Source organism: Erythrolamprus reginae, chromosome 9, assembly GCF_031021105.1.
Source record: "Erythrolamprus reginae isolate rEryReg1 chromosome 9, rEryReg1.hap1, whole genome shotgun sequence".
Classification (NCBI taxonomy): domain Eukaryota; kingdom Metazoa; phylum Chordata; class Lepidosauria; order Squamata; family Dipsadidae; genus Erythrolamprus; species Erythrolamprus reginae.
Genome location: NC_091958.1, coordinates 49,403,892 through 49,504,840, shown reverse-complemented (window position 1 = coordinate 49,504,840; position 100,949 = coordinate 49,403,892). Strand labels below are relative to the sequence as shown.

Here is a 100,949-nt window from a genome sequence, read left to right as displayed (position 1 = left end):
GTACATCCCCACCCCATGTCCAGTCAACGAAGCAGTGGAAGTGATGTGCCGGTACCTGGAGGCTGTTGGGGTCTGGATGGGTGTCAACAGACTCAAACTCAACCCGGATAAGACGGAGTGGCTGTGGGTTTTGCCTCCCAAGGACAATTCCATCTGTCCGTCCATAACCCTGAGGGGCGGAAATTATTGACCCCCTCCGAGAGGGTCCGCAACTTGGGCGTCCTCCTCGATCCACAGCTCACATTAGAGAAACATCTTTCAGCTGTGGCGAGGGGGGCGTTTGCCCAGGTTCGCCTGGTGCACCAATTGCGGCCCTATCTGGACCAGGACTCACTGCTCACAGTCACTCAATCCTTCATCACCTCGAGGCTCGACTACTGTAATGCTCTCTACATGGGGCTACCCTTGAAAAGTGTTCGGAAACTTCAGATCGTGCAGAATGCAGCTGTGAGAGCAATCATGGGCTTCCCTAAATGCGCCCATGTCACACCAACACTCCTCAGTCTGCATTGGTTGCCGATCAATTTCCAGTCACAATTCAAAGTGTTGGTTATGACCTATAAAGCCCTTCATAGCATTGGACCGGAATATCTCTGGGACCGCCTTCTGCCGCACAAATCCCAGCGACTGATTTGCTCCCAATGTCGTCTGGCGGGTCCCAGGGGAAGAGCCTTCTCTGTGGCGGCCCCGACTCTCTGGAACCAGCTCCCCCGGGAGATTAGAACTGCCCCCACCCTCCTTGCCTTCCGTAAACTCCTTAAAACTCACCTCTGCCGTCAGGCATGGGGGACTTAAGGCATTCCCCCTCCCTCCCCGGGGCCTATATAATTTATGTATGGTGTGACTGTGTGTATGACTGGTTTAATAATGGGATTTTTAAATGTTTTTTAAATTTCTTAGATTTGTTGTGAATTGTCTTATTGTATGCTGTGAGCCGCCCCGAGTCTACGGAGAGGGGCGGCATACAAATCTAATAAATAAATAAATTTGGAATTTGGTAATTAGCTGAAACGCATGCAGTTAAAATTAAGGGCTTGACTTTTACAGCGTGCTAGGAAACCGAAAAGGGTCTGTCCAACAATATTAATAGCTAAAGCTTCAAAGCCAGCCATGTGCAAACTTTGAACTTCAAAGGGGCTCTGTGTGATTGTGGAGATCCTCAGATATGATCCTAGCTCACCAGCGGAATTATTCTATAAATAAGTGATGCAGGGCAAAGTCCAACTGCCCTGAAGCCTATCAGCTTTCATTCACCCACCTCATTCAAACACGAGAAAAGGTTTAACATTTGCCTAACCTTTCCCCGATCAATTGTAAAAAAATAAATAAACTATTTTAACCTTTCATTTCCAAGATTCTGGGAATCGTTCAAGAGAGGAGTTTGAAGAAGTTTTCGGGGTCAAGTTTCACCTGTTTAATGTCCTTTTTAAAGGCACATTTTATCATTTACGTTTTGTATTTTTGTTTTATTTTCTACAGCGCCCTGAGTTCATTAGGATAAGGGTGGCCTATAAATTTAAGTAAGTAGATAGGTAGGTAGGTAGATAGATAGATAGATAGATAGATAGATAGATAGATAGATAGATAGATAGATAGATAGAAAGAAAGATAGAAAGATAGAGTAGATAGATAGGTAGATGATAGATAGATAGAAAGATAGAATAGATAGAATAGATAGAGTAGATAGATAGGTAGATGATAGATAGATAGAAAGATAGAATAGATAGAATAGATAGAGTAGATAGATAGGTAGATGATAGATAGAGAGAGAGAGAGAGATGATAGATAGATAGATAGATAGATAGATGATAGAGAGAGATAGATAGATAGATGATAGATAGAGAGAGAGAGAGATGATAGATAGACAGATAGATAGACAGACAGATAGATAGATAGAGAGAGAGAGAGAGAGATGATAGATAGATAGATAGATATAGAAAGATAGATGATAGATAGATATAGATAGATAGATAGATAGATAGATAGAAAGATAGAATAGATAGAGTAGATAGATAGGTAGATGATAGAGAGAGAGAGAGAGATGATAGATAGATAGATGATAGATAGATAGAGATAGACAGACAGACAGACAGACAGATAGATACCAGTGGAGGGAGAGAAAGAGAGATTTAGGAGCAAAGGGAAGGACAACAAAGTAACTCACCAATGGCTGGACCAAAATGACTTAGGATTGTTTTTCACCAGAATTTTCTCTACTGGTTTGCAAATGTGAGCATGCGTGTCCACTTCTTCAAGTCGGCAAGAGTTGAGAAACACTGTTCTACTGTAACAAATTACAATTCTATTTTTTCGGCAGCCTAGCTTTGGAAACCCACACAACACTATCACTGCTTAACTGAACTGGTCAAAATGTCTGTGTGCTCTCGTATCAAGTTTTGATTGGAAAGAAATGTTCTGATTTATGTATCATTTACATATATGGCTTGGCCACGCAGCTCCCCGTAGGTTTATGATGCCATTAACATCAGGGTTGGGACAGATACCATTTTTTTGGGGGGGGGGACTTTCTTCAGGGTACTCTGTGTTCTTTCTGACTCTAAAATCAACATCTGGAATCAGAATAGCATAGAAACAGAAGACTGACGGCAGAAAAAGATCTCATGGTCCATCTAGTCTGCCCTTATACTATTTCCTGTATTTTATCTTACAATGGATCTATGTTTATCCCAGGCATGTTTAAATTCAGTTACTGTGGATTTACCAACCACGTCTGCTGGAAGTTTGTTCCAAGGATCTACTACTCTTTCAGTAAAATAATATTTTCTCACGTTGCTTCTAATCTTTCCCCCAACTAACTTCAGATTGTGTCCCCTTGTTCTTGTGTTCACTTTCCTATTAAAAACACTTCCCTCCTAGACCTTATTTAAGCCTTTAACATATTTAAATGTTTCGATCATGTCCCCCCTTTTCCTTCTGTCCTCCAGACTATACAGATGGAGTTCATTAAGTCTTTCCTGATACGTTTTATGCTTAAGACCTTCCACCATTTTTGTCGCCCATCTTTGGACCAGTTCAACTTTGTCAATATCTTTTTGTAGGTGAGGTCTCCAGAACTGAACACAGTCTTCCAAATGGGATCTCACCAGCGCTCTATATAAGGGGATCACAATCTCCCTCTTCCTCCCTTATACCTCTAGCTATGCAGCCAAGCATCCTACTTGCTTTTCCTACCGCCCGACCACACTGCTCACCCATTTTAAATCCCCTAAATCCTTCTCTTCTGAAGTTTTTGCTAACACAGAACTGCCAATGCAATACTCAGATTGAGGATTCCTTTTCCCCAACTGCATTATTTTACATTTGGAAACATTGAACTGCAGTTTCCATTGCTTTGACCATTTATCTAGTAAAGCTAAATCATTTACCATGTTACAGACCCCTCCAGGAATATCAACCCTATTGGCCAGGTTAAGCATCTTTGCTTAACCTGGCCAGCTACGTTGGGGTTTTGTACAAAGTTAAACCGGTGGCAAGTAAGCAGCGGAGAGGTAATTTAACAAAGAGGCCACGGAAGGGCATCTGTGCCTTTTTCAGGACTCTTAAATTTCTCAAATTTGGAGAGTAACGCCACATGCTTTTATTCCCGGAACTGTTGCTGGCTCAGAAAAGTAAACAGGCGAGGGATTCTACGCTCGTCCCCATTCTTTCTTGCGCAATTCATTTCTTCGGATTTTCCCACTGATCGTCTTTGGCAACTGTGACACGAACTCCATCTGTTGGGCAAGAGCAGAAATGAGGAGCTGACCAAAGAGGAAGGACGTGTTGGTACATACAGCTGGAATGAATCCAGAAGTCGTAACAGTGTGCAACGAAAACAAATGGCGTGTGACGTAGTTTTTCTCCCTGGGTACAAGTGGCGTTCGGCTTGCCTCTGTTAAAATAATCACCCTGTTCCTAATTTGTGCAGCACTCGGTATTCAAAACCTTATTTCTTTTTAGCATTTAGACATATGTACCGCTTCATAGTGCTTTCACAGCCCTCTCTAAGCGGTTTACAGAATCAGCCTCTTGCCCCCAACAATCTGGGTCCTCATTTTACCCACGTCACAAGAATGGAAGGCTGAGTCAATCTTCAGCCAGTCAGGATCGAACTCCTGGCAGTGGGCAGAGATATCCTGCAACACTGCATTGTAACAACTACACTTCCTTCCTTCCTTCCTTCCTTCCTTCCTTCCTTCCTTCCTTCCTTTCCCTTCCCTTCCCTTCCCCTTCCTTCCTTCCTTCCTTCCCTTCTCCTTCCTTCCTTCCCCTTCCTTCCTTCCTTCCCTTCCCTCCCCCTTCCTCCCTTCCTTCCCTTCCCCTTCCTTCCTTCCCTTCCATCCATCCATCCCAAGACTTCTATGCCACTTCACAGTGCTTTTACAGGTCCTCATTTTACCCACCTTGGAAGGATGGAAGCCTGAGTCAACCTTGATCCAGTGGTGAGATTTGAACTGCTGAAATACAGCCAGCAGTTAGCTGAAGTATCCTGCAGTCCTGCACTCTAACCACTGCACACTCCTGGCTCTTAATTTGTACCAGGAGTCTCCAAACCTGACAACTTTATAAGAGCCGAGGTGGCGCAGCAGGTAGAGTGCAGTACTGCAGGCCACTAAAGCTGACTGTAGATCTACAGGTCAGTGGTTCAAATCTCACCTGCTCAAGGTTGACTCAGCCTTCCATCCTTCCGAGGTGGGTAAAATGAGAACCTGGTTTGTGGGGGCAATATGCTGGCTCTGTTAAACAGTGCTACTGCTAACATGTTTAGTCTAAGAAGAAGGGTTGCATAAAAAAATCAGATGGATGGATGGGTGGGTGGGTGGGTGGGTAGGTAGGTAGGTAGGTAGATAGATAGAGACTAGATAGACAGACAGACAGACAGACAGACAGATAGATAGATGGACAGATAGAGACTAGATAGATAGATAGATAGATAGATAGATAGATAGATAGATAGATAGAGACTAGATAGATAGATAGAGACTGATAGATAGATAGAGACAGACAGACAGACAGAAAGATAGATAGATAGATAGATGATAGATAGAGACTAGATAGATAGAAGATAGATAGATGGACAGATAGATAGAGACTAGATAGATAGATAGATAGATAGATAGATAGATAGATAGATAGATAGATAGATAGATAGATTAGATAGATAGATAGATAGACTTTAAAACTTGTGGATTTCAACTTCCAGAATACTGGCTAAGGAATTCTGGGAGTTGAAGTCCACAAGTCTTGACGTTGTCAACTATGGAGACCGTGTGGTATAAATGAAGGCAAATGACCGTCAAATACCACTTCTGGCTGGCTTCGGCCCCATCTATTCTCTGCCTCCCGAGTCCCAGCTTGATCAGGAGGAAAGGGAGATATTGCAGTATCCTTCCACTGCCAAATCCACCAAGCCACACCACGCCCACGGAACCGGTAGTAAAAAAATTTGAACCCCTACCATTGCTTACAACCATTGTTTTAGTGATAGTTCAAAGTTACAACGCCATTGAACACAGGTGTCTTATGAACAGATCCTTACCGTTACAACCGTTCTAAAACAATTTGAAGACATTCCAGGCAAGGTAGCTAGATAAAGAAGATGTCACGTGGCTAAATCACCACTTACCTTTCTTGGATACTTATATGGGGCGGTGACTGTTTTGACGTAGTCTTGTAGCTCCTTAATCAAGGCTTCTTGGTCATGGGACGTGTATTCCGGGGCCAAAACTACGAAGGCTTTCACTACCTTGAATGTAAGAAATTGGATCAAAAGGATGACAATTTGGAAGGAAAAAACCTGGGCAGATTTAAAAATACGGATTTATAGCATTTAGACTTCTATACATTAGAGAACCATCTTTCAGCTGTGGCGAGGGGGGCATTTGCCCAGGTTCGCCTGGTGCACCAGTTGCGGCCCTATCTGGACCGGGGGTCACTGCTCACAGTCACTCATGCCCTCATCACCTCGAGGTTCGACTACTGTAACGCTCTCTACATGGGGCTACCTTTGAAAAGTGTTCGGAAACTTCAGATCGTGCAGAATGCAGCTGCGAGAGCAGTCATGGGCTTACCTAGGTATGCCCATGTTACTCCAACACTCCGCAGTCTGCATTGGTTGCCGATCAATTTCCGGTCACAATTCAAAGTGTTGGTTATGACCTTTAAAGCCCTTCATGGCATTGGACCAGAATATCTCCGAGACCGCCTCCTGCCGCACGAATCCCTGCGACCGATTAGGTCCCACAGAGTGGGCCTTCTCCGGGTCCCGTCAACTAAACAATGTCGGTTGGCGGGCCCCAGGGGAAGAGCCTTCTCTGTGGCGGCCCCGACTCTCTGGAACCAGCTCCCCCCAGAGATTAGAACGGCCCCTACCCTCCTTGCCTTTCGTAAACTCCTCAAAACCCACCTTTGTCATCAGGCATGGGGAAACTGAAATATCTCCCCTGGGCCTATACAATTTATATATGGTATGCTTGTGGGTATGTCTGTTTAATAATGGGTTTTTTTAAATATTTTAAATAGTAAATTTATTAGATTTGTTATAAACTGTTTTTTATTGTGTTGTGAGCCGCCCCGAGTCTACGGAGAGGGGCGGCATACAAATCTAATAAACATAAACATACCACTTCATAGTGCTTTACAGCAGTGATTTTCAACCTTTTTTGAGCCGCGGCACAATTTTACATTTACGAAACCCTGGGGCACATTGAGCGGGAGGGGGGCGGGGGGGGGGGAGGAGGCTAAAAAAAGTTTGGACAAAAAAATTCTCTCTCTCTCTCTTCCTCCCCTTCACTCTATTTCTTTCTCCCTCCCTCTTTCTCTCCCTTCCTTCCTCTTTCTCTCTCTCTCCATCCCTCTTTCTTTCTCTTCCTTCCTTTCTCTTTTTTGCTCTTTTTCTCTCTCCCTCCCTACCTCCCTCTATGTCTTTCTCTCTCTCTCTCCTTCCCTCCCTCTTTCTCTCTCTCTCTCTTGCTTTCTTTCTCTCTTTCTCTCTCTCTCTCTCTCTTTCTCTCTCTCTTTCTTTCTCTTGTTTTCTCTCTCTTGCTTTCTTTCTCTCTCTCTTGTTCTCTTTCTCTCTCTCTCGCTCTTTCTCTCTCTTTCTTTCTTTCTCTCTCTCTTGCTTTCTTTCTCTCTGAGCTTCGCGGCACACCTGACCATGTCTCGCGGCACACTAGTGTGCCACGGCACACTGGTTGAAAAACACTGCTTTACAGCACTCTCTAAGTGGTTTACAAAACCCACATATTGCCCCCAACAATCTGGGTCCTCATTTTACGACCCTTGGAAGGATGGAAGGATGAATCAACCTTGAGCCTACTGAGATTTGACCTGCCAAACTGCAGGCAGCGGGTGGTCAGCAGAAGTAGCTTACAGTACTGCACTCTATGTTCAGCTGTCTTTACCTCGCCACGAATAGGGTCTGGACTGCTGACCACGGCTGCTTCAACCACTGCATCGTGTTCTATCAAAGCATTCTCCACCTCGAACGGTCCAATGCGGTATCTTTGGGGTGGGGGGAGGAACAGGAAAAGTTGAATCTTCTTGGTCTCAGGTGATGGGCGGCACAGAAATTGGATTAATAAATAAATCATAAATAAATAAGATTTGCAAGAAAAGCAATTGTGGCTCAGGGATTCGTTGCAAATATGTGTCTTCATCATAGTGAGACATGTATATGTATGTGTGTATATGTATGTGTGTGTATATATATATATATGTTTTTGTAGATATGTATATATACAGTATATGGTTTTTTGTTTTTTTTATGTCGGATCACCCTGGTATATTGTAGGAACGTATATATATGTTTATGTGTGCATGTATATGTCCAACAGGACCGACACAGACTTCAGAGGAGAATCAGAACTGCAGAAAAAGCAATTGCTGCCAACCTGACTTCCATTGAGGACCTGTATACTGCACGAGTCAAAAAGAGGGCGGGGAAAATATTTACTGACCCCTCACATCCTGGACACAAATTGTTTCAACCCCTACCCTCAAAACGTCGCTACAGAGCCCTGCACACCAAGACAACTAGACACAAGAACAGTTTTCCCCCGAATGCCATCACTCTACTAAACAAATAATTCCCTCAACACTGTCAGACTTTCTACTAAATCTGCACTTCTATTCTACTAGTTTTTCTCATCATTCCTTTCACCCATTTCCTCCCATGTTGACTGTATGACTGTAACTTGTTGCTTATATCCTAAGATTTTATTAATATTGCTTCTTCATTGCTTATTTGACCCCTATGACAATCATTAATTGTTGTACCACATGATTCTTGACAAATGTATGTTTTATTTTATGTACGTTGAGAGCATCTGCACCAAGACAAATTCCTTGTGTGTCCAATCACACTTGGCCAATAAAAATTCTATTCTATTCTATTCTATATGTGTGTATGTATGTGTGTATTTGTACATGTATGTATGTATGTATGTATGTATGTATGTATGTATGTATGTATGTATACCATTTGTGGCCAGGTTTAAGTGCCTAATACACCCTAGCTAATTTATACAACAAATGTGGCAACCTTGTTTATTCCTTTCCCTGATAGTATCAAACTGAATATAGACCTCACAGCTTATGGATTGTAATTTTAGTAAGTATTGCCCACCAAATCATATGCTGCAACGTCCTGCCTGTCAATGACTACTTCAGCTTCAACCGCAACAACACAAGAGCACGCAACAAATTCAAACTTAATATTAGTCACTCCAAGCTTGACTGTAAAAAATATGACTTTAGCAATTGAGTTGTTGAAGCGTGGAACTCATTATCAGACTCAGTAGTGTCAACCCCTAACCCCCAACATTTTCCCCTTAGACTCTCCACGATTGACCTCTCCAGGTTCCTAAGAGGTCAGTAAGGGGTGTACATAAGTGCACTAGCCTGCCTTTCGTCCCCTGTCCAATTGTCTCTCTTTATCTCATATCTCATATATCTTTTCTTCCTTCATATATGTTCTCTATTTTTATATCTTCTCTTTATAATACTTCATGTCTATTCTCTTCAGTATGTATTGTCTATTGGAGAAAATGAATAAATAAATAAAAATATTGACAATGCATGATCGATAGACTGGATTGTATCATGGATTTTACCTGTTATTTATCATTTTATCCTACAACTTCTGGTTGTGTTTTTATTTGTTTTGGTCTATGACTAATAATAAATTTGAATTTGAATTGTGGCTCAGGTGAATGAAACTTACCCGGCAGAATTGATGACGTCATCGCTTCTTCCTACCAGCCAAATGTAACCATCCTCGTCTTGAAACCCTCGGTCTCCGGTGACATAGAAGTCCCCACGGAGGGTCGAAGCTGTTCTTTCTTGATCATCCTGGATAGGGGACCAACAATTTAGAAAGACCTGACTCTGCTGACACCAGGCGGTGTGGGGCAGGGTAGGAATCGCTAAATGTTTCGGGTGCGATCCCGTACTTTATGAGTTTTAATAAACCCCTCTAATGTCGCAATCCCTTAATACAGTTCCTCATGTTGTGGTGACCCCCAACCATAAGTCTAGCGCCAATTCTCCCAACAGAGCTTGAAGCCCCTGTCCTATTGCTCTCCTGTTCACAGTCACTCATGCCCTCATCACCTCGAGGCTCGACTACTGTAACGCTCTCTACATGGGGCTACCTTTGAAAAGTGTTCGGAAACTTCAGATCGTGCAGAATGCAGCTGCGAGAGCAGTCATGGGCTTCTCTAAATATGCCCATGTCACACCAACACTCCACAGTCTGCATTGGTTGCCGATCAGTTTCCAGTCACAATTCAAAGTGTTGGTTATCACCTATAAAGCCCTTCATGGCATCGGACCAGATCATCTCCGGGACCGCCTTCTGCCACATGAATCCCAGCGACCAGTTAGATCCCACAGAGTGGGCCTTCGCCGGGTCCCATCAACTAAATAATGTCGCTTGGCGGGACCCAGGGGAAGAGCCTTCTCTGTGGTGGCCCCAGCCCTCTGGAACCAACTCCCCCCAGAGATTAGAATTGCCCCCACCCTCCTTGCCTTTCGTAAACTACTTAAAACCCACCTCTGCCGCCAGGCATGGGGGAATTAAGATTTCTTCTCCCCCTAGGCCATTACAATGGTATGCATGGTATGTTTGTATGTGTGTTTGATTTTCTATATTAAGGGGTTTTAATTTGCTTTTAGTATTGGATTATTATTGTATATTGTCTATGATTGCTGTTAGCCGCCCCGAGTTTTCGGAGAGGGGCGGCATATAAATCCAATAAAACTAAACTAAACTAAACTATATCTCCTATCTCCTATTCCTTTCTTCTATTCTTATATCTCTTCTTCTATTCTTTCATTGATATGTTCTATTACTATACCTTCTTTTCTATTCTTTCTTAGATATATTTTACTATGAGTATCTCCTCTATAACCTTCATCATGTATTTTACTATGTGCATATACCCACTAAAACCCTCATTGTGTATTGGACAAAATAAATAAATAAATAAAAATAAAATAAAATAACTAAGCACCCTTCCACGGTCTACTATTCCCACTTTTGTGGACACAAGTTACACTCAAGTGGCTTCAATGTCTTTTTTCTTCAATGTCTTTTTTCAGCAGTCAATACTGGTTGACTGGGGAAAGATCAAAGGCAACATGAGAAAATATTATTTTACTGAAAGAGTAGTAGATCCTTGGAACAAACTTCCAGCAGACGTGGTTGGTAAATCCACAGTAACTGAATTTAAACATGCCTGGGATAAACATAGATCCATTGTAAGATAAAATACAGGAAATAGTATAAGGGCAGACTAGATAGACCATGAGGTCTTTTTCTGCCGTCAGTCTTCTATGTTTCTATGTTTCTATGTTTCAATAAATACTTACCGTATATTGAGTGAAGAGGGAGAAGGGCCTTCTGGGTTTGATTCGGAGAGCCACGTCACCTTCTTTTCCAACGGGTAAAATGTCGCCGTTTTCATCTATTACCTTTAGCACAAATACCAGAACGAATTTTATTAAACAAGCGCAGGAAGGTCTCGACTTACAACTCGGGTTGTTTCGTGACCCCTTAGAAGTTACAAATGGCCCTGAAAAAAACCCCCCAGTGACTGAGGACCAGAAACCCTTCCACCTTTCCACCTCTCACAATACTAGACAACACAGTATCAACAGTTGAGACCTTCAAATTTCTAGGTTCTATCATATCTCAAGACCTAAAATGGTCACCTAACATCAAAAACATCATCAAAAAAGCACAACAAAGAATGTTCTTTCTGCGCCAGCTCAGGAAGCTCAAACTGCCCAAGGAGCTGCTGATCCAGTTCTACAGAGGAATCATTGAGTCTGTCATCTGCACCTCTATCACTGTCTGGTTTGGTGCTGCAACCCAACTGGACCGACACAGGCTTCAGAGGAGAATCAGAACTGCAGAAAAAACAATTGCTGCCAACCTGCCTTCCATTGAGGACCTGTATACTGCATGAGTCAAAAAGAGGGCGGGGAAAATATTTACTGACCCCTCACATCCTGGACACAAACTGTTTCAACTCCTACCCTCAAAACGTCGCTACAGAGCATTGCACACCAAGACAACTAGACACAAAAACAGTTTTTTTTCCGAACGCCATCACTCTACTAAACAAATAATTCCCTCAACACTGTCAGACTTTCTACTAAATCTGCACTTCTACTGGTTTTTCTCATCATTCCTTTCACCCATTTCCTCCCATGTTGACTGTATGACTGTAACTTGTTGCTTATATCCTAAGATTTTTATTAATATTGCTTCTTTATTGCTTATTTGACCCCTATGACAATCATTAAGTGTCGTACCACATGATTCTTGACAAATGTACATTTTATTTTATGGACGCTGAGAGCATATGCACCAAGACAAATTCCTTGTGTGTCCAATCACACTTGGCCAATAAAAATTCTATTCTATTCTATTCTATTACTGGTACGGGCCACTCTATGGGTGAACCTTGCTTTTTTAAACAAGTATAAACAAAGGAAACGGGTGAAGGTGGACTCAGTCTTAGTTCCTCCCTCTCTCCCTCCCCTGACCCCCACTTTCCCTGGAGTATTAATAGGAAACAGTACCTGAGTATCATAGACGGGTGTTGGTTTCCCCACAGAGCCCGGCTTGATTTCCATACCCTTGAAAGTTCCACAAACCAGCACCTAATTCCAGGGATGGGAAGCAGGCTGAGTAGCAAATTAAACATAGAAACATAGAAGACAGACGGCAGAAAAAGACCTCATGGTCCATCTAGTCTGCCCTTATACTATTTCCTGTATTTTATCTTACAATGGATCTATGTTTATCCCAGGCATGTTTAAATTCAGGTACTGTGGATTTACCAACCACGTCTGCTGGAAGTTTGTTCCAAGGATCTACTACTCTTTCAGTAAAATAATATTTTCTCACGTTGCTTTTGATCTTTCCCCCAACTAACTTCAGATTGTGTCCCCTTGTTCTTGTGTTCACTTTCCTATTAAAAACACTTCCCTCCTGAACCTTATTTAACCCTTTGACATATTTAAATGTTTCGATCATGTCCCCCCTTTTCCTTCTGTCCTCCAGACTATACAGATTGAGTTCATTAAGTCTTTCCTGATACGTTTTATGCTTAAGACCTTCCACCATTCTTGTAGCCCGTCTTTGGACCCGTTCAATTTTGTCAATCTCTTTTTGTAGGTGAGGTCTCCAGAACTGAACACAGTACTCCAAATGTGGTCTCACCAGCACTCTATAAAAGGGGATCACAATCTCCCTCTTCCTGCTTGTTATACCTCTAGCTATGCAGCCAAGCATCCTACTTGCTTTCCCTACCGCCTGACTGCACTGTTCACCCATTTTGAGACTGTCAGAAATCACTACCCCTAAATCCTTCTCTTCTGAAGTTTTTGCTAACACAGAACTGCCAATACAATACTCAGATTGAGGATTCCTTTTCCCCAAGTGCATTATTTTACATTTGGAAACATTAAACTGCAGTTTCCATTGCTTTGACCATTTATCTAGTAAAGCTAAATCATTTACCATATTACAGACGCCTCCAGGAATATCAACCCTATTGCACACTTTAGAGTCATTGGCAAATAGGCAAACCTTCCCTACCAAACCTTCCCCTGTGTCAACCCTAATCTCAAATATTTTCTTCTATCAGTACAAACTGTTGAACAATTCATAGGTACAAACCTTCCCTTCTACTGTAGTACCCTCAGAAATATTGGATTTTTAATGGGATATTGTTTTTTTAAAAACAGACGTAGGCATGAAAGATGGTGGTGATTTTGATCAACACGCCACGTTTTCCTCCCCAAGGAGCATTCAAAGCCCTTCAAATTTTTACAAGTAAACTGTCCCCCATCGACAAAATAGCTTACGGTTTCTGTTTGCCCGTAGCCTTCATAGACGTCCAACCCGGTTTCAGTTTTCCACTGGTCCATCACTTCGGGGTTGATAGGTTCTCCCGCACTCACACAATGTTTGAGGTTCTGGAATTTATAACTTGGGATAAATGAGGAATAGCAGAGAAGGAAAAACATTGTTTTTAAAAGGTAAGCTATCAAATTATCACAGATAATCCCCACTCGGTTAAAGACCTTGGAATACTAATAACAAAAGATTTAAGTGCCAAAGCCCACTGTAACAATATAGTGAAGAAGGCTTCAAGAGCTGTAAAACTAATCCTACGTAGCTTCTGCTCTGGCAATCTCACACTACTTACCAGAGCTTACAAAACTTTTGCCAGACCCATCCTCGAATATAGCTCATCTGTTTGGAACCCATATCGCATCTCAGACATTAACACCCTTGAAAATGTCCAAAGATACTTCACCAGAAGAGCCCTTCACTCCTCCACTCGAAACAGAATACCCTATGAGACTAGACTTTCAATCCTGGGCCTAGAAAGTTTAGAACTAAGACGCCTTAAACAAGATCTAAGTATTGCCCACAAGATCATATGCTGCAACGTCCTGCCTGTCGGTGACTACTTCAGCTTCAACCACAACAACACAAGAGCACACAACAGATTTAAACTTAATATTAACCGCTCCAAACTTGACTATAAAAAATATGACTTCAGTAACCGAGTTGTCGAAGCGTGGAACTCATTACCGGACTCCATAGTGTCATCCCCAAACCCCCAACACTTTACCCTTAGATTATCTACGGTTGACCTATCCAGATTCCTAAGAGGTCAGTAAGGGGCGAGTGCAAGTGCACTAGAGTGCCTTCCGTCCCCTGTCCTATTGCTCTCCTAAGTCAGGAAAGACTTAATGAACTCTATCTGTATAGTCTGGAGGACAGAAGGAAAAGGGGGGACATGATCGAAACATTTAAATATATTAATGGGTTAAATAAGGTTCAGGAGGGAAGTGTTTTTAATAGGAAAGTGAACACAAGAACAAGGGGACACAATCTGAAGTTAGTTGGGGGAAAGATCAAAAGCAACATGAGAAAATATTATTTTACTGAAAGAGTAGTAGATCCTTGGAACAAACTTCCAGCAGACGTGGTAGATAAATCCACAGTAACTGAATTTAAACATGCCTGGGATAAACATATATCCATCCTAAGATAAAATACAGAAAATAGTATAAGGGCAGACTAGATGGACCATGAGGTCTTTTTCTGCCGTCAGACTTCTATGTTTCTATGTTTCTATATCTCCTATACCTTTTTTCTATTCCTATATCTCTTCTTCTATTCTTTCATTGATATGTTCTATTACTTTATCTTCTTTTCTATTATTTCTTAGATATATTTTACTATGAGTATCTCCTCTATAACCTTCATCATGTATTTTACTATGTGTATATAGATATATATACCCACTAAAACCCTCATTGTGTATTGGACAAAATAAATAAAATAAATAAATAAATAAAAATAAATAATGCTGATTAAGAAATTGACTTGTTGAGTTGGCACTCTAGATTTTGCAAACCTAGTCATGGGTTTTGAAGTTGCTGAGCATAGGATGACCCACTGACCTGCAATTTTAGGAAATATTATCCCCTTCCTCCATATTCTGGGTTTCAAAATGAAAAGACATCGACAGAATCTTTTCTTTAAAAATGTTTGGCTAGCAGATACTTTCCCAATGCCTTAAAATGTTTCTGCTTATAGAATAATGGGGATTTTTTTAACACAACTGGGGATTTTAGCTTGTTTGTTTAGTTTTAACTTAATTGGATTTAGCTATTGGATTTGTTATTTTTGATGTTTTAAGCTGCCCCGAGTCCTCAGAGGGGGACAGCATATAACTCCAATAAATAAATAAATACTGACCCTTAGTTTCTCTTCATTAGAGAAGACTAATTCTTTTTTTAATTTTTTTTATTTTCAAATTTTGTGTTACAAACAACAATAAAACATGACAAAGTGTCAAAGCAATAATTACACAGTTATATAATAAATCGTTTTTGATTCCCGGGTCATTGGATTCATAAGAAATTATAGAGTTCCATAAGTCCTTATGAAGAATTCCTTTCATCAGAAAAAGACTAATTCTTTTTAATCAAATTGGCAGAAATTTATCTCGGGATGAACCCAGTTCAATAATCAAGTAGTAAACAATACCCCTAAAAAAGGAACTACCACCGATCGAAGATTTATAAGATAGAGTGAAATAGTTTAAGTTAGAAGTGTAAATTTTTATTGCATTATTAATATTTTGTTTTTTCGAATAAGTATACAATATTTTATAGATAAAGAAATTTAATCAACATGATTAATATAAAAAATATAGAGTTAAATTTAATAAAAATGTAAAGTACATGTGTGATATTTCTGTACTGATCTGACAACAGTTAGGGTTTTATATTTTTGTATTAGTTAGACTTCTACGACAAGCGGAGCAATGGTAGCTCCTTAAATGTTTAATGTTGTTTGTCTTTTTGAAAAATAATAAAAATATTTTTTTTTAAAAAAAGGAACTACCAATTCAAACAAACAGTAAACAGCAGCCTGATCAAGGAACCACTATTACATCTCCAGAAATATAGACCAATTAAGCCACTGGTATATAAGTGAGCAAACCCTGCACCCTCCTAGTATTGATGGTGTTACCTAGTTGGGTAATGAAATGTCTGCAAGAAAACAACCAAGCTCAGAGGGCAAGGACCCCAGACAGGACTATAACAGATTTTTCTGTGCAAACTGAGATCTGCTTGAGAGGCTTGGGTGTGTATTCGAGTTCTTGCTAAAAGCCCACTTAGCTGAAGTCTCCACTTGGTCAACATGTCTTAGTCACCTGATCTGAAGGATTGTAAGCCATAAGCCACGGTTTATAGACTGCAGAGCTAGGGTCTTGTGTTGCCTTCAACCCACATATCAAGTGATATGTGAATCCATCTGAGGTTTCCTGGGGCTTAATGGAGCCAATCTTGAAATGCCTTAACTTTACAAATTGTAGTTTCCACTTTACCTGCTTAAATCGTGTTGGACAAGCATCCGATAAACCGTCGGCGCAGAGCAGAAAGTAGTGATAGGAAACTTGGACAACATCTAGATCATTAGAAAAGATAAAAACAATATTGGGAATAATTAAAAAAGCAATATAGTAAAGCCGAAAAATATCGAATACATTACATATCACGACTGCAGCCAGAATTACCTTCGCCCAATATTGGAAAAATACAGAAACCTCCTCAGAAAAAGCAGTAATTAATAAAATATATAATTGTTAAGAAATGGACAAACTGATGATTGGAATTAAGGGGCCAAAAAGTTTCTGAGTATTATGAAATATGGGCACAATGGCACGGACGGATTGACTTAAAAAATAGAAATTAAAAGATCACAAAAGATACATAAAGATCAGTAAAATAAAGAATATAAATATGTAAATAGGAATGATTTTGATAGGGACTTTGTGATTGTATGAAATAATATGAATATTACTGTAATTAATTAATATGTATATTATAGGATTTAATGAAATATCCGATGTAGCAATGCAGAAATACTGAATGTTTGCTGATACAGTATTATAATTTATTTTGTTGTTGTTGTTTGTTTGTTTGTTTATTATATTTTTCATTGTTGTTATTTATTTGTCTATTTCAAAATATATTTGAAAACCAATTTATTTATTTATTTATTAGATTTGTATGCCGCCCCTCTCCGTAGACTCCGCAGACAATAAAAAAAATTAAAAAAGAAAAGAAAAGATAAAGACAGATCATAGAATGCACTATTGTCTCAATACAACCTTAAAAGAAGATATGACCAGCCCACCCCAAACATTTATTTTATTATTTGTTTGTTTGTTAAACATGTATAGGATAACAGGTATAGGTATAAACATAAATACTGTATAAGGAAAGTAAGTACAGATAAATGAAGACAATAGGACAGTAAGACAGGGATAGTAGGCACAATGGTGCGCTTATGCACACCCCTTACAGACCTCTTAGGAATGGGGTGAGGTCGACAGCAGATAGTCTAAGGTTAAAGTTTTTGGGGTTTGGGGAAGAAACTACAGAGTTGGATAGTGTGTTCCAGGCATCGACCACTCTGTTGCTGGTCATATTTTCTGCAGTCAAGTTTGCAGTGGTTTACATTAAGTTTGTATCTATTGCGTGCTCGTGTATTGTTGCAGTTGAAGCTGGAGTAGTCATTGACAGGTAGGACATTGTAGCAGATTATTATTATTATTATTATTATTATTATTATTATTATTATTATTATTATGTCAATACGACACAGCAAACAAGATCACTATGCTGGATTTCGTATTTCATCTCCAGTCGGACGCTTCCCAAGCACCTAGGACTGCGTGATGTAGCGGCGAATTATGTTTGCCGATCCCAGTAAAGCGGCCTTTTGCAATTGACAGATGGAGATTTTGTCAATTCCAATGGTTTTCAAATGTCCGCTGAGATCCTTTGGCACTGCGCCCAGCGTGCCAAGTACCACTGGGACCACTTTCACGGGCTTATGCCAGAGTCGTTGCAGCTCGATTTTTAGATCTTCGTATTTCACTAATTTCTCTAGCTGCTTCTCTTCAATTCTGCTGTCTCCTGGGATTGCGATGTCGATGATCCATACTTTCTTTTTCTCCACAATCAGGATGTCTGGTGTGTTATGCTTCAGAATTCGGTCAGTCGGAAGTCCCACCGTAGTTTTGCTTGCTCATTTCCGACCACTTTTTCGGGCTTATGATCCCACCAGTTCTTTGCCACTGGTAAATGGTAGTTCTGGCACAAGTTCCAGTGGATCATCTGTGCCACAGCATCATGTCTATGCTTGTAGTCAGTCTGTGCGATCTTTTTGCAGCAGCTGAGTATGTGATCGATTGTTTCATCTGTTTCTTTACAGAGTCTGTACTTTGGATCGTCTGTTGATTTTTCAATTCTGGCTTTGACAGCATTTGTTCTAATGGCCTGTTCTTGTGCCGCCAGTATTAGTCCTTCTGTCTCCTTTTTGAGTGTTCCACTTGTAAACCATGACCAGGTTGTTGTTGTTGTTATTATTATTATTATTATTATTATTATTATTATTATTAATTAGATTTGTATGCCGCCCCTCTCCGCAGAACTGATTGAAACGACATTTCAATCAATTCGAAGGTGATATTAGTTCTAGCTTGTTTTAAGCCCAAGATTTCAAGTCTGATGGCATAAGTTATTCTATTGTGAGTGGAGGAGTGGAGAACTTTCTTTTAACATGGTTAAGGAAGCTAACAAACAATGATTACAAGCAAATTCACAATCTATTGTTTTGCTGATGTAGCTGGTACTGCGAATCTCTTAACGGTTAAATAAACTGGACCAGTTGCCATGGTTTAGCTGTTAATATACACTTGACACTTACTTCAAGAACAAGTTTAGGATCGAAGCGTGGCATGTGATGGACAAATACGCCTGCGCCTTGGCTCCACGGGCCAAAAACACTACTCCATGCAGATTTCCCCCAGCCGGTGTCCGAAGTATTCCAGATCAGGTCCGAGGGAGTCAAATCAAGCCAATACCTGAATGACAAGAATGTGTATTAGAATATCACATACCAATAAAAGGTAATATTTGCAGCTCAGGATTGAACTGGGGGATCCTTGATGCTCTAGGAACCTCGTGGGTCTTTTTGCAGACGTTTCATGATCCGACTAGATAACATCATCAGTGCTAGAAGAAAGTGGGTTTTGCACACTGGAGGAGGGGGAGGTTCACAGTGCTTTTACAGCCCTCCCTAAGTGGTTTTCAGAGTCCGCCTGTTGCCCCCAACAATCTGGGTCCTCGTTTTGCCCACCTCAGAAGGATGGAAGGCTGAGCTAACTTCGTATCGAACTGTTAGCAGTGGGCAGAGTTTGCCTGCAATACTGCATTCTAACCACTGTGAATCATGGATGGATGGATGGATTTATTTATTTATTTAATTTATTTATTCAATAAATAAATGGATGGATGGATGGAAGGAAGGAAGGAAGAATGGAAGGAAGGAAGGAAGGGTGGATGGATGGATGGATGGAAGGAAGGAAGGATGGAAGGAAGGATGGATGGAAGGAAGGAAGGATGGAAGGAAGGAAGGATGGATGGAAGGAAGGAAGGAAGAATGGAAGGATGGATGGAAGCAAGGAAGGAAGAATGGAAGGATGGATGGAAGGAAGGATGGATGGATGGAAGGAAGGAAGAAAGGATGGAAGGAAGGATGGATGGATGGAAGGAAGGAAGAAAGGATGGAAGGAAGGAAGAATGGAAGGATGGATGGAAGGAAAGAAGGAAGGATGGATGGGGGGATGGAAGGAAGGAAGGATGGATGGATGGATGGAAGGAAGAAAGAATGGAAGGAAGGAAGGAAGGAAGGAAGGAAGGAAGGAAGGAAGGAAGGAAGAGCAATAGCACTTAAGACTTATATATAGCTTCACAGGGCTTTTACAGCCCTCTCTAAGCAGTGTCAGCCTAACACCCCAACAATTTGGGTCCTCATTTTACCAACATTGGAAGATTGGAAGGCTGAGTCAACCTCATATTGAACTGTTAGCAGTGGGCAGAGTTTGCCTGCAATACCGGACTCTAACCACTGTGCCCCCACGGCTCTAGAAGGTGGAAGGGCTGCATTCACATCACGCAACATGCCCAAAACCTAATAAATTACATCATGGCTTAGGACAATTTGACCAATAGATCTACATCCATTGAGGCAACTCAAAAGGTCTTCCCTACCTTCCATTGAAGGCAAGTCCAATTCCATGGCTTGCGTGGGAATGCTCGGTCATTTTTGGAGCTCCTGTCGTACCACTGGTGAAATAGATAGCCATCGGATCACTGCTTTTCGTGGCCACACAAGTGTGCCCTGGAGTTGCACGCCTGTGTAACAATATTTGTGTATGAGCCCACTAATGCTTAGAAACAGAAGACTGAGTGCAGAAAAAGACCTCATGGTCCATCTAGTCTGCCCTTATACTATTTCCTGTATTTTATCTTAGGATGGATATATGTTTATCCCAGGCATGTTTAAACTCAGTAAGTGTGGATTTACCAACCATGTCTGCTGGAAGTTTGTTCTAGGCATCTACAACTAATATTTTCTCACGTTACTTCTGATCTTTCCCCCAACCAACCTCAGATTGTGCCCCCTTGTTCTTGTGTTCACTTTCCTATTAAAAACACTTCCCTCCCAAACCTTATTTAACCCTTCAACATATTTAAATGTTTTGATCCTGTCCCCCCCTTTCCCTTCTGTCCTCCAAACTCTACAGATTGGGTTCATTAAGTCTTTCCTGATAAGTTTTATACATAAGACCTTCCACCATCTTTGTAGCCCGTTTTTGAACCCATTCAATTTGATCAATCTCTTTTTGTAGGGGAGGTCTCCAGGACTGAACACAGTACAGTGTTCCCTCGATTTTCGCGGGGGATGCGTTCCGAGACCGCCTGCGAAAGTCGAATTTCCGCGAAGTAGAGATGCGGAAGTAAATACAGTACACTATTTTTGGCTATGAACAGTATCCCAAGCCTTCCCTTAACACTTTAAACCCCTAAATTACAATTTCCCATTCCCTTAGCAACCATTTAGATTATTACTCACCATGTTTATTTATTAAAGTTTATTTTTAAAAATGTTTTTTAAAGGCAGATGAAAGTTTGGCATTGACATATGACGTCATCGGGCGGGGAAAACCGTGGTATAGGGGGGGAAACCGCGAAGTATTTTTTAATTAATATTTTTGAAAAGCTGTGGTATAGATGTTCCGTGAAGTTTGAACCCACGAAAATCAAGGGAACACTGTATTCCAAATGTGGTCTCACCAGCTCTTTATACAGCGGGATCACAATCTCCCTCTTCCTGCTTGTTATACCTCTAGCTATGCAGCCAAGCATTCTACTTGCTTTCCCCGACCACCTGACCGCATTGTTCACCCACATATGCATCTGAAAGTAGCTAAGGTTGACAAACACTGTTTTAAACCAATGCTTCCTTTTTACCAACCTGGCTACTTACTCCAACATATTGCTGAAGCTTAGCCAGCCTTCCCTGGGTTCCTTGGATACCACGAACTTCAGCTCCAGGGATGGACATTTGGGAGCCACCATGTCCACCACAGGGGCCAAGGAAGAGTCCGTGATGACGCACTTGGCTTTGGAAGCCTCTAAGCGGTGGTGGAAGTCTTTCGCTGTCAGCTGTGTGGTTCCAGGAATAATCACAGTTCCTAAGAGAAGAAATTAGGGAACCGAATAATATGTCAGCCTCTTGTCACTTTGGGCATTTAGACCTACAGCACTAGGGAAACTAGAACCTCAACCATCTCCCAACTAAGTTTTGAAGGTGAAAGAGTGGAGCCAGAAGGAGGAATTTGGGGTCCTTGGTCTTCTATGAGCTAGGTTGTTTTCTTGGATATGTTTCATTACTCAACTAGAGAACATCATCAAGGGGAGTGGAGTTTGTGGAGAGGAGGAGGAGGAAAAGGAGGAGACAAAACAGAAGGAGGAGGAGGAAGAAGAGGAGGAGGAGGCAAAATAGAAGATGGAATAGAAGAAAGAAGGAATGGGAAGGGAGGAAAGAAGAGAAAGGAGGAGGTTAGGACTGTGGGGTCCTTGCTGTTTTCTGAGCTTGCAGGTGTTTCATTTCCCAATTAGATCACATCATTAGTCGTAGGTCATCAAGTACCATCAGTTCCAGCATTGATGATGTTGCCTAGCTGGGTAATGAAAGGTCTGCAAGAAAGCTCAGAGAGTATCAATGTAGAAATAGATAGATAGATAGATAGATAGATAGATGGATGGATGGATGGATGGACGGACGGAAGGACGGACAGACAGACAGACTAGATGGAGAGAGAGACAGAGACAGAGAGACAGAAGAGAATCACATATACAATGCAATGGATAGATCGAGAGAGAGAGAGAGAGAGAGAGAGAGAGAGAGAGAGAGAGAGAAAGACAGACAGACAGATGAGAATCACATATACAATCCAATGTATAGATAGATAGATAGACAGACAGACAGACAGACAGACAGACAGACTAGATGGATAGAGAGATAGACAGAGACAGACAGACAGATGAGAATCACATATACAATGCAATGGATAGATAGATAGATAGATAGACAGACAGACAGACAGACAGACAGACAGGCAGACTAGATGGATAGAGAGATAGAGAGAGAGATAGACAGAGACAGACAGACAGATGAGAATCACATACATAATGCAATGGATGGATAGATAGATAGATAGATAGATAGATAGATAGATAGATAGATAGATAGATAGATAGATGGCAAGCAGGCAGGCAGGCAGAGAGAGAGAGAGAAATGAGAATCACATATATAATACAATGTTTCTTATCCAGAAGTTGAAATCCATCATCTTAAAGTAGCCCTAGTTGAGAAACTCTGGTGGTCCAATTTAGCCGATGCCAACAGGAAAGAGGCAGGTTCTGGCTGCCTATCCAAAAGAATCGACTCCTCCATTCAGTCAAAACCCAGCCTGGTGGGGTGGACTTTGTTCCTGCTCACCTGTCCGGATACAAGCCAGGTTCAAGAGCCACCATTCGGGAATGCGTGGGAGAATCACCACCACTCGGTCTCCTTCCCGCAGGCCACCCTGCTCGGACAGCACCCTGGCGGCTTTTTGGGACTCCGAGGCCAGTTCTGCAAAACTCCACTTCACTTGGGTTCCTTGCTCACTGACCCACCAAAGAGCAGGGCTGGAGGGGCGCCTTCCTTCCTGGGGGGGCGGGGGGAGAGAAGAAGTGAGCCGTGATGGGAATCTGCTCAGATCCGGAGAGCCACTTCCTCATTCTGTACAGGTTTCAAACTGGACAGGGGCCACATTTGTATTTGTATTTATTAGATTTGTATGCCGCCCCTCTCCGAAGACTCAGGGCGGCTAACCACAATAAAAAAGACAATGTGAACAAATCCAATATTAAAAATAATGTGTTATTTATAAAAATAATAATATAAAAATAATTTAAAAAAATATGTTAAAGGGTTAAATAAGGTTCAGGAGGGAAGTGTTTTTAATAGGAAAGTGAACACAAGAACAAGGGGACACAATCTGAAGTTAGTTGGGGGAAAGATCAAAAGCAACGTGAGAAAATATTATTTCACTGAAAGAGTAGTAGATCCTTGGAACAAACTTCCAGCAGACGTGGTTTGTAAATCCACAATAACTGAATTTAAACATGCCTGGGATAAACATATATCCATCCTAAGATAAAACACAGGAAATAGTATAAGGGCAGACTAGGCGGACCATGAGGTCTTTTTCTGCCGTCAGTCCTCTATGTTTCTATGTTTCTATCTAAAAAACCCCAATTTAAAGAACCACTCATAAATACAAGCATACCATGTATAAATTCTGTAAGCCTAGGGGGAAGGGAAATTTCAATTCCCCCATGCCTGACGACAGAGGTGGGTTTTAAGGAGCTTGCGAAAGGCAAGGAGGGTGGGGGCAACTCTGATATCTGGGGGGAGCTGGTTCCAGAGGGTCGGGGCCGCCACAGAGAAGGCTCTTCTCCTGGGTCCCGCCAAACAGCATTGTTTAGTCGACGGGACCTGGAGAAGGCCAACTCTGTGGGACCTAACCAGCCGCTGGGATTCGTGCGGCAGAAGGCGGTCCTGGAGATATTCTGGTCCGGTGCCATGAAGGGCTTTATAGGTGATGACCAACACTTTGAATTGTGACCGGAAATTGATTGGCAACCAATGCAGACTGCGGAGTGTTGGTGTAACGTGGGCATATTTGGAAAAGCCCATGACAGCTCTCGCAGCTGCATTCTGCACGATCTGAAGTTTCCAAACACTTTTCAAAGGTAGCCCCATGTAGAGAGCAACACAGACGATGAATGGGGACTTTGGGGAGAGAACGACAGATTGACCGAGTTGAAAGGGACTTTGTAGGTCCGTGATAGCGAACCTATGGCATGGGAGCTAAAGGTGGCACACAGAGCTATATCTGCTGGCCCACGAGCTGTTTCCCTAGCTCAGCTCCAACATGCATGTGTGTGCCGGCCAGCTGATTTTTGGCTCACACAGAGGCTCTGGGAGGCCGTTTTTGGCTTCCAGAGAGCCTCCAGGGGGATGGGGGAGGGCGTTTTTACCCTCTCCGGGCCCCAGGGAAGCCTTTGGAGCCTGGGGAGGGCAAAACATGAGCCTACTGGGCCCACCAGAAGATGGGAAACAGGCCGTTTCCAGCCTCCCGAGGGAAATAATGCATTACAAATTATAGAACCGTTAGTATGAATGGCTTGAAAGTAAAATTACTGTGTAATCGAAGCGTGGAACTCATTGCCGGACTCAATTGTGTCAACCCCTAACCCCCAACATTTCTCCCTTAGACTCTCCACGATTGACCTCTCCAGGTTCCTAAGAGGCCAGTAAGGGGCGTACATAAGTGCACTGGTGTGCCTTTCGTCCCCTGTCCAATTATCTTTCCTTTCTCTCACATCATATATATTTTCGTTCTTTCATATATCCTCTCCTCTAAGTTCACTTTAGCCTTATTTATTTATTTATTTATTCAATTTTTATGCCGCCCTTCTCCTTAGACTCAGGGCGGCTTACAACATGTTAGCAATAGCACTTTTTAACAGAGCCAGCCTATTGCCCCCATATTACTACATGTCTATTTTTCTTATTTTATTTATTTATTTATTAGATTTGTATGCCGCCCCTCTCCGTAGACTCGGGGCGGCACACAACACAATAAAACAGTTCATGGCAAATCTAATAATTTACAATTTAAAATATTTTAAAAACCCCATTATTAAGCAGACATACATACAAACAAACATACCATACATAAATTATATAGGCCCGGGGGAAATATCTCAGTTCCCCCATGCCTGACGACAAGGGTGGGTTTTGAGGAGTTTACGAAAGGCAAGGAGGGTAGGGGCAGTTCTAATCTCTGGGGGGAGCTGGTTCCAGAGAGTCGGGGCCGCCACAGAGAAGGCTCTTCCCCTGGGCCCGCCAACCGACATTGTTTAGGCAACCTAATAAATAAAAATATTTAGTGGGACTTAATCGGTCGCTGGGATTCGTGCAGCAGATTCTTCCTATGTATTTGTGTATTGGACAAACGAATAAATAAATAAAATAAATAAAAATAATGTAATAAAGCCAATGTAAATACAGTAGATATAAAACTGTAAACAGAAATAAGAATGTTTAAATTAAGAATAATAGCCTTAGATATGGAAAATGCGGAAGGAAGAAGACATTTCTGATAGCAACCAGGTGTATTCGTGAAATTATGTTTTGACCTTTTTAATGTGAAAAAATTCAATTAAAAATATTGTTGTTTTTTTAAAAATGATCATTTGCGTAAAAGATGGGGAAAAAATAATACCTTTTCTGACTGGGCCCAGCTGTCCACCACATCTCTGGCAAAATTGAAATATTCTGGCACTTCGGGCTTGTACTGTTCGCAAATGGATTTGTAGTCTGTGAAATTCTGAGCCGCCAAAGGGATTTTGCTTCTGCTGAAGCTCCTTGAAGAAACGAGGCAGATGGACTGCAGAATCCTCGCCGCTGAGACTTTGCACCTTATTGTCAAGGTAACACAAGCCATGGTCGCGTCTTCGAAAGGTTCTCCTGCTGGCTTGTTAATCGCTGCTTATCTGAAAGGCAGAATGAAAATATCCTGATGGTTTTATAGCTTCCTTCCTTCCTTCCTTCCTTCCTTCCTTCCTTCCTTCCTTCCTTCCTTCCTTCCTTCCTTCCTTCCTTCCTAACCGGTCGTACGAATCTCAGCGACCAGTTAGGTCCCACAGAGTTGGCCTTCTCCGGGTCCCGTCGACTAAACAATGCTGTCTGGCGGGACCCAGGGGAAGAGCCTTCTCTGTGGGGGCCCCGACCCTCTGGAACCAGCTCCCCCCTGAGATTAGGATTGCCCCCACCCTCCCTGCCTTTCGTAAACTCCTTAAGACCCACCTCTGCCGTCAGGCATGGGGGAACTAAAGCATTTCCTCCTTGCCCATGTTGTTTTGCCATTTGATTGATTGACTGTGTGCCTGTTTTTATATATTTTGGGACTGTTTTATGAATTTATTAATTTTAAATTGTAATTAGATTGGTGGGTATTGGATTTGTTATTATGTACTGTTTTTTATTATTGTTGTGGGCCGCCCCGAGTTTGCGGAGAGGGGCGGCATATAAATCCAATAAATCTAATCTAATCTAATCTTCCTTCCTTCCTTCCTCCTTCCTTCTTTCCTCCTCCTCCTCCTCCTCCTCCTTCCTTCCTTCCTTCCTCCTCCTCCTTCCTTCCTTCCTTCCTTCCTCCTTCCTTCCTTCCTTCCTTCCTCCTCTTCCTTCCTTCCTTCCTCCCTTTATTTATTTTGTCCAATACACAATACATATTGAAGAGGATAGACATGAAGTATTATATATAAAGAAAAGATATAAAAGTAGAGGAGAAGATATATGAAGGAAGAAAAGATATATATGAGATAAGGAGAGACAATTGGATAGGGGACGAAAGGCAGGCTAGTGCACTTACGTACGGCCCTTACTGACCTCTTAGGAACCTGCAGAGGTCAATCGTGGATAGTCTAAGGGAGGTAGAGCAAAACTTTATTTCCTTGTGGTTTACATCTCTGCTTTTAATTAATCTTATTGCTTACCCTGCTCTGAAAGTCGCTGGGAATGTCTACGTTTTCAAGAACCACTACCTCTCAAGCTGGTTCAGAAGCTGGTGATATATTTCATATATATATATACAGTATATATATACATTTCAGAAATATTTCACAAGAAGAGTCCTTCATTCCTCTTCTCGCAACAAAATACCTTACTCCACCAGACTTGAAATTCTTGGTTTAGACAACTTACAACTTTATAGTTCATAAAATCATGTACCAAAATGTCCTACCTGTTAACGACTACTTCACCCTCAACCGCAACAACACAAGACCACGAAATCAATTTAAACTAAATGTCAACCGCTCCAAACTTGACTGCAAAAAATACGACTTCAGCAACAGAGTAATCAACGCCTGGAATGCACTACCTGATTCTGTGGTTTCTACTCCTAACCCCAAAACCTTTAACCTTAGACCATCTACAATTGACCTCTCCCCCTTTCTAAGAGGTCTGTAAAGGGCGTGCATAAGCGCACCATTGTGCCTACAGTCCCTGTCCTATTGTCTTGTTACTTTTATCATTACTTATCTAATGTTTAATATGTACAAATTATCACCCTATGATTGTTTGACAAATAAATAAAATAAATAATCCCGCTATATAGAATGCTGGTGAGACCACATTTGGAATACTGTGTTCAGTTCTGGAGACGTCACCTACAAAAAGATACAGTATTGACAAAATTGAAAGGGTCCAAAGATGAGCTACAAGAATGGTGGAAGGTCTTAAGCATAAAACGTATCAGGAAAGACTTCATGAACTCAATCTGTCTAATCTGGAGGACAGAAGGAAAAGGGGGGACATGATCGAAACATTTAAATATGTCAAAGGGTTAAATAAGGTTCAGGAGGGAAGTATTTTTCATAGGAAAGTGAACACAAGAACAAGGGGACACAATCTGAAGTTAGTTGGGGGAAAGATCAAAAGCAACATGAGAAAATATTATTTTACTGAAAGAGTAGTAGATCCTTGGAACAAACTTCCAGCAGACGTGGTAGATAAATCCACAGTAACTGAATTTAAACATGCCTGGGATAAACATATATCCATCCTAAGATAAAATACAGAAAATAGTATAAGGGCAGACTAGATGGACCAGGAGGTCTTTTTCTGCCGTCAGACTTCTATGTTTCTATAATAAAATAAATAAAATAAATAAAATAAATAAAATAAATAAAATAAGTAAATAAGTAAATAAGTAAATAAGTAAATACTAAGTAAATAAGTAAATAAGTAAATAAGTAAATAAGTAAATAAGTAAATAAGTAAATAAGTAAATAAGTAAATAAGTAAATAAGTAAATAAGTAAATAAGTAAATAAATAAATACATTTGGGTGCTCAGCAACTAACATGTATTTATGTCGGTTGCAGCATCCTGGAGTCATGGGATCAACCTGTGCGACCTTCCCATAAACAAAGCCACCCAGAGAAACTGCGTATGTTTAATGTCAGCCTGGTTCGCTTATCAAACTGTGGAGAAGGGAAAAAAAAGTTTTAAAATAAGGTGCGACTCACCTAACAACTTCCTTGCTTAGCCGCGGGAATTCTGGGTCTCCGTTGTTGTCGTGAGTAGGATTACCTGTATGAAGGATTACAAAAGTTAGGGTGCAATCCCAGACTTGCAAGAAACTTTGACTTTGTGTTCCTTATTTTTCTCCCGCGACCGTCAACGTCAGAGAAACGGTGTGAGGCTCGGCTGATAAAAACGCTGGCAGTTGGATCTGGATAAAATCAATGCAATCAAAGTTCTCTTGCGACATCGGAAACCAAACAACAACTGAATGTGCTTCCAAGTCTGAATGCGGTAACAACACTATGTAAAATATGTGCTACTTGGCAGAGAGCTCTAGACACACTGTAGTAAATTGAAGAATGCTTATAAATTGACCTGATTATAAAGGGACGCTTATCGTTCAACAAAATCTGGAATTCCTTGTGTCCCTGGACATCTCAAACTAGTCAGGTTACTATTTAAATGTGTGTGTGGGGGGGTTCCCCCCGTTTCTTTCCTCCAAAATCCAGAAGTCAGTCAATGTGGCGCCTGATTTGATTCAGATTTGCTACTGCTCTGGCCCAGCTCCTGCCCCAAGGACTGTGGATGTGGGGGAGAGATCCACATGCTGCAGGCCTGTTTTGCCCCCCCGGTGGAATCTGATGATGAAGGCTCCTCTGACCAAGAAGACATGAGTGACAGGGAGGAGGAGAGTGTGGCAGACAGCTCAGAAGGAGATCAATTATCTAGCTCCTCCTTGGATTCGGAACAAGAGTTAATGATACAGCCACGCATGCGGAGAGCGATGCATAGGCAGCAACAACTGAGAGATTATTATCAATGAAAATGAGGCCACCTGTGGTTGGGTGGGGCTGTGGTAATTAGTGAGGCTGCTATAAAGAGCAGCCTGTGGGTTTGGCCATTGTGGAGGATTATCGGATCGTTGTGTTTCGTGACTGCTTTACTGACTTGGTCCTTTTGTGTGTTTATTTTTCCCCCACTTTGAAACTAAACCAGAGCAAAGTGTGTTTCACTTTGTGAAAAAAGAAGGACTGTGAATTGCCTCACAGCTGCAAGCTAAGTATCACAGAACTGATAAGGGACTTGTACAAATTACCAGTTTGTTTGGAGACTAGTGCTCTTTGCTATACCAAAAGAGGGCTTGGTTTAAGTGACTTTTCATTGCAAAGAACATTGTTTTGAATTTTCAAACGTGTGTGTGTCTGAAATTGTATCTGTGCATTTTTGGGAGGATTCTATCAGAGAGCTCGACAGAACATAATGCAAGCTTGTACGATTCCCGTAAATAGAAAAGGACATTCCATGTCTAAGCTTTTGGAAAACTCCTGGTCTAAAAGAAGTGCCTATTTCAGCTTTCAGGCTCAAAGGAAATCTGAACAAAATTAGGAACTAATTTTAAATCCCAGCGTCCGGTTAGGTCCCACAGAGTTGGCCTTCTACAGGTCCCGTCAACTAGACAATGTCGCATGGCGGGGCCTAAGGGGAGAGCCTTCTCTGTGGGGGCCCCGGCCCTTTGGAATCAGCTCCCCCCGGAGATTTGTACTGCCCCCATCCTTCTTGCCTTCTGCAAGAGTCTGAAAACCTATTTGGGGTCACTAGACCCTAGCCTCTGGCCAACGAACGTGTCGTATATTTGTGGTTTGAATGATTTTTAATGTTTTAGCCTTTTTAGAATGGTTTTAGATTAGTTATTTAACCAACTCCCCCCGGAGATTAGAATTGCCCCCATCCTCCCTGTTATTCGTAAACTACTCAAGACTCATTTATACCACCAGGCATGGGGGAGTTGAGATATTCCTTCCCCCTAGGCCATTACAAGTTATGCATGGTATGTCTGTGTGTATGTTTGGTTTTATAATAAGGGTTTTTAGTTGTTTTATTATTGGATTGTCACATGCAGTCTACGGAGAGGGGTGGCATACAAATCCAATAAATAATAATAATAATAATAATTATTATTATTAATTGGATTTCAGATTGTTATTGTATATACAGTGTTCCCTCGATTTTCGCGGGTTCGAACTTCGTGAATAGCCTATACCACGGTTTTTCAAAAAATATTAATTACAAAATACTTCGTGGTTTTTTTCCTATACCACGGTTTTTCCCATCCGATGACGTCACACGTCATCGCCAAACTAATAATTTTTGCAAATAAATAACAAAAAAAATAATTATTGTTAATAAATAATTATGTTTATAAATATCAGGATCACAAAGTGCCTTATTCAGTGGTGAGTACCAGTAATAATGGTGAGTAAATGGTTGTTAAGGGAATGGGAAATTGTAATTTAGGGTTTTAAACTGTTAAGGGGAGGCTTGTGATACTGTCCATAGCCAAAAATGGTGTATTTATTCCGCATCTCTACTTCGCGGAAATTCGACTTTCGCGGGCAGTCTCGGAACGCATCCCAGCGGAAATCGAAGGAAGACTGTATATATTTTTAATACGTTGTAAGCTGCCGAGTCCACGGAGAGGAGTGGCATACAAGTCAAACAAACAAACAAACAAATAAATAAATAAATAAATCCAGTTCTGTTTGAAACCACGAGAAATTCATTCCAGAAAACAAAATGTAATATTGGACTGTTTATAATGTCAGAGGACCCTAACTGGAAATGGACATGCTATGGACAATCACAGAAGTTCTCAGGGAACCAAAGCGTATGATGCTTAATGGGCAAAGTTGTTTTTACTTTAAAAAGTCAGATTTGCTGAGAAGGAGCCAAGAAAAAAAAAAGACAAGAGTGTTAAATGCCATTGTGGAAACCAATTTTCTTCTTAATAGCTATGCAATCTGCAGCCAATAAAAGATATTTCACACCAACACTCCGCAGTCTGCACTGGTTGCCGATCGGTTTCCGGTCACAATTCAAAGTGTTGGTTATGACCTATAAAGCCCTTCATGGCACCGGACCAGAATATCTCCGGGACTGTCTTCTGCCGCATGAATCCCAGTGACCAGTTAGGTCCCACAGAGTTGGCCTTCTCCGGGTCCCGTTGACTAAACAATGTCATTTGACGGGACCCAGGGGAAGAGCCTTCTCTGTGGCGGCCCCGACCCTCTGGAACCAACTCCCCACAGATATCAGAGTTGCCCCCATCCTCCTTGCCTTTCGTAAGCTCCTTAAAACCCACCTCTGTCGTCAGGCATGGGGGAACTGAGATATTCCCTTCCCCCTAGGCTTATAAAATTTATGCATGGTATGTCTGTATGTATGATTGGTTTCTTAAATTGGGGTTTTTTACATTACTTTTAATATTAGATTTGTTCATATTGCCTTTTTACTGTTTTTAGCCGGCGCGAGTCTACGGAGAGGGGCGGCATACAAATCTAATAAATAAAATAAATAAAAAAAATAAATTTCCACTTCTCTGATCCTTTGCTTCTAAAGCGTGTAGTATAGTTAGTGTATCTGGAAAGATAGAAGACCTGAATTCAAATCTTTCCAGCCCTATGTTTATTGAGTGACCTTTACCTGCTCAGTAGACCTCAGCTTGATCTGCCCTAGAAAAATGACAAGCATAAACAAAGCAACAAATACATGCAAAAAAAATTGAAATAATAATAATAATAATAATAATTTTGAACACGAAATGAGAACTGGATTGATTGATTGATTGATTGATTGATTGATTGATTGGATCTGTATGCCGCCCCTCTCCGGAGACTCAGGCGGCTAACAGCAATAATAAAACAGCATATACTGTAATAATAATCCAATACTAAAAACAATTAAAAACCCATTATTATAAAAACCAAACATATAGACAGACATACCATGCATAAAATTGTGAAGGCCTAAGGGGAAAGAGTATCTCAATTCCCCCATGCCTGACAGCAGAGGTGGTTTTTAAGTAGCTTACGAAAGGCAAGGAGGGTGGGGGCAATTCTAATCTCTGGGGGGAGTTGGTTCCAGAGGGCCGGGGCCGCCACAGAGAAGGCTCTTCCCCTGGGTCCCGTCAAGCGGCATTGTTTAGTTGACGGGGCCCGGAGAAGACCCACTCTGTGGGACCTAACTGGTTGCTGGGATTCGTGCCGCAGAAGGCGGTCCCTGAGATAATCTGGTCCGGTGCCATGAAGGGACTCTTTTTGGGAGGGCAATGTATTCTCTTACCTCCTTGAAAATTCAACAGGCACTTGAAATTCTGTTGTTGATTATTTTTCAAAGAATGCCCTCTTCTGGATTCTTGGAAAGCCAGCTGACTCGAAGTCCTCACTTCTTTTACGGGAGTTGCAGGAAGTTAATCCCACTCAGGTAAAGAGAGAAACTCGGCTAAAATTTCACTACGAGCCAAAAAAAACTTCTCTGGAACTCAGCCCACAATGCAAATACACTCTCTGAGCCTCTTGGAAACTGTTCAGGGAAGGATGTGGGGTTTTTCCCCCCCTTCTACGAGTGAAGGACACCTTACGTCATGCAGGTAGTTTTTCTCCAAACATCTCTGAGACAATTTGCAACCTTGCACCGGTGCCAGCTAAAAAGGAAATTGCAGAAAAGGTTGGATAAAAGAGTTAGGGGCACCACCAAGGTACCCAGACCCAAACACCCATCTTTTTCCCTAGGGAAAAAAATTACACTGCTCAAAAAAAAAAAAGGGAACACTTAAACAACACAATATAACTCCAAGTCAATCAAACTTCTGTGAAATCAAACTGTCCACTTAGGAAGCAAAACACCCTTGAAAATGTCCAAAGATACTTCACCAGAAGAGCCCTTCACTCCTCCACTTGAAACAGAATACCCTACGAGACTAGACTTTCAATCCTGGGCCTAGAAAGCCTAGAACTAAGACGCCTTAAACAAGATCTAAGTATTGCCCACAAGATCATATGCTGCAACGTCCTGCCTGTTGGCGACTACTTCAGCTTCAACCACAACAACACAAGAGCACACAACAGATTTAAACTTAATATTAACCGCTCCAAACTTGACTGTAAAAAATATGACTTCAGTAACTGAGTTGTCGAAGCGTGGAACTCATTACCAGACTCCATAGTGTCATCCCCAAACCTCCAACACTTTACCCTTAGATTATCTACAGTTGATCTATCCAGATTCCTAAAAGGTCAGTAAGGGGCGAGTACAAGTGCACTAGAGTGCCTTCCGTCCCCTGTCCTATTGCTCTCCTATATCTCCTATTCCTTTCTTCTATTCCTATATCTTTTTTTCTATTCTTTCATTGATATGTTCTATTACTACATCTTCTTTTCTATTCTTTCTTAGATATATTTTACTCTGAGTATCTCCTCTATAACCTTCATCACATATTTTACTATGTGTATATAGATATATACCCACTAAAACCCTCATTGTGTATTGGACTAAATAAATAAATAAAAAATAAAAAATACTGATTGACAATCAATTTCACATGCTGTTGTGCACATATTCAACTTTATACAGAACAAAGTACAGTATTCAATGAGAATACAGCATTTCATTCGTTCAGATCTAGGATGTGTTCTTTGAGTGTTCCCTTTATTTTTTTGAGCAGTATATTATTTTCCTCCACAAATTCCCCCTTTTTTATTTTTTATAATATATTTTTATTGGTTTTATAATATAGAACATATAACAATATGCTCGGTGATTACTGCCCGCCACCAGGCAACATTCATACCCCTCCACCAAAATGGGAGCATATTTTGTATACTGTATACCATTTTAACTCAAGAGCAATACAGTATATCTATTTACATATTAGAAAGTGATTCCAATGTACAGTATTCCTTGTAACTTGGTCTCAAAATCTACTAACCATATATCCTCTTACTTTGTCCATTACCTTGTACAAATTCCATTTTTATAACAAAGCACATACGCCTTAAAATATATCAATAAAAGACATATACATTTTCAATATTTCATAAACCGATATCTTATTTTGCACCTAATGTTCTTCAGCCTGTCTCTAGACTCTCTTCCCTCAGCCTTCATCCCCTTCCTACTTTCTTACTCCTTCTCTCCCTCTTCTCCTTCCCTCCATTCATCACCTCTCAATATTAACTCTCTATACTTCCTACTTCTTTCCACTCCTTCTCTTCTAACTTCCCCTATTTCCCCTTCTACTTCCTCTTCCTCCCTTTATTATAAAGGACAAATCTTTGTAAAAAAAAGTGTACTGTACTATGGATTTCTTGGGCCAAGTCTTTGGATCATTAATTTTTTACTCTACCAATGTGGTACTGCTTACTACATTGTAGAAGAGTGTAAATTATCAGTTGAGTAAATTAGTAGGAAGTCTCCCTAGGCTTCCTAATTTTAGGGTATTTTTTCTTTTCTTGCATGCTTTTTTCTTTTTCTGTTTTTTCTTTTCATTTGACTGCATGTAAACAAATGTAAATAATTGTGTTTGTCTTATAATTTCATGGCTTTTTATGGTTTTTAGAGATCTATTCAAATGTGCATTTTTCAGAGTTTTTCTTGGCTTTGCTGTTGGACGTGTAACATGTCTATTCTCTTCAATGTGTATTATGTATTAACTAACTAACTAACTAACTAACTAACTAAACAAACAAACAAACAAACAAAAATAAATAAATAAATAACAAATAAATAAATAAATATGCGCGCGCTCTCTTATCTCATTCTACCTTTCTCTACCTGTTTTCTCTAAGTCTGTTTGTCTATGATTTAATCTATGTGATTTCTCTTTCTCCTTGTTTAGAATTTTATTGCACAAAGTGTCTTTTTTGCGTTCATTTTCGGCGTTAGCCTCTAAAAAACGCATTAGTCAGACCCGGACTGCAGAACTCGGGAGGGCCACTAGTTGGAGCCAAAGCAACCGAGCCATCCTCTCTTGAATTTCCGCTCCTCGGTTCTAGAGCTCACGTCGCTTTCTGCTTTTTCTTATCTCTACGGTCTTTTACCAAAGACGCCATCAAGGCTCGCCGGCCCCGATTGTGGCGCCTTGTTGCGCCTGCGCGCTGCCCTTCACCCGCTGTCTTCACCATGGCTGCAGTGGAGACGCCGCCGGTGACGACGGCGATGGCCTCGGCCTCTCGCAAGCGGCGGCCGCCCAAAGGGCAGTACGCGCAGTCGGCCAAGCGGGCCCGGCCGGCCGGTCGGCGGCAACTGGAGGCCGGCATGTGCGGCATCCTCATCACTTGCAACATGAACGAGCGCAAGTGCGTGGCCGAAGCCTACAGCCTGCTGGGCGAGTACGGAGAGCAGCTGTACGGGCCGGAGCAGGTGAGCCGCGGGCGGAAGGAGAAGCTGCCGGCACCTGCCTGGGCTGTTGATCTCGCTCGGGGTCGTCCGGAAGGCTCGGGGACGCCTGGAATTCTCGGGGACTACAACTCCCCGGATTCCCGCTCAGCAAAGTGCCCGGTGGGAATGCTGGGAAATGTAGTTCCTACCGACTTTTGCAGCCTCTGCTTTTCTGCTTGCTTCTGAGAAGCTGGGGCGGGTGTTATTTTTCTACTGCCTCGAGTGGGAAAAGGTAAAATTGAGCCAATATTACGCTGATGTACACTGCTAAAAAAAAATAAAGGGAACACTTAAACAACACAATATAACTCCAAGTAAATCAAACTTCTGTGAAATCAAACTGTCCACTTAGGAAGCAACACTGATTGACAATCAATTTCCCATGTTGTCAGCATTCAACTTTGTACAGAACAAAGTACTGTATTCAATGAGAATATTTCATTCCTTCAGATCTAGGATGTGCTCTTTGAGTGTTCCCTTTATTTTTTTGAGCAGTATATAAGGAAGGAACAGATCCCAAGCAGGACATTCTCAATGGTGCTGCGATAGTAGGACAGCAGTAGATGCTGAGATAAATTTATTCATTGTGCCCAGAAAAAGAAATATCTGCCGCTACCTGGGATGGAACTCACAGCTTCCTGATTAGGCGACTGCACCACTTAACTGGAATGTATTTATGACGGTTACATTTCCTCAGGTCACATGACTACAATTTGTAACCTTGCCAGCAGCCTTTTTTTGACAAGCAAAGTCAATGTGGGAAAGCTAGATCTGCTTAAAGACAAATTCAGTCACTTCAGCAATTGCAGGAATTCGCTTAACTGGTAGGAAAAGTTGTAAAATGGGACAAAACTCACTTAAGGATTTTGATGAACTTTTATGTACACTGAGAGCATATGCACCAAGGCAAATTCCTTGTGTGTCCAATCACATTTGGCCAATGAAAGTTCTGTTCTGTTCTGTTCTAAACTGTCTTGCTTAGCATTGGAAATTTTGGGCTCCCTTGTGGTTCGAATGACAATACGTGTTTTGCATTTATGCCTGTGCTAAGTTTGCAGAGCGAGACGAGGACAGGCTCTCTGGGAATGAGGAGGAGGAAGAGGAGGAGGAAGACGATGATGCCGAAGAAGCTTTGAAAAAAGAAGTGGATCAGATTCGTGCCTCCACAGAACAAAAGCAGCGTCGGTTCCAGTCGGTGGAGAGCGGTGCTAACAACGTGGTTTTCATCCGAACGTTGGGTGTTGGTACGTGTGCAAAGGGTTTGCCAATAAAATGATTGCTATTTGTTTTATTCCTAGCTTTATTTATACATTGCCCTCCCAAAAAGAGTCCAAACAACTTAAGAAAGAACAAAAAAATAACCCAACCATCCTTGGCAATTTAAAAACCTGGGTGGATCCCAGAATTCCTAGCCAGCATACTGAAAACTTTACTCCTTTTTTTTTTAAGCAAAAAACACCGCATAGTGAACAATGAGTTGGCTTAACATCCACAATATTTGTTTAATGACTGCCAATTCATTTAATGCCCATGATGATTGGCTTAACAACTGTGACAAGAAAAGGTTGTAAAATGAGGTCCATTCACATGATAGAAACATAGAAGTCTGACGGCAGAAAAAGACCTCATGGTCCATCTAGTCTGCCCTTATACTATTTTCTGTCTTTTATCTTAGGACTGATATATGTTTATCCCAGGCATGTTTAAATTCAGTTACTGTGGATTTATCTACCACGTCTGCTGGAAGTTTGTTCCAAGCATCTACTACTCTTTCAGTCAAATAATATTTTCTTATGTTGCTTTTGATCATTCCCCCAACTAACTTCAGATTGTGTCCCCTTGTTCTTGTGTTCACTTTCCTATTAAAAACACTTCCCTCCTGCACCTTATTTAACCCTTTAACATATTTAAATGTTTCGATCATGTCCCCCCTTTTCCTTCTGTCCTCCAGACTATACAGATTGAGTTCACTAAGTCTTTCCTGATACGTTTTATGCTTAAGACCTTCCACCATTCTTGTAGCCCGTCTTTGGACCCGTTCAATTTTGTCAATATCTTTTTGTAGGTGAGGTCTCCAGAACTGAACACAGTATTCCAAATGTGGTCTCACCAGCGCTCTATATAGCGGGATCCTAATCTCCCTCTTCCTGCTTGTTATACCTCTAGCTATGCAGCCAAGCATCCTACTTGCTTTCCCTACCGCCTGACTGCACTGTTCACCCATTTTGAGACTGTCAGAAATCACGACCCCTAAATCCTTCTCTTCTGAAGTTTTCGCTAACACAGAACTGCCAATACAATACTCAGATTGAGGATTCCTTTTCCCCAAGTGCATTATTTTACATTTGGAAATATTAAACTGCAGTTTCCATTGCTTTGACCATTTATCTAGTAAAGCGAGTCTTATCGAGTCTTCGGAGAGGGGCGGCATACAAATCTAAGTAATAAATAAATAAATAAATAAATAAAATAAAGCTAAATCTTTTACCATTACTGTCATAAATCGAGGACTACCTGAAGTTCTTTTTCATGTCGATGGACTTCCCACTTCTCACTTGAAACAGCCTCCCTTTGAACCCTCATGCTTGTGTCTCCTTGCAGAACCTGAGCAGTTGGTCCACCACATCCTCGAGGACATGCATGCCACCAAAAAGAAGAAAACCAGGGTCATCCTGCGGATGCTCCCCGTGTCGGGCACCTGCAAAGCCTTTCTCGAAGACATGAAGCGGTATGCAGAGACCTTTTTTGAACCCTGGTTCAAAAGCCCCAAGAAGGGCACGTTCCAGATTGTTTACAAGGCGCGCAATAACAGCCACCTCAGCAGGGAAGAAGTTATAAAAGAGCTAGCAGGTAAACCACAAGGGCAAACTATGATGGCTTCCCTCTTCTAGGGTAGATCTCAATCCACAGTAGATCTGCAGTGGTTTAAGACCTATAAAACCCCTACAGCCTTCTGCCGTATGAGTCCCAGTGACCGGTCAGGTCCCACAGAGTCGGCCTTCTTCAGGTCCTGTCAACTAGACAATGTCGCTTGGTGGGACCTAGGGGAAGAGCCTTCTCTGTGGGGGGCCCAGCCCTCTGGAATCAGCTCCCCCTGGAGATTCGTACTGCCCCCATCCTCCTTGCCTTCCACAAGAGTCTTAAGACTCATTTATGCTGCCTGGGTTGGGGCGATTAGATCTTAGCTCTGGCCGATGAAAGTTATGGTTGTTGTTTGAATGGGTATGATTGATTTTTAACATAATTGGGGATTTTAGACTAGTTTACTTAGTTTTAATTCATTGGGTTTAGCTACTGTATTCTATTGTTTCTTTTTATGTGTTGTAAGGCGCCCCAGTCCTCGGAGAGGGGCAGCATATAAATCCAATGAATGAATGAATGAATGATCCTGTTGGTATTTTGCAATCTAATGAGGGTTCAAAAAATGGATCCTAAAAAGTTGCCCCTAGAACCTCACTTCCAGAAGTGAGTATACCAATGCTTCTATTTCTGTTTGACTTTTTTTAAGGGGTGATGGTGAATGGATTTCCAAAAAGGGCAAAATGTTATGATCTATAAAGCCCTTCATGGCACCGGACCAGAATATCTCTGGGATCGCCTTCTGCCGCACGAATCCCAGCGTCTGGTTAGGTCCCACAGAGTTGGCCTTCTCTGGGTCCCGTCGACTAAACAATGTCGTCTGGCGGGACCCAGGGGAAGAGCCTTCTCTGTGGTGGCTCCGACCCTCTGGAACCAGCTCCCCAGAGATTAGGATTGCCCCCACCCTCCTTGCCTTTCGTAAACTCCTTAAAACCCACCTCTGCTGTCAGGCATGGGGGAATTGAAACATCTCCCCCTTGCCCATGTTGTTTTGGTGTATGATTGATTGTGTGCTTGTTTTTATATATATTGGGGTTGCTTTTATGAAATTTTTAACCTAAAACTGTAATCTAGATTGCTAAATATTAGATTTGTTGCCATTGTTGTGAGCCGCCCCGAGTCTGCGGAGAGGGGCGGCATATAAATCCAATAAATCTAATCTAATCTTCTTTAAGCTTAAAGAGATTTGAAATGCACTCACATCATCCCTTTACATCACCAATTTTTCCTGAGCCACAAAAAAAATTCCCCCATTGCTAAGGATAGCCTTTGCTACCTTTTGCAGAGCCAGGCATGTCTCAGAAACCCAGTGGGAACTGCCTGGTTTTATTCTAAAATTTCTGATCATTGGTCATGCTTCTGAGAAATACCTTCAGGTCTGAGTCAGAACTCAAGAAGCTTATTGGATGAGAAGCGAAACGTCTTCAAAGAAAAACAGAGTCCAGTTTCTTTTTTTGGGGGGGGGGGGAGCACTTTTGGGACAACTATGACCTGAATGGCTGAGAATCTCTGTAGACAATAAAACAAAACATTGTGTCATAGAATAGAATAGAATAGAATAGAATAGAATTTTATTGGCCAAGTGTGATTGGACACACAAGGAATTTGTCTTGGTGCATATGCTCTCAGCGTACATAAAATAAAATATACATTTGTCAAGAATCATATGGTACGACACTTGATGATTGTCATAGGGGTCAAATAAGCAATGAAGAATATTAATAAAAATCTTAGGATATCATTCTATTAGTTATGAAATTATATCAAGGCAATAATTCCTGCCTCCTTTCCACCGTTGCCTTGCAGGTGTGGTGGGTCACCTCAACCCAGAAAACAAAGTCGACCTGAGTAACCCCAAGTACACCATCGTGGTGGAGATCATCAAGAACATCTGCTGCTTGAGTGTGGTGAAGGACTACGTTCTCTTCCGAAAGTACAACCTTCAAGAGGTGGTCAAAAGCAAAGCCGAGGGGCAGCCAGAGGCTCCTCCTAAACCACCCCACGAGAAAGACACCCCCGGAGCGAAAATCCCTGAAGCACAGAAGGAAAATCAAAACGAGCACCAAGACAAGACTGAGACCGCCTCCAACGACAATCATGAGGACTAGGACCATGAATGAATAGAGCTGAGAGGAAGAAAAAGGGGAACATCTGGAGGATGTGGGGCTGGTTGTTAAGTTGGCGGCTTGATGTTTATTCTCTAGGTCGGGAGTCCAACCTTGGCAACTTGTGGACTTCCAATTCCCAGAATTGCTCAGCCAGCGTTGCTAGCATGATTGTCTCAGGAATTCTGGGAGTTGAAGTCCACAAGTCATAGAAGAGCCAACTTTGCCTACCCCTGCTCTAGGTGATTTGGCTAAAACGCAGTTTGTCCCAGACAATCTCCCCCACCATTCCTGCCTTGTTGTAATAGTTATTCTGGAATGGAGGGTGGGTGGAGGAAGGCAGTGTTTCCAACCGAACAATGTAAAACATGATTTTCACAACCTGTAATTCAGGGCTGTCCAGCCTCAACAAGTTTTTAAGACCTGTGGGTTTCCAACCCCCAGAATTCCCCAGTCAAGTAATCTGGGAATTGAAGTCCATAGGTTTTAATGCTGTCGAAGATGATCACCCCTGCCCGAGGCTTTGAAACATCTAATTGTGGCTGGATCAAACTCTGGATCAAACTTTTCCTAACCCAGAACCACTTACGAGGCTTATCCTTAAGACCGAAGGACAGACACTATGCTGACCAGCCAAACAGGTTTCTGTTTTTGCCCCCAATCTAGATGGATTTTTCTGGCTTTTTAAAACTTAAAATTGCAAAAATGCAACCAGGATTAGGAGATGGGAGGTGGGGTTGGGAGGGAGGATCGTTCCTAAACAATTGCCGGAGGTTGGAAGTAGCTGATCCTAGAAAAGTTGACTTATTAAAGGTTTTCAAATTATCCATTACTATTTTGATTATCATGATTTTTTTAAAAAATCCAAATTTTCTTAATTCAGGAGTAGGGAGACCAACAAAGACTACTCTGCCTATTGGCTTGTAGTTTTGCAAGGTGGGTTTTAACTCTTCAATCCTCAACAGTTTGTGTTTCCAAATTGTAATTTTTTTCTCAAGCAAATTATAGCAGCTGTTTACTGCCAGGTTTTTATGTGACGACAGTGATCTAGTTACTGATCCAAAATCTAGCATAACTTGAGAACAAAAATGATCCCCCGCCTCTTGAGTTGGCATCTCCGTGGATCTAGGGATCTTGTATTCCGATCCCCTCTGGAAAAAATAGAACCTCATTTAGTCTATGACCAGGGTCTCTAAATTTGGCAGCTTCGAGACAGGTGGATTTCGACTCCCAGACTTCCTCAGCAGCCGTGAATTCTGGGAGTTGAAGTCCACACATCTTAAAGTCGCCAACTTTGGAGATAACCCCATCCCACTCCTTCCTGATCTATGGGAATACGTAGTTTTACAGTTTGGATATTTTTTCTGATTTGGGAACGGATTCAGGTTTCTCTTGTAACTCTTAAGAGATAAATATTGAGCCTGGAGGAACTTTTATGGGCTTGCTTATAGAGACCCTTCTTAACTATCTTAAGCAAACTAAAATATAAAGTGATATTTGGGGAAAATAAACATCTTTCGTTGAAAAAAAAAAGTTCTGTTTGCAGTTACACTGTTAGAAAGACATGTTAATGCTCCAAACTTGTAATTCTTATGGGGATGTTAAGGAGAAAAAAAAATTCCAGCTTTTCTCTGGGAGGAATTTCTTGTCTGAAAATAAACATTCATAACGTAACATCTTTGCAGGGATATAATGCTTTCCAGTTTGTATGCGGTCATTCTTTTTTTTTGTACGTCGTTTTCTATTAAATTGACCTCTTTTTGGTTTGCAACAGATTGGCTAACACATGTTCTTTGCTTAAAAAACAACAACAACTAGGCTTCTCTTTGTAAAAATCAAGATTTGCTGTGTGACAATCAATGATCAGTGGGAACAGTTCTGCCTTTTAAAATCAGTACGCAAAAGAGCAGATCAGTGTTAGCTCATTCATTCACTTATTGCTATCTGTGTCAACTGGCAAGGATATCTCTTTTCGTACAAGAAAAAATTCCATTCCTATATCTCATTTATCACCATCTATAAAATGACGAAACTTTTTAGTAAATAAGTTAAACTGATAAATATATTTATTTATTTATTTATTTATTAGATTTGTATGCTGCCCCTCTCCGCAGACTCAGGGCGGCTCACAACAAAACAAAACAATTCATGACAAATCTAATAAGTATAATTTAAAATACTGTATTTAAAAAACCCGATTTACTAAGCAAACATACATACAAACATACCATGCATAAATTGTATATGCCCGGGGGAGATGTCTCAGTTCCCCTATGCCTGACGACAAAGGTGGGTTTTAAGAAGCTTACGGAAGGCAAGGAGAGTAGGGGCAGTTCTAATCTCTGGGGGGAGCTGGTTCCAGAGAGTCGGGGCCGCCACAGAGAAGGCTCTTCCCCTGGGGCCCGCCAACCGACATTGTTTAGTTGCCGGGACCCGGAGAAGGCCCACTGAATACTGAAATGAATTAGAAAGGTAAATATTTACAATACAGTAAATGTATATGAAGTTTGGTATGGATCTTTAGCTATAATTAAGATAGGAAGTTGGATTCTTGAGGAAATAAAAAAAATACTTAAAAAATATTAAGATGCTGGAGTGCCCCTGAGTGCGTCATTGGCTAAAAAAGGGGGAAACATGGTTCACCCCACGAGAATATACCTGTTCAGGAAGTGATGGTCTCTCAAACCGATTGGCCTATTTATTTTTAGGGGTTGGGGAATGGTTTTCCGAAGTTGTATACTTCACCCAGCCTGGGGTAGCTGCTTGGCTTTCAGCTTTGCAAATGCATCTTGGACTTGCAAAAATCGGTCAGCTGAGTGAGTGAGAGAGAGAGAGAGAGAGAGAGAGAGGTAGAACTAAATTTGTCCCCATTCTTGTTTTCGCAGTTCGTTTCTTCGGATTTTGCCACTGACCGTCTTGGGCAGCTCTTGTACGAATTCCATCTTATGAATTGATAAAAAGGAAGAAAAGAAAAAAAAAAGAATTGTAATTCCGTCCCTACTAAGGTTGGGGAGATTGAAGTACAGTGATCCCCCGAGTTTCGCGATCTCGATCTTTGCGAAATGCTATATTGCGATTTTTTCACCCGATGACGTCACTCCCTTCCTTTCTCATCTTTCTTTCTCTCTCTCTTTCTCTATCTTGCTTCTTCCTCTCTCACACTCTCTTCCTCCCTCTCTCATCTCTTTCTTTCCTTCTCTCTCTCTATCTCTCCCCCTCTTGCTCTCGAGCGGCGGGCGGCACCCAGGGAAGGTTCCTTCGGCCGCCCAGCAGCTGATCTGCTCGGCAGCGCAGTAGCAGCGAGGAGCCGAAGATGGGGTTTCCCCTTTGCGTGGGCAACGGGGAAACCCCATCTTCGGCTCCTCACTGCTACTGCGCTGCTGAGCAGATCAGCTGCTGGGCGGCCGAAGGAACCTTCCCTGGGTCTTCAACTCCCAGAGCGGCGGACAAGCGGCGGCCGGACAAGAAAAGCGGCGGCCGGACAAGTGGAAAAGCGGCGGACAAGCGGCGGCCGGAAAAGCGGCGGAAAAGCGGCAGGCGGACAAGAAAAGCGGTGGCCGGACAAGCGGAAAAGCGGCGGACAAGCTGAAAAGCGCCGGACAAGCGGACAAGCGGCAGACAAGCTGAAAAGCGGCGGACAAGCGGGCAGGCAGGCGGCTCCTCAGCTGCTGGGTCTTCCCAGGTGCGGAAGTAAAAACACCATCTGCGCATGCGCGGCCATGGAAAAAGGGGCGCGCATGCGCAGATGGTGTTTTTACTTCCGCACCACTACATCCCGAAAAATCGATTATTGCGAGGGGTCTTGGAACGGAACCCTCGCGATAATCGGGGGATCACTGTACAGTGATACCTCGTCTTACAAACGCCTCGTCATACAAACTTTTCGAGATACAAACCTGGGGTTTAAGATTTTTTTGCCTCTTCTTACAAACTATTTTCACCTTACAAACCCACCGCTGCCGCTTGGATGCCCCGTCTCCGGACTTCCGTTGCCAGTGAAGCACGCGTTTTTGCGCTGCTGGGATTCCACTGAGGCTCCCCTCCATGGGAAACCCCACCTCTGGACTTCTGTGTTTTTGGGATGCTGCAGGGGAACCCCAGCAGGTGAATCCCAGCAGCGCAAAACGGGCGCTTCGCTGGCAACGGAAGTCCGGAGGTGGGGTTTCCCATGGAGGGGAACCTCAGAGGAATCCCAGCAGCGCAAAAACGGGCGCTTCGGCTGGCAAAAGGGATGAATTTTGGGCTTGCACGCATTAATTGCTTTTCCATTGATTCCTATGGGAAACACTTTCATCTTACAAACCTTTCACCTTAGGAACCTCATCCCAGAACCAATTAAGTTTGTAAGATGAGGTATCACTGTAGTTCCTGAATTATGACCACAGCTGAAATCAGACATTCTGCCTCTAAGCAAGACGGTTAATAAATGAGCCACAGACACTTTTTTTTAACCAGGGTTGTTAAGCCGTAAGCACCACAACAGTATTTCATGAAAAGAAGGACCAGAATACAGAATTAACGGAGTTGGAAGGGATCTTGTAGGTCATCTAGTCCATCCCCCTACCCAATGGGCTAGGCATAACATGATAGTACTGCAGGCCACTAAAGCTGACTGCTAGATCTGCAGGTCAGCGATTCAAATCTCATCACTGGCTCAAGATTGACTCAGCCTTCCATGCTTCCAAGGTGGGTCAAATGACCTGGATTGTGGGGGCAATAGGCTGCCTCTGGGTTTTTTTTAAAGTGCTATTGCTAACATGTTGTAATCCGCCCTGAGTCTAAGGAGAAGGGCGGCATAAAAAATTGAATAAATAAAATTAAATAGTAGTGTTCCAATATCTAATGGCCTGCCACAAAGAAGAGGCGGTCAATCTATTCTCCAAAGCACTTGACAAGCAATGGATGGAAACTAATCAAGGAGAGAAACAACCTAGAACTAAGGAGAAATTTCCTGATAATGAAGAACAATTAATCATTAGAATTGTGTGCCTCCAGAATTTGTGGGTCCTCCATCACTGATGGTTTTTAAAAAAGAAATTGGACAACCATTTGTCTCAAGTAGCACAGGGGTTCCTGTTTGAGCAGAAGGTTGGACTTGAAGACCTCCAAGGTCCCTTCCAACTCTGATATTTTGTTATTTCCCTTCAGAGCAGGCTGATGCATAATTCAACACCACCTTGTGATAACACTCACCTTTCTGGGATACTTGTAGGGAGCTGTCACTTTCTTGACGTGATCTTGCAGCTCCCGAGTTAATTTCTCCGGGTTGTGTGATGCGAACTCAGGAGACAAAACCACAAATGCTTTGACCACCTGGAAAACAAAACCACCCATAGCAGCTACTGATCAAGAGGTCAGACTAAAAGCAGGCAAGTTTTTTAACGGAAACAAAAAGGCAGGTGACTTTTTAAGAATTAAACTCAACACACACACTATGTGCAGGCAAGAGAAAGAAGTATAAGCCCTTGATTTCAGTATAAATAGGGCCTGAGTTTGAAACATTGCAATGAGTGGAGTTCTTTCATAATGGCTTCATTAATTTTTCTGGAATAAATGTACTTGCAAGCAGTGAAGGGCTACCAATATTTTTACTATCATGCTGTGGGCATGGCTTATACAGGACACCCTACATTTTCTTTCAACATCTTAGTGCAAATTGGGTGCTCTGGGGTGGAGCTCCATTTTCGCTACCCCACTGCGTTCCCCCTCCGTCCAGGCACTTCAGGCCGGAGGTGGCCACGTGAGGCTGGAGGGGAGCTGGGCAGGAGAGAGGGAAGCTCGTCCGAGGCCAGAAAGAAGGGAAGAGGAAAAAAGCAAGGAGTATAGACACAGCAGCAGCAGCAGGGAAAGAAGAGAGCTGAGCTGAGACCAATAATCCAGGAAGTGACAGCCGCCGATCAGCTGGAGCTGCGCACATGTCTTCATTTCCACCGGTGGAACTGCATTCCACCGCGTCCTGCCTGCTGCCCACCCTTGTGTTTCTCCCACTTCAATCTTTTCTTAAAAACCTCATTAAATCGGCAAGTAATTTGCAGATTTATAGAAAAGCTTCATTACCTCCCCTCGGATTGTATCCGGACTGCTGACAACGGCTGATTCCACCACTGCTGGATGCTCAATCAAAGCATTTTCTACTTCAAAAGGCCCAATGCGGTATCTGGGGGGGAAAGGAACCAAATTATTTGTTTGTTTGTTTGTTTGTTTGTTTGATTGATTGATTTACTTACTTACTTACTTACTTACTTACTTACTTACTTACTTACTTACTTACTTACTTACTTACTTACTTATTTAACCTTATTATAAAAACCAAACATACATACAAACATACCATGCATAAATTGTAAAGGCCTAGGGGGAAAGAATATCTCAGTTCCCCCATGCCTGATGGCAGAGGTGGGTTTTAAGCAGCTTATGAAAGGTAAGGAGGGTGGGGGCAATTCTAATCTCTGGGGGGAGTTGGTTCCAGAGGGCTGGGGCCGCCACAGAGAAGGCTCTTCCCCTGGGTCCCGACAAGCAGCATTGTTTAGTTGACTGGACCCGGAGAAGACCCACTCTGTGGGACCTAACTGGTCGCTGGGATTCGTGCAGCAGAAGGCGGTCCCTGAGATAATCTGGTCCGGTGCCATAGAGGGCTTTATAAGTCATAACCAACACTTTGAATTGTGACCGGAAACTGATCGGCAACCAATGCAGACTGCGGAGTGTTGGTGTAACATGGGCATATTTGGGGAAGCCCATGACTGCTCTCTCAGCTGCATTCTGCACGATCTGAAGTTTCCGAACATTTTTCAAAGGTAGCCCCATGTAGAGAGCATTACAGTAGTCGAGCCTCGAGGTGATGAGGGCATGAGTGACTGTGAGCAGTGACTTCCGGTCCAGATAGGGCCGCAACTGGTGCACCAGGCGAACCTGGGCAAACACCCCCCTCGCCACAGCTGAAAGATGTTTTTCTAATGTGAGCTGTGGATCGAGGAGGACGCCCAAGTTGCGGACCCTCTCTGAGGGGGTCAGTGACTCCCCCCCCATTATCATCTCTAAATGGATTGTAGGACCTTGGGTGTAGGTGTGGCATTCGGCGAATGGGACCCAGAAGAAAACCAAAACATGTATATTTAAATATAATTACAACTCAGCTGCCTAGTTTTTGGGTGGCTGCTCCTTAGCTGACCTTGTCTTAGTTCAAAACGTTGAGCCAGATCTACTTAGCTGGAAAAAGAGATCCCAAAACCAGGATTGGAAATTAAAAAGAGAAAAAGAACAAGATCTGAAAGAATGTTAGAAAGAAACAATCAAAAGATTGGAGGCTGTTAGTTAATCATCTTAGCCACTCGGTCTACCTGGCAACAAGGAACTGAAAAGAAATATTTCAGATCATCAAAAAGACTTCTCAATTTATTTATTATCCTGTCTTTATTATTTTAATAATGTTAATAATGAAGTTTAATGACATCAATAATAAATCAGGGTTGGCAAGGGTTGGCAATTCTTATACCATTTCCAAGATTATTTATCCTCAGTGTTATTGGATGTCTGAGTAATTTTGGGTTCCTTGATTTTGAGCAGCTAGGTGGAATTTAGCAGAAGTCATCCTAATTGGGGTTGGCCAACATTTGAATAGAATCAAAGATCAATAGAAGGGTCTTTCAAAACCAAGCTAGTCCTGACCTAGATGATGTTAACAATGGTTTTGGCACGCTTTCCCATCTTCCCACTTTTTCTAACATATGTTGAGATGGACCAACCCTGAAGAGATGATGATATCATCAGATCTTCCAGTAAACCAGAAATAGCCATCTTCATCCATCCAGCCTTGGTCACCAGTGACGTAGAAGTTTCCCCGGACAACTGCTGAGTTTTTTTCTGGGTTGTCCTGGACATAAACACAATGACATGGATGCTGGATTCTACTGGCATGATTTTAAGCTATGTTCTGCAATTCCCAGGCGCTTCAAGCAATAGAGTTTAACTAGGGACCTCCCTCTTCCATTTACAACCTTCATCATCATCATTATCATCATCCTTTTTTCCATAATCCCTTGTGGGATGGAGTCTGGGCAATTGAATGGAGCTAGCTGAGTGTTTGAATGGTTCATTTCAAATGTGGTCCCACCAGTGCTCTACACCAGTGTTTTTCAACCAGTGTGCCACGAGACATGGTCAGGTGTGCCGCGAAACTCAGAGAGAGAAATAAAACAAGAGAGAGAGAAAGAAAGAAAGAGAGAGAGAGAGAGAAAGAGTGAGAGAGAGAAAGAAAGAGAGAGAGAGAAAGAAAGAAAGAGAGAGAAAAAGAAAACAAGAGAGAGAGAAAGAACAAGAGAGAAAGAAAGCAAGAGAGAGCAAGAGAGAGAGGGAGGGAGGGAAGGTGGGAGAGAAAAAGACATAGAGGGAGGGAGGGAGAAAGAGAGCAAAAAAGAGAGGAAGGAAGGGAGAAAGAAAGAGGGATGGAGAGAGAAAAAAAGAAGGGAGAGAAAGGGAGGGAGAGAGAGGGAGAGAGAAATAGAGCGAAAGGGAGGAAATTTTTTTGTCCAAACTTTTTTAGCCGCCCCCCCCCTCAATATGCCCCAGGGTTTTGTAAATGTAAAAAATGTGCCGTGGCTCAAAAAAGGTTGAAAATCACTGCTCTATACAGCAGGATCACAATCTCCCTCTTCCTGTTTGTACTTCAATACATACACACATTCATTGTTAGCTTGTTTATATATTGCAAACCCAACTGTCTTGTACATAGTACGAACAGATGAACAGATGGGGAGGACTTTGCAGTCCCTTGCTTACCACATAGTGTGAGAAGAAGCTAAAGGGCCGCTTGGGCTTCATCCTGATAGCGATGTCTCCTTCTTCTCCAGGAGGCAAAATCTTGCCATCTTCATCTATAATCTAGAAAACAGCCAGGAAGACGAAAAGCAAAGAAGCAAATTTTCTATTGACACCCATATCCATTTCTTTTTTCTTTTTGGCAAGAAGAGAGAAGTGAGCTTCCCATCTTAATTGCAATTATTTTTTTTCCTTTTAAATTGATCTCAGATTGGCTCTGGGGTCTCCTGGGCTCACAAATCCAAGTCCTATCCAGATCTGATCCTACTTATTTGATTTGATTTGATTTATTGGATTTGTATGCCGCCCCTCTCCGGAGACTCGTGGCGGCTAACAACAATAATAAAACAGTATACAAAATAATCCAATGCTAAAAACAATTAAAAACCCAAACATACATACAGACATACCATGCATAAATTGTAAAAGCCTAGGGGGAAAGAATATCTCAGTTCCCCCATGCCTGGTGGCAGAGGTGGGTTTTAAGCAGCTTACGAAAGGCAAGGAGGGTGGGGGCAATTCTAATCTCTGGAGGGAGTTGGTTCCAGAGGGCCGGGGCCGCCACAGAAAAGGCTCTTCCCCTGGGCCCTGCCAAGCGGCATTGTTTAGTTGACGGGACCCGGAGAAGACCCACTCTGTGGGACCTAACTGGTCGCTGGGATTCGTGCAGCAGAAGGCGGTCCCTGAGATAATCTGGTCCGGTGCCATGAAGGGCTTTATAGGTCATAACCAACACTTTGAATTGTGACCGGAAACTGATCGGCAACCAATGCAGACTGCGGAGTGTTGGTGTAACATGGGCATATTTGGAAAAGCCCATGATTGCTCTTGCAGTTGCATTCTGCACGATCTGAAGTTTCCGAACACTTTTCAAAGGTAGCCCCATGTAGAGAACGTTACAGTAGTCGAATCTCGAGGTGATGAGGGCATGAGTGACTGTGAGCAGTGAGTCCCGGTCCAAATAGGGTCGCAACTGGTGCACCAGGCGAACCTGGGTGAACGCCCCGCTCGCCACAGCCGAAAGATGTTTCTCTAATGTGAGCTGTGGATCGAGGAGGACGCCCAAGTTGCGGACCCTCTCTGACGGGGTCAATGATTCTCTCCCCAGGGTAATGGGGGGAGAATCATTGAGAATCCTCATCAGTTGAAGATGATGGGGAGGCTGAAGAGAAAAGCCCCCCCCCCCGCTGAAGAGAAAAGCCCTCCCCTGTTAAAAGTAGACCTTCCAATCTTGATCTCACCTGAGCCAGGTCAATGGTCCTACCTGAACGTCGTAATTTGGAGTTGCAGTCCCCATGGAACCTGGTTTAGCTGGTTTCGCTTTCTCGTTGGCTATTATCATCCCCTGCAGCAAACAATTTTGAAAACTCCTGGAATAGCTTTTCTTTTGGACATTTCAAGCCTTCCATGGTCTATCTGATCTAACCATATTCACAAAATCATACACCAAAATGTCCTTCCTGTTAATGACTACTTCATCTTCAACTGCCACAACACACGAGCACGTAGTAGATTCAAACTAATATTTAAACTGCTCCAAACTAGACTGCAAAAAATACGACTTCACTAATAGAGTGTTCAATGCCTGGAATTCACTACCTAACTCTGTTGTTTTTTCTCCAAACTCTAAAATCTTCAACCTTACATTGTCTACAGTTGGTATGCATAAGAGCACCACTGTGCCTACCATCCTTGTCCTATTGTCTTCTTTTATCATTACTTTTTATTTTATGTTTATATAAACTACTATTCTATACTTGATTGGCAAATAAATAAATAGATTATTGGCGGCAATATGCTGACTCTGTAAACCGCTTAGGGCTGTAAAAGCACTGTGAAGCGGTATATAAGCCTATATAAGCACTATTGTTATTTGGAACTATAAAATATCAGTAACTTCGATCAGCAATCGCCTGTTTTTGAATACCATTCTGTGATAGAAAACACAATCTTTTGTATGATACCTTGATACCTTCCAAATTATATACATATTTATCAGGAAGCTCCATGGCCTTCAACTGATACTGCTATCCTACAGTTGGAGGGTCTGTCCCTGCTTAATTAATTTACCCAGTTTCTTGGTTCAGACAATACTCTGGTCTGTAAAGTAATAAGATGGGCTGCATTCACACATAGCTGTTTTTAAAAATGACATCAATAAAATCTCAGTCCTAAATTTAGAACTAAGGAGAAATTTCCTGACAGTTAGAACAATTAACCCGTGGAACAGCTTGCCTCTAGAAGTTGTGAATGCTCCAACAGTGAAAGTTTTAAAGAAGATGTTGGATAACATCTGTTTGAAGTAGTTTAGGGTTTCCTGCCTAAGCAGGGGGTTGGACTAGAAGAACTTCAAGGTCCCTTCCAACTCTGTTGTTGTTATTATTGTTTATTATTATTTAACCACATTTAGTTACTGGATTCTTAACTATCCTGGTTAAGAGAAAGGGGCTTTTATGAACATGCACGTACGACTTCAGTTTGTCCGTAGCCTTGGTAGATTCTCAACCCGGTCTCTTTTTCCCATTGGGACATGATGTCCAGGTTCATTGGTTCCCCTGAACTCAAACAATGAGACAGGCTCTTGAATGTGTAGCTTTATGCAGAGAAAAAGAAGAAAGAAATTGGGTTTTTTAACTAAAGCTTGTTGCAAAATCAAAACCAGAAGCACACACAGATGGCTGATTGAGCTGGATTCATAAACTTCTTTATATTTTAATTATCAGCAAAAATATGTTACACATATAGATCAGTGTTTCCCAACCTTGGCAACTTTATTTATTTTTTATTTTATTTATTTATTTTGTCCAATACACAATGAGGGTTTTAGTGGGTATATATCTATATACACATAGTAAAATACATGATGAAGGTTATAGAGGAGATACTCATAGTAAAATATATCTAAGAAATAATAGAAAAGAAGGTATAGTAATAGAACATATCAATGAAAGAATAAAAGAAGAGATATAGGAATAGAAGAAAGGTATAGGAGATATAGGAGAGCAATAGGACAGGGGACGGAAGGCACTCTAGTGCACTTGTACTCGCCCCTTACTGACCTCTTAGGAATCTGGATAGGTCAACCGTAGATAATCTAAGGGTAAAGTGTTGGGGGCTTGGGGATGACACTGTGGAGTCCGGTAATGAGTTCCACGCTTCGACAACTCGGTTACTGAAGTCATATTTTTTACAGTCAAGTTTGGAGCGGTTAATATTAAGTTTAAATCTGTTGTGTGCTCTTGTGTTGTTGTGGTTGAAGCTGAAGTAGTCACCGACAGGCAGGACGTTGCAGCATATGATCTTGTGGGCAATACTTAGATCTTGTTTAAGGCGTCTTAGTTCTAAACTTTCTAGGCCCAGGATTGAAAGTCTAGTCTCGTAGGGTATTCTGTTTCGAGTGGAGGAGTGAAGGGCTCTTCTGGTGAAGTATCTTTGGACATTTTCAAGGGTGTTAATGTCTGAGATGCGATATGGGTTCCAAACAGATGAGCTGTATTCGAGGATGGGTCTGGCAAACGTTTTGTAAGCTCTGGTAAGTAGTGTGAGATTGCCAGAGCAGAATGCTGGCTGGGGAATTCTGGGAGTTGAACTCCAGATATCTTCAAGTTGGCAAGGTTGGGAAATTCTGATATAGATTATAGTTTGTCAGCTATAAAAAGTTCAACCGCCTTGGAAATGGCCGCTGGAGGGGCTGAGAGGCAAAAAGAAAGCTGTATGCTCCTCCCATATTTGGGTATAAAAGGTTACTTGCCCCACAGAAATCTCCCCTATCCCAGAGGTAGGCAACGTTGGCTCTTCTATGGCATGTAGACTTCAACGGCGACTACTTCAGCTTCAACCACAACAACACAAGAGCACACAACAGATTTAAACTTAATATTAACCTCTCCAAACTTGACTGTAAAAAATATGACTTCAGTAACCGAGTTGTCGAAGCGTGGAACTCATTACCGGACTCCATAGTGTCATCCCCAAACCCCCAACACTTTACCCTTAGATTATCTACGGTTGACCTATCCAGATTTCTAAGAGGTCAGTAAGGGGCGAGTACAAGTGCACTAGAGTGCCTTCCGTCCCCTGTCCTATTGCTCTCCTATATCTCCTATACCTTTCTTCTATTCCTATATCTCTTCTTCTATTCTTTCACTGATATGTTCTATTACTATATCTTCTATTATTTCTTAAATATATTTTACTATGAGTATCTCCTCTATAACGTTCATCATGTATTTTACTATGTGTATATAGATATATACCCACTAAAACCCTCATTGTGTATTGGACAAAATAAACAAACAAACAAACAAACAAATAAAATTCCTGATGTAACTTGATTGGCTCAGGAATTCTGGGAGTTGAAGTCCACAAGTCATAGAAGAGCCAACTTTGCCTACCCCTGCCCCATCCTATCCCCTTGCCTCCCTCAGGCTTCTAGCACCTTCTCTCCCTCAGCCTTGCCCCACAGAAATCTCCCTGTTTGGTACCCAGTAAACAAGGTAAATTAGCATGCCGGCCGCTGATTGGCTAAAGCGCGGCTGGTAGATTCAAGCGGCCGTCAAGCCACGCCTCTCCAGCCAACCCGATAAAAAGGACTCCGTTTTTCTTTTCTCCCGTGCGTTGCTGTTCGTCCCTGTTGGTGTTTGTTAAAGCGTTCCAGCGTGATCCATCAATAGAGGGAATCACAGCTAAAGCGCTTCCGACTCTTTGTGCCGATCTAAGACTCCCCTATCCTATTCCCCTTCTCTCCCTCAGCCTTGCCCCACAGAAAGCTCCCCTATCTTACCCCCTTGTCTCCCTCAGGCTTCTAGCCCCTTCTTTCCCTCAGCCTTGCCCCATAGAAAACTCCCCTATCTTACCCCCTTGTCTCCCTCAGGCTTCTAGACCCTTCTTTCCCTCAATCTTGCCCCACAGAAAGCTCTCCTATCTTACCCCCTTGTCTCCCTCAGGCTTCTAGACCCTTCTTTCCCTCAATCTTGCCCAACAGAAAGCTCCCCTATTTTACCCCCTTGTCTCCCTCAGGCTTCTAGACCCTTCTTTCCCTCAATCTTGCCCCACAGAAAGCTCCCTTATCCCATTTCCCTTGTCTCCCTCAGGCTTTGTATCCCCCTCTCTCCCTCAGCCTTTCCCCACAGAAATCTCCCCTATCCTATTCACCTTCTCCCTCAGCCTTGCCCCATAGAAACCTGACCTCCTCTATCCTATCCCATTGTCTCCAGAGTTATTGGGAAGTGGAGTAGAACATCTAACTAATTAAGCATCAGAATGTGTTAATAATTAGAAATGCCAATGATCTGATGGTCAGTTTGGAAAAAAAATCCTTTCTTAGCAAGCACCTAAAACCCAAGAGGAAATACGTGCCAAATTTCAAGCTTCTAGGCCTTATAGTTCTGGAGATTTCATGATTCTGTGTGAGTATTTTTCACTTTATATATATATATATATAATACAAATATAAATTAAGAAAGTTAATAAGAGAAGAAGAGGGGTGCAACGGGGAAATATTTTGGGATTGTTTTTAGACTGGTTTATCCTCAGAAGTGATACTCATCTTTCTCAGTTAAAAAAAGGAACTCATTTTTTTTTTAAAAAACATTAAAATAAACCACTACCAGTAATACAATTGGCAGTTTTCCTGAAGAGAGACAAGGGAAGGACTGAAGAGATTGGTGACAGAAATGTTGTATATAGGAAGTTCTCAACTTATGACCACAATTAAGCCCAACATTTCTGTTGGCAAGTGAGACATTTATTAAGTGAATTTTGTTCCTTTGGATGACCATTCTTGCCATTGTTGTTAAGCAAATCACTGTACAGTGATACCTCATCTTATAAACGCCTCATCATACAAACTTTTCGAGATACAAACCCAGGGTTTAAGATTTTTTTGCCTCTTCTTACAAACTATTTTCACCTTACAAACCCACCGCTGCTGCTCGGATGCCCCGCCTCCGGACTTCCGTTGCCAGAGAAGCGTCTGTTTTTGCGCTGCTGGGATTCCCCTGAGGCTCCCCTCCATGGGAAACCCCACCTCCACCGCTGTTTTTGTGATGCTGCAGGGGAATCCCAACAGGGGAATCCCAGCAGTGCAAAAACAGGCACTTCGCTGGCAATGGAAGTCCGGAGGTGGGGTTTCCCAGTGAGGGGAGCATCAGTGAAATCGCAGCATCGTAAAAACACAGAGGTCCGGAGGTGGGGTTTTGAGGACTTTGGTGTTTTTGCGATGCTGCGATTTCACTGATGCTCCCTTTGCTGGGAAACCCCACCTCCGGACTTCCGTTGCCAGCGAAGCGCTTGTTTTTGGAATGCTGGGATTATCCTGCTTGGATTCCCCTGCAGTATCGCAAAAACACAGAAGTCCGGAGGGCAGCCTCAGGGAAATCTCAGTAGTGCAAAAACAGGCGCTTCGGCTGGCAAAAGGGGTGAATTTTGGGCTTGCACACAATAATCGCTTTTCCATTGATTCCTATGGGAAACATTGTTTCGTCTTACAAACTTTTCACCTTAAGAACCTTGTCCCAGAACCTTGTCCCGGAACCAATTAAGTTTGTAAGACTGTAGTTATTAAGTTAGTAACACAAGGTTGTTAAGCAAAACTTGGCTTCCCCATTGAAACTGAGTTTTGCTTACCAACCTTGTGTTACTAACTTGATAACTACAGTGATTTGCTTAACAACTTTACTTGTCAGACGGTCGCAGAAAAGGATCACATGATCCAGGAACTTGAGTCAGTTGCCAAGCATCTGAATTTTGATCATGTGACCTTGGGGATGCCGCAAGTATAAGTGTAAGAAGTGGTCATCGGTCATTTTTATCGGTGCCATTGTGACTTCGAATGGTCACTCAATGAACTGTTATAAAAAGAGTCCAAAAGAGAGCTAAGAAAATATTTACTGACCCCTTGCGTCCTGGATACAAACTGTTTCAACTCCTACCCTCCAAACATCGCTATAGAGTACGGCACACCAAGACAACTAGACACAAGAACCGTTTTTTCCCAAACGCCATCACGCTACTAAACAATTTCCCCAACACTGTCAAACTATTTACTAAGTCTGCACTACTATTACTAGTAGTTTTTTCTCATCATTCCTATCACCCCTCTCCTCTCACTTATGACTGTATGAATAGAATAGAATAGAATTTTTATTGGCCAAGTGTGATTGGACACACAAGGAATTTGTCTTGGTGCATATGCTCTCAATGTACATAAAATAAAATATAAATTTGTCAAGAATCATGTGGTACGACACTTAATGATTGTCATAGGGGTCAAATAAGCAGTGAAGAAGCAATATTAATAAAAATCTTAGGATATAAGCAACAAGTTACAGTCATACAGTCAACATGGGAGGAAATGGGTGATAGGAATGATGAGAAAAACTAGTAGAATAGAAATGCAGATTTAGTAGAAAGTCTGACAGTGTTGAGGGAATTATTTGTTTAGTAGAGTGATGGCGTTTGGAAAAAAACTGTTCTTGTGTCTAATTGTCTTGGTGTGCAGGGCTCTGTAGCGACGTTTTGAGGGTAGGAGTTGAAACAATTTGTGCCCAGGATGTGAGGGGTCAGTAAATATTTTTCCCCGCCCTCTTTTTGACTCGTGCAGTATACAGGTCCTCAATGGAAGGCAGGTTGGCAGCAATTGTTTTTTCTGCAGTTCTGTAACTTGTTGCTTGTTTCCTTAATATTTTTATTAATATTGTTTCCTCATTGATTATTTGACCCCTATGACAATCATTAAGTGTTGTCCCTCATGATTCTTGACAAATGTATATATTTTTTTATCTACACTGAGAGCATCTGCACCAAAGACATATTCCTTGTGTTCCCAATCACACTTGGCCAATAAAGAATTCTATTCTATTCTAAAGTTGAGGATCTCCTGTATAAGTTTGCGAGGTTACAATTTTGCCGAGAAAGCCTAGTGACCTTGAAGAGTGGAAGATGAGCTTTCTGTTCTATATTGCTAACTTCCAGTAGGCAACAAACTCTCTGAAGGTTTTAGTTTGATAGATTCCTTTGGCCTCACCATTGATCAATCAATCAAACATACAGAAGTGTTAACTGATAACCAGCTACCTGGGTAGGTCCTGCTGTACCATCATACTGTAGACTGTAGGAGCTGCACACATGGTTGTCACTGGGTAGTTGGATAATGTCTAAAGAGAGGAAAAAAGGAAGGAGGAAGAAGTAGATATGAAAATGATGGAATTGCATCTACCTCTTTCTTTAACGCTCTTCCTGGGTTAAAGGTGGGTGAAGCTATTACCTTTTGGATTTTGCTCGAGTAGCCCGTGGTGAGATAGGTGGCAAATAATTTTAATAATGATAAAGATAATGATGATGATAATTATTATTATTTATTGGATTTGTATGCCGCCCCTTTCCGTAGACTCGGGGCGGCTAACAACAGTGGTAAAAACAACATGCGACAATCCAATACTAAAACAGCTAAAAATCCTTATTTTAAAACCAATCATACATACAAACATACCATACATAAATTGTAGAAGCCTAGGGGGAATGAATATCTCAGTTCCCCCATGCCTGACGACAGAGGTGGGTTTTAAGAAGCTTACTTGATAATAATAATAACGACTCTGGCATAAGCCAGTGAAAGTGGTCCTAGTGGCCCTTGGAATGCTGGGCGCAGTGTCAAAGGATCTCAGTGGACATTTGAAAACCATCAGAATTGACAAAATCTCCATCTGTCAATTGCAAAAGGCAATGGGGATCCGCACACATAATTTGCCACTACATCACGCAGTCCTAGGTGCTTGGGAAGCACCAGACTGGTGATGAAATACGAAATCCAGCATAGTGATCTAATTGCTGTGTTGTATTGTAATAATAATAATAATAATAATAATAATAATAATAATAATAATAATTGTTTCCTTCCCCCTAGGCTTATAGAATTTATACATGGTATGCTTGTTTGTATGATTGGTCTCTTAAATTGGGGGTTTTTACATTGTTTTTAATATTAGATTTGTTACATTGTCTTCTTTATTGTTTTAGCCGGAGAGGGGAGGCATACAAATATAATAAAATAAATATAATAAAAATAAAAATAATAATAATAATAATAATAATAATAATAATAATAATAATAATAATAATAATAATAATGTTGTTCCAAAACTTTGTCCGTTTGAATTCGAAAGCCCCAACATGCCAAAATACTTTGGGACTTTCGAATTCAAACTGACAAGGTTTTGGAACACAATACACCGGACCTCAAAGAAAAAAGTGTGGATCATTGATGTCGCTATACCTGGTAACAGTCAAATTGATGAAAAACAACAAGAAAAACGTAGCCGATATCATAATCTTAAAATCGAACTACGATGACTGGCATAAACCAGTACAGGTGGTCCCAGTAGTAATCAGCACTCTAAGTGCTGTGCCAAAAGACCTCAGCCAGCATTTGAAAACAAGAAACATTGACAAAATCACGATCTGTCAGTTGCATACCTGGATCTGCACGCATTATACGAAAATACATCACACAGTCCTAGACACTTGGGAAGTGCTTGACGTGTGATATTGTGATACGAAATCCAGCATATCAATCTTGTTTGCTGTGCATTACTGTTTTTGTGGATAATAATAATAATAATAATAATAATAATAATAATAATAATAATAATAATAATAGGAATGTATACAAAAACTATAATATCCATACTGTAGAAAAAGGCTTCATGATCCATTGTGTCTGTCGTTTTGAGGTTTTTTTAATTTCATGTTTTAAAATTTCTGTTGGAAGATGGACCTGTGTTAATCCCAAACCATGTCTAAAATCAGTTAATGATGGTAAACCCTCTACCTCCTCTGGAAGTTGGTTTCAAGCTGCCAAAATACAACATTATGTTCGTGTTTAAACCAGCAGACCGATGGACCAAGAAAGGCACTGGTTGTTGAGTGTATCAAAGGTCAAAATACACTCACTCAAATGATTGGTTATATAATTCTTACATTTAGGATCTCCTTTGGGTCAAACTGTGGCATGCGGTGTATGAAGAGACTGGTTCCTCGAAGCCAGGGGCCGAAGATACCTCCCATGGACCCCTTCACCCAACCAGTATCGGATATATTCCACATGACATCTGAAGGTTTGAAGTCCAGCCAATACCTGCGAGACAAAGACATTTTATGTGGGATTCTGGATTGCCTTCAAACAAACACAATCTCATCTCATTTTTAGGTGGCCTTAAATTTTCCACAGGGTTCAAGAGGTCATTGGATCTTTGTTGGCAATTGTCTTCTTCTCCAGAGGCCTTGCATGAAACTCCAAGAGATTGAATAGACTGAATTATGGTTGATTGGATCCAAGTTCAAGACCTGCAAAGAAAATTAAGAAGGATACCTTCCCGTTAGGGCCATGCCCAAGGCTAAGCTGGTTTGAGAGTGTTCGACCATCTTTGGAGAACCTGTGGTTCCACTGGTGAAGTATATAAGCATTGGATCATCGCTCCGGGTTTGAACAGAGTTGTGGCTGGAGGGAGCTGCCCTGAAAAAGACCCAAGAAGGACATAAGCTATGAACGGGAAGAAAGTACATGTCAGGCCGAAGCCATCGGTTATTGAAGCCTTTGGCCTTGTTTTGGGAATTTGGGACAGGCTGTTGCATGAGAATTATAGAGATGTAGCCGTAACAAATTTATTTACCGTATTTATTATTTATTTATTAATTGGATTTGTATACTGCCCCTCTCCGTGGACTCGGGGCCGCTCACAACATAGCAAACAATATACAATGTACAAATCTAAAAATCCTATTAATTTCACTTAAAAAAAACCCTTTAAAACTCTACTAACATTTAAAACCATTCATTCCACTCCCACCGCCAAAGATACTACATTTGTCGGCCAGGGGGCAAGGGTCTAATGGCCTTAAGCCTGGCAGCACAGCTTTTATGGAAGGCGAGGAGGGTGGGGGCAGAACAAATCTCTGGGGGGAGCTGATTCCAGAGGGCCAGGGCCCCCACAGAGAAGGCTCCTCCCCTAGGACCCGCCAAGTGACATTGTCAGGTCGACAGGACCTGGAGAAGGCCGATTCTGTGGGACCTAACTGGTCGCTGGGACTCATATGGCAGAAGGAGGTCCCGCAGGTATTCTGGCCCGATGCCATGTAGGGCTTTATAGTTCATAACACAAATTCCTTCTAGATTCTCAAGGTCATCCTTTGTTCAGCACCTGCTCGGAAGCTGATGGGAGTAACGGACACGTTGGCAAAAGGCGTATGGTCAACATGGTGAACTTGGGGATATGGGAACAAGGGAATGAACTTTAAAGTGTGTGGAGAAACCCTGGTAGCTTTAGATTCGGGTTTCTCACAGATGTGCCAACACGGCTCTGTTAATAAATTGGAACTTTGAGGAATGCTACGTCTCGGACTCTGATTTAATTTGGGATGCTGTTTGGAATCCCAACACTTCATCCTTCTCAGTTAAAAAAAAATTAAAATGGATTAACCAGGTTAACCGATTAACTGATCACATCACTCCTAGAGGGATATTTTATGTAGAGCAGAGGTGTCAAACTTGAGTTCTTTGAGAGCTGGATCAACATTGTATTTGTCCTTCGCGGGCCATCGTGGGTGTGGGTGTGTCAGGGAGTTGGGGGGATGAGATAGACGCCTCCTGCAGCACTCTGCCGGCCTAAATGCCCCCCAAATACGCAGCCCCCACCCGTGTTCCCTCTATTTTTTTGGGGGGGGGGGGCGGAAAAGTATAGTGTCTGAGCGGCAGTCCCTTTGGGACTGGGCGGCACAGAAATAATAAACAAACAAACAAACAAACAAATAAAAAACCCACCCTGTTTTGCCTCAGAGAATTTCAAAATAAAATACTGTACTGTATGTCTATAACAGTGAGCTCATAATAGGGCAACTCTATCAATATCAAAATGCCACTTAAATAGTTGAGCTAGTTTCAAACTAGATTTTGATTTTCTTTCTCTCTTCCTTACTCCCATTCTTTTTCTTTCTCTTTTCCTTCCTCTCTTTTTTCTATCTGTTTCTCTCTCTTCCTCTCTTCCTCTCTCTCTCCTTCCCTCTCGGCTTCTGGGCAGGTTTGGAAAACTCTGAGTTGATGATTATTTTTAAGTGAGCGATTGCTCACCTCTCAGCTTAGAAGGAACTATGGCCCCCACCCCGGTTTTGGCCTTCACAGTCTCCTGCAAAAACTGCCAAAAACAGGCCTTGCAGTGGCCCCCTCCCTGTAGCCCATTTTGGTCAGCAGAGGCACCATGGGGCCGGTCCTTTGATATTTCATTTCCAGGTTGGCCCTGTGGGCCAGACATAAGCAACCCATGAGCCGGATCCAGCCTTTGGACCTTGAGCTTGACACCCTTGATCTACAGCAGTGATGGCGAACCTATGGCACGTATGCCACAGGTGGCACGTGAACTGTTGCCCTAGCTCAGCTCCAATATGCATGTTTGTGCCAAACAGCTGATTTTTGGCTCACACAGAAGTTCTGGGAGGGCATTTTTTGGCTTCCAGGAAGCCTCCATGGGGATTTTACCCTCCTCTGGCTCTAGGGCAGCCTTTGGAGCCTGGGGAGGGCGAAACATGAACCTACTAGGCCCACCAGAAGTTTGGAAACAGGACATTTCTGGTCTCCAGAGGGCCTCCAGGGCGTAGGGGGAGCTGTTTTTGCCCTCCCCAGGCATTGAATTAAGAGTGTGGGCACTAGCACATGTGCGATAGCGCACACGCATGGTCTTTCAGCACCCGAGGAAAAAAAGGTTTGCTATCACTGATCTAGAGTGTTAACCATCTCTGGGCTCGTGTTGCCTTCCCTGCCTGCATAGAGTAATTATATGCCAGAAATTCAGAGCAGAGTCTAATGTGTATTGACTGGAAATAAAAACTGAGTGTTGCTGAGAATTATTCCCAGGTAGGTGTTTCATTTGCAGACTTAAATGCCTCTCTGAGCTATAATGTTGGGGGAAAGTGGAACTCATAAAGGTAAAGGACATGGGTTATTCATTTTAAGCACCTGCTTGCTTTATTTTCACACTATTTGAAAAGCACCCCCCCTCCCAGAGTGTCTGTTATTGCTTGTCTTTCTTCCCCCAGGAAGTAGATTGCTGAATGACTGCTTTACCTTTAGCACTTCCTTCACAATTTACATTTTGATTGCTCGCTGTTGCATGGAGAAGCTGAGCTCAAAGGGACCTCAAATACTGCAGGCTGCAAATCTTTTTGAGCAGTTACATTCACCGATTTCTGGAATACCATGTACTCATGTAACATTCTCACTGTTGTGGTTAGCTCTGCCCCAGCTCCTGCCCCAAGGACTGTGGATGTGGGGGAGACATCCACATGCTGCAGGCCTGTTTTGCCCCCGGTGGAATCTGATGATGAAGGCTCCTCTGACCAAGAAGACATGAGTGACAGGGAGGAGGAGGAGAGTGTGGCAGACAGCTCAGAAGGAGATCAATTATCTAGCTCCTCCTTGGCTTCAGAACAAGAGTTAATGATACAGCCAGGCATGCGGAGAGCGATGCATAGGCAACAACAACTGAGAGATTATTATCAAAGAAAATGAGGCCACCTGTGGTTGGGTGGGGCTGTGGTCATTAGTGAGGCTGCTATAAAGAGCAGCCTGTGGGTTTGGCCATTGTGGAGGATTATCTGATTGTTGTGTTTCGTGACTGCTTTACTGCCTTTGACTTTTTGTGTGCTGATTTTTCCCTGCTTTGAAACTCAACCAGAGCAAAGTGTGTTTCACTTTGTGAAAGAAGAAGGACTGTGAATTGCCTCACGGCTGCAAGCTAAGTATCACAGAACTGATAAGGGACTTGTACAAATTACCAATTTGTTTGGAGACCAGTGCTCTTTGCTATACCAAAAGAGGGCTTGGTTTAAGTGAATTTTCGTTATAAAGAACATTGTTTTGACTTTTCAAACGTGTGTGTGTCTGAAATTTGTACCTGTGAATTTTTGGGAGGATTCTACCAGAGAGCCCGACAGAACACTCACCAGTTATTTTTCTTTACTGCCACGCTGTGGGTGTGGCTTATTTTGTGGGTGTGGCTTGATGGCCATGTGAACGGGTAGGAGTGGCTTGACTGTTTAATCCTGCTGAATTTGACCCATGAATTGATGGCATTTAGTCAATCTATTTGAACAGGGAGTCCCTACTCACAGTCACTCATGCCTTTATCGTCTTGAGGTTCGACTATTGCAATGCTTTCTACATGGGGCTACCTTTGAAGAGTGTTCAGAAACTACAAATTGTGCAGAATGCAGCCAAGCAAGCAGTCATGAGATTACCCACGCATGTCCACATCTCTCCAACACTCCACGGTCTGCACTGGCTGCCAATCGGTTTTCCGAACTCAGCAAATGGAAGGTTTCCAGCCTCCGGAGGTCCTCAGGGGAGTGGGGGAAGGCCGTTTTTGCCCTTCCGAGGCTGATAGAATGGCTCTGAAGCTTGGGGAGAGCTTTTAGATATGTTTTATTTTAATATTATGATGAATGATGAATCCGCATACAGACGGGAAGTTGAACAACTATCCTTGTGGTGTGACCAGAACAATCTAGAACTGAACACACTCAAAACCGTAAAAATGGTGGTAGACTTTAAGAGAAACCCTTCTACCCTTCCACCTCTCACAATACTAGACAACACAGTATCAACAGTAGAGACCTTCAAATTTCTAGGTTCTATCATATCTCAAGACCTAAAATGGTCACCTAACATCAAAAACATCATCAAAAAAGCACAACAAAGAATGTTCTTTCTGCGCCAGCTCAGGAAGCTCAAACTGCCCAAGGAGTTGCTGATACAGTTCTACAGAGGAATCATTGAGTCTGTCATCTGCACCTCTGTAACTGTCTGGTTTGGTGCTGCAACCCAACAGGATCGACACAGACTTCAGAGGAGAATCAGAACTGCAGAAAAAGCAATTGCTGCCAACCTGCCTTCCATTGAGGACCTGTATACTGCACGAGTCAAAAAGAGGGTGGGGAAAATATTTACTGACCCCTCACATCCTGGACACAAATTGTTTCAACTCCTACCCTCAAAACGTCGCTACAGAGCACTGCACACCAAGACAACTAGACACAGGAACAGTTTTTTTCCAAATGCCATCACTCTACTAAACAAATAATTCCCTCAACACGGTCAGACTTTCTACTAAATCTGCACTTCTATTCTACTAGTTTTTCTCATCATTCCTTTCACCCATTTCCTCCCATGTTGACTGTATGACTGTAACTTGTTGCTTATATCCTAAGATTTTTATTAATATTGCTTCTTCATTGCCTATTTGATCCCTATGACAATCATTAAGTGTTGTACCACATGATTCTTGACAAATGTATATTTTATTTTATGTATGCTGAGAGCATCTGCACCAAAGACAAATTCCTTGTGTGTCCAATCACACTTGGCCAATAAAAAATTCTATTCTATTCTATTCTATATTAGATTTGTCTCACTGTTATATTGTTTTTGTGTTACTGTTGTGAGCCGCCCCGAGTCTTCGGAGAGGGGCGGCATACAAATTTAATTAATAATAATAATAATAATAATAATAATAATAATAATAATAATAATAATAAAACAACCCTTTCCCAATCCCTCTGGAGCCTGAAAACAGACTGTTTCTTGACTCCCAGTGGGCCCAGAAGGCCCAAAAACCAGCTGGCTAGTGGGTGCATGTGCATTGGACCAGAATTCGCATGCCCACCAATATGGCTGTGCGTGCCATTTGTGGCACGCGTGCCATAGGTTCACCCTCATGGATCTACAAGGTCCCTTCCAACTCTGTTAATCTGTTCCTCATTGTCCCTTACTCAAACAGCTCCTTGAAATGTTGCCATCCTTCTCGTCTGCCCTCGGAGAGCAACAGCTTGGTTTGCAGAGAAGGACATGCCGAAGAGACGGTCTCCACCACAGGGGCCAACGAGTCATTCGTGATGACGCCTTTCGCTTTGGAAACCTGGAGCCTGTACTCGATGTCTTTGGCTGTCAGCAATGGAGTCCCTGGGATAAAGATGATCCCTGGCAAGGTCAATAAATACATAACTGTTTTAACAAGGTTGCTGATTCGCCAGAAGCTTTGAAAGTCACCTTCCATCCCCCGAAAGCAAGAATGGAGGATGAGATTTTATGGCACCGTTCCTCCATCCATCATTCTGACTTTAGGGAAGCCTGGAGGCTGTTGTGGTTAGCTCTGGCCCAGCTCCTGCCCCAAGGACTGTGGGTGTGGGGGAGACATCCACATGCTGCAGGCCTGTTTTGCTCCCAGTGGAATCTGCTGATGAAGGCTCCTCTGACCAAGAACACAGGAGTGACAGGGAGGAGGAGAGTGGGGCAGACAGCTCAGAAGGAGATCAATTATCTAGCTCCTCCTTGGATTCGGAACAAGAGTTAATGATACAGCCACGCATGCGGAGAGCGATGCATAGGCGGCAGCAACTGAGAGATTATTATCAAAGAAAATGAGGCCACCTGTGGTTGGGTGGGGCTGTGGTAATTAGTGAGGCTGCTATAAATAGCAGCCTGTGGGTTTGGCCATTGTGGAGGATTATCTGATCGTTGTGTTTCGTGACTGCTTTACTGCCTTCGACCTTTGTGTGCTGATTTCCCCCCGCTTTGAAACTAAACCAGAGCAAAGTGTGTTTCACTTTGTGAAAGAAGAAGGACTGTGAATTGCCTCACAGCTGCAAGCTAAGTATCACAGAACTGATAAGGGACTTGTACAAATTACCAGTTTGTTTGGACATGAGTGCTCTTTGCTATACCAAAAGAGGGCTTCATTTATTTGCATTTTCAGTATAAAGAACATTGTTTTGAATTTTCAAACGGGTGTGTGTCTGAAATTGTATCTGTGCCTTTTCAGGAGGATTCTACAGAGAGCTCGACAGAACAGAGGCAGGACACTGAAGGCAGTGAGAAGGTAAGGGAGAACTTAACCCATCTCAGATGAAGAACCTACTAGGACAGTGATGGCGAACCTATCTCATTAGTGGCACAGGTGCCATATTTGCTGGCACACGAGCTGTTGCCCTAGCTCAATTCCAACGTGCATGTGTGTGCCAGCCATCTGATTTTTGGCTCACACAGAGGTTCTGGGAGGGTGTTTTTGGCTTCCAGAGAACCTCTGGGGAATGGGGAGGGCTTTTTTACCCTCTCCCAGCTCCAGGGAAGCCTTTGGAACCTGGGGAGGGCGAAACACGAGCCTGCTGGGCCCACCCGAAGTTGGGAAACAGAATGTGCACGCACGCTCTTTCGGCACCCGAGGGAAAAAAGGTTCAACATGACTGAACTAGGATACCAGGTTTATGACTGTTCATCTCCTCCACTTGGCCACACCTGGTTGGTTCCCAATGTTCTGCCACCAACAATTCAGCGCTGCCTTTTCTCCTTGGCTGAAACGGCCCCTAGCTCTTAGGTCCAGCCCTTCTGTCACAGCCCTTTCGCCGAACGGGCCCAAAAGGCCTTTAATCCCAGGCTTTTTGGGTGTACAGGACTGCACTGCAGAAAAAACAGTTCCTTCCAACCTGCCTCCACTGAGGACCTGTACACTGCACAAGTCAAAAAGAGGGCCGTGAAAATATTTACAGACCCCTGCATCCTGTTCTGGTTTCTGGTAGAAATTTAGCCATTACAAATAACTCTTATTAAATGCATCATTTCATGAATAAAAAAACTCCATTGATTTCTCTGGTCTCCTGTAATTCAAACACATTCCATACAGCACTCGGTCCGTTATCTCTCTCTTAGCTGCATTTCTCACATTCCTCCTTCTGCTTCACTTAAACAAGATTTATTTTCCTAACAGCATAACTTTGAAAAAACAGTAGCACTGACTGATAACAATACAAAATACTTTAGCATACTTTAGCGTGGCAAAAACACATCCATTTTTCCTTTCGGCAACGTTGAAACTCCATCCTTCCTCTCCACTGACCCCCTGATGTGCCAAATACATCACTACAATATTTAACCCATTCCTCTCCTTAATATCTTCTTCCAGACCTCTGCTCTCTACGTTTTTGGGCCCTTCTGAATTTAGGGTTAACCCAGCGAGTGTCTGATTCTCCCTCACTAGATCCTGAACTCATAGCCCCATCCTGTGGCTGGCCGGGGTCCCACCTGTTCTACTACCTGTAACCCCGGGCCCCCCACTAATTCATAAACACTATCTGAATCCGAGTCCTCAATAACTTCATCATCCTCCAAATGATCAGGAGTATGTGCAACACATCCTGGACATAAATTGTTTCAACTCCTACCCTCAATGCTTTAAAGCACTTCACACCAAAACAACTAGGCACAAGAACAGTTTTTTTCCCCAAACGCCATCACTCTGCTAAACAAATAATTCCCCCCTTGTCAAACTATTTACTAAGTCTGCCCTACTATTAATCTTCTCATTGTTTCCATCACCCACTGTTGGGAAATAGAGACAAATCATGGCAGGATGCAAAGATGTCTAACTGTTTATAGCTTTTATACAGTTTTCTAAGGAGCCAAAGGTAGAAAGGAACAACAGCATTTTCATTGCTCAATTCTCCCCCTTCAATCTTTCCCCTACCAACCTTCTGTTGTTGCAACCTAGTATATTACATCATGTAGCAGCCACAGAAAATACCTTAGATCTTTCTAGGCATGTGAACTTGGTGATCTCATGTGGGCGTGAGGGGCCCATTTAAGGTACCGTAGGTAGTATTTTACTCACACCCTCCTCAGGGCCCCATCCTACAACCCAACTTCTCCCACTAATGACTGTAATACTGGAACTTTGTTGCTTCTATCCTTACGAATTATATTGACGGATTGCTAATATGAATTGATTGCTTATTTGTACCTGGACTATCATTAAGTGTTGTACCTTATGATTCTTGACAAATGTATCTTTTTCTTTTATGTACACTAAGAGGATCTGCACCAAAGACAAATTCTATGTGTGTCCATTGTCCAATCACACTTGGCCAATAAAGAATTCTATTCTATTCTGCTCTACTCTACTCTACTCTGTTGCTTAGAGCAAAGGGTATTAAAAGATAGTCATCTTCTGGACATGGAAAGCCTATGCCATAAATTGGGTATATCTGATTTAATGAAAAGAAGGACCAGGAGCGACATGATAGCAGTGCTTCAATATCTATGGGGCTGCTACAAAGAGGAGAGGGTCAAGTTATTCTCCAAAGCACCTGAGGGTAAAACAAGAAGCAATGGGTGGAAACTAATCAAGGAGAAAAGCAATCTAGAATTAAGGAGAAATTCCTTGACAAAATAACCTGTGGAACAACTTGCCTCTAGAAGTTGTGGGTGCTCCATCATAGGTCTAGAGTCTCCTACTTGAGCAGCAGGTTGGACTAGAAAACCTTCAAGTTTTCCAGTCCAATCTTTTAATTTTTTTAGTCCAAGTCTGCTATTCCATTTTTCAAGGATGAAAGCAATTCCTTTGAGATACCTGAATAGGTCTTCCAATGCTTAGATGTTGGTTTGGTATTACCTGCTCTAATACATGCCACGGTTAGGATCCACCACTCTGGGATCCGAGGCAGAATGAGGATCACTCGGTCTCCTCTCTGCAGACCACAGGATCCCGCGAGTACATTGGCTGCTTTCCTGGAGACAAAGCCCAGATTTTCAAAGCTCCATTTCAATTCTCCTCCTTTTCCATCAATCCACCAGAGAGCTGGATGATGGGGTCTCCCTCCATCCTGCAAAACAATATTGAAAGCATAAAAGCATAAAGTATAAGCATAAAATGTATCAGGAAAGACTTAATGAACTCCATCTGTATAGTCTGGACTGGAGGACAGAAGGGAAAGGGGGGACATGATCGAAACATTTAAATATGTTCAATGGTTAAATAAGGTTCAGGAGGGAAGTGTTTTTAATAGGAAAGTGAACACAAGAACAAGGGGACACAATCTGAGGTGAGTTGGGGAAAAGATCAGAAGCAACATGAGAAAATATTATTTGACTGAAAGAGTCGTAGATGCTTGGAACAAACTTCCAGCAGACGTGGTTGGTAAATCCACACGAACTGAATTTAAACATGTCTGGGATAGACATAGATCCATCCTAAGATAAAATACAGGAAATAGTATAAGGGCAGACAAGGTGGACCAGGAGGTCTTTTTCTGCCGTCAATCTTCTATGTTTCTATGTTTCTATGCCATGCTCATAGTTTTCTCCACCGTATTAAGGAAACTGATCTGGGGAGGTTCAACCAGACAATAGAAGAAGGGATGGCCAACCAAAAGTTACGTCTTTAGTTTGTAGAACGAGAAAGGAGAACAGAGGAAAGCAGGCTGGGCCTAATAAAATTTCAGAACAGCTTTGTCTTCCAGAGTTATGGATTTCATCTCCAGAATGGATCATTGTGAGCTTCAGAGTTCTGGATGTTATAAATTCACACATCTGGAAGATTGGGTAAAATTGAAGAAGAATAGCATTTAATCTGTTTGATTTTATAGTTTCTGTTTTTTAAGTTAATGATTGACGGCTGCCCAGATTTCATTAGAAGATGAGCTGCCAGATAAATGTTTAAAATAAAATGAATATTTTAGAAACATTAAAAGAATCTAGTGAGCAGGGAGTGGATTTTCAGGATTCAGCTGTTTTTATTTTCTTATTGTGTTCTTCTTCGTTCTTATTCTTAAAGAAGAATATCTTCCTAGTCTCCTTCTTCTATTCTCCGTAGGAATAGGATTCTTAAAATAGTTACTATCTTCATTTGGATTTATAATTTATATCACCTTGGTTTTTGCTGTTAATTATCATAGAGTCTTGACCAATTTTATTTTAGTTATTTTTTAAAGTTCCAAACTGATGCAGGAAATTGTAACACGTATTCATGCTACTTCTGATATTTTTGAATTTATAATTTTTGTAAGTCTCTTCCTTATTTATGTGATGCTATTCTTTAAAAAAATACAAAAAAGAAAAGAAAAATGCAAACCATTTTAAATAAACCATTTAAAATTTTAAAAGTTAAGATAAACTATCTTAAGAAGAGAAATCTCACCTGGGCAGAAGAAAAAGTTGCATTCATTTGTTGCAACTGTAATGCGATTTTATACATTTACATCTATATTTATGGTTTCATTTTAATATAAACTGCTGCTCAGAGTTGCCTTGTGGCAAGATGAATAATTAAAAATAAATGAAAAAAATCCAACTAAGCACGCAAGTTATCAGGTTAAGTAGTGAGATGTGAATTATAGTTATATTTTCCAAATTTACATTGGCTGAAGTTCATGCGCTCTTTGCGAATTGTACAATACAAGAAATATATTTTTTTCCATGCTTCCCCTCGCTTAATACTTAAATACTTTAAAAAAACCACCACTACATGATTTGCTTAAAATTTGGGGCTGACAACGTATTGCATTCCAATCTAATGCTTGGCTGCATAGCTAGAGGTATAACAAGCAGGAAGAGGGAGATTATGATCCCGCTATATAGAATGCTGGTGAGACCACATTTGGAATACTGTGTTCAGTTCTGGAGACCTCACCTACAAAAAGATATTGACAAAACTGAACGGGTCCAAAGACGGGCTACAAGAATGGTGGAAGCTCTTAAGCATAAAACGTATCAGGAAAGACTTCATGAACTCAATCTGTATAGTCTGGAGGACAGAAGGAAAAGGGGGGACATGATCGAAACATTTAAATATATTAAAGGGTTAAATAAGGTCCAGGAGGGAAGTGTTTTTAATAGGAAAGTGAACACAAGAACAAGGGGACACAATCTGAAGTTAGTTGGGGGAAAGATCAAAAGCAACATGAGTAAATATTATTTTACTGAAAGAGTAGTAGATCCTTGGAACAAACTTCCAGCAGACGTGGTAGATAAATCCACAGTAACTGAATTTAAACATGCCTGGGATAAACATATATCCATCCTAAGATAAAACACAGGAAATAGTATAAGGGCAGACTAGATGGACCATGAGGTCTTTTTCTGCCGTCAGACTTCTATGTTTCTATGTTTTTTAAATTGTTTAAATCAAAAAATGAGATACGGACTGCACATCAACCAGGAACCCTCCTCCTCTAAAATTCTTCAGAAGGAACCTTACCTTTTCAATTTTAGACCATTTATCTAGCACGTCCTCTGCGAAATTAAAGTACTTTGGCACCTCTTTGTCCCCTCGATTAATGGCTTCAAACTCAGAAAGATTAAGAGATGTAAACAGCCTCACAGCATGGAGGACCGATCCACCAAGTTTCCTGCTGTTCCACACGGACGTCAGCAACTTGTGGTTGTTGAATAAAATCTTCATGGCTGAATTGAAGCTGCGGTGAAGACCACACGGTATTTTAAGAAGGAACAAATGAGAAATGGAGTTGTTATCACGTATAGCATGTCCATAGGAATGCAGTGGCTCAGTAGTAAGATGATGAGCTTCTTGATTGAAAGGTTGGCGGTTTAGCAGTTGGAATCCCTAGTACTACGTAACGGAGTGAGCTCCCATTACTTGTCCCAGCTTCTGCCAACCTAGCAGTTTGAAAAAATGCAAGTGGTGACTTCATAGAGAGCCACATGTAATAAAGAGGAAGACTGGGGCGCAGGAAAGTGACAGGCAATCAATCACCCACTGCAATGAAACTTAAGCTGGGCATGAATGTACCTGCTATTGCGAGATAGAAGACTCGAAGCCATGATAAGCCCCAGCAGCTGACAATGCAAAGATATATTTAACAGACTGTCATTTGAAGTAGATACAGAAGATAAGTGCCTGAAGAAAAATGAACTTTGGATTCTTGGTGAGAAGGGAAGCTTCTATCGGTGAAGGAAACCTCAAAGTAAGTGGCGATTTGGAGGGAAGAGCTATTCTTCGCCACACAATCATATGTTGCAATGTCCTGCCTGTCAAAGACTACTTCAGCTTCAACCACAACAACACAAGAGCACACAACAGATTCAAGTTTAACATTAACCGCTCCAAACTTGACTGTAAAAAAACATGACTTTAGTAATCGGGTTGTTGAAGCATGGAACTCATTACCGGACTCTGTAGTATCATCCCCTAACCCCCAACATTTTACCCTTAGACTATCCACGGTTGACCTCTCCAGATTCCTAAGAGGTCAGTAAGGGGCGTACATAAGCGCACTAGAGTGCCTTCCGTCCCCTGTCCTTTAGTCTCTCCTATATCTCGTATTTCTTCTTTACTATATCCTCTCTAACCTTCATTGTGTATTATTGTGTATTGGACAAAATAAATAAATAAATAAATAAAAATAAAACAATTGATCAAGAGAAACATATTATTTAAGTGGCTAGTCCCAGAAGGAATAATAGTAATGTGGGAGGGGAGCAAAATTAAGATCAACAATATAGACAAGGCTCAAGAAAGAATTGTACAGTGATCTCTCGATTATCGCGAGGGTTACGTTCCAAGACCTCTCGCGATAATCGATTTTTCGCGATATAGTGGAAACACCATCTGCGCATGCGCGCCCTTTTTTTCCCATGGCCGCGCATGCGCAGATGGTGGAGCCGGTGGCTGGGGAGGTGGATTCGCCGCCCCCACCAGCCCTTCCTGCTCTGGGTCAGAGCCGCGGAAACCTTTGGCTCGCCGAGGCTGCGTCTGACCCCCTTGAAGCAAGGCTCCAAGCTCGCCTGCCGCCGCTACGCCTCCGGCGCCTCAGCCACCCCCTCTGCTCTGCAGGGACCTCGCATGCCACGATCTCCCTCTCTCGCCCTCCCCGCGCTTCTCCTCGGCGGCGGCCAAGCGGCAGGTTTACAGTAATGGGAGACCAAAGGCGAAAAAAGAAAAGAAAAAAAAATCCCCAAAAGAGAGGGACAAGAGGCAGGCACAAAGCGAGGGCACAAGGGGAGCTGCCCGGCAGAGGTTGCTTTTTTTCTTCTCGTGGGCAAGTGGAGGGGAGAGAGAAGGAAAGAGAGAGAGAGAAGAGTGGAAGGAAGAGAGAAAACCGCAGACGTATTTTTAATTTATTATTTTTTGAAAAATCGCGGTATAGTGTTTCGCGAAGATTGAGATCGCGAAAATCGAGGGACCACTGTATGACCAACTGGAGGGAGTGGAAGAAGAGAGTAGCAACAGAGGGGAATTAATAGCAGCAGAGAAAAATTTTAACAACGTTGCCAAAAAAGAACTAAGACTTTTTAATCTAATCTTACCTAGCTTCTTCTCTGGCAACACTAAACTGTTAACCAGAGCATACAAAACATTTGTTAGACCAATTTTAGAATACAGCTCACCTGTCTGGAACCTGCATTGCATATCAGACATTAATACAATCAAGAGAGTCCAGAAATATTTCACAAGAAGAAGAGTCCTTCACTCCTCTGCTCGCAGCAAAATACCTTATTCCACCAAACTTGAAATACTGCAATTAGACAATTTACAACTATGTCGCCTTCGATCTGATCTAATTCATAAAATCATACACCAAAATGTCCTTCCTGTTAATGACTACTTCACCTTCAACTGCAGCAATACGCCAGCACGTAATAGATTCAAACTACAGTGATCCCTCGATTAGCACGGTCTCGATTAGCGCGAAACGCTGCAACGCGGTTTTTCAAAAAATATTAATTAAAAAATAAGTCCGCGTTTTTTTCTCTACACCACGGTTTTTCCCGCCCGATGACGTCATACTGATTGCTGATTGCCGCCAGCGCTTCCCCAAGAAAGCCGGTGAGAGGAAGGAAGGAAGGAGGGAGGGAAGGAGGGAGGGAGGGTTGCCATTGCCGCCAGTGCTGCCCTGTGGGTAGCGGCGAGGAGCCCGGAAAAATCACCATTGCATTGCCAGCCTCCGAACTTGCGTCGCTCCACCTTCTGCGCATGTGCGGCCATGGAACAAAGGGCGCGCATGCGCAGATGGTGTTTTTACTTCCGCATCCAGTATAACGCGGAAATCGGTTAGCGCGGGAGGTCTTGGAACGTAACCCCAGCGCTAACCGAGGGATCACTGTAAATGTAAACCACTCCAAACCTGACTGCAGAAAATACAACTTCAGCAATAGAGTGGTCAATGCCTGGAATGCACTACATGACTCTGTGGTTTCTTCCCCAAACCCCAAAAACTTTAACCTTAGATTGTCTACAGTCAACCTCTCCCTGTTTCTAAGAGGTCTGTAAGGGGTGTGCATAAGCGCACCATTGTGCCAATCGTCCCTGTCCTACTGTCCTTTTTTTATCATCACTTTTTACTTATGTTATGTTATGTTTATACAAACTACTATCCTAAACTTGTTGGACAAATAAAATAAAATAAATAAAAAATAAACTTAGAAGTCAGGAAGAATGGCAGCTGAAGACTAAAGAAATAGAATCAGAGGTAGGAAGCAAGGAAGAAATATAACAAAAAGAAAAGGAAAGGATTATTCTGAGGGCACGACCAGAAAGAGACACCAGAATCCAACACGTAAGTAAGACAAAATCCAACACGTAAGTAAAGCAATGTAAGAAGAACTCACATGAATATTGATCAATGTCAATGGAGGTGTACAAAAAAGAAGAGAGATGAAAAAGGGATAAGACAATACTTAAAAGACAAGAGGATGCCGGAATTAAATGATGAACAGAGGGAGATATTAAATAAAGAGACTACAGCAATAGAATTAAAAAGAGCAATACAAAAACAGAAAAACAATAAGACATCAGGACCAGATGGTTTGCCAGGAGAGGTATACAAGAATATTTATGAAGATTTTGAGTGGATACTGTTAAAAGTGTATAATGATGTACTGGAGAAAGCTAAATTACCAGATTCCTGGACAGAAGTCTATACATACCTTATCCCAAAAGAAGGAACAGACCCTAAACAAATAAAAGAATACAGAAAAATCCCATTTCTGAACACAGATTACAAAATTTTGGAAACCGTGATGCCAGAAAGATTGGAAATAATAGTTAATCAGATAATACATTTAGATCAAAAATGTTTTCTTCCTTTAAGACAAATCAGGAACAACACAAGGCTAGTGCTAAACATTTTGGAATATTACAAATATTACAATATTACACTCTGAAAAACCGGCAACATTAATATTTTTGGATGCTCAGAAAGCTTTCAACTATATTAATTGGCAGACTGTTATTGTTCCAACAAATTAGAAATATGAGATTTGGAGGGAAGTTTGAGAAAACAATAGAGGCTACACTAAAGGCAAGAGTGATAATTAACGGGGATAATACAGAGAAATTCGAAATAAACAAGGGAGTAAGACAGGGATGTCCAACGTCACCAGTATAAATCTATTCCAATGGCAGAAATGGCAAAATAAGGGGTAAAATGACTCAGTTATTCTTACCTGAAAGTGATCACAGGGGGAGAAGCTCGGTTTAAGTTGTCTTTCCGAAGCTTCTACAGGTAGGTGGATACATCACCTACTGTGCTTCTCTTCTGCAATCGTGCATTCAAAAGCCCAGAAGATTTATCCTTGTGGAGGAGGTGGCTTTCAAGGAAAATGTCAAGCCTGGATGTGATTAGATGTTTTGTATCCTCAGGCATTCTGACCTGCATTCAAGTTGGCCCAGTTTGGAGCTGAAAGGTGGATGGGGCCTTCATTCTAAACAACATTCCTAACTGATAGGTTGACCACAACCACATTCCAACTTTGATTTGTGATGGGGGCATTGCTTGGACCTGGACAGAAAAGAATTAAGGGTTCATGGGAACAAGAGTTTCTTTTTAATTTCTCTAATTGCATCCTTCCTCCTTCTTCTTTTTTAAAAAAAAGGCAAAACAGTGAAAAGGAGAAGAGAAGGGTATAGTTGCTGCAGGATTAAGTCTGTGCAGGTGACACGTCATATAATCTCCCCAAGAGAGGTGGGCACGGTGGAGGTATGTTTTGCAGAGCTAAGTCTTGCCTCCAGAAGTTGTGGGGTTTTTTTTTAAAGAAGAGATTGGACAAGCACTTGTCTGAAATGGTATAGGGATTTTCTTTGCTTGAGCATGGGGTTGGGCTAGAAGGCCTCCAAGGTCCCTTTCAACTCTGTCAATCTATTGGCTTTGGCAATGAGAGTTGTTAATTTCCTACCAGATCCTAATTTTTTAAACATCATATCTGGGGAAAGAAAACTGACGGGCATCAGCTTCTAATAAAATTGATACTTCTTAACTAAGTTCCACATAGGTCTTGGATGCATCCTTGGTACATTAAAAAAAAATTGTGTGTGCAACTGTACTGTCGAGCTGGAAAGGTGTGACCGGGATGGAGGGGGGAGGAAGAGAAAATTAGATGTAATTTTGGTTGTTTGTCAAAAACATGTACAAGATAGCAGGTATTGGTATAAACATAAACATAAGCAAAGCAGGTACAGGTAAATTAGACAATAGGAGAGTAATACAGGGACGGTAGGCACAATGATGCACTTATACATGCCCCTTGCAGACTTCTTAGAAAGGGGGAGAGGTCAATTGTAGACAGTCTAAGGTTAAGGTTTTTGGAGTTTGGGGAAGAAACCAGAGTCAAGTAGTACATTCCAGACATTGACCACTCTGTTGCTGAAGTCGTATTTTCTGCAGTCAAACTACCACCTATAATTGTTCGACAAACATAAATAAATAAACAAAGTAAATAAATAAGATAAATTTGTTATGGCTAGTATCCTTCCCTCTTATGCAACCACACCTCCCCAATTCCCACAGTACCTTTCTACTTGTGGCAGACCAAAGTCTCTAACTCAAAACGATGGCTTCGGCTTGACACTTAGGGGAAAATGCTGAAGCTAAAAATGACCATTCCAATTGACCCATAACTTGAATTTAGCGATTTCCCAGTCATGGACAGTGTCTGATAGAGAAATAATTGGATCTCAACAGGCTGCAAAGCGGCAGCTGGTATTTCTCTTACGTTATATTGTCTTAACTAAAGTAGCCTCAGTAGAAAAGAAGACAATTAAGTGTGATAAACAGACAAGCACTCCGGGGAACTCATTAGAGGTGACTCATTGCAATGAAATTGGTCTTCACGAAAGGATAGCTTGCCCCCCAACACTCCTTTTTGCTCTTATTTTCTGCAGAGTAGACATACATTGGCAGAATTGTGTCTCCTTGTTCTTCCGGCAAATTAAATCGCATCTTGGTTATTATTATTAAGTCTTCGGGTACATATTAAAAAGTTCAATAAAAAATTGTTACGGAATTCAAAGTTAGGTAGAATGTACACTTGCTTAGCTGACCAAAAGAAAAGAGGTCTAGCCGTATACATTCCCTGTTTCCCCAAAAATAAGACAGCATCGTATATTAATTTTTGCCCCCAAAGATGTGCTACTTTCAGGGGATGTCTTATTTTTTTTCCATGAAAAAGAATTCACATTTATTGCTAAACAAAAAAATTGAACATTCATTATATACTGTACAGTGGTTGTCATCACGAACCAGCACAACCAGACAAACTGTGAATCCCATCAAGAATTTCTTACTACTACCGTACCATTATTTCCATGTACAGTGGTACCTCAAGATACGAACCTAATTGGTTCCAGGGGGAGGTTCGTAAGACGAAAGGTTCGTAAGACGAAACATTGTTTCCCATAGGGAACAATGTAAAGTCAATTAATCCGTGCAACAAGAAAAACCCCCCCGCAAAAAAACGCTGCCGCCTGGCTGTCACCTTTTAAAACAGCCGGGGGGGGGGCCCTTCCCAGCAGCCTCCCGAACCGGGAAGTTTGGCAAAATTTCGGGGTTCGGGAGGCCGCTGGGAAGCCCCGCCGCCTGGCTGTCACCTTTTAAAACAGCCGGGGGGCTCCCCAGCAGCCTCTCGAATGCCAAACCTGGAAGTTTGGGTTTGGCGTTCGTAAGACGAAAAAAGTTCGTAAGAAGAGGCAAAAATTTTCTGAACCCCGGGTTCGTATCTCAGGTTGTTCATAAGACGAGGGGTTCGTATCTTGAGGTACCACTGTACAACAATTATACTTTCTTCAAATATATGTTATACATGTTCTGTTCGGGAATGCTGCGAAACAAAACGTCTCCTACGTCTTACTTTCGGTGGATGCCTTATATTAGGCAATTCTACGAAACCTCTCCTATGTCTTACTTTCGGGGATGACTTATTTCGGGGAAGCAGAGTAGACAAAACTATAGATTCCAAACAACTGTACAGTGATCACGATGCAATACAAAACTGGTACCGGTATATGGTGGATCATATTCAATTTGAGATTAATTTATTTATTTATCTATCTATCTGTCTGTCTGTTTGTCTGTCTGTCTGTCTGTCTATTTATTTGTTTATTTGTTTATTTATTTATTAGATTTGTATGCCGCCCCTCTCCGATAAGAGTATAAAAGGATGAATTCGGCCAATGAAACTGATCTGTGGGAACTGATGGGACAAGGTAAGAGGATTCGTGGTCAGTAGAATTCAAGACAAAGTTACAAGGAATAAATTGGAATCACTTTATAATATGTAAATAGATATACAGTATTGCTCTTGAGTTAAAATGGTATATACAAAATATGCCCCCATTTTGGTGGAGGGCTACGAATGTTGTCTGGTGGCAGTCACTAATCACCGAGCACCTGTTGTATGTTGTGTGTGTGTTTTATATTTCAAAATCAGTAAAAAAAATTTTTTAAAGAAAGTTAGAATCCTTTCCCCCAGGTGCAAACAGGTAATCTCTTTCTTTTTCAGAAGAATTAACTGCTTAGCCATTGGAGAAGTCAGCTATTCTTCCCTTCCAAACCAAAGATTATTGAGGTATTTAAAATCCACCTGTTGGATAAATGAGCCTTGGTCTGACGCCCTTGGGGAACAGATGTTTTTGTTTGCACTCTAATTAATGTTTTTTCCCCCTGATACGTAAAAGACCGCTTTGTAACTTAATCAATTTCCCAAAGGCAGTGATATGCTCCACCAAGTGTGCTGCCTTCAAAGAAACAAAACCAGGTTTCCAATGGAAGCGAAATTCCCTTCCATGGGAAAATTGCTCTAGATTTTAGGGAATGATAGAGTGAAAAAAAAATTACACGGGAAAAGCCGTCTCCGTTTGCTTATGAGGATTCAGAAAAGAAAGCTAGGCATTTGAGATGCCTTAGAAATTTAATATCTCACTTTCCAGATTGATATATTTATTTTCCTAATTGGCAAGTATGTGTTGAAATTGTATAAGGTATATACAGTATATATATATGTAGATTGTTCTGAGTTCGGATTTTGCCCCGTGTAATATTTTGAGTGTCTAAGCGACGTTTCGGTGAAATCACATTCACCATCATCAGGCTGAAGTTATAAGCTTCGTGCTGCTGTAAATATAGTTTGTTTGCAACTGCCATTTGTTCCTTATATATAGTGGTGGGGGTGGAGATTTGGTTTGAATGTAGCAAATAGATTGGGTGGCTATGTTTTAATGATTTGATTGGTTGGTGGAATCACATTTAGTTGAAGGATTGACATGGTGATGATTATGATATGTTTTTTTGTTTAAGGCTGGTTTCCAAATCTCTGGTAGGCGGGACGTGTCATCTCGTTTGTTCATGCTGAGGGGGTGTTTTTCTATCTCTATGGCTTCCATGATTATTCTTTTGTATACATTTTCTGTTTTGGAAAGTAATTTAGTTTTTTCAAAGTCAATTTCATGCCCTGTATATATAATTGTATACATAAGACATTTATCAGCTACAGAGGAATAGGACAAGATAATCCTGCTGTTGATGTTACCTAGTTTTGTAATGAAATGTTAGGGGACGTGTAAGGTTCAAGTTACTTTGAGTAACCCCCTCCTCAAGAAGCCCTCCCTGGACCCCTTTATGGGGAAGGTTGTCGAGAAGGTGGTGGCACTCCAGCTCCAGCGGTCCTTGGAAGAAGCCGATTATCTAGGTCCCCGACAGTCAGGTTTCAGGCCCGGTTACAGCACGGAAACCGCTTTGGTCGCGTTGATGGATGACCTCTGGCGGGCCCGGGACAGGGGTTTATCCTCTGTCCTGGTGCTCCTCGATCTCTCAGCGGCTTTCGATACCATCGACCATGGTATCCTTCTGCGCCGGTTGGAGGGGTTGGGGGTGGGAGGCACTGTTCTCCAGTGGTTCTCCTCCTACCTCTCTGACCGGTCGCAGTCGGTGTTAGTGGGGGGTCAGAGGTCGGCTCCGAGGTCTCTCCCTTGTGGGGTGCCTCAGGGGTCGGTCCTCTCCCCTTTGCTATTTAACATCTACATGAAACCGCTGGGTGAGATCATCCAAGGACATGGGGTGAGGTATCATCAATATGCCGATGATACCCAGCTTTACATCTCCACCCCATGCCCAGTCAACGAAGCGGTGGAAGTGATGTGCCGGTGCCTGGAGGCTGTTGGGGCCTGGATGGGTGTCAACAGACTCAAACTCAACCCGGATAAGACGGAGTGGCTGTGGGTTCTGCCTCCCAAGGACAACTCCATCTGTCCGTCCATCACCCTGGGGGGGGGAATTATTGACCCCCTCAGAGAGGGTCCACAACTTGGGCGTCCTCCTCGATCCACAGCTCACATTAGAAAACCATCTCTCAGCTGTGGCGAGGGGGGCGTTTGCCCAGGTTCACCTGGTGCACCAGTTGCGGCCCTATCTGGACCGGGACTCATTGCTCACAGTCACTCATGCCCTCATCACCTCGAGGTTCGACTACTGTAATGCTCTCTACATGGGGCTACCTCTGAAAAGTGTTCGGAAACTTCAGATCGTGCAGAATGCAGCTGCGAGAGCAGTCATGGGCTTACCTAGGTATGCCCATGTTTCACCATCACTCCGCAGTCTGCATTGGCTGCCGATCAATTTCCGGTCACAATTCAAAGTGTTGGTTATGACCTTTAAAGCCCTTCATGGCATCGGACCAGAATACTGTATCTCCGAGACCGCCTCCTGCCACACAAATCCCAGCGAACGATTAGGTCCCACAGACTGGGCCTTCTCCGGGTCCCGTCAACTAAACAATGCCGGTTGGCGGGTCCCAGGGGAAGAGCCTTCTCTGTGGCGGCACCGGCTCTCTGGAACCAACTCCCCCCGGAGATTAGAACTGCCCCTACTCTTCCTGCCTTCCGAAAACTCCTTAAGACCCACCTTTGCCATCAGGCATGGGGAAACTAAACATATCCCCTGGGCACGTTAATTTATACATGGTATGCTTGTGTGTGTGTTTGCATGGGGTTTTTCTTAAATCGTTAATATTTTAATTAATTGGATTGTTGTGACTGTTTTTACTTGTTGTGAGCCGCCCCAAGTCTTCGGAGAGGGGCGGCATACAAGTCCAACTAATAAATAAATAAATAAATACCTGGCTTCACACTTTATGGCAAACCGTTTATATTAAGCTAAAACACGATTGGCAAAGTAAGTTTTGGCAGACTGAGAACCTAGCTTGATCTTAGCAGGTGTGTGAACCAAGACATCTTGCAAAGCCCTTGCAGGGTTTATTTCTTTGGACACAGCATAGCTGAGGACTACAACAATATTTTTATTGAACTGGGTTTAGTATCTCCTGCCTTCTTCTTCAATGTTATAATTTCTGGCCATATTTTCAGGGATCTTAGGAGGAGACTAGATGTTTTCTGCTTGGAAAATTCTGGCATTTTGCAATGTGATATTCTGATGTTATGACACAGAAGTCTTCTTTTCTCTTACTGGCTATGAAGTAGCCAGGGAATTATATTCCAGATATCAACTTCTTGGTGGCTGAAACGTTCAGATATAGCTAATAGCCTTCAGAGCATTTGTGAGGGATCTGTGGTTGTTTTTATGCAACGTCCTGCCTGTCAGCGACTACTTCAGCTTCAACCACAACAACACAAGAGCACACAACAGATTTAAACTTAATATTAACCGCTCCAAACTTGACTGTAAAAAATATGACTTCAGTAACCAAGGTGTTGAAGCGTGGAACTCATTACCGGACTCCATAGTGTCATCCCCAAACCCCCAACACTTTACCCTTAGATTATCTACGGTTGACCTATCCATATTCCTAAGAGGTCAGTAAGGGGCGAGGACAAGTGCACTAGAGTGCCTTCCGTCCCCTGTCCTATTGCTCTCCTATATCTCCTATACCTTTCTTCTATTCCTATATCTCTTCTTCTATTCTTTCACTGATATGTTCTATTACTATATCTTCTATTATTTCTTAAATATATTTTACTATGAGTATCTCCTCTATAACCTTCATCATGTATTTTACTATGTGTATATAGCTATATACCCACTAAAACCCTCATTGTGTATTGGACAAAACAAACAAACAAACAAACAAATCAATAAATAAATGTTTCATTATCCTGTGAGTTGGGTGGGGCTGAGAGAGAGAGAGAGACTGACCCAAAGTCACCCAGCTGCTTTTAATGCCTACGGCTACCAGGATTCCAAATAGCATCCAAAATTAAATCAGAGTCCAAGGCAAAGTATTCCTCAAAGTTCCAATTTATTAACAGAAGCCATTTTATTAGGCCTGCCAACGACAGGATTAGAACTCACCATCTCCTGTTGATTGACCCAATGTCACCCAGTTTATCGCCGGTCTCACCACCGACTCTGGCAACATCACAAACCTAAAACCACAAAAAGAAAACCCCCCCAAAGTCCATGCTTAGTGGTGAAATCCATTAGGCTGTCTCCCATTCTTTTTTTCTCAGCAACTTCTTTTGGATTTTTCCAGAAATTGTCTTGGGTAGGTCTTGAACAAACTCGATCTAATGAAAACAGAATGAAATTGTATTATTTTAAAAAGAGAGAATAAAAAACTATCAGGCCTTCAAGGTTGTCTAAATAAATTGTTTTTTCCTGAACGCCATCACTCTGCTAAACAAACAATTCCCTCAACACTGTCAAACTATTTACTAAGTCTGCACTACTATTACTACTAGTTTTTTCTCATCATTCCTATCACCCATTTCCTCCCACTTATGACTGTATGACTATAACGTTTTGCTTGTATCCTTAAGATTTTTATTAATATTGATTGTTTCCTCATTGCTTATTTGACCCCTATGACAATCATTAAGTGTTGTATCTCTTGATTCTTGACAAATGTATATTTTGTTTTATGTACACTGAGAGCATCTGCAGCAAAGACAAATTCCCTGTGTGTCCAATCACACTTGGCCAATAAAATAATTCTATCTTCTATCTTCATAAGAAAACTAGGAATTCTAGTTGCTTAAGGCCACATTAACAAAACCTTGCTAGCCTGTAATTCTCCTCCTTCGCCTTTACGGTCTAAGAAACCAGGAAACACGGAGGGTGGGGGCCGTTCTAATCTCTGGGGGGGGAATTGATTCCAGAGGGCCGGGGCCACCACAGAGAAGGCTCTTCCCCTGAGGCCCACCAAACGACATTGTTTGGTCGACAGGACCCGGAGAAGGCCAACTCTGTGGGACCTTATCGGCCACTGGGATTCGTGTGGTAGAAGGCGGTTCCAGATGTATTCTGGCCCATTGCCATGTAGGGCTTTAAAGGTCATTACCAATACTTTGAATATAATAAATACAAAAAGATACAAGCAATAAAAAAGTCAAATATAATCGGAGAAGGGCAGCATACAAATCTAATTAATACTAATACTAATACTAATAATATATCTAAAACTAAACCCTGTAATAAAACCCATGTGCATAAAAAAACCAATTATAATCCTAAGCATATACACCATTCAACACAGTTTGGCCACAGAAGATGTACAATTCATGGCCCCCAGGCCTGCCGGCAAAGCCAGGACTTCGTGGCCTTGCAGAAGACCAGTAGGATGGGAGCAGTACAGACATGAGGGGGGGTAGTTGGTTCCATTGAGCCGGGGCAGCCACAGAGAAGGCCCTCCCCTGCAGTCCCGCCAACCTACATTGTTTAGTCGACAGGACCTGGAGGAGGCCAACTCTGTGTGCTCTTATTGGTCTCTAGGAGGTATGTGGTGCATATCTTGAGTGACAGGGAGCTTCAGCAGATGGATGAAAGAGCCACATGTGGCTCCAGAGCCACGGGTCGCCGATCCCTGATCTAAAGCATCCATCCATTTTTTCCAACGGAGTTTGCTGCAACTCAGCCTGTAGCCACTGGATGGCCCTTGGAGATGGTGTCATTTCAGCAACCTTCAAGGTCCTAGCAATGGTTGAAGCCAAACAAGACTTCAGCCCCTTGTTGTGCCAAGTACTCACCTTTCTGGGGTACTTATATGGAGCTGTAATTTTCTTCACGTGTTCTTGCAGCTCCACATTTAATTTATCTCTGTCATGTGATTGGTAGGCAGGTGTTAGGATGATAAACGCTTTTACCACCTACAGCCAAGCCAGGGTAAAAGAAGACAAATTAGCAGTGGCTTTCATGATTTGTGCAAATGTAGTTTTCTGGTACTATCGGATGAATGCTTAATAATGATGTTAGTGATAAAAATGATAATGCCAATAGTGGTAGGTGTCCTGGGTGCAATCCCAAAACAACCAGGCCATTCATTGAACACCATCGTCAATGACATAACCACCATCAATCAGTTGCCAAAGGCAACTTTACTCCTGTGATGATGCCTCTAACACCATCAAACATCAACATCTGCTTATCTCAGATTTTTAGGAAGGATACAATAGATCAGTGGTTTTCAACCAGTGTGCCGTGGCACACTAGTGTGCCGTGAGACATGGTCAGGTGTGCCGCGAAGCTCAGAGAGAGAAAGAAAGCAAGAGAGAGAGAAAAAAAGAAAGAGAAAGAAAGAAAGCAAGAGAGAGAGAGAGAGAAAGCAAGAGAGAGAGCAAGAGAGAGAAAGAAAGCAAGAGAGAGAGAGAAAGACAGAGGGAGGTAAGGAGGGAGAGAAAGAGAGCAAAAAAGAGAGGAAGGAAGGAAGAGAAAGAAAGAGGGATGGAGAGAGAGAAAGAAAGAGGAAGGAAGGGAAAGAGAGAGAGATTTTTTTTGTTCAAACTTTTTTTAGCCCCCCCCAGCCCCCCCCCCCCAATTCAATGTGCCCCAGGGTTTTGTAAATGTAAAAAATGTGCCGTGGCTCAAAAAAGGTTGAAAATCACTGCAATAGATGGAGCAAAACATCAAATCCAAGGCATCTGGTTGACTATGACTATGAAACTGGGTTCGGTCATTTTCAGGACCCTGGAGAGCTCCCCATAGAACTCCATAGGCTAAAATAGCACTGAAAAGGAGAGCTGTTGCTTCAATAGATACTGTGCTCAGCATAAGCCATGGGAGGCGGTCACTATCCCATTATTATTATTATTATTATTATTATTATTATTATTATTATTATTATTATTATTATTATTATTAATTAGATTTGTATGCTGCCTCTCTCCGAAGACTCGGGGCGGCTCACAACAGTAATAAAAACAATATAGTAGTGGAACAAATCTAATATTAAAAAACATATAAAACCCTATTATTATTTTAAAAACCAAACAGCACATTCATAACAAACATAAAACAAAGTATAAAAAAGCCTGGGGGAAAGGTGTCTCAACTCCCCCATGCCTGGCGGTATAAGTGAGTCTTGAGTAGTTTATGAAAGACAAGGAGGGTGGGGGCAGTTCTAATCTCTGGGGGGAGTTGGTTCCAGAGGGCCGGGGCCACCCCAGAGAAGGCTCTTCCCCTGGGGCCCGCCAAACGACATTGTTTAGTCGACGGGACCCAGAGAAGGCCAACTCTCTGGGACCCTTTGTAATGTGGATGATGGAATAAAATAAGTCTGCATTCTGAAGACTTTCCTTGAAATTATAGAAGCTAAGGAACACTGGTCACAAAATCAAAAATTTCAGATTGTGGAAGACTATGGCCTCGGATTGGAAGGCACATAGGAGTAATGAGGGATTTTCAGAAATTCGGTGACCTGGAGTGATTATGTTCTAAGCCCTTATTGTGTTCTTGACCCAGAGGACATAACATACAGCATTATGGGCACTTTACCTCTCCTCTGATGGGATCTGGGCTGCTAACAACAGCGGCTTCAGTTACTGCAGGGTGTTTCATCAAAGCGTGCTCTACTTCAAATGGGCCAATGCGATATCTAAATAGGGAAATACTATAAATCAAGGGAGATTCTGTAGGTTGAAGGCCAAAAGCTCCAGTTTGATCTCTGAAGAGTTGCTGACTACCCAAATGTTGATAGACCAAAGATTAATGGATACTGGGAGCTACACATTATAATTAAAATACTTAATTGCTTTCCAAATTTAACAGGCAGCTTTTGATTTTGGTAAGCTATTGTGTTTACCTAGAACTTGCAGTGGAAGGAATAACAGGACCTCTGAGCATGTACAAAAAGCGGAACATGGAAATTGGAAGGCCAATGAATGAAACCAGGCAATTTCACTACACAGTTTGGAGACCTCAACATTTCGGTTCATTGATGGAAATATTTTAATAGTGCTGATGGAACTGTTGACCTCATTTTCATGAGTTTTGATTTTATTCATGTTGATGGAATCTCCCTCCTCCCTCCCCTCCCCTCTCCCTGTGGTGTGTGTGTGTTTGGAGATGGGGGTAATAGTCTGTCATTGTGGTATAGGATCGACTCTCTGGTGGATGAATACATCTCAGAGTTTGCATTGCCATTGTTGGCATTAAGCATCTCAGATATCTTGCAAAGCATTAGCAAACAAATTCTACCCAGAAGACAAGATGATATCATCTGCTCTTGCAATGAACTGGATGTATCCATCTTCATCCATGAGTCCCCTGTCTCCAGTGATGTAGTAGTCCCCACGTTCCATGGCAGAGGTTTTTTCTGGATCATCCTAAGGGCAAAGAAGCAGGCAATCTAAATCTTACATTCTTTGCTGAGTGGCTGCAACATTGAGTGAGGCCACCCTTGTAAATGCGATGCAACACTGGACGGTCATGGGGTGGAAACCCCATAGGCTCTGCATGGGCCATAGCTTCATAATTTGACTTGTTGAAACCCACAGGATCATAGTGTAGAACATTGTCAACCATCTAAACCTTCTCAACCATTCTTAACCACCATTTAATGAAATGAAGGACCAGGTGGTACATGATAGCAACATTCTAATATCTCAGGCGCTGCCACAAAGAAGAAGGAGTCAACCTATTCTCCAAAGCCCCTGAGGGTAGAACAAGAAGCAATGGGTGGAAACTAATCAAGGAGAGAAGCAACTTAGAACTAAGGAGGAATTTCCTGACAGTCAGAACAATTAATCAGTGGAACAGCTTGCCTCCAGAAGTTGTGAAGGCTCCAACACTGGAAGTGTTTAAGCAGATGTTGGATAACAATTTATCTCAAGTAGTGTAGGGTTTCCTGCCTAAGCAGGGGGTTGGACTAGAAGACCTCCAAGGTCCCTTCCAACTCTGTTGTTGTTATTATTATTATTATTATTATTGTTGTTGTTGTTGTTATTATTATGATCTCTGTTCAAAACTCTTCCCCACATCCCTGGTTATCGGTTATCAATGGTCCTTTCTGTAGCTTTTCCATGATCCTTATTAGGGCTGAGGGACAATGGCTGACCGTGTCTCCCCTAACCTCTTCGACTTCTTGCCATTTGCTCAGTTTTTTGAAGGGTTCTTCCTTACCATGTAACCACTGAAAAGACCCACAGGCTTTTTGGGTTTGATCTTCACGGCAATGTCGCCTTCTTCTCCAGGAGGAAGACGATTGTTGTTTTCATCAATGATCTAGAAAGAAATGGTCATTCAAGCTTTCCTTTTATTTGATTTTTGGGGGGGAGGACAAGACTTCCTTGGCTAGCAGATTCTTTGTAATATACAATTCTCATTGCATTATTTTATTTTTTTATTTATTGGATTTATATGCTGCCCCTCCCCGAGGTCCAATCTCAGAGGTCATCTAGTTCAACCCTCTGCCCAAGCAGCTATTGCAGCATTTCTGGGCTCACGTGGTCAAAATTCAGACGCTTGTCAGTTGATTCACATCTATCTATCTATCTATCTATCTATCTATCTATCTATCTATCCATCCATCCATCCATCCATCCATCCATCCTTCCTTCCTTCCTTCCTTCCTTCCTTCCTTTGTTCCATCCATCCATCCATCAATCCATCCATCCATCATCTATCTATCATCTCTCTCTCTCCATCCATCCATCCATCCATCCATCCATCCATCCATCCATCCATCCATCCATCCAAACGGACTTACCTGGACATCAATGCCAGAAAGAGGTTTTCCAAAGAACCCAGGTTTAATTTTTGTCCCTTTTCCAGTGCCGCATAGGATGGACTGTGAGGACAAATGATAGAAGTGCAATGACGCGCAATGAACATTTTCAGCTATCCAACTATCAGCCCACCTGTTTATGTCAGATCGTTGAGACTCTACTGTAGTTGAATTGCGTTCGGAGACCAACCGGCAGCCAATGCAGCTCACGGAGTGATGTTGATACACGGGCAAACTTTAGTAAGCCCATGACAGCTCCCGTGACTGCATTTTGGACTAGCTGAAGTCTCAGAACGCTCTTCAAAGGTAGCCCCATGTAGAGAGCATTGCAGTAGTCAATCCTCGAGGTGAAAAGGGCTTGAGCAACTGTGAGGAGAGACTCCCTGTCCAAACAGGGCTGCAACCAGTGCATGAGTCTGGAAAAGCTCCATGCATTTTCTGTGTTTTGAATCTTTTCATCCTGAACATTCATCAAAGACACAACTGGTTGTAAACTTACAGCCTCTGTCTGCCCGTAGCCTTCATGGATATCACAGCCACTTTCTGCTTTCCACTCTTTGAGCAGGTCTAGATTACTTGGTTCTCCACCACTGAAGCAGGCCTGCAGACTCTTGAACCTATACCTGGACGAAGAGAAGGAGAAAGCAATATTCTTTGGGGAAAGGATCTTCAAGTAGATCAATGAACTCCAAAATATCGAGAGAGAAGGATAGAAAAAATAGACTGGGGGCAACAAAAGAAGGAGGGAATTTTTGATTAAATGATAAGAAATGTGTTTTTACATATGATTTCTGTAATATTGGATGGTGCATATATACTGTGTGTGTGTGTGTGTGTGTGTGACATGTTTTTGCTGAATTTGAAAATTAAGGGAGACTAGGATAGATCTATTTCGGCCTTGTTCTGGCCTCATCAGCTAGCCATACCCTCACTGGGATTTGAACTTGCAGCCTTTGCCTTGTAAGGCGGAGAATTAACCTCTAGGCTACAGTATACAATCCCTTCAGGTCTGTACCAGGGAAGGGTTATATATATTTTTGTGTTGAATCACGCTGGTATATTGAAAGAGCATCACAGCTTCCTTTTTGCCTCTCGGCCCAACCCAGGGCCATTCCCAAGGCAGTTAATTTATTAATTTATTCATAGCCGACAAACTATATTCTGTATGTGTCACATGTTTTTGCTGAATTTGAAAATTAAGGGAGACTAGGATAGATTTATTTTCTGGCCTCATCAGCTAGCCATACCCTCAATATATATATTTGTTTTCATAGATTTTCACGGGTATATGTATGTAGATTGTTCTGAGTTTGGGTTTTGCCCTGTGTAATATTTTGAGTGTCTTTGAAACGTTTTGGCGAAAACACATTCATCATCATCAGGCTGAAGTTATTGGCTTCGTGCTGCTTTGAATATGGTTTGTTTGCAACTGCCATTTGTTCCTTATAAACAGCGGTGGGGGCAGAGTTCTGGTTTAAATGTTGCAGGTAGATTGGCTGGCCGTGTTTTACTGATTTGATTGGTTGGTGGAATCACATTTAGTTAGATTCTAAATATATGAAGGTTTTGGCATATTCGTGTAAGTTTCATAAATTCCTGGCGACGTTTCAATGAGGTCCCACTTGTCATCTTCAGGCTGGTGCTTTTGGCTTTGTGCTAGGGTAAATAAAGTGTTTGTTTGCGCTAGCACACCAGCCTGACATATACATACACATACACATACACACACACACATATCAGGTCCTTCACGTGAGATTATGATCCCACTACATAGAATGCTGGTGAGACCACATTTGGAATCCTGTGTTCAGTTCTGGAGACCTCACCTACAAAAAGATATTGACAAAATTGAACAGGTCCAAAGATGGGCTACAAGAATGGTGGAAGGTCTTAAGCATAAAACGTATCAGGAAAGACTTAATGAACTCCATCTGTATAGTCTGGAGGACAGAAGGAAAAGGGGGGACATGATTGAAACATTTAAATAGGTTAAAGGGTTAAATAAGGTCCAGGAGGGAAGTGTTTTTAATAGGAAAGTGAACACAAGAACAAGGGGACACAATCTGAAGTTAGTTGGGGGAAAGATCAAAAGCAACATGAGAAAATATTATTTTACTGAAAGAGTAGTAGATCCTTGGAACAAACTTCCAGCAGACGTGGTCGGTAAATCCACAGTAACTGAATTTAAACATGCCTGGGATAAACATAGATCCATCCTAATATAAAATACAGGAAATAGTATAAGAGCAGACTAGATGGACCATGAGGTCTTTTTCTGCCGTCAGTCTTCTATGTTTCGATGTTTCCAAAAGTGATACAAAATTACACAAGAGCTAAACAACCACAAAATGGTGTTCTTCTTAAGCAAATGAGTTGTACCTGCTAACATCGTGTTGGAGCAGCATCCGGAATATGGTTGGTGTGCCGCAAAAGGATGTCACCGGATATTTGGCGAGAGTCTGAGTGAATGGAGGAAGCCATTTTTAATACCATTGAGTGAGATTTGGCAGTTGGCACAGAGAAATATAGTTGAATAATATACATACAAATAACCAAATCTTGTAGAGTTCCCCTATAACTCTAATTTAGATACTAGTATACAGCGTGCGTGTTTATAAAATCTATAGGCCACCCATTTTACCTCTGGGTAATTCTCGTGACTTACAATCGCAAAAGATTAAAAGCTGTATAGATTATGAACATAAATAAGTTAATAACTTTGCGACAACTATGACCTGGACGATTAAGAATCTCCATGAGTAGAAAGGCGGTGGACATAGAATGGAAACTGATTTTTGCAATTTCTCAAGTTTGAATTGTAATGAGGAAAGCAGTAAACTTTTTCAGACAATCTGGGAGGGATAATCAGCCATTAGCAATAGCAAGAGCCACTTGTATACTGCTTTCCAATGCTTTCCAGCACTCTCTAAGCGGTTTAGAGAGTCAGCCTCTTGTCCCCCAACAATCTGGGTCTCCATTTTACCAACAGGGAAGGATGGAAGGCTGAGTCAACCTTGGACTTGTGAAATTTCAACTGCTGAACTGCAGCTACAGTCTGCTGAAGTAGCCTGAAGTGCTGCACTCTAACCACTGTGTCACTTTTACCTACTTTGGAAGGCTGGAAGGCTGAACCAACCATGAGCTGGTCAGGATTGAACTCCTGGCAGTGGGCAGACTTAGTCTGCAATGCTGCATTCTAACCACTGTACACCATGTGAGGGAGGGAGGGACAGAGGGAAGAAGGAAGGAAAGAAGGAAGGAAGGAAGGAAAGAAGGAAAGAAGGAAGGAAGGAAAGAAAGAAGGAAGGAACGAAGGAAGGAAGGAAAGAAAGAAGGAAGGAAAGAAAGAAGGATGGAAGGAAGGAAACAAAAAAGAAGGAAAGAAAGAAAGAAAGAAGGAAGGAAGGAAAGAAAGAAGGAAGGAAGGAAGGAAAGAAAGAAAGAAGGAAAGAAGGAAAGAAGGAAGGAAGGAAAGAAAGAAAGAAGGAAGGAAGGAAGGAAGTAAAGAAGGAAGGAAGGAAGGAAGGAGAGCAATAGCATTTAGACTTATATACTGCTTCACAGTGCTTTTACAGCCTTCTCTAAGTGGTTTACAGAGTCAGCTTCTTGCCCCCAGCAGTCTGGACCCTCATTTTATTGACTACAGAAGGATGGAAAGCTGAGTCAACCTTGAGCCTACTGAGATTCAAACTGTCAAACTGCAGCTAGCAGTTTGCTGAAGTAGCCTGCAGTGCTGTACTCTAACCACTGCGCCACCTTTACCCACCTTGGAAGGATGAGAGGCTGGACCAACCTTGAAATCGTATGTATCTTTGGAATGTACGGATCTGTATGGGACTTTTCAAATAAGGCACCTGAGTTCTTACCTCCAAAACTACTTTGGGATCAAACTGGACTAAACTGTGCTGAAATATACACGATCCATGGCTCCAAGGAGAGTAGAAAGATCCTATGGCAAATTTTATCCAGGCAGGATCGGAAAGACCCCACACAATGTCCGAAGAAGTCAGACCCATCCATTCTCTGTTAATAGAAACATAGAAGATTGACAGCAGAAAAAGACCTCGTGGTCCATCTAGTCTGCCCTTATGCTGTTTCCTGTATTTTGTCTTATCTTTTGCAGCCACTCACTGATTCTATTCTATTCTATTCTATCGTATCCTATCATATCCTATCGTATCCTATCCCATTCCATTCCATTCCAATCCAATCCATTCCATTCCATTCTCTTGTGAGCCGCTCCAAGTCTTCGGAGAGGGGAGGCATACAAATCTAATAAATAAATACATAAATAAATTCCATTCCATTTCATTCTATTCTATTCTATTCCATTATATTGTATTATATTCCGTTCCATTCCATTCCATTCCATTCTATTCTAATTCTGAACCAACAAATGGATTGTATGTCAAGGACCACTTGCAATCAATCAATTAATCAATGAAGAAATACATAGAGATGTGTCAAATGCAGACCAATAGAACTACCTTCCATTCTATTCTATTCTATTCTATTCCAATCCATTCCATTCCATTCTCTTGTTGTGAGCCGCTCCAAGTCTTCCGAGAGGGGAGGCATACAAATCTAATAAATAAATACATAAATAAATTCCATTCCATTCTATTCTATTCTATTCCATTCCATTCTATTGTATTCTGTTCCGTTCCATTCCATTCTAATTCTGAACCAACAAATGGGTTGTATGTCAAGGGCCACTTGCAATCAATCAATTAATCAATGAAGAAATACATAGAGATGTGTCAAATGCAGACCAATAGAACTACCTTCCAGTAATGGCCATCCCAAACCCCAAACTGCCATGGGAATGTTGCACCATTTTGGGATAGCCCATAGTCCCACTGGTGAAGTAGACGGTCATTGGATCAAGACTCTTCGTCTGAACAGGTTGATATTGGTCAGAGGCGGCTCTGCAAAACAGAAGTAGGGATGGTGGAAAATGGAAGGGTTTTTCTATTCCTTGCAGACAGCTGGTCATTTGCATTCATTGCAGTGTTTACCAAATTTGGCCATTAGATGATGTCTGGACTTCAACTCCCAGAATTCCCCAGCCAGCAAATGCTGGCTGGGGAATTCTGGGAGTTGAAGTCCAGACATCTTCAAATGGCCAAGTTTGGGAAACACTGCATTAGAGAGTCATTTTTATCATCTATAGGTAATATTTATAGATAATACCTCTTGGTATCACAAAGGTCTTGAAGCAACAAGAAGGATACTCACTGTAGCAAATCATGGAAGTTCAGCCAACCTTCCCTTTTGTCGGTCTTGGAAACCAGGATCCGAGTTTTCAGCCAGCTGCACTCAGACCCCACGGCATCTACTAACGGTGCAACAGCCTCGTTGCCAACAATACAACTGACTTTGGATTGCTGGAGCCTGTATAATATGTCTGGAGCGGTCAAGAGGATTGTAGCCGGAATGAACACGATGCCTGGCAAAGCAGAACAGAGGACTGTGAGAAAAAAGGAAGAGAGGGATAGAATGGGATGGGATGGGATGGAATGGGACGGTATGGGACAGGATAGAATAGGATGGTATGGTATGGGATGGGATAGAGTAGAGTAGAGTAGAGTAGAATAATAATAATAATAATAATAATAATAATAATAATAATAAGTCTACGGAGAGGGGCGGCATACAAATCTAATAAATAATAATAATAATAATAATAATAATTTATTAGATTTGTATGCCACCCCTCTCTGAAGACTCGGGGCAGAATAGAATAGAATAGAATAGAATAGAATAATATTTGAGAAGCACTGCTTTAGACTAACCTATTCGGATGCAAGCCAAGCTGAGAAACCACCACTCAGGTATCCTTGGAAGTATAATGAGGAGTCGATCTCCCTTGCACAGATTACAGGCCTCCGAGAGCACATTGGCAGTTTTCCTAGATAAGTAGCTCAGCTCCTCAAAGGTCCATTTTGCCTCTTCATCATTCTCTGTGACCCACCAGAGGGCTGGATTGGAAGGTCTCTTCCCTTCCTGGCAGACAATGTAGGAGAAACGATATGGACATTCTCAGAGGTAGAACTGCCTCCTGGTTTTGAAGTCTGACTTAGCAGTAAATCTTACTGCATTTCTATTTTTTTAAAACAACAACAACAACAACCCTGTAATCCCTTTGGAGAATGGGGAATGAGCGTTTATTAGTCGGATGCCCTTCCTGACGCCTACACGGAGTTCACAGCAGATATTGTATCCTTGTGTCCTGATACATTAGTCAAAATATAGAAACATAGAAGTCTGACGGCAGAAAAAGACCTCATGGTCCATCTAGTCTGCTCTTATACTATTTTCTGTATTTTATCTTAGGATGGATATATGTTTATCCCAGGCATGTTTAAATTCAGTTACTGTGGATTTACCAACCACGTCTGCTGGAAGTTTGTTCCAAGGATCTACTACTCTTTCAGTAAAATAATATTTTCTCGTGTTGCTTTTGATCTTTCCCCCAACTAACTTCAGATTGTGTCCCCTTGTTCTTGTGTTCACTTTCCTATTAAAAACACTTCCCTCCTGGACCTTATTTAACCCTTTAATATATTTAAATGTTTCGATCATGTCCCCCCTTTTCCTTCTGTCCTCCAGACTATACAGATTGAGTTCATATACATTATCTACTATATAAACTGTATGTGTATGTACACACATACATGCACGCATAACCCTTCATGGCACCGGACCAGATTATCTCAGGGACCGCCTTCTGCTGCACGAATCCCAGCGACCAGTTAGGTCCCACAGAGTGGGCCTTCTCCGGGTCCCGTCAACTAAACAATGTCATTTGGCGGGACCCAGGGGAAGAGCCTTCTCTGTGGCGGCCCCGGCCCTTTGGAACCAACTCCCCCCAGAGATTAGAATTGCCCCCACCCTCCTCGCCTTTCGTAAACTTCTTAAAACCCACCTCTGCCGTCAGGCATGGGGGAACTGAGATATTCTTTCCCCCTAGGCCTTTACAATTTACGCGTGGTATGTTTGTTTGTATGTATGTTTGGTTTTATAATAAGGTTTTTTTTAGTTATTTTAGTATTGGATTGGATTGTTACATGTTGTTTTTATCATTGTTGTTAGCCGCCCCGAGTCTATGGAGAGGGGCGGCATACAAATCAAATAAATAAATAAATAAATAAAATTATACACATTCAATCTCATTTACTGCACTAGGAAAAACATACTCAGAGCCCAGAAGGGAAAAAAAGGAAAAAAAATCATTTTTTTCCTACCGGTTCTGCATACCTGACCGTACCCGTAGGAGCCCATCACTGACTATAAGAGAATTAACAGGAAAGGTAATAGAAAATTCTCAAGAAATTTAATGCAACCTTACCTTTTCCCTTTGGCTCCATTTATCGATGACGTCAGTTACAAAATTAAAATATTCTGGCACATCTCTGTTTTGAGGCTCTGAATCTGGGCTAGCCAGAGAGGCAAACCCTTGAATGGTTTGACTATTGAATCGGCAAGGAAATGTAAGAACACCGGCAAACTGGAACCGAGGAAGTCTGGAGAGAAACATCATAGCACCAACCATGGGTAATATCTCATCTAGCTAAAATAAACAGGGGATAAAATTGAGGGAGCTCATTATGATGCATGTTGAGCAAGGAAGCTAACGAGCTTGTAGGCTCCATGCTGCCTAACGGGCAAACAGAAATTTATTTTTATAGCCTCGGGTCTTAGACTGTAATAGTAGAGATGGCCTTGATAGACCTTGGTAGATCTTGGTAGCCATGAAGATCTAAGAAAAGATATTCAAATGTTAATAATAATAATAATAATAATAATAATAATAATAATAATAATAACAATGTCCCACAGAGTTGGCCTTCTCTGGGTCCCGTCGACTAAACAATGTTGTTTGGCGGGCCCCAGGGGAAGAGCCTTCTCTGTGGCGGCCCCGGCCCTCTGGAACCAACTCCCCCCAGAGATTAGAACTGCCCCCCACCCTCCCTATCTTTTGTAAACTATTCAAGACTCATTCATGCCACCAGGCATGGGGGAGTTAAGATATTCCTTCCCCCTAGGCCATTACAAGTTATGCATGGTATGTTTGTGTGTATGTTTGGTTTTATTATAAGGGTTTTTAGTTGTTTTATTAATTGGATTGCTACACCATATGTCTTACTTTCGGGGAAACACAGGGGGTATTGCCGCCTCCCTCTCATCTAGCTGCGCGCCGCCTCCTGCCCATGTCCGCACCGTCCCCCTCTCCATACGTCGCCGCGCCATCCCAAGCACTTGTCACTGCCGCCTCTGCAAATTTACTCGGGCGCGTCCCTACTCCAAAGAAACCTCCCCCCCCCGCCCGTCACAGAAGGTAAAACATATGTCTTACTTTCGGGGAAACACGGGGGTATTGCCGCCTCCCTCTCATCCAACTGCGCGCCGCCTCCTGCCCACGTCCCCCCCTCCATACGTCACCACGTCTGCCGCCTCTGTCTGATCCAAATGAGCGCCGCCTCCTGCCCACGCCTGCGCCGTCCCCCTCTCCATACGTCACCGCACCGTCCCCTGCACTTGTCACTGCTGCCTCTGCAAATTTACTCGGGCACGTCCCTACTCCAAAGAAACCTCCCCCCCCCGCCCGTCACAGAAGGTAAAATGCATATACTATACACTAAAAAAACACATTTTACACAGTTTTTTTAGCTGTCAGTGCCCCTTTAACAATATAAGACATACCCCGAAAGTAAGACATAGTGGGGCTTTTGGGGATAAAAAGAAAGTAAGACACTGTCTTACTTTCGGGGAAACACGGTATTATTGTAAGCCGCCCTGAGTTCTTCGGGATTGGGCAGCACAGAAGTCGAATAAATAAATAAAAGCCATAAAACTTCTGCAAGAAAACCAGCAAGCTCACAAGACCTCTGATCTCAAGTCTGAGTCACAAATATTCTCCTTTAGATGCACAAATGGATCATCAAACATCTTTAATGCAGCGTTCTCGTTGCTAAGAATCAACAATCATTTAACTGCACACCAGTCAATCCCAAAATTAATGCCAGGGGACATTCTTTAGAGAATATATTTTTTAAAAATAGTTTAACTTACATATCTGCTGGGATCCAGCAAAAACTGTACATGAAATCTCAAAATCCGTGGGAAATTGTATTCATAATACCCACAATTAATTTCTGTCTCATTCCTTTTGTGATTATCTTCAATAAGACGTGATGGATTAGTTCATATTTTCACATGCATCTAGATCAAATCCAAATTATTCTCTCACATACTCTTTTTTCTTTTTGAAAAAAAAAAGACTTCTCCATCTGGGGGTCTGCAAATAAAAATATTTAAAATAGAACATGTACCTTTGCATGGGCCTCCTCCTCATTAGAAAGCAAGTTCCTCAAAGGGAAAAATTTGAAGTTTTAATACTTAAAGGGTAAATTATTGTTAAAGTTAATGCTTTACTTTGAATCAGAGCAATGTATCGTGCAGGGTAAAGGTGGGTACAGGATTTTTTAATCAAATGTTAATCTTACACTGGGTCACTCATGTGAAAAGTTTCTTTTTCTCTTATAGTTGCGTCAATCAAAACATGTCAAGATTTTTATTCTTTGCCTCCCCAATCTTCCTATCCTCATCTCCAAGTCTGTTTCAATATTTGAAATGATGGGATGGATGGAACAGTTTTCATCCAATCCCACAAACATACTGTAAATCTATTAAAACGATACTTTTAGACTTTTTACTAAATCTGCACTTCTATTCTACTAGTTTTTCTCATCATTCCTATCCTTTTCCTCCCACTTAGGATTGTATGACTGTAACTTGTTGCTTGTATCGTAAGATTTTTATTAATATTGATTGTTTCTTCATTGCTTATTTGACCCCTATGACAATCATTAAGTGTTGTATCACATGATTCTTGACAAATGTATCTTTTTCTGTTATGTACACTGAGAGCATCTGCACCAAAACAAATTCCTTGTGTGTCCAATCACACTTGGCCAATAAAATTCTATTCTATTCTAAGTGTTGTACCTTATGGTTCTTGATGAACATATCTTTTCTTTTATGTTCACTGAGAGCATATGCACCAAAGACAAATTCCTTGTGTGTCCAATCACACTTGGCCAATAAAAAATTCTATTCTATTCTGTCCTGTCTTATCATATTCTATCCTATTCTAATTCTTCTCTTCTCCTCTCCTCTCACTTCCCCTTCCCTTCTATTCTTTTTAAAAAAAATATGTATTTATTAATTTTTTTCCTTTTTTTTAAAGTACATAGTCATATTTACAGATGAATCTACATCATATATACATTCCTATCGACATTGTCTTCTAATTACTTTTAGATTTCTTGATATTTTATTTCAATGCTTCTTTTAAGTTTCTTTTTTTTGTCCATTGGTACCATTTTGTCCAGGTCTCATAATAGTCCGATTCTTTTCGATTATTAAGTTCCATTGTCAATCTGTCCATCTCTGCACAGTCGTATATTTTCTTGATGATCTCATTGTCTTCAGGTATTTGTGGATTTTTCCAGTTCTGTGCAAATACAATCCTTGCAGCTGTTGTAATATGCAAGCTTAGATATTTTACATTTTTAGAATAGTTACCTCTCATAATACCCAATAGAAAAAATTCTGGCGTATATTCTATTTTTGTATTTGTTATTTGACACAACCAATTATTTATTTTTTTCCAGTATTTTCTTGTCTCTGGACATAACCACCATAGGTGAAAGAAGGTGCCTTGAGTGTTTTTACATTTCCAACACGTTGGGCTGTAATTTTTGTGCATTTTAGCTAGTCTTTTGGGTGGAAGCTGCCAACGGTATAGCATTTTATATTGGCTTTCTTTATATATTGTGGATTTTGTTAATTTAATATTTCTCTTCCAAATCTGTTCCCATTCCTCTCTCTATATATTGTGGCCAACGTTTTTCGCCCAGGCAATCATTGTACCTTTAACTATCTCCTCTGGTCTTTCATATTCCATCAGATATTTATATATTTTAGATATTGCTTTTTCTTCCGGGCCTGTCAATAGTTTATCTAGTGGTTGGGTAATTCTTTCTATACCTGATTGTTCCATATCCTTTTTATATCTAGATTGAATTTGTAGGTATGTCCACCAATCTATATTTATATTTTGTATTATTAATTCTTCCCTACTTTTCAGTTTACCGTTCATATCTAATATTTCTTTATATTTAATTTTTTTTGTCAGTTCTATTGTATTTGGGTATATTAGAGCTTCCATTGTGGATAGCCAATTTGGTATTTTTATATAATGTTTATGTCTGATCTCTTTCCATGTTTTGAGTAAAGATTGTCTGATTAGATGCCTATTAAAATATTTTGGTATTTTATCTCCTATGTCCCTTCTATTCTATTCATTGTTTAAATTGCCTATATACAATTTGAATTGAGCTTTATTACAATTGTAGACTATTATCATGGAAATTGAGATATCTCAAAAAAGGAAGCTCATTTTGCACATCTTCCTTTCCTGGTGGTGTTGTACAGATGTAATAAACCTTAATTGAAATCTCAGGATGAAATCTTAATTGATGACTCAGGATGTAGGGGGAAGAAACTAAAGTCAAATCACCTTGCTTTTTGTGACATGTTTTTTAAGCGTACTGTCTTGGCACCCAACTTTCCATCGGCAGAATGAGTCAGAAAGTCAGAAGTCCGACTTTCTTCAATGGTGCAGAGTTCATTTCTCGCATTCCAAATGTGACCTCTAAGACAACTCTAAGAGAAAAGGTTCCCTTTAAATCCATTTGCTCCAGACTTTAAAAGAAAATGTAGCCACAGAGTCTTGGCAAGGAGCGAAAAGAACATGAAAAGAGATTTCTATATTCTGTGTTGCAATTCTTGTACTTTAGTTCTCCTTGGACCATTCTATTGTGTTAACTACATTGGTTAAATTATACTTCCTAAACTCAATCACCGTTGCACCAAGATAGGATGGACCCCTTCTTTGGAAAACTCAGGAATGGGGTTTTAAAAAAAATGTGGAGGAGCCAAAACAAGAAAGTAAGCAGAGTTTGATTGTAGGAACGCAGTAAATGCTTTAAATTGGGGTGGCATGGGGTGGAGAATTGGCCTTATTTAACCCTTTAACATGTTTAAATGTTTCAATCATTTTCCCCCTCTCCCTTCTGTCCTCCAGACCAGTGATTTTCAACCTTTTTTGAGCCGCGGCACACTTTTTACATTTACAAAATCCTGGGGCACACCACCAACCAAAATGACACAAATCTAATAAATAAATAAATAAATAAATAAATAAATACATACATACA

General features: G+C 41.9%; 4 protein-coding genes across 11 annotated transcripts; 1 reads left to right on the top strand and 3 right to left on the bottom strand.

Annotated features, from left to right (window-relative positions):
• Window positions 1–3,574: 3,574 nt before the first annotated feature.
• Window positions 3,575–33,091, bottom strand: LOC139172279 (acyl-coenzyme A synthetase ACSM3, mitochondrial-like). 5 transcript variants are annotated; one of them, XM_070761228.1, is made up of 15 exons: window positions 32,731–33,091; window positions 28,614–28,677; window positions 25,803–26,073; window positions 22,964–23,174; window positions 21,446–21,653; window positions 20,167–20,310; window positions 18,821–18,977; window positions 16,431–16,510; window positions 13,381–13,504; window positions 12,091–12,171; window positions 10,873–10,974; window positions 9,224–9,351; window positions 7,404–7,503; window positions 5,627–5,746; window positions 3,575–3,734 (listed from the first exon to the last, which is right to left on the bottom strand). In XM_070761228.1, exons 3-15 carry the CDS (start codon window positions 26,022–26,024, stop codon window positions 3,648–3,650), a joined length of 1,764 nt encoding a protein of 587 aa, XP_070617329.1. In that variant the 5' UTR covers window positions 26,025–26,073; window positions 28,614–28,677; window positions 32,731–33,091; the 3' UTR covers window positions 3,575–3,647. The 5 variants fall into 5 exon arrangements, with proteins under 5 accessions (XP_070617329.1, XP_070617330.1, XP_070617328.1 ...); XM_070761229.1 differs by lacking the exon at window positions 20,167–20,310 and having other exon boundaries at window positions 32,731–32,831; XM_070761227.1 differs by lacking the exon at window positions 32,731–33,091 and having other exon boundaries at window positions 28,614–28,840.
• A 2,338-nt stretch (window positions 33,092–35,429) lies between these two features.
• THUMPD1 (THUMP domain containing 1) lies at window positions 35,430–42,563 on the top strand. Its single transcript, XM_070761225.1, has 4 exons — window positions 35,430–35,808; window positions 36,878–37,070; window positions 38,428–38,676; window positions 40,492–42,563. Exons 1-4 carry the CDS (start codon window positions 35,569–35,571, stop codon window positions 40,791–40,793), a joined length of 984 nt encoding a protein of 327 aa, XP_070617326.1. The 5' UTR covers window positions 35,430–35,568; the 3' UTR covers window positions 40,794–42,563.
• Window positions 42,564–43,102: 539 nt separating this feature from the next.
• LOC139172276 (acyl-coenzyme A synthetase ACSM4, mitochondrial-like) lies at window positions 43,103–76,234 on the bottom strand. The gene is made up of 14 exons (XM_070761224.1): window positions 75,886–76,234; window positions 71,678–71,894; window positions 69,095–69,305; window positions 65,424–65,631; window positions 59,977–60,120; window positions 59,586–59,742; window positions 57,684–57,763; window positions 52,077–52,200; window positions 50,872–50,952; window positions 49,569–49,670; window positions 48,536–48,663; window positions 46,848–46,947; window positions 45,984–46,103; window positions 43,103–43,732 (listed from the first exon to the last, which is right to left on the bottom strand). The coding sequence occupies exons 2-14, from the start codon at window positions 71,879–71,881 to the stop codon at window positions 43,646–43,648; spliced, it is 1,746 nt and encodes a 581-aa protein (XP_070617325.1). The 5' UTR covers window positions 71,882–71,894; window positions 75,886–76,234; the 3' UTR covers window positions 43,103–43,645.
• A 6,711-nt stretch (window positions 76,235–82,945) lies between these two features.
• On the bottom strand, window positions 82,946–98,055 carry LOC139172250 (acyl-coenzyme A synthetase ACSM3, mitochondrial-like). Of its 4 annotated transcripts, none has more exons than XM_070761181.1 (14): window positions 97,998–98,053; window positions 96,014–96,235; window positions 94,458–94,668; window positions 93,901–94,111; window positions 93,447–93,590; window positions 92,529–92,685; window positions 91,042–91,121; window positions 89,162–89,285; window positions 88,645–88,725; window positions 88,059–88,160; window positions 87,135–87,262; window positions 86,433–86,532; window positions 84,689–84,808; window positions 82,946–83,230 (listed from the first exon to the last, which is right to left on the bottom strand). In XM_070761181.1, the coding sequence occupies exons 2-14, from the start codon at window positions 96,215–96,217 to the stop codon at window positions 83,144–83,146; spliced, it is 1,749 nt and encodes a 582-aa protein (XP_070617282.1). In that variant the 5' UTR covers window positions 96,218–96,235; window positions 97,998–98,053; the 3' UTR covers window positions 82,946–83,143. The 4 variants fall into 4 exon arrangements, with proteins under 4 accessions (XP_070617282.1, XP_070617283.1, XP_070617284.1 ...); XM_070761182.1 differs by lacking the exon at window positions 97,998–98,053 and adding an exon at window positions 97,738–97,942; XM_070761183.1 differs by lacking the exon at window positions 84,689–84,808 and having other exon boundaries at window positions 97,998–98,055.
• Window positions 98,056–100,949: the final 2,894 nt, after the last annotated feature.

What these genes read in the sequence shown, in the direction of transcription:
- LOC139172279 (XM_070761228.1), bottom strand. Translation starts at nt 26,024, where the DNA reads ATGGCTTGTGTTACCTTGACAATAAGGTGCAAAGTCTCAGCGGCGAGG. An exon ending in AGCTTCAGCAATATGTTGGA is followed by an intron (nt 20,311 to 21,445) that starts GTAAGTAGCCAG and finishes ATTGTTACACAG; the next exon opens with GCGTGCAACTCCAGGGCACA. An exon ending in CATATAAGTATCCAAGAAAG is followed by an intron (nt 3,735 to 5,626) that starts GTAAGTGGTGAT and finishes CTTGCCCAACAG; the next exon opens with ATGGAGTTCGTGTCACAGTT.
- THUMPD1 (XM_070761225.1), top strand. Translation starts at nt 35,569, where the DNA reads ATGGCTGCAGTGGAGACGCCGCCGGTGACGACGGCGATGGCCTCGGCC. An exon ending in CATCCGAACGTTGGGTGTTG is followed by an intron (nt 37,071 to 38,427) that starts GTACGTGTGCAA and finishes GTCTCCTTGCAG; the next exon opens with AACCTGAGCAGTTGGTCCAC. An exon ending in AGTTATAAAAGAGCTAGCAG is followed by an intron (nt 38,677 to 40,491) that starts GTAAACCACAAG and finishes GTTGCCTTGCAG; the next exon opens with GTGTGGTGGGTCACCTCAAC.
- LOC139172276 (XM_070761224.1), bottom strand. Translation starts at nt 71,881, where the DNA reads ATGAAGATTTTATTCAACAACCACAAGTTGCTGACGTCCGTGTGGAAC. An exon ending in GGCATGGCCCTAACGGGAAG is followed by an intron (nt 59,743 to 59,976) that starts GTATCCTTCTTA and finishes TTTGTCTCGCAG; the next exon opens with GTATTGGCTGGACTTCAAAC. An exon ending in GTACAGCAGGACCTACCCAG is followed by an intron (nt 52,201 to 57,683) that starts GTAGCTGGTTAT and finishes CTCTGCATAAAG; the next exon opens with CTACACATTCAAGAGCCTGT.
- LOC139172250 (XM_070761181.1), bottom strand. Translation starts at nt 96,217, where the DNA reads ATGGTTGGTGCTATGATGTTTCTCTCCAGACTTCCTCGGTTCCAGTTT. An exon ending in CTTGGCTTGCATCCGAATAG is followed by an intron (nt 94,112 to 94,457) that starts GTTAGTCTAAAG and finishes CTGCTTTGCCAG; the next exon opens with GCATCGTGTTCATTCCGGCT. An exon ending in GTCTTTTCAGTGGTTACATG is followed by an intron (nt 87,263 to 88,058) that starts GTAAGGAAGAAC and finishes CTTTGCCCTTAG; the next exon opens with GATGATCCAGAAAAAACCTC.